The sequence below is a fragment of the Erythranthe guttata genome, chromosome 6 (assembly GCF_056151865.1).
Source record: "Erythranthe guttata isolate IM_541 chromosome 6, IM_541, whole genome shotgun sequence".
Lineage (NCBI taxonomy): Eukaryota > Viridiplantae > Streptophyta > Magnoliopsida > Lamiales > Phrymaceae > Erythranthe > Erythranthe guttata.
The window spans coordinates 14,679,113-14,823,291 of NC_142538.1; the positions used below are offsets into that span (position 1 = coordinate 14,679,113).

The 144,179-nt window shown below is 34.0% G+C and overlaps 8 protein-coding genes, 2 long non-coding RNA genes, 1 other non-coding gene and 1 pseudogene across 22 annotated transcripts in view; 5 read left to right on the forward strand and 7 right to left on the reverse strand.

Annotated features, from left to right (window-relative positions):
* LOC105962710 (serine/threonine protein phosphatase 2A regulatory subunit B''beta) overlaps nt 1–2,267 on the reverse strand; it is an 8,574-nt gene extending 6,307 nt beyond the window's left edge. Inside the window, exons 1-2 of the mRNA XM_088819900.1 lie at nt 2,106–2,267; nt 1,716–2,028 (exon numbers count right to left, since the gene is read on the reverse strand). Coding sequence (XP_088676026.1) covers nt 1,716–1,865 — 150 coding nt within the window. The 5' untranslated portion in view covers nt 1,866–2,028; nt 2,106–2,267. The remainder of the gene's footprint in view (nt 1–1,715; nt 2,029–2,105) is intronic.
* An 8,428-nt stretch (nt 2,268–10,695) lies between these two features.
* On the reverse strand, nt 10,696–13,079 carry LOC105971978 (uncharacterized). The gene is made up of 3 exons (XM_088819901.1): nt 12,981–13,079; nt 12,366–12,921; nt 10,696–12,270 (listed from the first exon to the last, which is right to left on the reverse strand). Exon 3 carries the CDS (start codon nt 12,266–12,268, stop codon nt 11,414–11,416), a length of 855 nt encoding a protein of 284 aa, XP_088676027.1. The 5' UTR covers nt 12,269–12,270; nt 12,366–12,921; nt 12,981–13,079; the 3' UTR covers nt 10,696–11,413.
* Nucleotides 13,080–18,905: 5,826 nt separating this feature from the next.
* On the forward strand, nt 18,906–37,062 carry LOC105962708 (exportin-4 protein). 2 transcript variants are annotated; one of them, XM_012987024.2, is made up of 32 exons: nt 18,906–19,171; nt 20,046–20,133; nt 20,218–20,326; nt 20,658–20,756; nt 21,320–21,362; nt 21,641–21,712; nt 21,825–21,920; nt 22,020–22,259; nt 22,832–23,015; nt 23,954–24,065; nt 24,140–24,226; nt 24,457–24,595; nt 24,982–25,078; nt 25,166–25,228; nt 25,333–25,442; nt 26,582–26,686; nt 27,583–27,656; nt 28,985–29,060; nt 29,759–29,995; nt 30,248–30,319; nt 31,221–31,292; nt 31,647–31,711; nt 31,799–31,901; nt 31,982–32,113; nt 32,802–32,945; nt 33,864–33,968; nt 34,891–34,941; nt 35,010–35,087; nt 35,174–35,287; nt 35,458–35,654; nt 35,863–35,932; nt 36,525–37,062. In XM_012987024.2, exons 1-32 carry the CDS (start codon nt 19,088–19,090, stop codon nt 36,711–36,713), a joined length of 3,507 nt encoding a protein of 1,168 aa, XP_012842478.2. In that variant the 5' UTR covers nt 18,906–19,087; the 3' UTR covers nt 36,714–37,062. The 2 variants fall into 2 exon arrangements, with proteins under 2 accessions (XP_012842478.2, XP_088676028.1); XM_088819902.1 differs by having other exon boundaries at nt 24,985–25,078.
* A 9,352-nt stretch (nt 37,063–46,414) lies between these two features.
* Nucleotides 46,415–58,889, forward strand: LOC105962705 (putative lysine-specific demethylase JMJ16). Of its 9 annotated transcripts, XM_088819907.1 has the most exons (14): nt 46,415–46,549; nt 52,261–52,457; nt 53,268–53,333; nt 53,758–53,881; nt 53,952–54,101; nt 54,184–54,261; nt 54,348–54,812; nt 54,906–55,124; nt 55,285–55,446; nt 55,583–55,951; nt 56,031–57,027; nt 57,119–57,222; nt 57,452–57,649; nt 58,359–58,889. In XM_088819907.1, the coding sequence occupies exons 7-14, from the start codon at nt 54,534–54,536 to the stop codon at nt 58,620–58,622; spliced, it is 2,592 nt and encodes an 863-aa protein (XP_088676033.1). In that variant the 5' UTR covers nt 46,415–46,549; nt 52,261–52,457; nt 53,268–53,333; nt 53,758–53,881; nt 53,952–54,101; nt 54,184–54,261; nt 54,348–54,533; the 3' UTR covers nt 58,623–58,889. The 9 variants fall into 9 exon arrangements, with proteins under 9 accessions (XP_088676033.1, XP_088676032.1, XP_012842477.1 ...); XM_088819906.1 differs by lacking the exon at nt 46,415–46,549 and having other exon boundaries at nt 52,217–52,457; XM_088819909.1 differs by lacking the exons at nt 46,415–46,549; nt 52,261–52,457 and adding an exon at nt 52,832–52,911.
* LOC105962635 (protein FAR1-RELATED SEQUENCE 5-like) lies at nt 49,643–51,889 on the reverse strand. Its single transcript, XM_088819067.1, has 3 exons — nt 51,857–51,889; nt 51,404–51,478; nt 49,643–51,283 (listed from the first exon to the last, which is right to left on the reverse strand). The coding sequence occupies exons 1-3, from the start codon at nt 51,887–51,889 to the stop codon at nt 49,643–49,645; spliced, it is 1,749 nt and encodes a 582-aa protein (XP_088675193.1).
* An 11,901-nt stretch (nt 58,890–70,790) lies between the features above and the next one.
* On the reverse strand, nt 70,791–76,667 carry CDC5 (cell division cycle 5). Its single transcript, XM_012987021.2, has 4 exons — nt 76,208–76,667; nt 74,131–75,831; nt 72,194–72,475; nt 70,791–71,569 (listed from the first exon to the last, which is right to left on the reverse strand). Exons 1-4 carry the CDS (start codon nt 76,382–76,384, stop codon nt 71,009–71,011), a joined length of 2,721 nt encoding a protein of 906 aa, XP_012842475.1. The 5' UTR covers nt 76,385–76,667; the 3' UTR covers nt 70,791–71,008.
* A 3,635-nt stretch (nt 76,668–80,302) lies between these two features.
* LOC105962681 (cell division cycle 5-like protein) lies at nt 80,303–81,815 on the reverse strand. The gene is made up of 2 exons (XM_012986994.2): nt 81,452–81,815; nt 80,303–80,612 (listed from the first exon to the last, which is right to left on the reverse strand). The coding sequence occupies exons 1-2, from the start codon at nt 81,611–81,613 to the stop codon at nt 80,433–80,435; spliced, it is 342 nt and encodes a 113-aa protein (XP_012842448.1). The 5' UTR covers nt 81,614–81,815; the 3' UTR covers nt 80,303–80,432.
* A 12,321-nt stretch (nt 81,816–94,136) lies between these two features.
* Nucleotides 94,137–95,306, forward strand: LOC105962680 (phosphoenolpyruvate carboxylase kinase 1). Its single transcript, XM_012986993.2, has 2 exons — nt 94,137–94,999; nt 95,107–95,306. The coding sequence occupies exons 1-2, from the start codon at nt 94,216–94,218 to the stop codon at nt 95,160–95,162; spliced, it is 840 nt and encodes a 279-aa protein (XP_012842447.2). The 5' UTR covers nt 94,137–94,215; the 3' UTR covers nt 95,163–95,306.
* A 20,573-nt stretch (nt 95,307–115,879) lies between these two features.
* On the reverse strand, nt 115,880–115,984 carry LOC148770232 (small nucleolar RNA R71). Its single transcript, XR_016031953.1, has one exon. It is a non-coding gene; the product is annotated as a small nucleolar RNA R71 (small nucleolar RNA).
* Nucleotides 115,985–122,829: 6,845 nt separating this feature from the next.
* LOC105951567 (zinc finger BED domain-containing protein RICESLEEPER 2-like) lies at nt 122,830–131,105 on the forward strand (annotated as a pseudogene). Its single transcript, XR_016031857.1, has 3 exons — nt 122,830–123,804; nt 130,270–130,671; nt 130,800–131,105. The product of XR_016031857.1 is annotated as a zinc finger BED domain-containing protein RICESLEEPER 2-like (transcript).
* Nucleotides 126,813–129,635, forward strand: LOC148770233 (uncharacterized). Of its 2 annotated transcripts, XR_016031859.1 has the most exons (3): nt 126,837–127,688; nt 128,251–128,336; nt 129,412–129,635. It is a non-coding gene; the product is annotated as an uncharacterized LOC148770233 (long non-coding RNA). The 2 variants fall into 2 exon arrangements; XR_016031858.1 differs by having other exon boundaries at nt 126,813–127,688; nt 128,251–129,635.
* On the reverse strand, nt 130,887–131,515 carry LOC148770234 (uncharacterized). Its single transcript, XR_016031860.1, has 2 exons — nt 131,377–131,515; nt 130,887–131,276 (listed from the first exon to the last, which is right to left on the reverse strand). It is a non-coding gene; the product is annotated as an uncharacterized LOC148770234 (long non-coding RNA).
* Nucleotides 131,516–144,179: the final 12,664 nt, after the last annotated feature.

Genomic DNA, 144,179 nt, shown 5'->3' on the forward strand with positions numbered 1-144,179 from the left:
GGTGCTGGTTATCCAGTTACAGAACAGGAGACAGGCAATTCACATCTCATTCGATGGACAAACCCCAACTTTTTTAGCATATGGAGGGAATAAATAAATTCATTTTTTGACAGTACTTTACTAGAACCAGCAATATGTTTACATACTGAATCCACATTCATTTTCTTAGTCCTTGCTCATAATATAAACAGTGGATGGTAAATGAATAGTTTGAGGTGTTGCATAGATAAATTCGTGAATATGCATTGTACACACTCGCTTGCATGTAGAACCTCTGAATACAGGAACTTCATAAATTACTAAACGGCATCAATCAGAAAGAAGCAAACAATAAAATATGTCGACCTCCTTAGACCTTCCCAACATCTTGCAAGTATTCAGAATATCTAATATTAACTAGAATTCCTTTCAGAAGAATTAAAATTTGAAACCCACAGAGAACGTAAACATAATATTCCATTTAAACATAAAATTAAATGTAAATCCTTGGCAATATCAATAACTGGGTGTTTCAAAAATGAAGATTTTTTTTAGGGACAAAGGAACTATACCTAGGAAAGAGAATACAAGATAAAAATCGCAATATATAATGCATCAGGAAATCATAGAAATTCATTAAAATGAATTGTTAAGAAGGTCTTCTCCAAGACAAGCATTTGCAGTAAGATTAGTACATTGAATGAGGTAAAAACTGAATCAAAATACTGAGAACGAGAGCAATGTACATCCTTCATTCAGGTAACGACCATGTCAATGAGAACGAGAAGATAAAGAGAGTTGCAGCATCTCAAGTTCCATGATGCAAATTCTTATTTTTTTATGACTAATATTCAATCTTTTTTTTAGCATAAACAACTTACCACTCTTTAACTTGTTCAGTACATATATAAAAGTCTGAACTAATTTAGAAGTTCATGTTTCAGATGTCTTGGTCGCTCAAATGGTTTTTTCTAGAACAAATTTAGTTGTGAAGATTTGGATATATAGACTAATTAAATTACATACCAAAACTTCAAACTCGGATTAGTTGATTGAAGCCCTCTAAAGTTCTGACATTTTTTTTATCTTTTCTTGTTGATTTAATTCTCTAAACACCTAAAATCTAACATCTCTAGCTGTTAATTAGTTATTGATTTCATTACTACTAATTATAAAGGAACAAATGTGCCGATGAACAACAGCAATTGTTATCATCCCAAGCTGCAAGTAATACCAGACACGTAAATTTAACTGAGAAGCTCTACTGGAACAAATTCAATACAATAGCAAAAATTAAACAAACTAAGAAGCATCCATAATTCACGAAAATATGCATAAGAGTGTAGACGCCTTGACCAACTTATTAGCAAGCTTTTTTAAATTCAAGAAAGTACCATAAAGTGAAGCAACCGCTGAATTACACACACGATCTCACATTTTGAAACAAAAAAATCCCCCATCATTCTAAGTCTATTACGGTATTACCCCCTTTATGAGTCAAATGGAAATCTCCAATTGCTATCGAACAACCTAAAAGCCCGAAAATTTAAGTCCTAATTTTATCCAATCCCCCCTTGGATGGACAAAGCTGTCCAAATAGCATTGCATGTACAACAAAACTCTTCTTTTACGCGAATTACTTACTCGTATTCCCCAAATTAACTAAAACATCAAACTAACCACCAAGAATCAATAATAACCTCAAAAGCAAGAAATGGGAGGGAGTAAAAGATTACCAAAGAATTGGTTTCAGGGAGCGAAAGCCACTGATCAAAGAGCTTTTCGGCAACGTAAGGGTTGGCTTTGATAGCCAAAGGGGAAACCTCCGGAAGCTGCAAAAGTTCAGCATCGAGGCACGTGACATCGCCATTGAAATCCAAATCCATCTCTCTCTATACCACTCAGAAATTTCTCAAATTTGCGGTGCTACTCACAAGACTCGGATCTTCAACCATCAAACACGCCCGAATTTTCTCCACTCGCGGATCTTTTTTTTGTTGTAGATTCCCAAAATCGGCGACGCATAAGCGGTGATTCCAGATGCGCGCGCTAGTTGCAATTTGCAGCGTTAAAAAAAACCCTAGAATTCAAATTAAACTGAGATCGGAGAGAATGAAGTTACATACAGACTGCAAACCCTTGGCAGAAAAGCGGTATGTATTCTTCCTTCTTTTTTCTTTCTTTTTTGTTTTTTTTTTTTGTTTTTTTATTTTTTTTGCGCCTCTGCGTGTAGGGATGGATGTAGACACAGTATAAATGGATATAAATCCGAAAGGCCAAATTGAAGTGATGAATTAGTTCCCACCATTAAATATATATATATATATATATATATATATATATATATATATATATATATATAACACATATAGGTGCACTCTCATTTATTAAAAAAAATAAAAAAAATACCTATTTACTAAAAATCATTTTTTTTTGTAATTAAATGCAAGCATGGACAGGCAAAATTGTTTACCTATGATTAAAATTTGATATGTAGAAGTCCTTAATGACTAAATTAAATCTTTTGCAACAAACAAATTGAACAATTAGAATACTAAATATCATTTCAAGTTTATGGTACCGTCTCATTTCTTTACATTGTTTCGGGGCTTGCTATTTGCAACCGGGTTTTTACTAGTCATGTCGGGATTTCAATCATTTTTAAATTTGAACTTTCAAAAAAAATTCAAACCGTCACAAACTCTCTCAAACTTTAAAAATTTATTCAAACTCTCTGCATTCAACCCGGCACATATAACTCTCGGTCACTTTGGTTACATCAATTTATTTACGTTTTAGTAGCAAATGTAGGAATATTATTAAATTCAGGAGTTTGTTGTTGGGGGGGGGGGGGGGGGGGGGGGAATGAATCTAGGGTAGTTTCGTGCTCTAGGGCACGAAACATTCGAAGTTTTGTAAAGCAGAGCACGAATATCCATCGTTGCGAAAATCCAAGGTTTCTTGTTCTAAAGCACGAAACATTGTTATTGTTTGTATGTTTGCTGCTCTATAGCACGAAGCTGTCAAACATTTTGAATATTTTGTGTTATAGAGCACAAACCTTGAATTTTTTGACAATTTTGTGCACTCGGCATGAATTTTGAACGTTTTGTGCTCCAGAGCACGAACTTTGAATGTTTTGTGCTCCAGAGCCGAACCCTCCCTTATTCTTTAATTGTTATTATTTCATTGCTATGTTTTTTAATTGTTTTTAACTGTTTCTTGTACAGATGGTGGAGGACTTAAGGCATCTACGGTTAAATGTTGGGCTAAAATACTAACACGCAAATGCACGTATCGCTAACAAGTAGTAAAAGTGGACCCGTGAGAATCTAATGTCGATCCCACTAGTACATTGTCAGATAACACATATTCTATATTCTCAATCGGCAGATTCATCGAGTGATGAGGATGAATAAGTTGATAGAAGCACATGATTAGGCCTCCAAAATGTGGCACCCGAGGTCACCGTCATTGGTGATATTATTGTTGTATTTTATATTGTTTAACTATTAAAACTTTTTAGTATTTTAGTTATTCAATTAAAACAAATTAAATAAACAAAAGAATTTGGAGATTTTTCCCCTAATGGTTAGACATTGTATTATTTTTATTTATTAAATATAAAATTTAGAAAAGTAATATAATAAAGATATTAGTTATTTATCTATAACCTTTCCAAGAAAATATTTTATTTATTATGGTTAATTAATTAAATTTTGTATTATTTTATAGTTATTTATAAAACAAATTACATAAACAAATGAGGGACAAAATATAGATTTCAACACATATTTTGAATTAAAAATAAATTTCAACCCCAAAACCCAAATATATTAGGAAAATACAACAAATAGTTTACCTCCAAATAATAATGATTTGCTACCCCAAAAATCACTTCTTAGAGCCTGTTTGGCTAAGCTTATAAGCTCCTAAAAACATCTTATAAGATGTTTAAGAGCTTATAAGCTGTTAAAAAGTGTTTGGTAAAAAAATTCGAAAAGATCTTATTTTTTCAAAAAATAAGCTGTTAGGGAGCTTATAAGATGTTTTTAAAAAAGTACCTCCACCCCACCTTTTTTCAATAAGATCTTATTTGATTCTTTACTAAAACACTTAAAATACAAAATTACCCTCAAATACTTTATTATATTACATGAATACTAATAACATTTATATTTTATCAAAACAACATATTCTTGTAATCAAGATTAATAATTAGTTAAAATATAATTATCATAATAATTGTAAAAAAAATGTTATCTATTTATATTTTATATGTATATAAAAATACCCGAATATTCTTATTATCTCAATAATAAATTATATTTCTTTTATCTAGCTATAAAAAAATATACATTTCTTTTACAACCTTTATATTATTATATATTAATATATTAATGGGAGAAAAATTAAAACTTTCACAAATCTGTTTCATTAAAATATTTTATTACACTTCATTTTATTTTAAATAATTGTCAAATGTCATATCAACATACATAAAAAAATATTTGGTATGTTTAATATATAATTTTATATTATTATTTTTATTTGAAAAATTAATTTGTAAATATTATTATAATAACATTTTAGGAACAAAATTATTTAAGTCGAATTAGTTTGACAGTTATAATGGCGTCATGTACTTTTTTGTCATTATAGTGATAAACAGACCTTTTATTTCCAAACACCTGATTAACTTATAAAAACTAAAATTAACTTATAAGTTACATATCCAAACACCTTAAAAATTAATTTTTAAAATAAGATCTAACAGCTTATCAGCTCCTAAAACATCTTATCAGATGTAGGAGCTTATAAGATGTTTTAAATAAGCTTAGCCAAACGGGCTCTTAATCCATAACAAGTTAAACCTTTACCTAATTATTACAATTAAACAACAACAAACAAATAAAATTTCGGCACAATTAAACCTCCCCTAATATAAATAAATTGTAACACCCTCCATGACTTTTACTTAACCAAGAAAGGTTTTGGAAAATGGTCTTTATTAAAATTTCGATACGATTTGAACCTTGAGAAATCACTTTAAAATTTGTGGAAGCATTTTTCGTTTACTTAAAATTATAACCCGAATTTATAAGAAACCATTTTCATAAAGAGTGCTACATACATAACTATGAACGGGGTTTACAAAATACTTGTAATACAGCGGAAGAAAATAAACTTTATTTATATACCCCGGTTTAATAGACTAGATTCCAAAATCAGAGTACAAGATGAGCTCGTAAAGATCTCCATTATACATTAGACTTTGGGTAAATAGCATTAAACCACCTACACTTTTTAAGTTTTTGCGGATCACCACCTGAACAATAATTTTTTGCACGAGTTCACCCGTACTTAATAAATTGTGCCACTTTGCCCATTTGTTGCTACAGTGCATCAGACAGTTGCTGGGCAGAAATATAGGACAAATAATAAGCATTGTGCAGAGAAGTTGTTTCTGCTACTGCATATCCTTTTATCTCGTGCAGATATAAATTATTTGTGTCAGATTCAGTTTTTCGTTACTGTTGCGTGAAGTGTTGCAACAGTTCGTGAAGCAGTTCGTAAAAACAGAAATAAACGAGACACAAATTTTAATGTGGTTCGGATACAATTGTACCATACATCCACGGGGACCTGCAAATAAAATTTACTAATTTTTAGTTTTACGAATACAATAACAGGACTTAATCAAAATACAAAGACTCCCTCTTTGTTGACGCCGTTCTTGTATACTACGCTGAATTATAAATCTTCAATTTGCAGCACGTCCCTTGCTCCGCACGGTTGAACTCCCTTCAACGCTGAATCCCTCAGTCGGCGGATCGATCTCCTTCCGAGATCTGTTTAAGCCCCTCTCCCGAAGAACCGATCTTCTTTTTGTATAGAAGAAGCAAACTTGTGATACTCCTTGAATCTTGGTGTCTTCACCACAAAGCCTTGAAGCCGGTATATTTTCTACGAAAATCACGTATCACGATGGAGCAATAAAAACGAGAGGAAAAAAATATTTCTCTAAAATCTTCTCTCGATGAAAAAGACGCTCCAGGTGCAGCAAAAATAAGAGCAGAAAAATATAATTTTTCTTCTCCAACAAAAGGCGTGCAACAGCAACCAAGAAGAGAGAGATCGGCTTCTCTCCAAAAAAACGCACAAGACGTATTATGTTCCTGCTTCTTCTTTTATAGTTTAGGAACACTCCTGTATTAGGTTTTACAAGGTTAGAGACGTAGAAGGAATTATCTTGTTAAAAGATATGGAATAAAAGTCCATGCCTTATTAAAATATTGTCATCCTAATTTAATGGGAATTCCCATGTAAACAAACAACCAATTAATGACAATAAAATATAAAAGATAATCAAGGAAATCTTTTCCTTCTTGAAAAATTATACGCACAAGGACTATTGGATAGTCTTGGTGTACAAAAACTCTTTTTGATTAATAAAATAGTTTTCTATATAAAAGAAACAATTAATGACAAATTAAAGAATTTAAGTAAACAAGGAGACTTCCCTTTTGTGTCACGGTACATAGGACTTGTTGCACAAGTCTTTACTCATCCCTTGTTTATTAGAATCCAATTAGATTCTAACAATCTCCCCCTTTGTCATTGATTGATTCTAACATTTTCTCCCCTTAGTAAATTGCCTGAAAATGAAACAATAGAGGATATAAGGAAACAATAAAACTAAAGATCATCCTCAGCATCAAAGGAACAACTCATCATCATAATCTCTTTCTGCAACAAGAGTGGCATGAACTGCTGCAATAGCAAGTGCCACAGTTTCAGCAACTGTTCCCACAGTAGTGGCTTCGGCAAATGGTTCATAATGGAGTCAGCTCCCCCTGCATGCGTTTCGCCCCCTGTAAATGATCCTTAGGCAGCTTCTCTTGTAAATGACTTCACTCTTCCCCTTTGCTTACTTGGCTTTGTAGACTTGGAGGGCGACGTGGTAAATCACCCACGTGATAAAAGACTCAGCAAATAACGTCGGCATTATAACGTCGGCATTATAACTCCACCTTTTATATTCTTGTGAAGACCTAAAGCAATTAATGACAATAAACATCTCCATAGAATTCCACTTGGTGTTGTGGACTTAGAATCCCACCGAGATTCTAACACTCTCCCCCTTTGGCATTGATTGGTCAGAATATTTACTCCCCCTAAATATATGATACCTGCATGAACAAGGGTTAGCAAATTCAGACTAACATCTGCACATATAAACTGTTGCAACAGTGTATCAAACAGTTCAGCAGATAGTGTAAACCGTAAATAAACCATAGTTCCAAAATAAAGGCAGATAATTCGTTCAGATAAGCACGAGATAAAAGGATATGCAGTAGCAGAAACAACTTCTCTGCACAATGCTTATTATTTGTCCTATATTTCTGCCCAGCAACTGTCTGATGCACTGTAGCAACAGTTGTCGGAACTCCCCCTGTGTTCATGCCATCGTTACTGTTCTTTTCTCCCCCTTTCTGGGCAATCACCATGCATAGATAACGCAACATGGACTAATGATCTTGATGATTCGAGCAAGCTGTCAAACACTTAACAAAAAATTCAAACGAAGAGAGAATCTTGAAAGTAAGTGAAAAGAATCACCATACATAACATGCACACAAAGTCACAAACTCACAACTCAATACCACACGATAATTGCAATGCGAAAATCAAAGGATAGTGATATCAAATCCAACATTAAATAACAAAGACTACAGACTTTGTTAAACATCATAAGAAACGTGGGAACGTGAGTAGTAGGCCCAATAGATCCGGTTGCAACAAAAGATCAGATTTAACCGGCACATGAACAAAAATCCCGTCTCTATCTCTCTCTCTCTCTCTCTCTCTCTCTCTCTTTTTTTTTTTTTTTTTTTTTTTTTTTTTTTTTTTTTAAATAATGCCTAATGCAAGACAGGAAGTAAACATGAGAAATAAACATGAGTGAAGAGACATATGTGAATAGGATACTACATGGACAAACAAAACATATGGGATTTATCTTCACATTTACGACAAGCGCAATCCCCAAAAATCCGACTGCCAATGCAACCAATAAACTTAATAATCCCAAGTCAAACACAAAGATGCTCTTATTAGGTAGCGTACACACACGTCTAATGGTAGCTTTTTCCCATGAAAAAACAGAGCAATTAAAAAGGAACGAGATTATGCTGGTCGTGCAATGTGTAGTCCCCTGGGCTTTCTAATTGAGCTTTGTAGTAAGTGTTCGGTCAAGTGGTTTACTGGCTCGACTCAACTAGGCTTCGAACTATTCACTGACCATATATATAATTTATATTGGCCGTGCAATGTGTAGTCCCTTGGGCTTTCTAATTGAGCCTTGTAGCGAGCTTTCGGCCACGTGATTTACTGACTCGACTCAAAAAGGCTTCGAACTATTCACTGACCAAATGGTTGTAGATATATATATTAGTAACAGTAGTTCAAGAGTAGCTTTCACTCACTAAAAGAGGCAGCTTTTCCCTATAAAAACATCCAACCATGATAAGACTATTCAGAGAAATAAATAAGTTGGAGCCTTTTAAGTAATCATTTTGGGAATTGGTGAAGTTCTACCCCCACAAAGTTTAGAAATACATGAAGCATCAAATTCACATTTGTCTCAATCAGATGCAGTATGCTTAATGCAGGTCCTATATGAGATGCAAAAACATATGAAGTGTCCTACCACTAAAAGTTGCAAGTCTGGACACACAGACTGTTGCAACAGTTCATGCAACTGCATCAGATTAAGCAACATAAATTCCCAGCGATTTTCGCAAGGAATCAAATCTCTGTGCATCAAGGGTTTTTGCAAAAGCATCAGTTAATTCATTCTCCGTTGCAGCATAATCAATTGAGACAACCCCCTTTTCGACCAAGCCCCTTATGAAAAGATGACAAATATCAGTAAGCTTAGTTCTCGAATGCTGAATAGGATTTATAAAATTATTTTTCGCATACAAATTATCACAATTCAGATTACCAAGTTTTTTATTCCCCAAACTAGCTTTGTCACCAGAACTGTTGGAACAGTTAGTACTATCATCACATGAATTTAAAGAAGTAATGGCAGATAAACAATTAAGATCAGACTTCTTTACCCAGATTTTTTGTTGAGTTTTATTCACTAAATCAACCTTTATCTTGGGTTTTTGAGACGACACAAAAGTATGATCAATTTTAGCGGAAAGTGGTGAGCGGGCCATTATTCTTTAGGTTAATAGCATTTTTCCACCTAGACTTTGCCCGTTTTTGCACTTTCCCACCTCAACTAAAAAAAGTTGCACGGCAGCACCCAAACATTCATTTTTGTCGCACATAACCACCTGGAGGGAATATTCTGGCGAATCTTTCCACTCTCCGGCGCACGCACGCTGCACATGCCAAATTACATGGGCTTTTTAGTCTTTTCCTTTAGCATCCTCCTAAATGCCCTAATTCCGCCCTAATTTTCCCTGATTAAACAATAATTAACCATTGACGTTTCAAAACTCCAAAATTCCAAATCATTAACCACGAACAGGCGTAATTCAATATAAGATTATTTCACTGAGAAATGCCAATGATCTTTAAGCAAAGAAACCAACATCCGACTAATGTAGAGGATATCCTCTGTATCTAACGACAAATAGAAGAGGCCAATATAACATAAAACTGAAATTCCATAGCCACAGAACACAAAAGTAAATAGAGATAATCATAAATCACAAAGTACCAATTCAAGCTGTTATATAACCTTCAAAAACCACAAAATCAGCATCGATGAGCTCGAAAAAAACACGGAACATCATTAACAAACACAGTAAGTAGTCTGTAGCCCGAGAAAACTAACCAACAAATTAGGCAAAACTAAAAAAGCTCAACATGCATTCTTCAAAATTACAAAAAGGCTGTGGTAGAATGGTACACACACCTTCGAGGAAGGGGATTTTGATGGGGCCCACGGAGAATCGGGCTCTTCGTTTTCGAGCGGTTCAGCTTCTTGATCGGACGAAAAGCAATCGCCCTCATCATCGCTGCTACCACTCATGTAATAATCCTCATCCATAACTTAAAAAAAAAAAATTCCGATTACTCTCTCAATACAACCAAGTGCACATAGCTACAAAAACAAAATAGGGTGAAAATAATGAAATTAGGTTGCGGCGATTGTAATCGGAGGGGGGTGGTCGTTCGGGAGTGAATTCGCGGCGAAATACCGCCGGCGATTGAGGAGAGAGAAAGAGAGCGTCTGAATTGAAAAAAGTTTTAAAAAGGGTTTCCTTTTTATGCGGTGGGGATGAAATAAAAAGTTGGCTTCTACGGCGTCGTTCGAACAAGTGTGCTGTGGAAAAGACTAAAAAGCCCATGTAATTTGGCATGTGCAGCGTGCGTGCGCCGGAGAGTGGAAAGATTCGCCAGAATATTCCCTCCAGGTGGTTATGTGCGTCAAAAATGAATGTTTGGGTGCTGCCGTGCAACTTTTTTTAGTTGAGGTGGGAAAGTGCAAAAACGGGCAAAGTCTAGGTGGGAAAATGCTATTAACCCTTATTCTTTTAACCATTTTCAAGTACTTAAAACACCTGGGTCGTATATGACCAGGAACATGACAAAAATTACAGGTAGGAACAAAAACTTTTCTTTGAAATGGCTGTGTTGGTGCAACTGTCGCAGCAGTCTGTGAAACAGTGGATTGCTTAACAAAATTGATTTTTCTTTTAGGATTTTCTTTCTGTTTCGATGCACCAGTAGATAGTTGGTTACCCCCTATACCTATACGACAGTAGTTCGGCTGATTTTTGTTCAAAATTTCATTCAAAGTTACTGTACCAGTATTAAACTTAGAAATAACATCTTGGGTTTGAGCAAATTTAGCCTTCAAGCTATCTATTTCTCTACTAGAAGAAATAACATTTTGTTCAAGAGTAGAAATTCTTACCTTCAACACTTTATTTTCCTCTATGAGAACATGCTTATCATTTTCAAGGCGCTTATTTACCTCAGATACTTCAAGCCACTTCCGGTACATTTTTTCATATACATCTTTCACCTCTTCGAGGGTTGGCTCTTCATCATCACTACTGCTCTCAGATTCACCTGCAAAATTAAATGGTGAAGTCAGACTATTGTCCTTATTTAAAGATAATTCATCATACCTGAAATCTGTCGGACAGACTGTTGCAACAGTTCCCTCGGTTCTGCTCATTGAAGTAGTACCACTGAATGCCATAAAGTTAGTGGTTTGATCTTCTTTGTTGTTCTCATCCTCATCACTGTCCTCTTTATCACTCCAAACAGTGGTGAGTGACATCTTGTTTTTCTTCAAAGTGTTCGCACACTCGGCCTGAATATGTCCAAAACCCCCACACTCTCGACATTGCAATCTCCTAGACTTTGCATCACCAGAATAACCATTATTAGAAAACTTTTAAAATTTGTTAGGGTTAACAGACTTACCTGATTGAGAGGAATTTTCTCTATTTTCAATTTTTTGACGCAGGCTTTCGAGGTTATTTGACATAATTGCTAAGGATTCTTCAACATCAATGTCACACTCATGAAATGTTTGGCCTTGTGAGATGCCATGGGAAGCTTCAGCTTGGAATGCCACATTCTTCACCTTTTTCTTTTCTCGAATATTTGCTCTAAAATTCAATTCTTGGGTTTGCAGTTTACCCATGAGTTCATCTAGCTTTAGCGTATTGATATCTCTCACTTCTTCGATTGCTGCAACTCTGTAAGCGAATCTTTCTGGTAATGAACGTAGTGCCTTTCTTACCAACTTTGTTTCCGAGTATTGTTCACCTAATGCATACGATTCATTTGAAATATCACACAGCTTAGCGTGGAAATCAGCAATCGTCTCGTCCTCCTCCATATGAAGACTCTCAAATCTCGTGGCTAACATCTGCAGCTTAGATGTTTTAACAGTTGATGTGCCTTCATACGTCACTTGTAGGATCTCCCATGCCCTTTTTGCAGATTCACACGATGCTATCAGTTTGAACTGATTATCACCAACGCCACTGAAAATTGAGTTTATCGCCCTTGAGTTGTAATTGGCAAGTAATATCTCTTCATTAGTCCATGCTTCTTCTGGTTTTACCGTTTGCATACCATCCGTTCCTTTAGCCATGGGCGGAGTCCAACCTGTCACGATAGCACGCCAAGCTCGTTCATCAACGGACTTGATGAACATCTTCATCTTCGATTTCCAGTAAGAGTAATTTGATCCATCCAAGAGAGGTGGTCGTACTGTAGACGCTCCTTCACGATGAAACATATCTGCACAAAACAAATTAAAAAATTAAATCCCAAAATCTCACTAAGTGTATCTAGTGACAGGCTCTTGATGCCAATTGTTAGAATTTATTTCGTGCAGATATAAATTATTTGTGTCAGATTCAGTTTTTCGTTACTGTTGCGTGAAGTGTTGCAACAGTTCGTGAAGCAGTTCGTAAAAACAGAAATAAACGAGACACAAATTTTAATGTGGTTCGGATACAATTGTACCCTACATCCACGGGGACCTGCAAATAAAATTTACTAATTTTTAGTTTTACGAATACAATAATAGGACTTAATCAAAATACAAAGACTCCCTCTTTGTTGACGCCGTTCTTGTATACTACGCTGAATTATAAATCTTCAATTTGCAGCACGTCCCTTGCTCCGCACGGTTGAACTCCCTTCAACGCTGAATCCCTCAGTCGGCGGATCGATCTCCTCCCGAGATCTGTTTAAGCCCCTCTCCCGAAGAACCGATCTTCTTTTTGTATAGAAGAAGCAAACTTGTGATACTCATTGAATCTTGGTGTCTTCACCACAAAGCCTTGAGGCCGGTATATTTTCTATGAAAATCACGTATCACGATGGAGCAATAAAAACGAGAGGAAAAAAATATTTCTCTAAAATCTTCTCTCGATGAAAAAGACGCTCCAGGTGCAGCAAAAATAAGAGCAGAAAAATATAATTTTTCTTCTCCAACAAAAGGCGTGCAACAGCAACCAAGAAGAGAGAGATCGACTTCTCTCCAAAAAAACGCACAAGACGTATTATGTTCCTGCTTCTTCTTTTATAGTTTAGGAACACTCATGTATTAGGTTTTACAAGGTTAGAGACGTAGAAGGAATTATCTTGTTAAAAGATATGGAATAAAAGTCCATGCCTTATTAAAATATTGTCATCCTAATTTAATGGCAATTCCCATGTAAACAAACAACCAATTAATGACAATAAAATATAAAAGATAATCAAGGAAATTTTTTCCTTCTTGAAAAATTATACGCACAAGGACTATTGGATAGCCTTGGTGTACAAAAACTCTTTTTGATTAATAAAATAGTTTTCTATATAAAAGAAACAATTAATGACAAATTAAAGAATTTAAGTAAACAAGGAGACTTCCCTTTTGTGTCACGGTACATAGGACTTGTTGCACAAGTCTTTACTCATCCCTTGTTTATTAGAATCCAATTAGATTCTAACACCATATGCGTTGCACATGACAAATCCAAGGGTATTGACGTCTTTTCCATTTTAAAAATGGAATAAATGTTAAATAGAATAAATAAACTATTTTCTCTTGATTCAGATTTTTTGTTGGCCCTCTTTCATGTTTTTCAATTTCTTCAAGAAAAATCCCACAACTATTCGAACATTACTTACCAAATCACGATTTTGTTCAATATATACTGGACTATCGCAATTTTGGGGTGATTCAAGCTCGATTTGATGTGAATTGCTCGCAATTTCGACTGGGTAGCGTTGTTTTTTTCGCGATTTAGGCACCATTCTGGCCGAATTTGGTGTGTTCATGTTCGATTTAGGTCGGGGTTTGTGTGATGTAGACTGGGTCTCGCTTTTTAGAACTTGAATGTTGAAGTTTGAATCTAGATTTGTTTTGAAATGCTAATTGTTAACCGATTTGTTATCGCTGGGTGTTATATTTGTTATATTTCAAATGTCTATATGTATGCAAATGTGGTTACTCACGCAGTTCATAATCTCTGTTACTGAGTGTAATTTGATGCTGTCTGTTTCAGGCTACAATGTCCGCCACCCAAGACAAAACAGCCTCGGCCCTGGTGGTGTCCCTTATAATCGGGATGCATAATCTATTTTCCGGACAAAACTCATCTCAGAAATCCGAAATGTCGAAGCAATCACCAGAAAGCAGATTCAAAAATCCGTATTTACGGAAATTGGGTTATATGAACACTATTTTCTCTCGATTTCTTCCTCCGAATCAACTAGATCTTTTTCCAACGAATGGTGGATTAGATGATCTTCTCACAATTGAGGCCACCCCATGCCGCGACGGAGGTGTGCGGTGGGCGGTGGGTGGTGAGATTGGTGCGGCAGCAGCGGTCTTCCTTGGAATTGCAAAGGCGGAAAAGTACTTATGTAGGTGGTTTGTTCGAATTTTTCGGACCATGGGTTCTCAAAATTCAGGGCTCCGCTGCAGGGAACAAGATGAAGATTTTTTTTTTTTTTTAATTATTCTATTTTACTTTTATTCCATTTCCAAAAAAAAAAATTTATTCCATTTTTAAAATGAAAAAGACGTCAATACCCTTGGATTTGTCATGTGCAGCGCACATGGGTTGAGAACCGGTCATTTTGACCTGAAAACGGGCAAAAATGGGCAAAGTGGCACAATTTATTAAGTACGGGTGAACTCGTGCAAAAAAAAATTGTTCAGGTGGTGATCCGCAAAAACTTAAAAAGTTTAGGTGGTTTAATGCTATTTACCCTTATACTTTTAAAAGGGAAAAGTGGAGAGATAATTTTGTAAGAAATCCGGAGACGATATATAAGGCATCAAGGCTTGTGATTTCTCCAACTCCGCTCTGCTGCGCCACTCTGATTACATTGGGAACCTGAAAAGAGGATTCGCATAAAGCGTGAGCCTAACCACTGGTTCAGTAAGAACATTGGCCTGACGATCCTCACACCTCTCTCAACGTATCACTCACGCCCTACGGGGGTCCTAAAGTCCTCGTCTATGTTCTTTTCATCTAAGTCTTTCATGGCATAACTATATTCATTTATTCAATATAATGACGTTCATTCATATCACATATAATTGGCCACGTAAGAAACTTAATACATAAAAATTAGGCATAAACTTGCAATCATTCATTCATACACTTAACATAAATCTTACATTTACCTGTTACTTTAAACATTCACGGATACTTAGCATCCAACTTTCCTTTATAAATCGGGTACTTAACACCCTTCTAACATTTAAGGGTACTTTACACCCTTCTAACATTTAAGGGAACTTTACACCCTTTTTAACTTTACTATGCAATATGCAATATGCAACTTTAGACTTCTAGACTTTTTATGAAATAATGCATGAGAAAACATTGGGCCCGTTTGGAAAAACAATCGTGGAGTTCGGCAATAAGCCGTGTATTTTGGAGCTTGTGATCTATAATTTTACTATAGTCACGACTATAACTTTACTATAGCCAAGTTAGTGGTTTATAATCCCGATTCCTATGTGAATCAGTCCCTATGTGGACCCCAACTATCCACCACTAACCGGAATATAGTCACAACTATAACTTTACTATAGCCGACTTAGTGGTTCATAATCCCGATTCCTATGTGAATCAGTCCCTATGTGGACAGGTCCCTATGTGGACCCCAACTATCAACCACTGAAGGAATACCAGCCCCCCGTATCCCATACTTATTCACCTAGATCCACAATCAACTTCCAAACATTTTTAACTTTGAAAAATCATGATTTATGCATCTTAGACTTACTAATGAATCATATGATGCTTACATGATCTATCTATGTTTATTTTCACATACACAAGCATAAAGTAACAAAATACCACAACAATTATAATACTTCACATCCTTAATCAAATCATTAAACACATAATCATATAGTACATAACATTTTCACTTCATAAGTACACATAAACATTTCATAACCCAAAATAGCATAAAGGAGGGCATTCTTCAACTTTAACCATATCATAGTCACATAATCACATAATCATATAATCACATAATCACACATTCCTATCATTAAAATATCACGTATATCGCATTTAAATGCACCTTAGGCCATAGCTATCTAATATATCACATAAAGCATCGAATACTTTACCTTTACCACAAGATCACATAACAACAATTTAGATATATGAGTATAATTCATAAGCCATGGATCGGAGTATAATCACGACCACGTAGGCATAAATATAGTAGCATACTTATAATACATAAGCCATGGGTTGGAGTATAATCACAACCACGCAGGCCTCAATATATATATATATATATATATATATATATATATATATATATATATATATATATATATATATATATATATATATATATATATATATATATATATATATATATATACTTGTACACGATTAAACCACAATCAAGCATATATTTAATTTATCGCACATGAAGTTCTAATCCACATAATTTCAGTCAAGTAGATAATCGATAACACATAACAATAATCAAGAACTTTTAGATCATCTGAATAGTACATAAGTTCTACAAACAATTTATCATCATTCCTTATATTATAATCACACTCTAACTTATCCCCAGTGACTAATTTCTTCTAGAGTTATTCTATAAGCTAAACACTCTAAGTCATTTGTTCTAAGTTCAGACATGCTTTTAGGGTTATGCATCAATAGTTTAAAACATGCTCATAATTAATTCCATCAATTCAAAGAAATTCATTTTAGAAAATAGGGCAGTTTTTGTACTTTAGTTTTGAAAATTCATTTCTCTTTAATCATGCATCCAAAAATTCTGAAACTTTAACATAATACTCTTCTCGGAGTTAAAAATACCCATTTGAAACAGTTTTCTAAAATACCTATCCAAGTAAGAGAAATACTTAAAACCGTACAGCTCTGTTGTCGAAAATCCAGAAACAGAGCAGTGACTTCAAAAATACCAAATAAAATTATATTCTTTTCAAAACACCGTGAAATTTTGACAGAGATTACATTTAAAAGTCTAATATCTAATCCAAGTAGAATCACAATGATCGGAGTACAAAAAGATCAGATTTAACATGCATTTCTTTCATGACTCACAATCTGTGAAGTTCCAGAAAATAAATCACAACTTAATCATTTTAAATCCAAATAATACCAACTTTATATCATATTTAAGATAACAGAGAGATCTATATTCTCTAGAAATTTTACATTTTTATAAAAATAAATCGTCTACGAAACGTGGCTTAAACTCCGTGACTATAAATCTGGAAATTTTAATCTAATCATCTAGTTCAAGATTTTAAACTCAATCATCCTATAATCATAGAATCCAATCATAAACACATAAGATTAACATAAAACATCAGTAAACTTAACATGCAATTCAATTTTAGTAAAGACCAAGGGGTCCTTACCCATTTAAAGAAAATTGAAGACAAGAGAAGGAGAAATCAAAGGATTCATGGAGGTCTTCGAGTTCTGGCCATGGATGGTCTTGGGATGCTTTGGGCTGAGTTTGAAGGCTGTAGGAGGGCTGTTTTCTTGGAGGTTATTGATGAGAGAAACCTTTTATGAGTATATGCTGAATTGTTGAGGGGAAAGAAGAAGGAGAAGGGCTTGCTTCTTTGTGAAGAACAAGAGAAGCCTTTGGGATTATTTGAAGGAGAGAGTTGTCGTGGGTTAGAGAAGAGAGAGGGGAGAGGAATTTTGGCTGATGTTTTGGTGTGTGGAAATGAAGAGGAGAGGGTGGTATTTATAGAACTGGAGAGGCTTGGATCTTAATGAGTAAGTATTGAAGAGAGGTCTTTTTGCGATTTGGAGAAAGTAGGAATTACCTAGAGGGACTTGTTGACAATTTTATTTAAGTTATCTTAAAATAAAATGCTAAATGAAAAGTCAAGTGGAAATGCACATGGAAGTGTATGCATGCAACACATACAATCATAACCAATTTAAAGAGAGGGGGATCTAGAGAGTTTCTATAAAAATTACTTTTTAATTATCTATGCTTAGAGAATTATTTATTTCATGACCAACTTCACTTAGCATTAAATCGGTTAACACATGTATGCATGTACATAGAATTCGGCCTTTAGATACATAATTAAATAATTAGTTACTTAACTCGAAATTAGCACATAGAGAGAAAGTTACTATCAATCAAGCATATACATTTTCTAGTGTGTGAAATAAATTCTATATGTACTAAAATTAAATCCACGTAAATCAAATAATTTCACATGTTCAATTATATTAAACACGGGAAATACATTTCAGTTATACATATAGATAATAAAATCAAGAATATTCATGCAAACATATAATGCACATTAGTTCACATAATTCCACATAAATAGCAAATAAAGCAAATTGAAAAGCAACTAATCAAATTTGGCACATAATTCACAAATTTCCAAGCAAATGTGATGTGAGGAAAAATAGATAACTAGACTATCGAGAACGCGGGATGTTACACAAATTCCCCCTTATCACAGCCGTTGGATTTAAAAGATATCGATGGTCACTAAAAGGCGTCACCTTGACTGACGCGTTAAATCGTTTGATGTGTCGAAAAAGGGTTATTTTGGGTAATTACAGCCACCCCCTCAACTATGTATTATCTTATGAAAAGACCCCTCTGGAGATAAATTTAGGAATGTTAATTAGGTAAAGCTGAACCGAAATTTCGGTACGCCAACATTTCATACCATTTACCGAACTAGATATACGATTTGATTCGGTAAATAATCAAATTACATAAAATTTATGTAAAAATATTTAAAAGGAGGGGGTGACTGTAATTACTCAAACAAGAGGGCTATTTTCATAATTTGGCCATACCTCAGGGGTGGCCCGTAATTCGCCAAAATTTTCACAAAATTAGTTACAAATAATACATACAATAATAGCCCCAATTTTACAAATTCATATTTGACTGATATAGTCAGATTTTTCTCACAGCAGAGAGAGAAGTATTTCACTATTTTGACTCCCAAAAACGAAAAGCGAAACTGCCCATTTGAGAAGAAACAATTTAGCAGCAGGGGAGGGTTTTCTCTCCGGTACATTCAGCGTCGAGTGTCGAGTTTCCAGCTATGGCGATGAACACGGGGGCGGCCGATTTGGCTCAGCTTCAAGCCACCATGCAAGCAATTGAGCTCGCCTGCCATGCTATGCAGGTTTGTTCAATCGATTTCTATAAAATCACAAAACCCTTGCCGTATTGAATATGTATGGTTTTTTTCCGGAGTTTTCAGATATTCTCTCGATTCTCGAGTGATTGGATATGGTAACTGAAACAAGCGGAAATTCATATTTATACATTTCTGCTTGAATGAAATAATTGTTGGGGATTTTATGGTTCTCTCGTACTTTATAATCTCTGGTTTGGTGGAATATGATGAGAAGACGAATATAAACATTGCAATTTGGTATAATTAGGGTATCTTGTGTGAAATTGGTTGCCGGAGGTTCATTTTGTGAGATGCTTTTGAGAATTCTTGTTGTCCAGACAAATATATGATTTATGATTTGGATGTTGCGATTCATTATTCAGCTAGATTCTTCGCATGTAGTGTTGTTTGTTATCAGAAGACATTTGTCTTAGGGTTGTTAGAAAATAATTATTTGTTAAAGTTCTGCAATGTGCTTAATTATCGTGCCGGCTTCTTTGAAGGTCAGAAACTAATTGTGTGATAATTTAATCATCAAACTAATCACAAATTCTTGATAAAACTGGTAGGGTTAAGCTGGTTAAATATAGGATATCTTGTATCATATACTTATATGATTTATTGTTGTGGAATTCATGTATATCTAAACTACTGTCAGTCCAGAGCTAGTTTTATAATAGGTTTTGCGTACTTTAACAACGTTATAAGTCATGCTTGACCGGTAAGTCGACCGAATTTGAAAAAGGGCCGGACGGTCTTAATTAATTTATTCGAATCTTTGTTGTAAGTTTTGATGTTTTCATCCCTGTTTATTTTATTTGTTTGATTTTATTTATAATGATGTATGGGCCTAGTGATATGAGTGGGCTAAACTGTGCAGATGCATGTCAATCCAGCTGCTGCTGAAGCAACCATAGTATCCTTGAGGGAGTCTCGTCGCCCTTACCAGGCGTGTCAATTCATTATAGGTATGTTTGTCAGTTATGCACATCTCTTTATAGTAATCAAAGCGAACGACATTGCTTCTTACTAGAAGTAGCTTGGTCTTTCAGAAAATTCTCAAATGGCAAATGCAAGATTTCAGGCTGCTGGAATAATAAGACATGCAGCTCTACGAGAATGGGGTCTCCTTGAGGCTGATGTTAGAAGAGGATTGGTCAGGTAACTTCAGAAGTTTAGTTTAGTTTGTGATCCGATACTTTTAAGTTTAGTTTAGTTTGTGATCCGATACTTTTCATTATATTTAGTTCTCCATCTATATTGTCTTTGTCTATTGTCGTTGGGTTTGTAAAAGTAACAGCTATTTCGCTGAATTCATAAAAATAAAACACTCTGCAGCTTTAACGTTTGACCTATTTTGCACTTACGTAAGCCACATGCCTTGCTTTGCTACATAAATGTATAGATTATAAATTCAGCTTCCAGAGAGAATTCTTTGTATGCTGGCATATTGCATTTTAGTCATCACTGATTTTTGTTTTATTTCATGCAGTTTCTGTTTATGCTTTATCATGAAACATGCTACGCTACCTGACGGTTATGTCCTGGTGAAGGTTGCATCACTGGGTGCTCAATTACTGAAAAGGGGCTGGTAAGTGTCTGCTCTCTTTGCTTAAGATAAACAAAAGAAAAACAAAAGAAAAACAAAAGAAAAATTGCAATTATGAACACTCTCTTTACAAAAACTCAATTCAACATATTGTAATGAAAGTCTAATATTCTAAGTTGTGCACTGAGATTGAAGGATGACTTGCTTACTTAGGTTGAGGTGCTTTCTATGTTTAACTTAGATCTTTGTGGTATCTTTCACTGCCTTATTTAGTGTTTTTTTGCCCTTCTCTCATGGAATAGTCTGCGCTGTATTCAGTTCTGAAAGTGATTACAGTGGTTTTGTCATAAAATATGGCTTAGAACAAGTATTGCCTTTCTCTTTTATTCTTTATTTAAAATATCTGCGTTTTCTATTTTCCTTTTTTCTTTTTCTTTTTTTTCCTTTCTCCATCTGAATTTTGTTAAGATATAAGTCAATTGGAAGTTTCCTGTTTTTTGACTTGATATCCATTTCTCAGTAATATCTGCATTCACACCGCCACTTAGCCATGGGTGCAATATGAAGATCTTCTAATTGGTTTTGTTTCTGTGGTCTTCATGTAGGCTAGATTTTACAGCTGCGGAGAAGGAAGCATTCTTCATCCAGGTAATGATGACTAAACTTTTATGTTGTCCGCACATTAGTTGTCTTAAAAAAAGTACAACAGTTATGTTAAACAAAAGTACAACAGTTAGACACCAGAATCCAAAATTTGAATCCCTCATCGGTGGTGGTATTATTCATGAAGAAGTAGTGTAAGGTTTTCAATAAGAAGCAAGAGAGACTAACATTTGTATTTTGAGGCGGCTTAACATACTTGGTGTTTTTGGTTCTTGTGCAACCGCTTTTCCAGACTTGACAAACCTTTGAGTTATATGTTGCAGGTGAAACAAGCTGTTAGTGGGGTCCATGGTTTGGATGTACAGTTTGTTGGAATCAGTTTTCTTGAATCTTTGGTATGCTTCTCATCAATGATACGTGGAAAGCTACCATGTTGTTTCTGCTCTAAAACTTTTACGGTACCAGTTATTTTCTCATTCAGAGCATGTACATGGTATATTCAAATAGGTATCTGAATTTTCACCCACTACATCCTCTGCCATGGGCCGTCCTAGAGAATTCCACGAGCAATGCCGGATATCACTAGAGCAAGACTATATGAAGGTATGACATTAATCATAAGTTTCTGATGCTTAAAGTTTTTCTTTTGTCTCTTTTTTCACTTCTTCTCATCCGTATTCTTTCTTTGTTATGACACTTCAGGGACTCTACAGTTGGGTGCAACATGCTGCTTTTAATGTGTCAAATAGAATTACTGAAGCCGACTCTGAAATTCCTGAAATTAAAGTCTGTTCAGCAGCACTACATCTGATGCTTCAAATCTTGAATTGGGACTTCCAAAGCAAGAAAGCTGGCGAGAATTCGAAAAGAGGGTTAGATGTGTTCTGTGATGGGAAGCAAGAGAGTAACTCACTCAGAAGGTTTGAATGTACCTTGGTGCAGGTGAGTGGTAAGATCGGTGATGTGCAAGCATGAGAAAATGAGCTTAACTTTGAATATACCGCAATTTGAACATGAGTTTGACTAAAACTTTATGGGGCTTGCTTTCTCTATACACTGGAATTTTTAGCCTCAAGAATGTCCGTATACAAACATGTGAAGCTTGAGTTTGACTAAAAAGAAACTAAATTGTTCTCCATTTACAAGAATAAAACAGATAAAAAGGTTTTTCTGAAGGGCATTTGTAGTGAGATGATTAGTTTGTGTTGTGAGGTTAAATTAATTTTTTTTTTCTGGACCAACCTTTATTAACAATTTATTTAGGGCTATTTACATCCGCATCCCTTCGGAATAGTATAATTAAAGAGTGTTCCCCTCACTCTTTCACGAGCTTACAATGTTTAAATCGTACTCCCTACTGATAGAATTTTGGATGGAATTCGATTGATGTAAGGGAAGAACTGACAAGAATTTCCAACTTTATCCTTGACCTCAAAATAATTTTTAATGTTTATATTTACAGACAAAGCGGGACTTGACATCAATGGTCTTGGTTTTGTTTATTTCTCTTATAGCCTGGTCCTGAATGGCGTGATGTCCTGATTTCAAGTGGTCATGTTGGATGGCTTCTGAACTTTTATACTGCTCTAAGGAAAAAGTTTTCCTGTGAAGGTTACTGGCTTGACTGCCCTCTTGCAGTTTCCGCTCGAAAACTTATAGTACAATTTTTCACCTTAACAGGCGCAATCTTCCCATCAGGTATATTTTATTCGTACCTCTTCATAAATAGATGGTTGTTTCGGTACATCCTGTCGTGCAAAACATTTTTGTGTTTTTCCCTCCGAAGATATGCTAAATATCAATCAACAATTTACTGCAAAAGAGCACTTTAGTTGGTGCTTTTAAGAATGTCTTGATTTCTGTTTTTACCTAAGAAAATGGATGTGTAGAGAGGTCCTTTAGTTAGGATCATATTTTTATGTGAACATTGATGAAAGCTCATCTTAGGTGATTGAAACAATTCTTTCTCCATCTATAACCTTAAACATGCAAAAAGGGTCATCCGCAAATCCGTCAAGTGCTAGTTTTGATATTTGTGTAATTTTATTTGATTGGTGAAAAATACCAATCCAGTTCATGAATGAGGAGATTGTTCAAATAGGCCAATTTCACAAAAGAAATCAAGGGAAATATCTTGGGTTTTATCAACTTTGTGATGCTTCCTTGAAGTATACCTACCCTGAATGACCTTTATGTGGTTTCACCTTTTCTTGAATTTAGCTGATTTAGTAAAGCTCTTGCAGACACTCTTACTCTGTGTTTCACGTAGAATTAAGTAGTTTTTTTACTATAGAATGATTGAGGCTGTTTGCCCCTTTCACTGCTATGGTTTTGTTCTTTCTAGTCAGTTATCTCCAGTGTTGGTTAATGTAAATTGCGCTCCAACATTAAGCTGCATGCCATTACATACTTGGTTTCTGCAGAAAATGGAGATATGACTTTACCCTTCTGCTGACTATCCATTAAGATTTGGCTCAGACCTATGTGTTAACCTTAGGCTTGTGCTTTCTGTTATTTCTTTATATATTTCTTTGCCTTTCTGGGAATTTTCCAATTTTCCAACCATATATTGTTCTTTGTTTTATAACTGGTTATTACTTTCTGGTATGTGTTCACTACTGAGTGCTTTGAAATAGACAGCGGGCACATGCAAAGGCAGCACCTTCTGCAACTGCTAGCAGGAATTGTACAGTGGATGGAACCTCCAGATGCTGTTTCTGATGCAATAAAATCGGGAAAGAGTGAAAGGTATGGATTCAATAGTTACGCCTCTCTTGTTGCATAAGATATTGTTTGGCTTTATTCTTATTTGATATTCTCAGTGAACTGTTGGATGGCTGCCGTGCACTTCTGTCTCTGGCAACTGTGACGTCCCCACTAATATTTGATGAGCTATTGAAATCTTTGAGGTCAGTAATTTTAAGCATCTTAACTAACTCTTAACAAATAATTTGAACTTGAAAATCTGCTTGTCACTTCATTGCTTTAACAGAGTGTATTTTGAAATAAATATTTATTTAGGAAATAAAGTAGTATTCGTGGGGACTCAAAGATGAAGTTAAATGATCAGCCCTAATGGAAGGGTATTATTTTTGCATATGATTTTTTTAAAGAATTGAAGGTTTGACTTGATATGCAGGCCTTATGGCACCCTTACTTTATTATCCGCCGTGATGTGTGAAGTCTTTAAAGACCTTATGACAAATCACACAGAAGAGGATACATGGAGCTCGGAGGCACGCGATATTTTACTGGATACTTGGATCGTCCTTCTTATGGTATATCATTGCTGCCTTAGCTTATGTTCTTCTTATACTCTGTAACTGCATATACTTATCATTTATCATCTTTTTTTATTGAGTGTACGGCTTAGTACACTACAATCATCAATAATACTTTATTTTTGAGTTATCGATGTTCGTAAAGCTGCTTGCTGACAACTTATACACTAATTTCGATGTTGTTATTATCTAAACTCTACCATAGGGGAGTGTATGTAAATTTGCTTCATTTTTCATGTAATGCCTATCTTTTAGTTCTTTGTCTTTTTGAGGCATGGAGTGATGCATGAGTGTCAGTATCGTCGTAGTTAGGTTTTGGCAGTATAACTTGTTTGTTTTGAATGCCTTTTTTCTGCTGTGCTTTTTCGTTTAATTAACTACAGCAGTTGGACGCGAGTGGACATAATCATTCACTTCCAGCTGAAGGCATTAGTGCTGCAGCCGATCTCTTTGCAGTGATTGTAGAATCTGAATTAAAGGGTAATATTTTGTTAAATCTTATGCAGCTCATTTTATTTTTCCCTTTTGGCCATATATTGTCGTATTTTAACATTGTTTTCTCAATAGCCGCTTCTGAATCAGCCTTTAATGATGATGATGAACATGATTATCTTCAGGCTTCCGTTACTGGTAAAATTGTTAACTCGGCGTATTTCATTTTCTTTTTCTATATTAACATAATAGTGATTGCAACTTTAATCATCTGTGGAACCCTAATTGCACTTTATTTATAGCTATGGATGAGAGATTGAGCTCTTATGCTCTTATTGCTCGAGCAGCTATAGGGTCCGCAATCCCTCTACTTACCAAACTTTTCTCAGAGCGTATTATGAGGCTTCATCAGGTACCTTCTAACTTTATATGTACTCTACTCTATGCTGATGTGATTAACATTTTATATTGCCACTGCATTTAAATGGAAGTCTCAAAGTCTACTTGATAAGGATATTCTTCATCTGGGGAAGTAATTTTTCCACTCCCACCATAATTGATGTATTCACATTTGGAAAGCAGTAATAAGCAGTGGTGCTGTACATCCAATACTTTCCTATAATAAGGGGCTATAGTAGACAATTGTCCTTGGGAATCTTGTCTCTTCGAATAAGCCTTGTCTAACAAACCAATGCATTGCAGAATCTTTATTGGGTAATCTGTTCCAAATAAAACATAAATAGTTAGCTAGCCATGAATGTTGTTCCTCAATTCCTCATGACGTCCTCCTCCTTGAACATACAAATTCTTTCCATTCTTATTCTTATCATATCCCTTTATCTTGAAGAAGCAGTGCTCGGTGCTCCAAAGAAAGAAGTAATTGCGTATTGTCATGAAATTTTATATTTTTTCTCCTTATTTATCCTTTTAGCATTGATTTAATTCATGTGATTCCTGGCATCGGTTTATTTAGGATTTCATGACTGTGACTCCAACTCAGTGAAATAGGGATGTATTAATTTCTGCCCCCAGTCTCTCTGGCTCTCATTCTTCACATCACACCCAGAGCTTGGATGTGTCATTGGTTTGAGGACTGAACTATGTAAAGATGATCAATTTTCTAAAAAAATGGTCATAGCATACTTGTCTGCAAATATTGCAAACAAAACTGAGGCCACTTTCGAAGGAGAAATGTATAATAAAATTAGCTGTTTTTATGGATCTTGTTTAATAGTTGGTAGTTGGTACTTTGACTAGGATCATAAATCATTAAAGAATGAAAGCTTCATATTTGGAGTCTTATAGCAGCATTTGATAGTTTCACTCGATGATATGCGGTTCAAGGCTTTCCTTGTCAATATCTCTGTATAGTTTTATCACATGATTTATGGATTTCCTTTCTCGTTATCAATTATCACTTTCTATTTTGTAAAAGTGGGTACTTTGATCCATGATTCTATTGCAACTTTTGGTTTATTTCTGTAAATGTGTGCAGCATCAAGGACTTCTTCAATCAGTACTTTCTTCTTTCGTATTTTCATGCTAATGTAGGGCAGAGGCATAAGTAACCCAACTGAAACATTAGAAGAACTTTATTCTCTCTTACTCATAACTGGGCACGTGTTGGCTGATGAAGGACAGGGTGAAACCCCTTTGGTAATGTTATTATTTTTTTCCTACTGTTGTTTGCCTTTATTTTTTATTTTTGTGTTGATTATTTTTATTCAGTAGTGTTCTTGAAGCGGCCTCAGTATACCCTTGGGAGAGTTTGTCCTTTTGGCTTGTATTGTTTGTCTTAGATGCAACAACTTGTGATGCATTTTTATTATGTGAAATGCTATGTTCTTTTTATCTATTCATTTCTTCCCCACTCAAAACACATTATCCACAAGGATAGTTGAAGGACCTTTCTAGAAGTTCGGTCACTCTCCAGAATATTACAGATTAGGAGATTTTAAAAGGCAGTCTGCCCACAATGGCGTGTCATATCTAATAATCATTAGGAGAATTACGGTCGTCTTTTCTATCGATTGTCCACTATTTACTAAGGCACTTTAGGAGAGACTTTAGTTATTCCCACGATATGGTTGAACAGTTCAAGTTTCATCTTCGATGAATGATATCTTGACGTGGATCTTCGGGATTGGTGAAGCATGCAAATTAAAATATTGTGGAATAGCTCTTCAGAAATCAAGCTCCTTGAGTATGACATTGAATATCAACCATTTTTTTGCTTTTCGTCTAAATATCATCATAATTTCATCACATATATTTGGAATATTTTGTTTTCTTTTTCATTTGGTTATATCATGTTATTGTAAGATTTTTTAACATTAAATACTGAAGTTTGGTGATATGGGCCCTACACCACAGCGCTTACGCTGCACATGCGAAAGCGTGTAAGGCCCCAACCTGCAATTTCACCTTTTCGAATAGTGCCTTATGGTTCATGACATATCTCACTTCTGTTTGACATTATTGGAATTATTATAGCACACGTGTTCACATTCACAAATCTAGGTTCTTAGGAACAATGAATATGGAATTTTCAGGTGCCAAAGGAGATTAAAAGCCATTATGCTAACGTATTGGAGATGGATAAACACCCAGTTATCATGCTTTCTGGGTAGGCTTCCTTATTGTATTTCGGGAACGAAGTTAGTCAGTTTGATTGGAATTTGTTAAATCAGTGTTATCATTCTTGCTCATTGAAACGTCATGATTGTGTCAGATGCTTGCAAAGTCAGTCAATTTGCACCTTCGTAAATGTTCTTAACCTTATATGTAAAAATAAGTTGCAGGACATGCTTATTCAAACAAGTAGTCTTGTATAAGTTCTGATAATTCTTTAAATCTGGCTATGATCTCTGATAAGAAGTTTGTTTTTACTGAAGTGTACAACTTGCTTTGACGCCCGTAGAAATGCTAATAGTTTTTTAAACTTGTTTATTGCTTCTGATCCTAACATACGAAAGCTCAGTTATGAAGAGGCACAGAATCCTAATATTGCAGATCAGTTCTGATGGACGTATGAACTTGTTCTAGCACAATTGATTTATTATTGCCATAAAATGTAATCAAACTGTCTTTTTCCCAGTTCTCAGGATTTTCATTAACTATTTCCCTTATTATTTCCAATTTAATATACACATAGTTCGGAAATAATGGGAATATGTGGAAAGAAAATCTTGTAAAACAGAAGGGAAATGATAGACCTCTCTTGTTTATTATACCCGTCTCCTCTGTTTGTGTCACATGATTGCAAATCAGTAGTTACATTACCCTGTTACGTTTTTGATATTGCCATATGATATCTCCAAGACTCAATGAGCTATATTACCTTATCATGTGTATTGGTCATCAACCAAAACTTTTTGATGGCTGCATGAACTGATGTAATAAATATTAGTAATGAGTTGTAGCCTTGTAGGTTGAAATAGTAAAAGAAATAACACAGTGAAAGAGGGATGTTTGTCTCTTAATAAGGTTGCTCATTATGAGTTTGTCATAAATCATCTTGCACAAATATATACCGGTAAAAAGAACAAGAACTCAATTATTAGGACGGTGGTTAGTGTTAAGCTTAAAACGAGTATTGGATGTTGACTGCAATTATGGTGACCTGGAGTAATTTTATGTGAATATGTGCATAGCTGAACACAGCTTAACTTTACTATGCGACTTCATGGGAATATCTGAGTTTGCAATAATCTCTGAGCACATTATTACTTGTCGTCAATTATATATTCACGTACATTGTAAAAATATTGACTGCTTTACGGTTGAGTTCATATTAGTCCATGCTTACTTCCCCAGGAATACATCAGCATAGATGATTCTGTTTAGAATTTTTTATATTAACCGTTAGGATGAATATTTGGTAGTTCTGAGTTCACTTTCTTGCTTTCTCAATTCTCCATGGAGTGTACTCATTTATTTTTTGGACTTTTGCAGTTCAATTATAAAGTTTGCTGAACAAAGTTTAGATCCAGTAGTGAGAACATCGTTTTTCAGTCCTCGACTCATGGAGGTATTAATTTATCTCTCATTGCCAACTTGCTTCATTGCCTGTTTCATTGTTCTAGGAACAAATGTCCCACAAACCTCTTTTTGCCATGGGTTGATCACTTATGTTCCTCAAATGAAATTGATTTGTTGGAGTGATGTTTGGGACAGAGTGATAAGTTTTAAATAGTGGAGGTATTCCAAAAAGACATCTTGTTAATTTTCATACAGGAAACCAAGTTAGGAACTATTAATAGGGAATTGATTGGAACTTTTGGTATTCGAGGTTCAACAGGGGGAGATGCCATTGTATAAGGCACATGGCATTCTTGTTGCGTAGTTTAGAAGCTGGCATGATGTTCTAAGATAGATAATAAAATGGCCAGCATTTAATTAAGTAACTCAAAGAATGTTTAGATCATAACTTTTTGAATCAGCTGCGAAGTGCTTAAATATTGTCAAGATAACAAAATATGTACATACAGAAATCTCCAGAGTGTTGTTTTTGTTTATGGCTTGGTCTTCTGTTATCACTTTACACACCTTAATAGTCAAGGATCAATCTGTCCATCTTTTCATGTGATATATCCAGCCGATGCTTAACATTTTAACTTGCATAAATATTAGTTGCGATTAAACTTTGGTATCTTGAATTTCTTTGAAGTTCTCCTTTGCATTTTCTTATTGTTCCTTGGCATTAACATGTTAGACCTAACACTACAGGCAGTTGTGTGGTTCCTTGCAAGATGGTCTTTAACGTACCTGATGCCATCCGAAGAAAGTGTAGAACATAGAAGCAGCTATGAAAATTGTAATGATGCCCTACTTCGATCTAAGCACCCTACAAATGCGTTGTTTAGTTTCTCTGGAGAGAATGATCGAGGAAAAATTGTCCTTGATATTATTATTCGAATCTCTTTGAGTACACTTGTTTCATACCCTGGGGAGAAGGACTTGCAGGTATGGGTTCTGCAGATTTCTTTTGGATGTAAGTTTATCTATATATACTTATGGAAGTCCCTTCTGTGGGTTCAGCCAATTTATTTTTCAGGGTTATAAAGTCACTCTACCGGTTATTTTTTCCTTCAACTCCATTCCTTATTTATCTGACTGATTGAAATATGACTGTAATTAGTAGAGATAAATTTTTTATCTGAAAATATGGTATGTTGAAGGGACATTACAACTGTTCATGATTTTGTTCCATGACAGGCACTCACATGTTACCAGTTGCTTCATGGACTTGTTAAACGGAAGAGCATTATTACCCACCTTGTTACTTTGGTCAGTAGCATCTTATTGCATACATAAAGTGCCTGTAATTTGTTTTTTCTTTATTCAGTTTGTTATTACTGGGACCGTGCTTTCTTGTGTTGTGTGTTCTTTTTTTCATGTTTTTTTTTTTTTTTTTTCACGCGTTCAAGAAGGTATATTCCCTGTTCGCCTAGGCTGGATGTAACTAACACTGTAGGTAGTTTAATCAGGTGCTTTCAATTGATTACAACAGTTCTATTTTTATACACTACGGCGGTTTACTGTTCTATTTTACCATTCTTCATGTATGATCGAGTCCAAGCATAGCTTTCATTGTCGAAATGGACTCAGGTGCTTTAAATTGGTTACAACAGTTCTATTTTTATATACATCATTGAAAAATTGGTAATCCATCATTTGAGGAAAGAACTTTACATGGTAGGATCCATGTATGTACAGGGACTCCCTCAACCATTAGCATCTATTAATCTTTTCAGTGATCTCTAAAGTAGTTGGAATTGTATTGCGAGCCAAATTCTTAAAAGAATTCCCCTGGTCCATTTACAGTTTGATGATTCAGTTAGTGGAAGGTTAAATTTGCTTGTGTAAAAGTTTATTCATGGAAGAAATTATACCCTGGGCTCAGATATTGCTTTTTTGCAGTACTAAAGGAATTTGTGTAAGTAGAGGATTGACTACTTCTAGTCTTATGGTCTGAAGAAGATTTGATGGTCGGATTTTCACTTCTTTAACAGTTATGATCGATGTTTGTCGAAGAACGGGCAAATCGTTTTGCTATATTGATATAAATGATAACTTCCAATGATATTCACTTAATTTACTGCAGATTTTGGCCCGTTAAACCTAATTGTCTATCGTATTATTAAATTCCTATTGGCGGCTCTTGAAATATTTGATGTTATATATGCAGGACTCATGGCGTGACTTAGCAAATGCTTTCGCTAATGAAAGAGTTATTTTATCATTAAATGCTGCTCACCAGGTAATGAATTGTAATTTGTCATTGTTTTTTTTTTTTCGAGATTACATGATCTTGGAAGAAAAATTTGTTTATCCTAGCTTCTGTTGGCCACTCTCTGTTTCATGGACAGCAAACTAAGAAAATATCAATACTGATTTTCTCCTGTCATGTTGTTGGCAGACAAGGGCATATAATGTAGATGATATATGTTCAACATACGTCTTCTCTGCTCTTCTCTGTTTCATTCTTTTTCATTTACTTGCTAGCTCTAGTTTTCTGTGATTTCTTTCATTCTTTCTACGTCACTTGTACAGAACACCATCCTTCTTCCGTGGTGCTTAGGTAAAGATTATCATATTCATTCTTTCATTTCAGCGTTCGTTAGCTCAGACACTTACTGTGTCAGCTTGTGGCATGAAAACTCCTGAGTCATCGAATGAGTGAGCTTCATTTTTTCTCACGGGCTTCAGTTATTTTCATGTTATTGTTATCCAAGTTACCTGATCTTTTTTTCCAATTATCTGTAGGTACATAAGAAGTCTGACAAGTCATATGACTGCCTACTTGGTGGAATTGTCGAGCAAGAATGATCTCAAAGCCATTGCTCAACAGCCTGATATTATTTTGTTGGTAAAGTTTGTGAACTATGCATTGAATGTATTATTATATACAAATTATAATATATTGGATGTCACCATGATAACCCATAGGTTAGTTGCTTGTTGGAAAGGCTTCGTGGAGTTGCCAGAGCCTCAGAACCTCGTGTACAGAATGCAGTTTATCAAATGGGGTTCTCAGTGATGAACCCCGTCTTGACTTTTCTTCAAACATACAAAGACGAGGTAGAAATAATACATCATCTTTTTTTTTTTTTTTTTTTCTGAAAATCTTAACGCTACCTGTTTTAGGAGCATAGTTTGAAGTTGAACTTATGTAAATCTCTCTTATTTATGGGAATGGTTAAGGGAGATAATCTATGAAGGTTCCAAGAAACTGGTTAGGGCATTAACTGACTCATTCCGGATATGGGCATGACTTTGGTATATGGTGGAATGACAGTTAGGATATCTAAAACTGAAAATGAAAAAAAAGAAGATAAATGTAACCACATAATTTACGAGTTCTCTGAAAACGAATTGATGTTAGAAAAAGCGCATACCATAGCCTTATAGTTATAGTGCAACATTGTGACTGGACCACAGGGCCTACGCCCACCACGCGACTTGGTGTTTTTTATATTTATCAAATAATGTGCCTATATTTTGAAGGGATAATTAGATTTTCCGTCCTTATTGTTATACACTTATTCGCGTTAAGTATAATGAATTCTGTTAACTCTAGGATTTTCCCGTGAATAAAGTATATATTGTTTTTGTAAGAACCGCATGAATTTTACTTCTTTGGTCATTCATGGTGTTATTGTTTTTATATTTGATCAATTTTTTTCACTCATTGTTTCTATTGTTAAAATACTGAAAGTTTTTGCTTTGAGAATGACTAATATGTTGTTTTACATTTTTCCTTATCTAGTCTGTAGTTGTCTATCTTCTACTCAAATTTGTCACCGATTGGGTGGAAGGCCAAATCATCTACTTAGAGGCTCAAGAAACTGCGGCTGTGGTTGAATTCTGTATGCGTTTACTACAGCTTTATTCAGCTCACAACATTGGCAAGGTAAAAGGTTTGGGCCTCAAGCTCAGTTTTAATAGTTATATGTAAAGAGAAGAAATAAAGTATATATAAACCCACAGTTCCATTTTTTGGATTTAAATTTTTTAACAGGCATTTAAACCATCAGTTCCCTTTTGGGTGGTTTTGAATTCTTGTAGATTTCAAACGGTAGCCAAATTCATCTAGCAATTTATAGTTGTTTATGGTGGATCCAAAGTTTAATCAATTGAAGTCATTTAACATTTCCCCTATTCTCTTCTACTTATTGCCTTGAAGGAACCATGATTTAGTGTGTGACTTGACCTTTCTGAAATGTCTTATCTTGTGATGACTCGGGCAATGATCAATATTACTACGATAGTTTTGGGAAGTTTGATCCAATAGATCAGATCTGAATATTATCATATCATTTTATTCCTTTTACATAAAAAAAAGACAAAAAAGAGAATGTCCAAAGGATTATTGCTATATTTGCTTGTTAACAAAATTGGGAGATGTTCATATATGAAACTTTTCTTTCCAAGATCTTGTTTGTTTGTAACTTCTATATTAAGCATAGAAATAGAATGTATATTTGCACTTCCAAAATGATCCACATTGCACTATTTTAGCAACAGCACATAGCTATTTATGGAGGAAAGTATGAGTGTCAGGTGATTGTGTGTATAAGTTCAGATTGTTGAAGAGGTTAGTTTCACAGTTGACCTGATACACTTGGATTTGATCATTTCCAAAGAAATTGCTGTGTAGGATTTTGTGGTACACCAGCGATGTCCCGTCTTTAACTATTGTTATGTTATTGTCTCTTTTAATGAAACATTTTGCTGTTGAATGGATATTAGAATTGATAATGCTATGCTAATAGTTATTCTTACTCCCTAGTAGCTACAATTGACCCCAATCATTTGACTTTTTTCGCAGATTTCGGTTAGCCTTTCAAACAGCTTACGTACAGCAGATGCAGATAAATATAAGGATTTACGGGCGCTTCTGCAACTTCTCTCAAATCTATGTTCGAAAGATCTGGTAATTTCTGTTACCCATTTATTCAAATTAACTATGTTACTTTCTGATCCTCTTTTCCCATCACAGCCCCTTTCAATTCCTTTAGCTGAAACTGTGTGATTTCTTTACAATATCTTCATGCATTTAAAAAAAAAAATCTTATAATCAGCACCTGGATCCAGCTAGTAACAACATTCATTGATTTGGTGTTGACGAAATTATTATCATAAATATACATTTGTTTATTTACTTGATACTTGTGCTTGGTTTAATATATGGAACACCTATATGGCATATACCATGTCAGTCATGCATCAAAAGCACGACTATCTTTTTAGTTAATTAACTGCTTGCAAGTATGAAGTGTTCTTATTTCATGACCAAATTTTGTGATGCGACCCCTTGTTTCTCCCATTCTTAGGAAACTTCTTTCCTTATTATGACTCTATTTTTCCATCTATATAATATTTGGCTTATTCATTAGTAGTACGATTCTGGATTTTCTGTTATAACGAAACATATTATGGTTATTGATTAAAGCACCCACAAAACCTCAATTTATTATCTGACATATCTACCAACTATAGTTTCTGTGATGGTATGATTATTTTGACTTTTGCACTTGCTTGGGCAAGCCTCTGTATTCGTATACATTATTATTTGAACCTAGTGGTGAAAATTCTTACGTCTAAGTTAACAAAATAGAGCCAATCAAGATGTACACGCAACAAAATAACCATGTGAAACTTCCTAATTAGAGGGAGGGAGAGAGTCATTTCACGTTAGATATTCAACGGAAGTAGTGTGTAATTTTCTTTAACCCTTCTGCTTGTGTTTTTTACTTGTCCTTAATGGTTTAAGTCATTGTGGTTTATGCATTTGTGTAAAAAATATTGCCTTTGGATTTAATGCTTGCAAGTTCAAAACAAAAATGATTCCACAGGTTGATTTTGCATCCGAACCCATAGAGGCTTATGGTACAAATATTTCTCAGGTATGCAATGAAAGATACTTAATCGTGGTAAAACAAAGTTGTATGTTCTGATTGAATTTCGCTTGCAGGTAGTATATACGGGTCTTCACATAATAGCTCCTTTGATAACTCCGGAGCTGCTGAAATACCCTAAACTTTGCCACAGTGTAAGACCCTTCTCTTATTGTATTAGAGGAGTCAGTTTTTTTTTTTTTTTTTTTTTTTTTGTGGAAATTAATATTTTCTTGGACAGTATTTCTCATTGCTATCACATCTGCTGGAGGTTTATCCTGAAATTATCGAGCAGCTCAGCGTTGAAGCCTTCAGTCACATACTTGGAACTCTTGATTTTGGTCTTCATCATCAGGTAATGCACGATCCAGAACCTATATTTTTTTATGTCGACATAAACGTCTCAGCTCGGAATTTGTGATTCTAATTGTCCGGAAAGATGTTTCCCTTCTTCAGTATGCTACTAAATCCTTTATTATGATTATTTTTTATTTTATTTTTATGATTTCTCTTGTTTGTGATTAGGACGTTGAAGCTGTAGATTTGTGCCTAAGAGCTGTGAAAGCACTTGCATCACACCATTACAAGGACAGAGGTGCTGGTAAAATTGGTTTAGGATCACATGCTACAAGTTACAATGACCCTAATGGAAATTTTCACGAAAGCGTTCTCAGTCGGTTACTTCGCTCGTTGATGCAACTTCTTCTTTTTGAGGATTACAGGTAAAATGCGAAGAAAGTTTTGAACCCTATTAGCGAGAACTAGAAGAAACTGTTTCATAGATAACAAGACGAAGCTAAACAGAGTGCATAATTTTGTTTTAATTCTCCAGCAGTAATATATCCATGCATCGTTTATTGCAATACACGTCATAGATATTTTTTGGAGTCCTGAAACACTGTATGATGCTTGTCTTAATTTATGTTACAGCACCGAGCTTGTTAGCTCCGCAGCTGATGCGCTTCTTCCGTTGATACTGTGTGAACAGAGTGTTTATCAGGTATCTACAGCTACATCTTATTATTTCATATAGACTTCAATTATACTTGATAAAAAGTAAAGACTTTAGCATGTTGCAACATATTGGTTTCAATAATTTATACATTCAATTTACTTGATAACATAATCAGATTTGAGCATGGGGTAACATCTTGTGTTTAGAGACATTATTTACTGACAAAATTACCAAACTTGAGGGGAAAGTTCTTTAGAGAAAGTTCGAGTAATTTTCTGAACTTAAATGCGTGAAGGTGTAATTCGATCTAACTTTGAGGGAAAATGGTGTAATGTACCAGTAGAAAGAATATTTTTATGACAGTAGAAACGTCATTTATTAAATTTCGGTTGAATATCGACCTGAATTAAACCTCAAGGGAGGTTTGCTAATTTTTCAAACTCGAAGGGTTTATGTATAATTAGACTTCATCTCATTTGATTTACATTTTTTGAAATGCTAAGCCTTGATACTAGAGAATTAGAGATAACTTTGCATCTTTCTTTTGCTTTATATTGTCAAAAAATTGGTAGTGAGTTTATATTTGATCTTTCTCGTGAACATTTTAATAATTTCAGACTTACATTACCTCTTGCAGAAATTAGCAAGTGAGTTGATAGAAAGGCAGACGAACCCAGTATTTAGATTTCGGTTAAGGAATGGCTTCCAATCACTCACAACTTCAAATAATCTTTCTTCAACACTTGACCGCATAAATTACCAGAGGTTCAGAAAAAACTTGCACAGTTTTATTGAAGACGTTTGGGGATTCCTCCATATCGTATAAGACATGACAACCAAATCTCACAGAAGTTCGTGGATTTCTCACAGTTTTGATCTCTTGGCTTATACTTTTGTACGCTAATGGTGACAAATATGCTGGCTGTTTTTAAGTCTTACATTTTTGCAACGGCATCCTTCACTTCTCCCTCGATTTCTTTAGTGGCTTTTTCGGGTTTTTGTTTCCATGATTTGGTGATGTATATTACTCTCGTGTTACGGACGTTTTTGTCATTACCACTGCTCTTCAAAAGCAGTGAATTTGAAGTTTCTTGGAAGTAAATAACACAAGGTGAATATATGCAGTCATATATGGCTAGAATAATTGCTTTGCCATTTTATATTTGGATGTTGAATTGGGTGCATCGTTTATTAGCTGCAGTTAGTCGTACTTGTGTTTGATTTGTCACGATTGATATTTAGTACCATGATATGGGCGCCGAAGAGCTAGTTTTAAATAGTACATGACTAAGATTTGGATTACAAGGTCAATTGATCTTTTGGTTTTCATTTGTTGGATATTCAGTGTACATTGTTACTACATACTCTAATACTGTAATAAAAATCTAACATGTTGTAATATAATATATTGGGTAAAGTACGAGCAACTTCTGAGGTAAGAACTAAATAACGTATAAACCCTTGTGGTGTTGGTAATTAGAAGTAATCCTTGAGCTATTTCTCTGCCTTACAATTACACTTTTACGGAGTTGTAAGCAACGGAACTTGGAGATTATGTGGAATATTAGTTATAAATTTCAAAATCTACCCTTGGGGGTAGAGATGTAATCTACTCCAAGGGGCTGCTAGACACCCCTATGTTTGGAACTTATATATGTGGGAATTCATTTTGTTAAATGAACATTATTATGTCTCTTGACTAATAAGGGCACAAAGTTCACTTGCACCCCTGAATTATGAGTGTGTCGCAAACACACCCTTCAATTATGAAACGTACTAAATAACTTCCTATCATTTGCATTCTTTTTAAATATGGTGATGTCACTTCTTTCTTGTTACCAACATTTATTATAGCATTTGTTCCTTTTTTTTTTTGACTTTTTACCCATGTATTGGCTATATATATATATATATATATATATATATATATATATATATATATATATATATATATATATATATATATATATATATATATATATATATATATATCATTTTTAGCTTTATTTTCCCTATTTTTTCATTTGAAACTAACTGTTTTTTGCTTTTTAATTTCACTATAATATCCAACTCTACTTGTCATCACGAGCTCAATTCCATGTTGCAATCCTAACTAAACCACATTAATAACTGAATACCTATTTTTTGTACTTAAATCAAGTATCTCAAAATAGGACATCAAATCAGAGTAAATATCTTTCAGTGTCAGTCAAACCCTCAACATTATTTTTTTGTTCGAAACCCCAACATATTCAAACTCCTTGAAAATGCATGCATGATGGATTTTAATTACAACAAGTTGATCTGCCATTATAACCTTAAAAAAATAATATGTTCTAGTTAATAAAATATTAAAATAAGCTAGACAATTGCTTAAAAAATCCTCCAAGTACTATTTGGTAAACGAGTTATGTTGGGAAAAAAAAAATAAAGGAGAGGCTGATTTTGTATTTCATATTTTGGCTGAAATATTTTCTTAGTACAAAATTTCACATATGTTTCTGAGAGACTACAAGTGGGTGTAAGATTATAATTGCAGAAGAAAACATTAAATAACTAATGTGTTTATATTTTTGTAAGCTCGACGAAAAAATGTAGCAGGTATTTGGTACGTCTCGTAATTGACGGGTGTGTATGTTACACATGCCATAATTTAGGTGCAAAGTGAAGTTTGCCCTAAAATTAATATAAATTAAATTATTAGTATATAAATATCAATACCTCTATTTATATGAAAGTAGTTATTTATGTAAATGGGCAATTTGCTACATGTCCCTCTATATTATAATTTATGTGTGTAAATCCAAGTCAAAATTTAATGTTTTAATAAATTAATAATATTTATTATGGCAAAAATACCCTTAATTAAATCAAACCAAATCCCCAAAAATCTCTCTATCATAACAAATTCCCAAACATCCCTCTTCAAAATATTAACTAAAACAAATAAATTAATTCATAACAAAAATATACAATTTATTTTACAAACTCATACTCTAAAAACGTCACCGCAGCCCCACCACCGCTTATGATCCGGGAACTGCAACCTCTATGACTCCACGAACTGCAAATAGCAAACTGAAAATTAGATTTTATATTATTGAATTGCAAACAACAAAATACCTATGATTTCGCCAAACGGAAACAGCAAACTGAAAAAACAAATTTCATAATTCGTATTACTAAAATACAAACAAAAATTTACCTATGACTTCGCCAAATGCAAACAGCAAACTGAAGAAAAACATTCACCAAAACTTGCATTATTGAATTGCAAGCAATAAACTACCTATGACTTGGCCAAACGCAAACAGCAAACTGAAAAAAAAAAATAAAAAAAAATCAGCATCATTAAAAACATCAACCAAAAAATTGTTTATAGAACAATTTGCAAACAACAAAAATATTAAACAAAATGTTTGTAAAATGTAACTTAAGACATACCTTGCAAATTGTAAACCAGAGGAATCAAATCTCAACATCAAACGCAATTCTTCAAACAACAAACGAAAATAAACCAACTGCAAACGGAAATTGCTAACAACAAACGATGGGAGGTTCTACATACGAAAAACACAATGCGAATTTGGCTAGGATTTTGGATTTCTGATTTTTTTTGGGAGGGGATGTTTGTCGTCCTCTTTAATTCTTTCACAAAGAAATCCTCTCATAATCTATTAAGATCCTTGTTTTTTTTCATCTATGTAATATTTCTTCATTAAAAAAAAGAAAACGAAAAAGAAAAAAAAAGAGAAGCATGAGAGAGAGAGAGAGAGGCGTGAGAATTGGGATGCAGAAGGAGAGAGAGATGAGAAATTATATAGGGGGAAAGTAACGTGAGATTGGAGAGAGATGATATATAAGATTTGTTTTCTTATTAATTGAGGGTGTTATGGTCTATATACTAATTATTTTAAGTTATTTATATTAATTTATTGGGTCAAATGACCTATGCCTATATTCATCTAACAACTAGGATCTTTAGCCATATAAGTCCAAAATAAGGGGTATCTAGCAAATTTCCCCCTATATAAAATACTGGAACAAATCTCAAATATCACTTTTTCTCTCCTATCTCTTAGGTTTATCTCAATCTAACATATGGGTTGGACTTATTGTAAATAGAAATATGTAGGCTATTTTGGGAATTCATAATTTTATAGGTTAATTTGAAATGAAAATTAATGGGTAAGTTGATGTGCAGTAAATTTTTATTTCACGGGTATAACTCAAATTCACAACTTTTCATAATACACGTTAAGGGGAAAAAAACCCGGGGCCGCGATACCCCTAGGCTACCAATATATTAAAGGGGTTATTTTACATACCCCCATAGCCATCAAATAAACTAGGGATAAATCTAAGCCCAAATCATTTTTTGACATATCCCCCTAGAGAAGCAAAAGTACTATACTACCCTTATATGCAATTTTCGGCCAAACTGCATTCAGTATTTCTGCACCTACATTTATCATTTTCGCTGATTTATTTATTATTATTTTCTCTTTTTCTTTTATTTTCTTTTCTTTTAATAATAAACGTGTTTGTTATATATATATATATATATATATATATATATATATATATATATATATATATATATATATATATATATATATATATATTCTTTTTTTAATTTTTTTAATTTTTAATTTTTTTTAAAAATTAAAATAAAAAACATATATTTTTTTATAATTTTTTTTTATAATTTTTTTTTATAATTTTTTTTTTTAATTTTCAAAACAATATACTTACTGTACTGAAAATAACTACATGTAACTATAGTACCTGTAGTAATCCGTAGTTATGTTCATTTCCAATATTTTTAGTTGATCAATTGTATACACACACGAATATTGGTTTATACAAAGTAAATTCATAAAACCCCAACAAAAATTTACAAATTTCAATATTTTTATTATAAATCTCCTCAGAACCAATAAAATACAAATCGAAAATACACAAATATACGCATATGTAACTACATGTTACTATAGTAATGTATAGTAATGTACAATAATGTATACAGTCTGTTGAACAAAGCAGATGTAACTACAAACAGAAATTTTGACACCTTCAAGGAAAGGATCAATGGTCTTCATTAAGCTGTAATTGCAAAATCAAAACAAAAAAAAATTACTTTAATGCAAATCAACAAAATTTGAAGAAACATCAAAACACTCAAAAAATCAACAAACACTAGGAGATCGAGAGATAGAGAGAGAGGCTATTGCTGAAAAATGCTACAGATTTTAAATCAAACAGATAGTGACTGTTCACCCCCTCGCCTCCTACCAAAACCCTAGACGCCGCTAATAACCACCAACGGTTCCGTGCGCCCACAAATGCAAAAAAAAATATAGAAATAAATCTGAGAACACAAAAGTAAACGAAATTTTCCTCAAATTACAGATCTTGAAAAAAGGAATCCAACGGTGGGTAGCCCGTCAAATTTCGACGGGTGGAACACAAAACAAAGCTCCGGCAAGACCACCGTCGTCGAATGAAAAAAAATTGCAGAAACAGATCAGCGCTCCAAACTGAATGAAATCACCACCAAAAGAAAGAGCTCAACGAGAGGAATCCAACGGTAGTTAAACCATCGAATTCCGATCACCAGAGAGAGAGTTATGACTCCGGGAAGCATTTTCGCCGGTGAGAGGTTTGTGGAGGCGGGATTTTGAATTTGGGAGAGGAAGAGAGAGACCGAAATGTGTTGGGCTAGGGTTTAAAACTGATTTTAAAAGGGTATTATAGGGACTTCAAGTAGCCTCGGGGGGTATGTCAAAATATTTTCGAAATGAGGGAGGTATTCCCTAAAGTGTAATCTACTTGGTAGTTAGTTCTATATAATATGGAAATGAGGGGGTCTACAAAATAATCCCTATATTGACATACACACCATGGTTCCATTAACTAATGCTCATCAGTAGTTTTTTGGAATGTTCGTAACATTATTGAACTGTATTATCTAGGAAAATGACAAATTATGGCCATTTCTGAGGTACGTTAAATTATGAAGAAAAAAAAACCCATCTTGTTTGGATAATTAGAACCACTCCTTAATTATTTGTTATATGAAAAACCCTTTTCAGTAAGTACAGTTGACAATGTGTGGATGGACGTGTAAGAAAATACATAGTCGATGAATTATTATAATTACCCAAACAAGAGAGATTTTTTCGTAATTTAACTTTACTTTTAGAGGTGGCCGCAACTTGCACGAAAAGAAAATAAAAAATCATCCTCAATAAAATGTATTGCGTCCACCATTAAATACTTTTCCTACTTATTAGAAATTGGACTGAAAGTATATAAATCCTAGGATAAGTGACTATGAATGCATAGAACTAACATTTATGCTAGTACATACTACATAGAGTGTGATGTGTATTGTGGATGGTCAATCCTTAGATTGAGACCGATACTTAAATGTTTATGCAATAACCTGCTGGCTGCTGTAAATATACAAATTGTAGTTGACCTGCTAGCTTAGATCGCACGTCAGCACACTACTATGGACGATGAGTAGTGTTCCGACTAGTAAATTGAATCAATGAATGCATAAAGAGAAGTATAGCGATAAACATAAGCGTAAGGTGAGGATAAAATTTTAGATTCGTTTTATATAAGAAATAATTTTATTAATTTATGGTTTAGAATAAGAACCAACCAATTTCAGTTTACTTGGATAAAACAACATTGTTAGTGATCAAATACTTAATGAAGAAATTATTTGCTCCCTATGAGTTCAACAATCTCGACTCGTAAAAGTCCACTATTACTACGACATTTTTGCACTTGTGTGTAGGTTTTCAGTCAAGAACTACAATTTTGCAAAATCTTTAAGTTGCAAAAGTATAGCACAAATATTATTTTCTACATTATAAGGGAATGTAATTGTGTTTATGTATAGTTATGATGACGTCTATACATGATTTGTGATAATCTCGATTTATGATTCTCGTGCATATTAGAAAAATCTCGAATGACGATTCTTAATAATGAGATGACTATTTAATCTTTACAACACTTCATTTCTCCGTGGCAAAATTAATTACTATAGTGTAGACGTAGCCATAGATTTTATGTAACATAAAAGTGACATTACAATTATAGAAATTAACAAAACATATGACGATTATATTTCCTTTGTATTTATTTATAATTTTTGAGCGACAAACCATTATTGTTAATATTAAAATATTGTTATAAGCGAATTTCATACGTATCCAGGACCTAGCAAAATTAAATGATGGACTAATTGATGAATCACAAATAAAATAAACTAGATTTTTGACTTATATCAACATTAATGTAAAAGAAAGAAAATATTAATCGGCATGTATCTCCTCTTATATAAATACCTATTCTTGGCATGGCTAAAATCACAAAAAAATTCATTGGCCTTCTTGTGCATTATGACACTTTTCTGCTTCTCTAGGTTTCTCGTTTTTTTCCCTATTATTTCATTAAACATCTTTTTCTCTAAATAAAATGAGTTTATCAAACGAGAATAACTCATCAGAAAATAACCCTAACCCTCAAAGAAAAGGAAAAGACCGTAAAAAAATAAACATGGTGAAAATCGAGAACGAGATTAATCTCCAAGTCACGTTCTCCAAAAGACAAGCTGATCTTTTCAAAAAGGCGAGCGAACTAAGCACCCTATGTGGTGCTGAGAGTGTCGTGGTTGTTTTTTCCGCAGGAGAGAAGCCCCATTGATACGAACACCCTAATGTCAAAACGGTTGTTGTCAACCCTAATCGTAGCCCGAATTCGAGAAACGAAACCCACCAACTATAAAGGGCGGCTCACCGTGATGCTATCATGCACCATCGTAATCAGGAGGTCGGTATATGGGAGGCGCAGCTGAAACAAGAAAAAGAACGGAGGAAAGCAAATGAAAACTTGAGGACGACTCCCCAATGCCATCGATGGTGCTCGACAAATATCAATGACCTAAATTATCAACAATTATTTTCCTAAAAATGTAATTCAATAACGTTCAAATTTTGTTTTCCGAAAACTATGCGTTTCTTTTTTAACTTTTGATTCCACGTATACTTAATAAGGTAACTTATGAGGATGTACGGTATTATGTGTGAAATAAATATGTATACCATGGTAAACTTATTTAGCATTTCACGTTTCAGAATATAGAATTATCGTTTAGAACTTTTTTACGTTTCACAAGCTATAAATACCCAGCTGAAGATATAACCACGGCAGTAACATTAAAAGTGATTAACCAAAAAATAAAAATAAAAAACCCTTAAATTGTGCTGTCAGTGATAGTTAAGAATTATATTTTATAAAGAAGGAATTTTAAGAGAAGAAAGATTTGTGTCTGAATTAAAAGTAAACAATGGAGTAACTGATGTGTTGAGCGGATTAGACGTAAAAATAAGTAATATTATTGTGATTGATAGTAAAATTAACTATATTATTGTGGTAAACAATAATACAGTAATATAGACAATAATATTTCTATATTACTATCTAGAACACTAATATTAACACCCATAAGATCACTATGTTACATAATAAATTATTGTGTAATACATTAATATTATTATGTTGACCAGTCAACAAACACAAACAAAATAAAAAGCTATAAAAATTAATATTGAGGTGGTTGGCAGTAATACTGTCAACAACCAATAATATCAGTGAAGTTGAGAGTAATATAACTATCAATCACAGTAATATTAATACGTGACCGATCAACAAAGCAAACAAAAGAAAAAATCCAAAAGAAAATAATATTGATGTGGTTGACAGTAATATTAATGTGTTTTATAGTAATTTTAATGTCATTCATAGTGGTATTTCTGTCAACGGTCAGCATCAATCGATTTTTTTTCAATAATAAAAAAAATATATATATAAAGAAAAAAAGTCAAATCCCGAGACCGGCGATGACCGCCAATCGATAGCGGGGAAAAGAAAATAAAATAGAAAAGTTAAAAAACGAGTCAAAATCGGATTTTTGTGGTCAAAATTGATGAAATTGAAGTTAAATTATTATAATTAGGAATTGAGTTTAAACGGTTGGGGGTAAATTTGTCATAAACATTAAGTTTGCCTTTGTTTATAAAGTTTATTTGAGATAGCCCCTCGCTAACCAACATAATTTGAGATAAACCTAAGCGTTATTAAGTTTTTGAGTGAAACTCATTTGTTGTAAGTTTCATTTGATATAAACCAAAATATTTAGTTAGTACCCACCTTTTCAAACTCGAATTAGTGTTTGTTTGATCTTATTTATTTTGATTGTTCTTTTATTTTATTTTATTTATTATTAATATTTTTTTTAATTCCTTTCCATCTGTGGCCTGGGTGGTAAAGCTCCAATTAGGTGACTTAACATTTATTAACTACATGAGAGAAGCAAGGAGGTGTTCTCTTCCAAATATACAACACGGATTATAGAAATGCAATGCAGTTGGACTCTCATGTCAATCCAAATGAATCATCCTTTCCCCCGAAGGACCGTACACGATAATTTTTATCTCCGACTCTAGCAGGACTCAAAAGAACCAAATGAATACAAAAAAGTCTATGTGTTGGCTATATCTACTCATATATGAATGATTTACTGTAAAACAAATTTGACTCTTTTTTCGGAGTTGCAAGTATTCATTGCTTCAACATTAGCTAACATTTCATTTTATTTCTTTTATCTGTTTTTATTATTTTAATTTTTTTTTTTGCTGGAGACGGGTCGTCGGAGCTCTAATTAGTTGATTTGCGTTAGCTGACTACGCATTAACTGACTTCAATGTTAGTTGACGTCCAATTTTTTTTTTTAACTCTTTTTTTTTTCCTTGTTACGGGACGTCGGAGCTCTGATTAGCTGACTATGCATTAGTTGAGTTCGCATTAATTAACTTTGCATAAGCTGACATCTGACTTTTTTTTTTTGTTTTTTCTTTAATCACATTTTCACGACGGCGGGTAAGTAGGGCCCTTATTAGCTGACTAATCATTATCTGACACCCGAACTCAACTAATGAAAGTCAACTATTAAAGCGCCGACGACCTGCTGTCGGAGAAAAAAAAGAATTAAAAGGATAGATGAATAAAAACTAGATGTCAACTAATGTTATAGTACTAATGCTGAATCAGCTAATCGGGGCTTCGACGGGCCACTGCCGAAAAAAAGAAGGAAAAAAAAAGAATGTCAGCTAATGTTGGTTAACTAATGCCAACTAATTGGAACTCCGACGACTCAGGCCACACACGGAAAAAAAATTAAAATAAAAAAATAAAATAAAAAACGAGTTGGGTCTGTACCGGACTTGGTGGGGGGATGTGATGGGATGGGGGTGGGTAGAACTTATCTCATATAGAAATATAAAGGGCTATTTTGGGAATTCATATTTTTATAGGTTTATTTGAGATGAAAGTTAAAAGGATGATTTATTTAATGGGTGAAAGTTTAAGAAGATACATAGTTGATGGGTAATGTAATTACCGAAACAAGAATGATTTTTTTGAAATTTAATCTTACTTTAAGGTGATCGTAATTTGCTCGAAAAAGAAAATAAAAATTCACCCCCCCAATAAAATGTGTTGCGTCCACTATTTAATACTTTTCCTACTTATTAAAGAAGAATCTTAATTCAACAAGAGTTTGTTGCGAAGTAAAATTTAAAGGTATCGAAACTAACAGTAAAATAAGTTCTAGGATTTTTTATGGATCGGGCGGATGACGGCGCATATAGAGAAATTCGTGTAGGCTGAAACCTTAATCGACTATGTACATGTTCATTTGTCAATTAAGTTAATCGACTATGTTATGGTAGTCGATTAAGGTTGATCGACTCTAATTTTTTTTTTTGGATTTTTTATTGATTCCAATTATATGAATCAATTATAATGTTTGTATATTATTTGTTTTTGTAAAATATAATTGATTTTGCATTTTTTTACAGCTGTGATTTGTTATTTTGAATACTAGATTCTTAATCGACTATGTTGATTCATCATATTCGATTAATATACCTGATATAGAAAAAAAATTAAAATAAAAAAATTAAAGAATTTCCTTAATTGACTATGTTTCATAGTCGATTTACCTTGATCGACTATGCTTCATAGTCGATTAATAAAACTGGAAAAAAAATCCCCTAATGATCAGTGCGTGACGCAATGATAAGGTTGTGGGCGGGGGCCGAATTGAAAAAAGAATAATGGCGGAAATTGGGTGTGAACTTTTCTCAAATGGAGCAAAATATTTTGAGCATCTCCCCATTAAAAGATGTATTGAAGGATTTTCTCAAAGATCCCCTAAAAAAAATCATTTTTAGTAGGTAATTTGACAATGTATGAATGGATGAGTTGATGCAGCGCTATTATTGAGGCTGTCGTAGCTCGCTCTTGTCTCTTCTCTTCTATTTCCTTTCCTTTTAAAAGGCGTGATGCCAATAAACTATTTCACGATATTGCTTTGCGTGAGAATTTGAATTCTTTGGAGGGTGTGACCCTCCCCCGTTGCTGGTCATGGGTGCCTAATATAATTATATTTTCCCGTAAAAAAAAAAAAAAAGAGGAATGAATGAGTTGATTAGTTATTGTAATAATAAAAGAGATTTTTTCGTAATTTTGCTCGAAAAGAAAATAAAAAACCACCTCCAATAAAATGTGCACCATTAAATGGGGGCAACTATTTTGAATACTAATTTTGGCTTAGTTGAATACTACCAAGTTGAAAACCACATTTGAGTACATATTTATAAGTTTTTTCTTACTTTAATACCAAAATAAAAATAAAAGTACAAAAATACCCTTTCATACAAAATACTAATTACATCAATTTTTCTTTGAAATTACCTATTTGAAAACCAAATAAAAAAAAAAGAAAAAAAAAAATTCAAACACAAAAAAAACCTCCCTCCGTCCACCCCTCCCTCCGTCCACCCCTCCCACGCCGCCCGACGCCGCCGCCGCCGCTCCAACCATCGCCGCCGCCGGACGCCGACGCCAAACACCGAAGAACGCCGCCCAACGTCGCCCAAAGCCGCCGCCGTCGTCGTCTTCGAATAGTAAGTTATAGTTGTTTCGATTTTTTTTCTTTAATATTTATTTAAGATTTGATTGTTTGATATGGGTAATTAGGATTTGGTTGTTTTAGGTTAGAATGGTCGTTAATTAGTAATGGGTGCATCTGATTTCAGTCGATTTGAGCATTGATTTGAGATTCGTGAGTCTGTTCTTCGTTCACCATTTTCGACCTGTATATGTCGATTTTTCGATGAATTTTCGACAGGTTGATGTCGAAAATTCATCACAAATCGACATGTAGATGTCGAAAATGGTGAAATTGTTGAATTTGGAATTTTGGTATTTCGACAGCTTCCTGTCGAAACATGGTGAAATTTTTGACAGCTTCCTGTCGAAAATTGGTTGAATTTTCGACAGCTACTTGTCGAAAAATCAACCAATTTTCGACAGGAAGCTGTCGAAAATTCAACCAATTTTCGACAGCTTGCTGTCGAATTTGAACTGTGAGATTTTTTTTTTTTTTTTTTTCCCTATTTTTATTTGCTGGTGTTTATATTATGTATATTAATTTTTATTTGTGTGTTATTTTGCAGTGGAAGAACCACGTGAACCTCGTATACCTCCGACTGTCTCGAACCGTAAGAAGAGGAAGAAATTATCCGATAGAGGCAAGGGCATAGCAGTCACGACCAAGAAAAAGACCACGACCAAGAAGAAGTCTGGAGAGGGTTCTTCGTCAACGAATCCGGTGCCGGCTCTACCTTCGACTGTAGAAGTTGGTGATTCGAGCAACGAACCGGTCCGAGGTCCCGAGATACCGGAATTGTACACAAAATTTGATAAGCACATTGCTTATCATATTGTGAACGGAGGGCCAGATCGTTCGGAGCGCGGCTCAGAATTTCGAATACGAAATCACACAGGAACTTTAAAAGGTTGGGAGCCGGCGCCGTTTATTACAGAGGTAGTACAAAGATGTGGTTTAATGTCAGTTGTACAGGCATCGTACAACACAGTGGACGGCCATCTACTTAGAGCCTTCATAGAGAGATGGCAGCCAGCTACCAACACATCTCACTTACCTGTTGGAGAGATGACCATCACACTTGACGATGTGAGTACGTTGGTCGGTTTGCCAGTTGTTGGGCGTACCGTATCTTGCGAGCGTTTGGTCCGTGATTCCAAAACGATCCCCAGTAGTTTGATGTTCGAGTTGCTAGGTGAGTACCCGGACGATGTTAACAAGAAGAAAGCGGTCAAGTTGGAATGGTTGAAGGCTAAATTTAGCAAAGTGACCATGAGAGATAGTGCGGAGAAGAGGACATACGCCATTCGGGCGTATTTGTTATTTTTGCTCGGGTGTACTATACTGTGCGACAAGACAGGCAACATGGTAAGCGTGGAGTATCTAAATCTTGTATCTGATTTGGATCGGATCGGCGAGTATGCTTGGGGCACTGCATGTCTTTGCCGGCTGTACGATGAGCTTTCCTCAGCCTCACAAAAATCAACGAACTCGATGGCTGGCTGGCTGACGCTCTTTCAGTCATGGATTTACGAGCACTTTCCTTATTTGGCGGGTGGCACATTGAAGACGGAATTCGAGGGGCCATTAGCGAGCCGATGGGAGCCTCAGTCAAAGACTACTTCAACGCCTGAACGAGCGTCGTACCTGCGATCTCGATTAGATGATTTGATCCCCGATCAGGTAAAATACCAGTTTAATAATTTGTTATTACTACTTAACTAGGTTTCTAAATCTAATTTTTTATTTATTTTACTAGGTTTTATGGTTTGCTCCGTAAGGTTAGTCTTCTCTGGGTGGGTAAAATGTCTCAAATGGTTGCGCAATCGAGTTTTTGCATCGAGATCGGCACATTCAAAGAGCTTCTGGTATTCCGATAATTCTTCGTCGATGGTTGGTAGGATGACTTGGTCTGTGGTCGCGACGGGCTCCATACTCATGTGTTTCCAATACGAGCCTATTAACTCAAGTGGGATAGGACATTTGTTCACAACAACATACTCATGAAGTTCATGGCGACATGGTAGACTGTGGGTTGTTCGGATGGCGCAACTACAACCCATATCGCTCGGTTGCAATAGTTTCGCATTGTCCACCTCAACTTTGAGTAGTTGCAGAGCGTATTTTGAGATACTTCCACGAAGATCATTGTATATCAACGTTTTGAAAGTGTGCTCGTAAGTATTTTTACTTACTTCAAAGGAAGCCTTGATGTCATTGTGTTGTTCGACAATTTGATTGTGGACTTTCGTATACAAATCCACAAATGTGCCAGTTGAATTACGCACATCCCTTTTCATTCGTCCGTGTGCCCCCTCCACCCTATTAGAAGTGTACGTTCCAAAATGAGTATACTTATTTGTCCACACCGATACAAGTCTCTCCTTGTACGGATCCAACCATGAATTAGCTACATATTCTATAGCCGGGAGATAACCGATAAATGTTCTTTTCAAATCCTCCCAATCCTCATTGAACTCCTCTATGGTATTTCTTTCAATAAGAGCCGAAAAACTCGACTGAAATTGCTTCCATTTGGTGATGTCCTTTGGGAACAATTTCTTACAATTGGCCACTATATTCTTGTTCACATGCCACCGACACAACAAGTGATGACTCGATGGATACACATTGGCCACTGCTTTCATTAAACCCAAATCTCGATCTGTTACAATGCAATTAGGCCGATGACAACTGGTCATGGCCTCCTTCAAACAACGCAACGCCCATTCAAAATTTTCCGTCTTTTCGTGGTCCAAGTATGCAAAGGCAATTGAGAACGTCTTGTTGGTACAAGTAAAACCCACAATCTCAAGAAATGGGAGTCCGTAACGATTGGTCTTGTACGTGCAATCGATGACGAATACGTACGGATACGACTGTGCCAACTTAATGCATTTCGGGTGGATCCAAAACAAGTCGGTAATCGCATTCAACTCGTTCGATCTATGGTACGAGAGGTATTCATCTTCTTTCAACTTGACGAACAATGATTGCAATTGAGATCTCCCATCCAATTCACTGAAATTTAACTTAGAGATAGTATTGTAAACTGTCTTCATACCAGTTACATTAGACGGGTCCTTTTGCTTCAATGCTCTTAGAATTGCCCTTGGTTTCACCATTGCTTTCTTCATAGTGTGAACAAAGGAAACATCCTCCTTTGATAATCTTCCGGCATAAGAGTGTCCGTGCAAGTTTTCGAATAAGTTGTGGTTGTGAATACCACAACTAACATCCAATTTCCACTCAGCCTTTTCATCATCCTTGTGTTCTCTTGTCCCCTTCAATTTAAACGGACAATTGCATTTCTTTGAACCGGTGCTCCTTTTTCCCGGTCTTTGATCATCTTCACCTGGTACCTTCTTGCCAACATAATGGCCCCCACGCTCACAACGAACAATCACATACGGTGTCCTACGTCATCTATCCCCGTCACTCGAACCCCCAATCATTAACACCATTCCAATTCTTTTACATACTTCACGAACCCATGCCATTAAAGCTTCTTTTGTTGGGAATTTTTCTGACGTGGTAAATGAATGGGTGCAATCGATCTACACAAAAGTGTCGAAAATATAAGACAAGTAAATTTGCAACAGGAACCAAATCGACACTTAAGTGTCGAAAATTACCCATATTTTCGACACTTAAGTGTCGAAAATACCCTTCACTTTCGACGCCTAAGTGTCGAATTATGATGCAATTTTCGACACTTAAGTGTCGAAAATATGGGTAATTTTCGACACTTACGTGTCGAAAATTGCATCATAATTCGACACTTAAGTGTCCAAAGTTAAGGGTATTTTCGACACATACATGTCGAAAAATAAGGGTATTTTCGACCTGTATGTGTCGAAAATACATGGCGAGTTTAAAAAAAAAAAAAAAATTCAAAATCGATGTTTTAGCTCAAAAAATACATGAATACATACCTGAATGGGTTCTCCTTGCTCGTAAACTACCATTCTATTGTCATTTGAGGCCATTTAACAAGTTGTGTAAGGTTTTGATTTCTTTTGTTTTGGGGTTTTTTAGGAGGGTTTTTGGGGAGGGAGAAGAAGGAGGTGGAGGAGGTGAGGGGTTTGTGAGTGAGGAGGGAAATGTTTTTTTTAGGTTTTTGATTATTTGGTTTTTAAGAAAGAAAAATAGTATTTGTAATATTTTTTGGTTTTAATTTTCATTAAGGGTATTAACGTAATTTACAATTAATTATTTATTTTTTATTTTTTTGGTAAGCAAAAATTAGTATTTGAAATAGTGATCCCCATTAAATACCTACTTGTTAAAGAAGAATCTTAATTCCTAACAAGAGTTTGTTGCGAAGTAAGATTTAAAGGTATCGAAATTCGAAACTAACAACAATTTAGGTTCTACACTAAAATAGAGTATTTCTCAGATTGGATTCAAAAAGTTGAAACCCTTTTAAAAACTGCAGAAAACTCCCAAGTAATCACACCATAAGTTAGAAACAAACTTCTGGCGCGTCAAACCCACGCGACTCCCGATAGCAGTATACTAACTACGCGCCACCTGGTGAGTTTTGGACGATTCAATCAAAGTTTTGTTCTCAATAGCAAAATTTTTGATCAGATATTCTTTATATTTTATTTTTTTATCATGTAGTAAAATCACAACCATCTACAATACATAATCCCCAATGTATATTTATGTTAATAAATGTGGAATATACCATCATCATATTTCAATGTTACATAATTTAATTTATTTTTAAATTAAACTTTTGGACCAATACACCAAAAAACTGCACTATGGAGCCAGGATTTGAATTAAGAATAATGGTAATTAGGAAAAAAAGGTATTTTTTTTTCTTTTTTTTTTTAATATATATATATATATATATATATATATATATATATATATATATATATATATATATATATATATATATATATATATGGTGGTATGCAATTGCTGGGATTTGTACTGAGAAAAAACTGATGGGCTGCCCATGGTTTCTACTTTCTAGGTTTGCTTGTTTTCTAGGGATTCTTTTTTTATTTATTTGTTAATCTTTAATTTTAATTGGTTTTTTAAATAAATAAATAAAATTCGAAGCTCCTAGAATTTTCTGTTGTAGCAATTGGTGCTGTGGAATGTAGGCTAGGTTTAACAGTGGTTGATTTTGATTTTATCAGGGGGTCCATTCATAATATATTTTAAGGTTTTTTTTTTTCTTTTCCTAAATTGGGATTTTTTAATTTAGGGGTTTTGTGTTATCCAAATTAGGGTTTGGGGATAAGATCTGCAGAATCAGACTGTTTATGAGTTTCTTCTTTCGACTGTTTACTTTTTAATTAATTAATTTCTGGAAAATTGGTGTAGGTATTTTTCTTTTTGCAGTCTGAGCATCTACAGCGCAAACGGGGTTTGAATCGTTGAATCGAATATGTAAGTTTACTCTTCGTTTTTTTGTTTGTTTCTTCGTTGTGATTTTTCTTTCATCTTTTTCTTGTTTGCTCCGTGCTTTGATCAGTGGACGAAAAATTCATCCTAATCGAATCGACTATTTTTTTTCGTTCTTAAAAGTTTATTCCTTGTTATTGCGCCTTTCGTTTCTGGTCTAGAATTTCTGGAAAAATCGAGTATGAAAAATAAATAGTCTGTGTGGTATCGAATCGGAGCATCCGAGTTGTGGTAAATAAATCGCTTAACGTATCTCAATTCTAACTGCTTTTAATCTTAGATGTAAGTTCTCAACGTTCCGTGTTTCTGTTTAATCGTAAATGAATGAACATAAACTCACATGTATGTAAATAAACATATATATTCAAACTGATCCGTCAAACTATACGGGTTTGCTTTCTCTTTGCAGTGGTGGTAATGGGCACAGAATTTGTCGGTCCTTTCGTCAAAGAAGATAACATAAAAATCCCGTCAATTCCTCTCGGTTTCGATTCGCGTGTGCCTTTCACTCGAAAAAGGCCGGATGGTAATCAATTAAATAAATACTCAAGTTCCGGTAGTGCTTCTCAAACACAAAAATCCTGTCTGGAAACAGAGTACGACTGTAATAACGACTCGAAAACCGCCAAGTCTCTTAGGCATAGACCGCGGGAAAGCAGTTTCGACGATGACGTGAAGTCTGAGCAGTTTGGATCGAACTGGCTCCCGAAAGGTGTGATTCGTGGGTGTGAATCATGTGACAACTGCCAAAAGGTCAGTCTCTTAAAACTATTATATTCGTCTCGTTTATCGAGAGTTACAGAAACAAAGTGTTTATGTGAATTTTCTGGAACAGGTTACTGCAAAATGGCGTCCCGACGAAGCTCGGAGACCCGATCTTGAAGATGCTCCTGTGTTTTATCCTTCTGAAGAGGTCCTTATTTTCGATTTTTCAAATTTTCAATTTTTTTTTTAAATTACTACGTTAACATTATTCTAATTAATACTTTTTACTATTAGGAGTTTCAAGATACACTAAAATACATTTCAAGTATACGCTCTAAAGCAGAGAAATACGGAATCTGCCGTATAGTGCCACCTCTTTCATGGAATCCTCCTTGTCTTCTCAAGGAAAGAAATAAATGGCAGAGTTGTAAATTCAGCACCCGTGTGCAACGGATCGACAAACTTCAGAATCGAGAGTCAATGAGAAGAAAGGTATTACAAGACAACGGCCGCAAGAGGAGGAAAAAGAGGATATGCCTGAACAAAGAAACCGATCAAGAACCGAGCGAGGCTGAGGAATTCGGCTTCGAATCTGGTCCAGATTTTAGCCTCGATGCATTTCAGAAGTACGACGATGATTTCAAGGTCCAATACTTCAGGAAAAATTACAGCAGTAACAAAAGTATGGTAGAGCCTTCAGTAGAGGAAATCGAGGGAGAATATTGGCGAATGGTGGAACAACCGACGGAAGAAATTGAGGTAATAAGTGTTTCTGTTTTTTTAAATGATTTTGCGATTGGATGCTTTAATCTCTTTGTCTATAGTTTTTAAAGATTGTTTGTTTCATTAAAGGTGCTTTACGGGGCTGATTTGGAAACGGGAGCTTTTGGCAGTGGATTTCCCAAAAAACGAGACGAAGATGCTTCCGAGATGAAGTACATTGCCTCGGGATGGAACTTGAATAACTTACCAAGACTTCCTGGTTCGGTTCTTTCATTTGAAAGCTGTGATATATCGGGTGTTCTCGTTCCTTGGCTGTATATCGGAATGTGCTTTTCATCATTTTGTTGGGTAAGGAAATAATTCTCTTCGTTTGCATAATATATATATATATATATATATTTCGACAAAAATAAAGTTTCTTTTTAGGCAAACGTTTCCCGATTTTCCTCTTGCTGTTGGTGCTTGAAATTTGTCCGTATTCATTTATGTTTATTTTATTTCGTAACAGCATGTAGAGGATCATCACTTGTACTCGTTGAATTACATGCATTGGGGATCTCCAAAACTGTGGTACGGTGTTCCCGGATCAGATGCACTTAACCTAGAGGCAGCTATGAGGAAACATCTCCCCGATCTCTTCGAAGAACAGCCCGACTTACTTCATAAGCTGGTAAGAAAATTCTCAGTAAATAAATAACACGCTGAAATACTTACTCGATCTTCTTCTTTTTTTGCTGTTTGTACAAGCCTTTACTTTTTTTTTTTTTTTTATTCTTTTGATGAATAAACTTGTTGTGCATGTGCAGGTCACTCAACTTTCGCCGTCAATCCTAAAATCGGAAGGAGTGCCCGTTTACCGATGTGTTCAGAATCCAGGAGAATTTGTCCTAACATTCCCCAGAGCATATCATGCTGGATTCAACTGCGGTTTTAACTGTGCCGAGGCGGTCAATGTTGCCCCGGTTGACTGGTTGCCGCATGGGCAGAATGCTGTCGAGCTTTACCGCGAACAAGGCAGACAAACTTCCATTTCACATGATAAACTATTGCTCGGTGCTGCAAGAGAAGCCGTCAAAGCAAACTGGGAGTACAATTTTATGAAAAAGTGCACTCCAAGTAACTCGACATGGAACGAAGTTTGTGGAAAAGACGGGGTCTTATCAAAAACACTAAAGGTAAACATATCTATTATTTTTTTTCGTGTTTTGAATTAATTTTATATAATTAACTCAACTATGTTTATATTGTGGACAGAATCGTGTTGAAGTTGAGCGGGTGAGGAGGGAATTCATTTGCAAATCGTCAAAGGCGATAAAAATGGAGAGCTCTTTCGATGCTGATAGTGAGAGGGAATGCAGTGTGTGCCTTTTCGATCTTCATCTATCTGCTGCAGGTTGCCGCAACTGTTCGCCGAATAAATACGCGTGTCTGAATCATGCGAAACAGCTGTGTACGTGTTTGTGGGGCTCCAAGTATTTCCTTTTCCGTTATGACATCAGCGAGTTAAGCATGTTGGTCGATGCTTTGGAGGGGAAACTAAGTGCAGTGTATCGATGGGCGAGGCTCGATATGGGGTTTTCTCTAACTACTCCGGTTTCGAAAGACGACTTGCAAACTGAGAAAGAAGTCGATTCTTCATCGAACGCAGTTCGTTCCGAAGCGAAGAAAACGCAATCTTACGGAAGCACTTTAAAAGAATCAAAACACATCGACAGTTCTCGCGCTTCTCAGAGTGCGGAGCCACTTATGGTGGTATTGGCTCTTGAAGCTGTGAGAACGCCGTCGAAGACTCGTTCTCCGTTCAAAAAGGAGAAACCTTTACCGCCAGCTGGCAGATGTAAAATACCATCGAGCCAAGAAACATCGGCTTTGGAAAGTTCAGTTTCGGAAAACAAAGATGTCATAGTCCTGAGCGATGACGACGAAGAAGATGAATCCGTTAAAGAACCCTTTGCTGCAAAACGGAATAATTCTATGAATGATTCTAATGAAGATGTTCCGATCAATAACGAGACTCAAAATGCAGAGTGTAGCTCGAAAAGGCATCAAATCGACGATGAAAAATCGAAAAGTGAAGATGGTCGTAAAAAATCGGAATCCAAGAACGATATTTTAGATAGATATTATCGAGCGAAAGGACCACGTATTGCTAAAGTAGTGAGGAGAATGAAGTGCAATGTCGAGCCTTTGGAGTTTGGAGCTGTGTGTGAGGGAAAGTTGTGGTGCGATAATCGAGCTATATATCCAAAGGGTATGTATTGATGCGTAGTGAATGTAGCTTTGGTGCGGTTTTTTTTATTGGAATGCGTGCAAATTAGAGCGTTTTATTTGGTTGAATGCAGGATTTCGGAGCAGAGTCAATTACATAGATGTAGATGATCCAACTAATACGTGCTATTACGTTAACGAAATTCTGGATGTCGGGCGAGATGGACCTTTATTTATGGTAACTTATATTTAGCTATATTTAAATGTCGAATTTTCCGAGTCCTTCGCAGCATCAACAAAAAAAATGTGTTTCTCGTATTATGTATAATTTTTTTTATCTTATTTTTTTTTCTCGTTTTTTTGCGAACAGTTAGCTTTAGAATGTAATATGAAATAAAGAATGGCTACTTTAAGTTTCATTACTGTGGCTAGTATTGAATTTGTGATGATATATTTGCGTATTTTAGGTATATGTGGAGCACAATCCAAGTGAAGTGTTTGGTCATGTATCGGCTAGTAGATGCTGGGAGATGGTTAGGGAGAGGGTAAATCAGTCAATTGCAAAGCAACGTAAGTTGGGAAATACGAAGCTTCCTCCTTTACAGCATCCCGGGAGTTTGGACGCTATCGAAATGTTTGGATTATCTTCACCACCAATTTTGCAGGTAAGTATTGTTCCGAGTTTTGCAAATTATCTCATACAAGTATAAATTACTTATATATTATTTATTAAATAATTCAAATGGTTATTAAAATTAGCATTAGTAGTTTGTATTATAAACAAGTATTTAATAAAAAAAAAATAAACATTACCATTATTCCAAACTTTTCGATGTTTACACGATGATATGAAGATGGGTAGAATAATAACTTATTAAATGTTTTAGTAGTGGTGGAGCCAGCATAGGGCCAAGGGGGCCATCTCCCCCTCAGAATTTTATTGTGCATTCGGCCCCCCGGAACGTATTCTGGCTCCGTTAGTTGTGACATCAGTCTAATTTTTACCTAATTAGTTATGATTAATAGGTAGCAAGAAAAAGTTCAAGAAAGATAAAAATTGATGCCTTTTTAAACTAGAATCGGATCGATTTTCTCGTGTTCGTATAGCACATTTCAAATACTTGCGAGACTAATCAAATATAACTTTTTTCCGTGGCTAGCCGCAATCCTCTCTCTCTTGTGTGTATAATAATACAGTAGAACGTCGATAAATTAATAACCTCACTTAAATAATAATTTCTTACAGTCCCGACTCGGTAAAAACGTACTAAATTATTAGCTCGATAATTTAATATTTCGCTAAATTAATAGAATTTTGTTAGTCCCGACTGTATTAATTTATAGAGGTTTAACTGTATGTATTTCTTTGCACAGGTAATTGAGGCTATGGACAAGAATCGTGTCTGTACAGAATACTGGAAATCACGGCAAAATCCTCGAAAACCGGAATCTGTAGAAAGCAGTAGCAGCTCTAATTCGCATCTGACGTGTTCGTTTATACTCGATGACCTATTCAAGAAAGCAAATGCAGAGGAACTTCATACAGTGTCGGCTCTCTTATCTAACGTTAATTCGACGCAAGATCAAAGATTATTGAATCAGCGTCTTAGTGAGGAGATTAACAAACAGCCAAGATAGATTTACTACAGATATAGAACATGTGATTATTTACTTTACGTTTCGAGAGTCATTTTTGGGCGGAGTTTTACTATAGCGTCGTTTGATCTCTCAACTAATCTCTGACCTAGTTAGCTTTATATTTGTTCATTCATATATTTTGTGTAACGAAAACCACATTCGTTATTTCAGATGTAATATTATGGTTTTCGGAATATACCGGTGAAACAGATGTACAATATTATGAGCACAGTTTTGTTGGTAAATAAAAAAAAACCATTGACAGAACTTGTTTTAGGGTTATGTTGTGAATTATGTATGTGATTTTAGAGAATTTATATTAGGCGGCGGATATATGCAAGCCTATTTTTCTATTAGTTCAAAACCTCAAACATAAAAATACTAATTTACCCTTAATGAAATTCAAAATCAAATAAAAAATACAAAACATTAAAAAAAAAAAAAGTACTTTTGTGTAAGACCAAATAAAATACATAAACCCAGAACCCCTTTTCATTATTTCATGACTTAGAAATCTCCTCATTCTTCTCCTTCTTCACAGACCCACCAAGAAACACTACACACCAAAATTATCAAATGCACACCAAACATTCACGATGGAGCCAAAAAACAATGATATGGTGGTTTACGAGGGTGAAGAACACAATGAGGTATGTTTTAACAGTTTATTTTTGCTTTTGGGTCATTTTTTTTTGTTGGAAAAAAAAGTCGACGATAAAAAAATTCGGTCTGCAAGTACTGATTTTTGTTACTAAAGTCGGCAACCACATTCCGATTAATTTAATATAAATCGGTACTTAAAAATCGATTTTTGTAGTACAAATCGGCATGACCACATCGATTTGTTTTTGTATTATCGGTATTGTCATGCCGACTTGTACTACAAAAATCGGTTTTTAAGTACCGATTTTATTATCAACAACCTAGGAGATTGATGGAGGATTATTCAGATGAATTACTATCGAACAAAAATTTGAGACACGGGAAGCTCTACTCGATTGGGTTAAAGGAGTTGGTTGACGCCACATAATGGTGATAAACATTTTCGTTTCAAATGGGATTGAAAGGGCGTAGAAGACCGTATGTTGTACTCGCATGTGAGCGTGCAGGTGAGTATCGTGAGAAGAAGAAAGCCGGTGAGGATGACCAAGGACAGGGAAAAAGGATGACGAGTTCTAAAAAATGTACTTGCACATTTAGACTAAAGGGACAAAATGAGGAAAGGATACCGATAATATTGGGTGGGAGTTAAAATGGATTGTCCTATACCTCCTATGGCGGATTATTGACGACGGTACCATGATGAAAAAGCGGATGGTTGGAAGACTTCGGATATGGAATCAAGAATTGCAATGTTTAAAAGTTAGTTGGTCAAGAAATAGCCTTGCAAGAAACCTTCATAGATTTAACATATGTAAGTGAAGACGAGACGGTAGATGATTTTTCATGAAACAATGTAATTGATGTACAATCATTTAAGATTGTTGGTAACCTTTATTATTATTATGCATTAATTACAATTGCTCGTAACACACACACACATATATATATATATATATATATATATATATATATATATATATATATATATATATATATGCTTAATATCTCTAAAGTTGTATTATAAGATCCAGACACGTAAGGATAGTGTGTATTATGAGTTGGAAAAAAAAATCCAAAAAGCAAAAAATACCGAGATATTGGTATTGAAGAAGGACCTTCATCAATCCGAGTGCGTCGACCGGGAGGATCAAAAGGGGCACGCCTTTTTTTTGGCTTTCCCACCTTGCTCTTTTGAGCATTTTCCTTTCAGTTACAGTTTGAGACGGTCGGCGGTACTCGAGGAGGTTGAGGTTCCACTGCAAAACATTTTAAAAAAATCAATTAACCAAATATATAATATATTATTTAAAGAAAAAAGAAAAAAAACCGAAAAATATCGGTATCCGAAAACCAATTTTGTACTCAATAATCGACATTACAACGCCAATTTTGACTTGTAAAGTCGACGTACTGTCGCCGATTTGGTTAACAAAAATCGGCATCATGAAGCCGATTTTCATGTACAAAATCGGTTTGGGTAACCCGATTTGGGAAACCAACGAAGACACAAAAAAAAAAAAATCAATTTCAATCTCAATTTATTTTCCAAAATCGGCCAAAGAATTGCAATCCAACAAGAAATAAGCATAAATTAATATTCATCCACACATATTTATCAAGAATCGATGCTCGATTCATGTTTTCGAATTTACAAACAAAAGTTTAGTAAAAAAAGACTTACTTGTTGGTGGTGGTGCGATGGTGGTGCTAATGGTGCGGTGGGTGGGTCGCTGGTCATCGCCGCGCGATAGAAGTCTCGCTGGTCGGCGTCGCGGTGGTCTGACGGCGGCAGTCGTGATTTTTTTTTTTTTTTTTTGTTTTTTTTTTGATATTTTGGTCTTGAGCAAATTAAAAATAAGGTTTATTTGTATTTGGATATTATTTGTAGATAAGGGTATATTTGTCCTCTTTGGTCTTGATGTAATAAAATTATATTAACTTGCGTGCTTGAACTAATAAACCCCTTTATGTGGATTTGAACTAATAAAAAAATGGGCTTACATATATCTGCCGCCTTTATATTATCCTTAATGATGCATTAATTATTATATATATATATATTGTAAAATAATCTATTTAATCTAGCTCTTTGGTTTGGTGATTGTGGAAATACATAAGACCATAAATAACGAGAATAATAATATAGAGAAAACAAAAATACAAGAGAGACGATTCGTAGAGAAATCGTTGTGGGGTTATTAGGGGAATGAGAGATTCTCATTTATATAGCTGGTAACAAACAAATAGAAGTTACAAGAAGTTAAACGTAGGAGTTACAAGTTATCTCCTACACACATAATGAAAGAAAAAGTGAGAAGTTAACACTAGTGGGAGGTTGACAAATCTCAAAGTGGTTAAGAATATGAAGACCCATTTTGCACATTATTTACAACACTACCCCTTAGGGATTCCTATTAAGATCTTCCGTGTTAGCCAATTCAGAAGAATCTCGAACATGCCCAACCTTGGTTTCAAGACACTTTTCAAGAAGCCGGCCTTCGATTGCTCAATGCATTCACGCTTGACTAAGTGACAACTAAGTTAAATTTCACAGATCTCCAAGACAACTATATTATCAATACAAAATAATAGATTTTGGGAATGAGCTTTGTGTGTGTATGACTTCTCGTCAGTATCAGTATAATTCACAAGCTTTGCATCTTTCACTGACACATATAACGTACCGATGATGTGAGCTAAGTCTACCTCACAAATTTATCAAAAACACTAAATCATATCGAATACGTGGATTTATGTACAATAACACACATATTGCACTTAATTAGATAAAGCACTTCAGTTGCTAAAACTTCATCGTCCTCCTCCACAGGATGAAGTGAACCATTCGACCTATCTAACTGTCGAACTTCCATATGTATTACTTGATAATTTCGCTTTATTCACATGAAAACGTTTGAACATCTTCTGGATGTAATATTCTGATGGACCAAGATCGCATCGACATAACTTTTCTAGTGGCTAGAAATAACAAATTTGTCTCCTCTAGATCTTTGATCTCTAGGCCAAATTTCAAGAATTCTATTGTTTGTTTGATTTTTGGACGAGTCCCAATTAAGTTCATATCCTCACATAAACTATAATAATACCAACAATCAAAATCCATTGTAGTTCACATATTCTCTTTCAATTAAAGTTACATGTAGGAGTTATAAGGAAGTTACTCCTACTCACATAATGAAAGAAGATGTAATTTAACACTAGTGAAAGGTTGAAAAACTTTAAAGTGGTTAAAAATAAGAAGACCCATTTTTTACATTAATTGCATTTTACCATGTTATCCCTTATCCATCTTAATTAATTATGATTTGTTTTTCTTTTTTATTTTTGTATAATTAAAGCATATGTGTTAGTTTTCGACTTTTCTTAATAGGGTGCAACAATCCAAAATGATATATATTTTGCCGCATATGAAATAATTAATGAAGATTGAATTAACAAGAAAGACATTTTAGTCATATTAATTTCTTTTTTTCTTCTAAAATTCATACATAGATATTACCTTTTAAAAAACTTGATAAAGGTTTTTGCTTTTACTTCTGTTAAAATAAATTATTTTTTTGAAAGTATAATTTCAAAGAGGCTATTTGACAAAACTCCCTCAATGAAATTCTCTATTCTGCTCACCCTAAAAAATATATCCATATAAGTCATGAACACATTAGATGCAGATTAACTGAAGTGCATATAATTTCGGATTCTTTGTTTTTTATTTTATATTATTTAATTATGTCTAATTTATATTTTTCATTTTGATTTTAAAAAAGTGTTTTATTTTTCTTTTCGGATTTTTACTTGTTTTTTTTTCCTTAGTTTGGATTTTTTTAAATGGTATTTTTTCAAGAATAAAAATGTTTTGTATAATTATCATCGGAACCGGATCTTTCACCGCTAGAGGAATGCCCAGAACACGAAGAAGGCTAAAGCCTTGATCTTTATACGCGCGCCACCGGCGCCAGAAGCGTGAGAGACTCCTATTCTTCTTCTCCTTCTCCTTCTCCTTCTTCTTCTCCTTCTCCTTATTTCTTCTTCTCCTTCTCCTTCTTCTTCTCCTCCTTCTTCTCCTTCTCCCTCCTTCTTCTCCTTCTTCTCCTCCTTCTTCTCGTTCTCCTTCTCGTTCTCCTTCTCCTTCTTCTTCTGCTTCTTCTCCTTCTCCTTCTGCTTCTTCTCCTTCTCCTTCTCCTTCTTCTTCTTCTCCTTCTCCTTCTCCTTCTTCTCATTCTCCTTCTCCTTCTCCTTCTCCTTCTTCTCATTCTCCTTCTGCTTCTTCTCCTTCTCCTTCTTCTCCTTCTCCTTCTTCTCCTTCTCCTTCTCCTTCTCCTTCTCCTTCTCCTCCTCCTCCTTCTTCTTCTTCTCCTTCTTCTTCTTCTTCTTCTTCTTCTTCTTCTTCTTCTTCTTCTTCTTCTTCTTCTTCTTCTTCCGGATCACATAGGGATGAATGAAGGGGGTTGGGATAGAGGACGAGGCGATAGACATGGAAGGGGAGGCGGTGTTGATAGAGGCGAGGGTGGAGCAGGTGGTTACACTTACATATCTAGTTGGAGAGATGCAGATCAAAAGAGAGAGGTATATTGTAGAGAAAGGCGGGTAGGGTTAAAGTGTAAGTATAATTGAATTTTAACAGTTTAATATCAAGGGTAATATGCAAGAGGTCCCTAGTTGGAAACATAATTAGATGCGGAATACAACCTTAATATTTTTTTATGAACTAAATCCTTTTTAGAAAAACAAATATGAGTCATATCCTCAATTTTTCTTTTATCCCTAATTTACCCTTAACCTAAATCCATAAATTCTAAAGTCGCGTTTCTCTCAGATTTATTTTTCCTTTTTCTTCTCTCTCTCGCAATCTCGCTCTCTTCTCTGTCTTTCGCAATCTCGCTCTCTCTTCCTCTGTCTCTTGCAATCTTTCTTTGTCTATCTCTCTCTCTCTCTCTCTCTCTCTCTCTCTCTCTCTCTCTCTCTCTCTCTCTCTCTCTCTCTCTCTCTCTCAATCTTTATCTCTCTATTTCTTTCGATATCTCTATCTCTTCGTTCTCCACCACTCCAATCCACTATTGAGGGGGCGGTGGTAATGGCGGTGGAGACGGCGGCAATAAGCGGATGGTTGTAGAGGCAAAGAGACGGCGACTATGGTGGTGTAAGGTCAGATCTATGGTGGAAGGCGCGGTGACGGTGTTGGGCATGGATGATGGCGTGACGGCGGCGCTCGGTGATGGTGGTGATGGGGGAGGAGCGTGTTAGAATCCATTGGATTCTAATTATACGAGAATTAAATAAAACTTGTGCCACAAGTTTGCATATACCATGAGTTAAAGAAAGGAAGAATCCTTGTAGCTTTTAATTCTTTTAATTTGTTATTAATTGATTTATAATAGGAATTATTCTTCTAAAGAGCTTCCTTGTATTGAAAATATTATTCCTACGTGATTAAGAGTTTCCTAACTCTAATGGAATCTGGTTTTCCTTGTTTTATAGTAAATCAAAAAACGTAGGAGAGCATATATATATATATATGAGAGCAGCACGTGATCGTGATTGTTAGAATCCTTTGGATTCTGATTTCGCAAGAAAACGTGTAAAATACTTGTACCACAAATCTAGATATGCCGTAATATAGGAAGGGCAGTTTCCTTATATTTTAATTCCTTATTTTATCATTAAGTGATTAATAGTGGGAATTATCTTTATACAATCATAATTATATTTTTTTATATTATATTGTTATTAATTGGAATATTATTATTTATATGGAATCTCCTTTTAGGGATAAAAGTCATAGACTTTTCCTTTTCTCATATTTTCACGTGTTGTGGAAAGATAGTAATTCTTTTGTAATTTGGCTTCCTAGTCTTTCATTACTTGAGTAATTATTTATTATATGAATTAACTTTTTATTTCAATAATATATTATTAGATGGGCATATTACAAATAAGCCCATCAGTGGGAACTTATTCATAAAGAGATCCAGACAATATTCTCCTTTACCAATAAGTCCACACATGGTCCAGATTTATGTAAAGGACTAAAATAACCCCTCTTACTTTTATATGCTCCAATTTCATCCTTAACTTAATTTAACTTCAATTTGACCCCAAATTTCACAAATTATTCAATTTTGACCCAAAACTTTTTTTTTTTCACAAATTTTTTTTTTTCAAAAACTTTTTTTTTCCGCCGGATTCCGGCGTTGACCGGCGGTCAACGCCGGTCTCCGGCGTTGACTTTTTTTTTTTTTTTTTTTTTTTCTTCCGGATTTTTTTTTTCCGGATTCCGGCGTTGACCGGCGGTCAACGGCGGTCTCCGGCGTTGACTTTTAATTTTTTTTTTTTTCTTTTTTTTTTTTCTTCCGGATTTTTTTTTCCGGATTCCGGCGTTGACTTTTAATTTATTTATTTATTTATTTATTTTTTTTTTTTTTTTTTTTCTTCCGGATTTTTTTTCCGGATTCCGGCGTTGACCGGCGGTAAACACCGGTCTCCGGCGTTGACTTTTTTTTATTTTTTTTATTTTATTTTTTTTTTAATTTTTTTTTTCTGTAACTTTTTTTTCCGTTTAAACAACAATATTGCTTTGAATGACAGTAATATTAACTATATTACTGTTAAACACAGTAAAAATAACGAAACTATAGTTTAACACAGTGATATTGCTATATTAATCTCTAGCACATTAATATTAACACAACAAAATTCATTATTATTGTATAATAAAGTAATATTACTATGTTGTCCGTTCAACAAATGTAAACAAAATAAAAAAAACCAAAAGAATTAATATTACTGTGAGTGACAGTAATATTACTATAGCAACAGTAATATTACAATAGTAGACAGTAATATTATTACGTTACTCCGTGAATAACTCAAACAAACAAAATATCCAAACAAAAGAATAATATTGATGTGGTTGACATGAATATTACTATAACAAACAGTAATATTACCGTCAACCACAGTAATATTATTGTGTTTACAGTAATATTACAATAATAGACAGTAATATTAATACAAACACCACAAAAAAATAATAATATTGATGTTGTTGACAGTAATATTATTGTGTTTACAGTTATTTTACTGTCAACGACAGTAATATAATTACGTTGACTTGTCAACAAATCAAAAAAAAATAAAAAAAAAATAATAATAAATAAAAAAATATAATATTGCATTAATTTACTGTCAACGGCAACACAATTACATAAATGTAATGTCAACGGCAGTACAATTACGTTAATTAACTATCATTGACAGTATAATTACGTTAATTTACTGTCAGTGACAGCACAATTACGGTCAACGTTTAGCGGCGGACGTGGAAAAACAAAACAAACCAAACAAAACAAAACAAAAAACTTAAAAAAACACTAAAAAAAGAGACCGCCGGAAACCGGCGAAAAAATCCTGAAGAAAAGAAAAGAAAAAAAAAAAGAAAAAAGCAAAAAAAAAAAAAAAAAAAAAAAAGTCAACGCCGGAGACCGGCGTTGACCGCCGGTCAACGCTGGAAACCGGCGAAAAAATCCGGAAGAAAGAAAAAAAAAAAAAAAAAAAAAATTAAAAAAGTCAACGCCGGAATCCGGCGGCAAAAAAAAAGTTTTTGAAAAAAAAAAATATTTTTTGAAAAAAAAAAATTTTTGGGTCAAAATTTAATAATTTGTGAAATTTGGGGTCAATTTGAGATTAAATTAAGTTAAGGATGAAATTGGAGCATATTAAATTATACTCCAAAAAAAAGTCAAAATTGAATTTTTGTGGTCAAAATTGAACTTTTATGGACAAAATTGATTAATTTGGATTACAATTAAGAATTGGGTATAAATGGTTGAGGGTAATATTGGGATATACATGAATGTTTCCTTTAGTTATAATAAATACTAAAGGGATGGGCTTATTGGTAAAAGAGATATGTCCCCTAAACCTAGAATAATAAACATGCTTGGTTGGGGACTTTTGCATAAAAATCCCTTATTAGATTGGTATCTTATAACTTTCTTATATCTCCTGTACGTATTTAACCTTAATTAGTTTGCTTATACAGGAGTCTCTCAGGCTATATAAAAAGGAGAAGCAAGAACAAAATACGGTGTGTCTTTTTTTTTTGGAGAGAAACAAATCTCTCTTTTCTTTGTTGCTGTTGTACGCTTTTCATTGGAGAGAAAAATCATATTTTTCTGCTCTTTTTATTGCTGCGCAGGGAATGTCTTTGACCGAGAGAAAATATATAGATAAAATATTCTTGGCTCTCGTTTTTATAGTTCCATCGTGATACGTGATTTTCATAGAAAATATACCGGCTTCAAGGCTTTGTGGTGAAGACACCAAGATTCAAGGAGTATCACAAGTTTGCTTCTTCTATATAAAAAGAAAATTGGTTTTTCGGGAGATGGGCTTAAACATATCTCGGGAGGAGATCGATCCGCCGACTGAGGGATTCATCGTTGAAGGGAGTTCAACCGTGCGGAGCAAGGGACGTGCTGCAAATAGAAGATATATAATTCAGCGTAGTATACAAGAACAGCGTCAACAAAGAGGGAGTCTTTGTATTTTGATTAAGTCCTACTATTGTATTCGAAAAACTAAAAATTACTAAATTTTGTTTGCAGGTCCCCGTGGATGTATGGTACAATTGTATCCGAACCACATTAAATTTGTGTCTCGTTTATTTATGTCTTTTCAAACTGTTTCACGAACTGTTGCAATACTTCACGCAACAATAACGAAAAACTGAATCTGACACAAATAATTTAATCTGCACGAAATAAAATTCTAACAGAGCGGATCTAGGATTTGGTGGGGAAAATTAAAAAAAAAAAATCGATTTGGATGTCTACAGATGTTTGTGAGTGTCTATGGGTGTCCATGGTGTCTGGCGGCTAGGTTTTGTAGGAGAAGTTAGGGTTAGGGTTTCAAGATGTCTATGGGTAACTACAGATTACTACAGTTTGCTATAGGTTTCTGTAGATGTCTACGATCGAAAAAATTAAAAAAATCATAATTTTCAATTTATGTAGAAAAGAAAGGGGAAAAAATAGATTTTTATATAATGACAAAATACGGAAAAAACAAAATACGTGTTCCACGTAAAATTTAAAAAAAATGCTAGATGCAAAATTAAAAATGTTAAATAATACCATAATTTATGTATATTTACAATTTGGTGTAATTTTGAGTTTTTTAGGGAATGGACATTTTTGGAATGAATTTAATAAAGGATGTGAAAGAAATTTTAGTTAGACTTGTCATTTAGTTCTAGTAAGGTTTGTCACGAGGGACTTATATCTTAAGACCACTAATATTAAATTATGCCAAAAAAAAAGAAAAATAAATTGAATTTATTCAAGGGGATTAATATGAGTATGATAGTGAAACTTAATATTTTTTTATTAATTAAAAATGGTTTGGACTTAATTACCTTAAAAAAAACTAATTTTTTAGGGGCTAATTGTAACTGCACTTGTCTAATAAGGGGTTGTTAAATTTTCCCAATTTTTACTCAAAAATAAAAAAAATCCCAATTTCAAAAGCATGTTTACACCAATTGTTTTGAGCTTCAAACTACATTGGACATTTATATTCTTAATATTTATACCTTAGTATAGTTTTGAAGGACGATACCTTAGTAAAGTTTTGAAGGACATTGAAGAGAAATTTACCATAATAAGCTAAGACTTCAAGTTTATATTGCAAACACATCAACATGTAAATTAACTACTTAAATTTGATTTTTAATCGCATTTGCAAACATTCCGAAATTCTTGAATTGAAACGAGGAGTTATTTGATAGAACCCCTCATTTAATTTCAGTAGAGTGAGAAATTCAAATTCCAATGCCATATTTAAGATAACCCCTTTCATAACAAAATACCAAATTTGCCCTATTGAATTGACATGGAAAATAAATTAAAAGATTTATAGATATGCAAATCACCCAAATTTAGGAACCTATCATAGTCTCCCCCTAAAATAACGTCTCATTTCAATTAATATTGTTTCCATTTTTTTATTTTCGATATTTTTTTTTATTTCGTTGCAAAAAATAATAATTATTTTTTTTAGCACCAAATTTACCAAAAAACTGAAATTCATTAAAATTGAAATCCACTATTTACTGGAAAGCAAAATTTTGATATCCAGTAATCCCTGGAAGCAAAAATTTGGAACTATTAACTAAAAGCAATAATTACTTGAAATTTATTGAAAACCATTACGAAATTAACGTAAAGTTCATTATGAAATTAGCGTAATCTACTTTAAATGTTAACGTTAATAGTGGATTTAAACTACACTCTGCACATATGGTGAACTTAATAAATGAAAATGACGAAAATCACTCTACGCAAAAGTGGATTTAATACTGAAATGTCAAAATTCACTATACGCAATAGTGAATTGAATTCGTCAAAATAACTCTCTATTATAATTTGTATGTACTTATGTGTTCCCTTTGTCTTTTGGAAATTTCAAAGTTGTTGATGATGAAACCAAAAAATTATCGTCCCATAAAATCAAACCACCACAAATTGCAATATTTAAGAGACCACAGTTGTGAAGGAGCAGCGGCGATGGCGGTTTGAGGAAGGAGATATTGGGCGGCGGCTGTTGGTGGGTCGGAGGAGAGGGAAGGCTTGTGGGAGATGGATTCGACATCTGAGGGCAATGCTGGAGAGAAAAGAGAGGGCGGCTGCGGTAGAGAGAAAGAAAGAGGGGAGGCCGCGATCATTGAAAGAAAGAAAAAGAAAAAACATGAGCGTGAGGGGAGATGGGGAGGAAAGAGTTGGGGGATGTCGAGTATTAGAAAATGAAAGAAAATAGGTGTTTGATGGTTTGGACTAAGGGTATTATAGTGATGTTGTATTATTTATGGTATTTAAAAAATATTTTGGATTTATTTTAATATTAAAAAAATATTTGGGGTTCATCTTAATTGCACATGTCTAATGAGGGGGTTTGTCAAACAATCTCCTGAAACAATTATCTCCGATTTATGTGGTGTTTGCAAAAACTTTTTGAAAGTAATTATGAGCTTTTTTTGCTCCTGATCTGTTTTCAGGTGTTTGCAAAATCAACTTTTGCTTTTGCTTCTCTTAAAATAATCTGCTTTAAACTATTTTTTGAAAAGCACCCCTAAACCTATTTTTTCTATTTAAGTTCATTTTCCGGAATATTTGCAAACACCCCTAACTTTTAGAAATAAACACTTAAAACCGACTTAACTCACAATCGTAACTTCTGTTTTTAAATAATCATTTGCAAACACCACCTTACTTGACTTTCAAGTGTACAATATAAGCTTTTGCAAACACCCCCAAATTAGAAATCAGTACAAGAATTTTTGTTTTTTGAAACTTTCCATTAATTTATTAAGGATATTTTGTGTAAGGACTTATCCTCTGTGTTTTTCTGTTGCATAATATAAATATCCTATTTCATTATCCAGACTTTTAAACCTGAAAGTTGCCCCAAATAGACACTTCCAAAGTATAGATATCATATTCTCCCATTTGAGCACTCTGAGTACTTAATCATTGAAAGACAAAGTACAGCTTTAAATAAACCACCTCCCTCTCAAAAACGTAAAACCGAAACCAAATACATATCGAGTTTCTTACGCTCCTTCACTCCCAAAATAGTTTTCAACATACAATTCTCAAATTAAGGCATACAAATCCTCGATTTTTTCATTCGAAAAAGACTTTCTTGAGCATTTTACTTCAGCAGAATTCAACAACTCTCATGGCTTCTCATTTCGTCAGAACCAACATTCATAACAGGATCCAACCCTCTTCCGTCTCAATCTCGCCTACAGGAGCAGGATTCCCAAGATCAGGTTGTGCAGATTTTTCAACAGATGCTTCCACCTCCATTTCAGCCTCAGGGGCATTATCGTCCTTCGTCGAAAACTCTTCCTTGGGTTCAAAAGTTTCGAGATTTTGCACGACAGGTTGATCTTCGACAGAAGTGACGGATTCATCCAGTACAACAGATTGATCTTCAACAGGAGTGACAGATTCATCCAGTACGAGGTCATCGTTCTTTGCAGCAGCAGCAGCAGCAATCTCCACTTGTCTTTGTGCGTGCAATCTGTGTGCATTTATCGAATTTTGAAGCCGTTCGAGTTCGGGTAAAAGGTCACCGTATCGTTTCTGTAAAATACGCTCGAGGTCCTTTTGCTTCTGGACCTCTTCCCAGAGGTTGCTTATCCTGTGTGCTGCCGATAGTTGCTCTTGCTTCTGTAAAGCTTGGAAGCATTCCAGTTCTGTTCCTGCAGTGTCCATCTGCTTGAAAGCTGCCTCTATTTGAGCCCCCAGTTTTCCGGCTCGTATCTGATAATTATTCAGAAACCAGCGATTTAGATTACCATGAAAAAATGCTTTAGCCAATCAATTAATCGTCCAAATCCAAAATATTCATATTCTTTAAGAAATCATTAAGGAACCACAATTCATTGCGTAATTATTGAAGAATTTTATGTTCAGGAACAAGACCATAAGGCAGAGTATAAAGATAGATTATTTGAATATCTCTGTCCATGTACTAACTAAAACATCTATTACATTGATCAAACATTGGCCCATGCTTATGTAAGAAAACTTGGCAAACACATTTCCAAGAAACTTCATATCTACAGACTACACAAGCCTTTCGACATTTCCCAACGCAAAAAGCATAGATAGACATAGGCCTAATGCCGTTTGACTCAATTAGAAACATCAGAGCAATATTCAGAGAACTATCCTTGAATGCACGCTATCTATCATTTGTAGTAGAGGCCTATGAGACAATTTCAATTTATGAAATCCAAATATTTTGAAAATATATCTCTAAATTCAACATTTTGGTATTTCGTTAGACACTCAGAAGCTTCTAATCTAACATAAATTATCCAGGTAAGAGCAAAAAATGGAAGAAAGCAATATAATACAAATGGCTAGTAAAGAAAAGCATACTTGGTAGCCATTAGTAAGAATTTTAATCTTCTGCTCCTGCCGTTGTGCTTTCTTGGTCTCGTCATCCATCTTAGTCTTCACATTTTCAAATTCATTCTGCAGGGCGGCAAGCTTCTCCGTATTGTTGGCAACACTTGATAGACCGTAGCCATCACGACTCGGGAAGTACATAATGTCATTTAAGCATGTTTTATGCGCTTCCAAATAACCATCGAGAGATTCATTGTCATGGCCCATTGTCATACATAGAAATTTGGCCTCCGCCTTTATTGATTCATCAGCCTGCACAATAAAGAGAGTTATTAGTAGAAGCTGGGAAAATGGTGACAACGATAAACATATGGAAGTGGGATCTCCAGAAAATCACCTCCGAGCAAATCTAATTTTGTACTGCTTACTAAAAACATGATAGACTGTCACTAAGAACCTATAGAATGAACTTTATGCCCAAATAACCCATCAAAATATTACTCAATCCAGAAAACCCATTCCCCCAACATTAAGTGGACATTTTCTTTTGCTAAATTACGTTTGAAATTTGAAATTTTTTAAAACTTAACGAGTATCTTTTGACATTTTCTTGAAATTTTAAATGGAACAAGTGTATAATGAATATTTGATATTTTACATGTCAACATTTATATCATATTAGGTAACAAGAAAGAAATTTGAATTAGAACTTACTAAAAACATGTTCATCAAATTCAAGACGAACTTCTACATATTTAGGATTGCAGAAATTGAAATTAAAATGAAAACTGATACGATTCATATTACAAAGAAGTAAAAGAAAATATTCTGTAGGAAACACGAATTATTTCTCTGACATATAAAAACAAGAATAATTTAGTCCAAAAACTGGCAACTGCAACAGTGCAAGTGTAAAATTGAAAATTGATGTTTTTTGAATAAAACGTTGGTGGACTAAGGTTTTTATATTGAATTTTGTTTGCATGTGATCTTTTGTAGTGTATACATGTTTATATAACGACGCGCATAACTATGATGGACCATTGTTAAAGCTTTACAATAAGCGACCACACCCAAAGACCACTGATAGCTACATCAAATGAAATTATACATCTAATATTTGCAGCATAAACTCTCTCTATAATCAACTTGCAACACAAGTGATGACTATCAGTTCAAACTTCAGTGTTAGACCAATAACTGTGTGCTACTGAACACAAGCCAAATCGTAAGCGAACAAGACCGTATGAGAACTATACAACTTAAGAAAATAATTTTCTTGCAGGTTCTCATGTAACTGCTTACAAGTGTAAGTATTCATATAAGTCATTAAATTTCAATTGAAGCTTCAGAAGAACGATAGAACAATTCAAGCAATAGAATACGATTTGTGCTGTGACAGTAAGCAATGCATGACCAAGTTCCATTTTCAATGCTTTAAACAACCTTTTATGAATACATCTAAGCACTGCTGGAAAAATAATAACATGCAATGCTACAATTATTTGCATAAATGTCAACACACAGTGTTAGCTACATACAACAAAGTACAAACAAAACAGTATGCTACTGGACAACGTATGAGAACTATACAACTTTGGAAAAGCATTTTCTTGTCAAGTTTTCACACAACTGCGAACAAGTGTAAATATTCACATAAATGATTAAATTTTCTACTGACGCTTTAGAAGAAGGATACAACAATCGAATAATAGTTTGCGATGTAAGTGTGATCTGTGCATGACCATGTGCAACTTGCAATGTTTTGAGTAACCTTTCAAATAATCAATATATCTAAGAACTGCTGGGAAAATTAATAGCATGCCATTCTACAATAACATGCATAAATGAAACAAAAAGCTCCACACACAATAAATCAGAAAGAAAAACAGCAAAACCTTTTACTGCAAAACATTTTCATGAACTTTAATAAAATTTTATGTTAAAATGAAACTGAATTCACGTACCTCTTTCAGTTCATCTTCTCCAAAATCATCAATTGAAGGCACGGGTACAGAATTCGCAGCACGCTTGCCTTTCTTCTTCTCTTTGACGGCTTCATCCAGGGGATATTTTGCATTATCATGCTCCAGCAAAGACAAAAGCTCCTTCCTTATTAATTCATCGGCCAGCTCAACTGGTGTTGGAGGAACAAAGGAGCTCTTGTCTTCATCAGATCTCATCAAAGAGTTTCTAATAAGGTCCAACGAGGCAGGTGGAGGTCTTGGTAGCTCCCTCTGCAACACTTTCGATCTTTTCTTGAGTAACACTTGCAGTCTTGCTTCTTCCTCAGCCCTCTCTCTAGCAAGTCTGTCCGACATATCCTCCTCCATTTTCTCATCCGGTTCCTCGTCATCTTCAGGAAATGGCTGGATAACAATCTGGTACTCATTTTTGGGTTGCGGAAGATTTTTCAATCCAGAACGCAGTTCTTTTCTCAACTCGGACTGCCTTAATTTGCCATTGTCATGCATATCAATGTCTTCATTAATGTGAAGCTCATCCCTCATTGGAGTTGACTTCGGTGTCATACCAAGAGAATTCAGGTCGCGTGAAGGTGTCATGCCGATTCTAGGAGTGAGGCCCGACACTCCAGGAGTTGCTGAAGGAGTTAACAGAGGATTTGGCGTCGCAATATCGATTTTCTTTGGAGTAACTCCAGAAAAGTCTGACGGATGCAACATTGGATTCTCTCCACCGAGCAATGGAGTCTGAGACTGAGTCAACCTCCGCTGGTTCTCCGCTTCCATCATTATGGCATCCTGCTTGCCTGCAGGAGTTCTCTGAGGAGTCCTCATTGGAGTCATTCCCTGTCTTGGTGTCTGTGCATAGCTCGCAAGAAGAGCACGTGTTGCAGCATTTCCTTCTGTCAGCTCATCGTTTCCAACAAGATCACTAGCAATACCTATCTTAGCAATGGCTTCCAACTCATGGTCTGGAATTTGTGGGGCGGGTAGATTTAGCCTGGACCTTTTCCGAACTGCTTCAGGATCATTAAGCTTGTTCGCTTGCAGAATAGCCGAAGGAGCATCCTGCCTCTGAGCTATTTTATTTCTTGCAACGTCCTGCTTCCTTAGGCGCGCTTCTTTGTCAACCCTTCTTTCGCCTTCGAGTTCTTCGATAGTTGTAGGGAAGCTCACTAACTCCGCCGGCCGGTCTTCTTCACCGATATCATAAAAACCTGGAGGAGGCTTCTTCTCGAAGGGTATTTCGGCGTTATAATCGATCCCCCTCCTCTTTCTCTTCCTCTGCCGTGCGTCAATTCCAGCTGCTTTTAGTTCTCTCCTTTTCTGCAATGAAGCAAGTCTTCGAGCCTCTTCAAGCTGCTTCTCTCTGGCTTTCCTTTTCGCCTTCTTTCCTCGTGTGTTGGCTAACCTTGCTCGTGCTTCAGAAAGCATCTCCTTCTCATCCTCATCCATATCCACAGGATCGGGGCGGGCCGGTTTGGATTCCGGATTTGGGTCGATCTCTCCAGGACGCAATTTTCGAGGGTCATCTCCCGGTTCGTAATTCTCATCCTTCGCACAAGCTGCATCAAGGAGCTTCTCGTACCTTTCCAGGCACTGAGATGGAGTACGACCGACAATCGGGGCAATAGTTCTCCATTGTGTGGGCATAAGCTTTGCAAGATGCAACAATTTCTCATCCTCTTCTCGAGTCCACTCAGTCTGTAATCAAGAAAGTTTGTCTGTTGAAGGTAACCAAAAAAATCCCACCAAATTCTACAACCTTCTTGAACTCATTTTTTTTCAAATGAACTGAAAATTCCAAGCCCAAATCCCCAACTGAACATTTCCAAGATACACAAACTCCCAGAACTGTATATTTAGTGTGATTTGCACCAACTCGTTTTTCAAATAAATAACCAAAACACTACTTGAAATTTATACAAAATCTACAAAATCAAACTTTCATTTCTACACATAAGCTTCCAAGTGCTCCCAATACTTATTTTCGTGGATTTAATTATCCAATTTTCAAATAGAGTAGTTCAATTAAAAATTCTGAAAAAAAAACCTAGAGAAACGAAGAACAGAAAAATACCTTTTTAATGGAGGGGTCGAGCCACTCGTACCAACGAGCCTTGCATTGCTTAGCAGATTTTCGAACTAAAAGGGAAGAAATTCTGGCCCATTGATTCTTCCCATACTTCATAACCGCCGCCTTCAAGATTTCGTCCTCCGTATTCTTCCATACCCCGCCCTTGATCATGATCCTCATTTTGAAATTATTGATTAGGGTTCTTCCTAGGGTTTCGCAGTCTTTTTCCCCCTTTTGTTTTCTCTCTCTCTTGCTCTGGATAAATGAAGTAGGGAACGCAGGGAAAACCGAAAGAGGGGGTAATGTTACTCTGGATCTGGTTTTCGTTTTATGAAAAACCTAAGCCTTTTTTTTTTTTTTTTGTTTTCGTACAATGAATTTTTAAGTGTTCTGTAAAACTTAAAATATCGGACGGTGGTTATCAAGAGTGGGACATTTTTCCAAATTTTAATTTTTTTAGGGTAAATTAGAAAAAGAACCCTGAACTTGGGCTAAATAATGAAAAAGAGTAAATTACTTTGGCTCGATATCACTTTACCCTTTTTTACTCTAAATTGCATCGATTTGCCCAGTTGTACTTTGGCTCGATATCACGTTACCCCCTCTACTCTCAATTGCATCGATTTGCCCCCATGTACTTGAAACATTGTCTCAATGTTGGCCCTCGCCGTTAGTTTTCACACATTTGACATTAACACCGTTTGATCTAAGTTTGAAAATTACAAAAAGACCACCGCTCCCAGTTTAAATAATTATTATAAAAAAAAAAAAAGAATTGTGGCTGGCGTCGTGGACTATGTTTTCTTATTGTGTTGATTTTTTTATTATTCTATTTTTTGTTTTTTTATTTTTTATTTTTATTATTTAAATTGGGAGGGGTGACTTTTTAGTAATTTTCAAACTTAGATCAAACGGTGTTAAGGTCAAAGGTCTGAAAACTAACGGAGAGGGCCACATTGAGACAATGTTTCAAGTACATGGGGCAAATCGATGCAATTGAGAGTACAAGGGGGTAAAGTGATATCGAGCCAAAGTGCAAGGGGGCAAATCGATGCAATTGAGAGTACAAGGGGGTAAAGTGACATCGAGCCAAAGTACAAGGGGACAAATCGATGCAATTGAGAGTACAAGGAGGTAAAGTGACATCGAGCCAAAGTACAAGGGGACAAATCGATGCAATTGAGAGTACAGGGTGGTAAAGTGATATCGAGCCAAAGTACAAGGGGGAAAAGTGGAATTTACCCTAATGAAAAACACTGTATTAACCAAACTCCCCATCTGATTAACTGTTGATCGAAGTTTTTAACAGAAAATGTGTAATGTCTAGGGGTGCAAGTTGGAACGGATTTTCCAATTTCCGCCGGTTCCGATCCGAAAAGTTCCGATTTTGGAACAACTTTTTTCATTCCGACTTCCGAAATTCCGATTTCCGAAATTTTCCGATTTTTTTGGATTGGAATTGGAATTATATAAAATAAATTTGGAATTTCCGATTTCCGATCCGATTTAATTCCGAAAAATTCAGATTTTTTTCCGAAAAATACACCTATAAATAGTATATATTATACAATACTTATTTTCTGAAAAATACACCTACAAGTTTTGTTTTAGGATTTTGACATAATGAATTGTTGTTAGAAGTTTTATTGGATATTATGATGTGTTTATTTTTATTTAATTTTTTGAACTGAAATTTAGTAGTTATTAGTTTTACTTTTATCGACGTGGATGCTCTTATTTTCGAAAAATTGTGAACATTTTAGAAAATTTCGGCTAAGTTTTGAAATTTTAAAGCTTATGTGATTTCCGATTTTTTTCCGAAATTCCGAAATTTCCGGGCCTTTTGGAATTGGAATGAATTTTTAGATTCCGAAAATTTTGGAATTGGAATTGGAATTGATTTTGTACTTCCGAAATTTTTTGGAAATTTTCCGAAAAGGCTAATTCCGATCCGATCCATCCGACTTTCACCCCTAGTAATGTCTATTATGCCTTCTGTTAAATAAGTGAGATATAAAAGAAAATATCTGAAACTATGTAAAGTTTATTCCCTGGAGTAAAAAAAAACCGTGAAAAGTCACATTGTAAGGGGCCGGTGTAAGACGGAAACAAACATCAGAGGCTTTTTGGTAATTATGAATAGATGAGGATGTTTTTAGTTATTTGGCCTAAATTCGGGGGTTCGTAATTTACCTTTTAAGGGTAAATTACAAACATCCCCCTGAGGTATGGTCAAATTACAAAAACACCCCTCTTGTTTGGATAATTACGAACACCCCCTCAACTCCTCAAATTTAGTGGAATCTTCGAGATTATATGGAATATTATCACTTTTGTACCCGTTTTATCCCATTCAAACTCTACATATTGAAGCAAGATGATCATAATATGTGATTTTTAGCTTGTATATATCAGTTTGTGGTGCATCGGAAACTGTATTTTTACACAAAACGAGTACAAACTAGAGCACATTTCACGGAATCGAGATGGTTGTGTTGAATTTAGCACCATAAGGGTGGAGGTGTAAGAAAAAATCATAGTTGAAGGGGTAGATGTAATTCTCCAAACAAGAGGGGGGTTTTTGTAATTTGACCATACCACAGGGGGGTGTTTGTAATTTACCCTTTATTTTATGATTGATTTTTATCTTAAGTCTTAACCCATTTATCGCTTCTCAAACAATCTCATTTAAAAAGAAACCCTTACATTCAAAATTAATTGCACGTAGTATTGTTGAAATTAACATTTTAAATTAGGGTTCTTGATTTTTAGATTTGAATTAGGGAAATCATCTTAATTTGAAATTGGTCCATATACATGTGTTTTCAAATTCTCTCAAAAAAGAAATATGTTTGTTCCGGTTTCGGATACCTATTTATATTTCATTTTGGGAAAATGTGTTTTAGATTTTTTCATTTTTTTTTTTGGAGAAAAATGTAGTATTTGTTCGTAATTAGGAGGAGACAATTTATACTGTGACAGTAAAATCATATTAAAAGTTGTTATTCAAAAGATGAAGTGTTTTTTGTTTGCATTTTAATAAAAATATTTGTTACTGCAACACAATAAAATTATGCATGAATGGAAGATAATTTTTTGAGATTTTTTTGGTTAAATATTTTGAGATAAATTTCAAAAGCTTAACAAACACATATTTATTTTAGGAAATGAGTGCGAAGAATTTCAAAATGGGGCCAGTATTGATAAACTGTACTTAGAATAGATAAACATGTGGTGGATTTTATTTCATTGAATTAAAACACAAAAATTGGTAAAACAAATCGACTAAAGAAGCATCCAAATCCAAAAAACCGTGCGTCTAAGTGAGTCACAACTTTGTTATTGTTGCATTTTATGGAGGCGCAAAATACTTTATTCAGCGAATAACATTTAGTAGATTTGATTTTCCAAATATCTCGAAATAGTCGTGATCCATAATTACATGTGTTTCCACGAGCGAAAAAATGGCTCTTCGCGTCTGGTTCAAACACTCAATAAACAATATAAAGATGCAGCTTGTTTGGGCATGACCCCTAATGGTTTTTCCGTGAACTAGATACAACGATATATAACATGTTTGTGAATCGGCGGGTGCAATTACGGGCATTATACGCCTGGTCCGGGAACAAAAATCGACGAAAAAAAACTATATGTTTTCTCTAAAATTCAAAATTTTATCTAACTTTCGGTGTGGGTAAATTGTATTTTGCACCCTAGAAATAACGTAGATTTATGACTTGCACTTCTATAAATATAAAATTGGCAAAGTTTGCCCTTAAATTATGTATCTCATAACAACTTTCACCCCAATTCGATTTTCCATGTGATTTTGATGGGAACGTTTTATCTTTAGTACTCAAACTTTATCCACTCTTTAGATATCGTCCCTAAATATTTTACACGTAAATTCCATCCAACTAAACTGAAAAATTAAACAGCGTTCAATTGTCAAAATCGAATCATTGACGACTATAGTAACTCGAATTTAGGAACAATATAAAAAAAACTAACCAAAACATCAATCTATTGTCAAAATTACAATATGTATTTTTAAAGGACAAATTACTCTTGACAATGAAATAAAAGGGTCCCTAGGAACTATTTTTAAAATTCAAAAAAAAAAAATATCAACAATGAATGTAAGATTGAAATATAATACATTTTTTGGGTGAATACTGAATAAACAATGCAAGTAAAAAAATTAAATCTCATGAGAGCATTAAAATCCTTAATCCTGTAATAATACAGGATTCTCGTCTGTAGCACCGGTTGGATCAACGAGCTTCTTGTATCTTTCCAGGCACTGAGACGGAGGACGCTCGACAATCGGGGCAATAGTTCTCCATTGTTTGGGCATCAGCTTTGCAAGGCACAACAATTTCTCATCTTCTTCCTGAGTCCACTCAGTCTGCAATCAAGAAAGTTTGTCAATTATCAAGAATCCATATATATATAATTGAAGGTAATCAAACGCAACTCTACAGCCTTCTCGAGTTGAGATTCTTTTCATAGATTCGAAAATTTGTGAGGGCAAATTATTAACAGAAAATTTACAATGTATTCAACAAATTAAATTATGTTTTATATCACAATTTTCTTATCTATATTTTCTTTCATTATATATCAATTATTCAAAGTCTTCGTTTGATTATTTTATCTAAAACGCACATATATATGAAATACTAGTTTAAAACTAATTCAACATCACAAGAAGGCATAAAGTAGACTACGGTGGTATTTGCAAAAGTTTTTAGAAATAGATTATGAGTTTTTTTCTGCACATAATCTGTTTTTATGTGTTTGCAAAACAAACTTTTGTTTTTGCTTCTCTTAAAATAAGAAGTTTTTAGTTGATTTTTCAGCTAATTTGCAAACACCCCAAGCTTTTCGAAATAAGCACTTAATTTCAATCCAACTCACAATCACTAACTTCAACTTTTAAATAAAGTTCTGCAAACACCACCTACACAAATTCAAATAAACAGCTTCTTAATTACTAATTCCATAGGAATTTTTTGTAAGATCATCGATCACAAACTAACAAAACTCATCGAGATAAAAACACTATATACAAAATCAAACGATACATAAACTTCCAGGTTTTCGAAAATACTTTGTCATGGTTGAGTAATTCTATTCACACGAGCAGCTTGGAATAAAAGTTTTATCAAATATATATATCAGCAACGATGGTAGAAAAAAAAAAACAAAAAATCTGAAAAGCGAGAAACAACGAATAGAAAATACCGTATTAATGGAGGGATCGAGGCAGTCGTACCAACGCGCCTTGCATTGCTTGGGTGATCTTGGAACTAAAAGAGAAGAAATTTTGGACCATTGATTCTCCCCATACTTGTTCACCGCTGCCGTCAATATTTCGTCCTCCGTATTCTTCCATGCACCACCCATTATATTGCTCCTTTCTTTCTTTCTAGGGTTTCGTAGTTTTCCTTTTCTGTACGTAGGGAAAACCGAGTAGTGTTATTCTGGATCTCGTACGTGTTCCCTTTATATAAACACTTCCCAACCCTAGGGGCATTTTTGTCACAATTTTCGTATCCCTAGGGGTACTTTTGTAAATAATGTTTTGTTTTTCCTCCAAGTATTTTTGGAAAACCCAAAAAAAGGCTGACTGTTTTGTTTCTTCAAACACACAGCACAAGTTTGTGAAGAAACATCTGAAACTCTCATCCCACCACGTTATTGCTGTTTTTTTACTGGGAGTTAGATGCTACAGCTGGTTATTTACACTGGGTGCATCCCAACCGTTGATTTGATTAAATAATTACCCACTAAGCACACATACACATGGGTGTGTGTGAGATTATGTGTAAATTTCCAGGTGTAGCATCCAAAGATATGGTGAATTGGAAACCGATTTCCGTATCAAATCAACCTGTTGAAACCGATGTCCTTGTTTCTTTCCCTTTATGTATTGTTGTTACAATTTTATTTCCGATGAGCGTTAACTTTCTTCCTTTCGCTACCGGTTTTTTAATGTGTTGTTTCGGTATGTTTCTGTCTATTTTTTTTATACAGCCTACTGCCATGTCTTGTCTAGCAAGAATCCAATTTAATATATAACAAAAATCAAAATAATGTACCAAGGTTCACCGGAAAGCCTCTATTGCTGAGCGGCTTTCTGGCGGTGTTCGTGGTGTAAATGTGTTCTCCATGCCTGTTTTGTAAGCAAAGCCATATTGAAGCATCTCAAATATTATGTACTAATGATTCTTGGCTAATGTGGCTTCTCTGATTGGCTGCAGAAAAAGCTCCACCAAAATGAACGCCGAAAGGCCGATCAAAAACTCCGTCTGTCGGGCAATGGCAAATTCATTTGGAGCCCCGCGTTTTTTTTTTCTGGCAGCTACCAACAGTGATCCAATTGCTATATTGATACTCCCCCTCTTTAGCCATACAATATGTTGCACCTCATAAACCAGGTGAAAACGATCCATGGAAGTGCGGTTACGAGCCTCACTTCTTCGGAATGAAAGAGGAAGCGACAACGTATGATAAATTATACCGAATCCATGGAATTAAGCCTTGAATGTTTTCTAAAGTTCAAAAAAAAATATTGCATCAATACTCAATAGTTGATGCGTTTTAAAGTAACATTGTTTATTTAATCGATTTAATATGGTGTTTGCAAAAGAAAAAGAAATCGCAATAATTAATAAATTTAAATAATAAAGAAAGACGAGATGTCAGAGCATTTCCAATGGTAAACTCAAGAAAAACTCTAAACATCCTGCAACACTCGACACTTCAAATATTTTCTTAAGCATCACTTATTATTGGGTTTTAAAATTAAAATTATAATTATTAATTTATTAAAAAAAAAACTTATTCCGCCAAAAAGAGAAAAACTTTTCATTCTCTTTTTCATTCATGATTTAATACTAGTGAATTTATTCAGATTTATATATTTCAAGAGAGAGAAAAAGAAGTAGATAGAGTTTTTTTTTTTTAACATTCATTAGTTCAATGTTTTAATGAACTCTTTAAAATGTTCAAACCACAATGGTTTAAAATTTGTTCATTAAACCATATCAGTTTAATTGATTATGTTTTAACGACAAGGAAATGTTCACAAAGAAAACAAATGAATGTCTAAACCCCTTGTGGTTTGGATATTTTGCACATGACCCATTTTTGTTAAACCACGAACATATATTGTATACGAACTAGCAACTTCTATAGATCACGTGTACGTCGTATGGTTCATTTATTTTAGGTCAGAGGATTCACATGAATTTAATTGATTAAAGTTTGAGAAAATTATTGCTAAAACAAATTAAGTAATTAATTAGTGTTTTTCCCTGAAAGTCGAATCTTCAGAGAAATATGTAACTCCAATAAAATAGTGTAGAAGAATGTGGAATAAGAGTAGAGCTATAGTGAAATTCATTTACGGTTTGGAGATAATATAATTATCTTAATTTTTTAATAGAAAGTAAATAAAAATTGTATTAATGGATGAGTTACACTTTAGAGATCCTCAAGATGACACTCCAATTTCAAAGTGTCATATTAAGAATCTCTAAAATCATAAGTGCCACCTCATTGCCACATCATTTGGAGATTTTTCTTAATATTTGAATTAGAGATGATTTTTTAACAAAAATCTTTGAATTAGAGATGATTTTTTAACAAAAATCTCAAAATATCTCATGTGGCACTCTACGTATTAGAGATTGAGTTTAGCATTGGAGATTTTCTCACGATCCTCCTATTTTGGACTATATTTTACAGTATTTAGCTAAAGATATTTTCACTAGAATAAAATTTTTGGCTATAAAGATTTTTACTAGAGTAAAAAAAAACCTGCCTAAAAACAAAAATCTTAAATGTTAAAGCCCTAAGTAGAACACTTGTAGATAGAAATTTGTACAAAGTCGTAAAAAATTCTAAGACCTTACTTAAACTTCTCAATTATACTTATCTTCTAGAATGTAATTATAATATAAAATGTTCTATAGAACCACTCTCAATAACAGTATTAAATCAATCCTACCATCAATCAGGGAGGTGGAGATGTATATATAAGAGTGAAATATTTATTTGTAAACCAACCAAACAAACTTGCAAACACGGTAAAGCACATGTGATATATATATAGTCACATGTATAGTCATATATAGTCACATCTATAGTTATCTGTAGTTATATATAGTCATGTATGGTCATATATAAGATGTAGGTTTTTTCCCAATGTACACTGATGTTGATGGATTTTTTTCATAAACAATAGTCTTTTTTTTTATAATTTGTTAAATATGATTGAGCTACACTGTATAATCGAAAATATACAATTTTAAGTTGCAAATGTAAAAAAACGGCAATATGAAGCAAGAATATGACTATAGTCATATATATTCATATATAGTCATATTCGAGACAGTAAACTTTACGGGAAAAAAAATATCAAAAAGAAAATTAATTTTTTTTATTTTTTTTTAAATAAAAAAAAATTATTAAAAAATAAAAATAATAAAAAAAAATGCTAAATGCTAAATGCAATTTGGTGGAAATACTGAATGCAGTTAGAGCAAAAATCGCATGTAAGGGCAGCATTGTCTTTTTGCCTCGTCTTTTTGCCTCTTCAGGGATGTATCTCAAAGAATTTTTTTTAGAGGTGAACATATCCCTATAGATTTCCCATATTAGGCGTGTATATCAAATGGCCCCTCTATTAATATACAATAATAGCATAAATGAAAACTATGTTAATATATTACGAGGTAGGTAATTTATTTGAATAAGTAGAATCCAATTAAATTTAAATTTGAAATAAGTAAGTTAGTTTAATACCTTTTGTCTATCCGTATTCATGAATCATGACTCAACTAGTACTTCACCCGTGCGTTGCACGGATATCAGTTTTAAAATGATAAAAATAATAATATTTAAACGATTATCTCTTTATAATAACACCAATTCAAGTAAAACAAAATGGAATGAAATAAAAAAAAAATTATCTCTTAATTCAGAGTTGTAACATATGAAATTCAATTAAATATTAGTAAGAAAAATATGCGAATGGCGCAAAGCACGATATGAAGATTAAGTGAAATAATTTAAAACATATGGTATAATTCTATTTCATGAAATGCAATCTACTATACCATGTGAATCCTCTCCAAAATAACTAACTTAACAACAAACACAGTAGCATAGAGGTAACACAATAGATATTCAAATAACCTGCAAGTTTATCACTAACAACATTCAATTAGTGATGCACATTACTCAAACAACAACACAACTTATAAATATTACAAAAAAGCTAGAAAAGATGTATACGCCAATACCAATAATAATACCAATGTTGATTTCAATATTTTGAAACTAATATTGATACTAATACTAATACTAATACTAATACTAATACTAATACTAATACTAATACTAATGCTAATACTAATATCAATATTAGTACTAATACTAATACTAATAATAATACTAATATTGATAGTAATAATAATAGTAATGCAGATATTAATATTGATACCAATACTAATACTGATACTCGTACTAATACGGGTACTCATACTAATATTAATTATAATCCTAATACTAACCTTAATACTAATACTAATACTAATACTAATACTAATACTAATACTAATACTAATACTAATACTAAAAACTAATATTAATACTAATACTAATACTAATACTAATACTTATACTAATATTAATACTAATACTAATACTAATACTAATACTAATACTAATACTAATACTAATACTAATTCTAATACTAATACTAATACTAATACTAATACTAATACTAATACTAATACTAATACTAATACTAATACAAATACTAATACTAATACTAACACTAATACTTACTGATATTGATACAAATACTGATATTGATATTGATACTGATACTGATACTGATACGGATACGGATAGTGATACTGATACTGACATTGATACTGATATTGATGTTAATACTCATACTGATGTTGATAGTAATACTGATGTTGATACTCATATTGACATTCATAGTAATATTAATATTAATAATAATACTATTACTAATAGTGATACTAATATTGTTATTCACACTGATATTGATGCTGATAAAAATACTAATAAAAATATTATACACATAATACTGATACAAATATTAATATTGATATTGATACTGATACTGAAATTCATACTAATATTGATACTCATACTGATTTTGATACTAAAATTGATACCGATACTGATACATATACTGATATTGATACTGATACCGATCATGGTACTGATATCGATATTAATACTGATACGGATACCTATACTGATATTAATACTAATATTAGTAAAAATACTAATACTATTACTAATAGTAATATTAATACTAATATTGATACTAATACTATTACTAATACTAATATAAATGCTAAAACTAATTTTAATGCTAATGATCTAATGCTAATGTTACATATATATATACTGATACCGATACCGATACCGATACCGATACTGATACTTATTCTGATATCGATACCGATATTGATACCGATACTAATAATGATACAGATACTGGTAGCTATATTGGTACGGATACATATTGTGGTACTGATACTGATACTTATACTGATACCGATAATAATATTGATACGGATAATTATACTTATGTTAATACTAATATATATTTGTACTAATACTAATACTGATACTAATACTAATATTGATACTAATACTAATATTAATACGAATACTAATACTAACACTAATACTAATACTAATACCAATAGTAATACTATTACTAATACTAATATTATACTAATACTATTATTAATACTATTACTAATACTAATATGTTAATATTGTTAATGTTAATGCTAATACTAATTTTGATGCTAATGCTAATATAATCTAGATATGCTAATTATTATGCTAATGTTAATTATGATTGTAATTCTAATATTATCCAAATCCTTATCGTATTCCTAATTATATTCATAACACTAATAATAGTTCTAATAGTAATCCTAATCATAATCCTATTCCTAACACTAATCATAAGCTTAATAATTTTAATACTAATAATGCAAATGCTAATGCTAATGTTAATTCTAATTCTAATCCCAATCCTAATGCTAATCATAATCCTAATTAATACTAATGCATGTCACTAATTATCGTACTAAGCATAATCATAATCTTAATTATAATTCTAATACTAATATTAATCATAATCCTAATAGTATATATATTAATCCTAATTACAATCTGAATCCTATTTCTAGTATTAATACTAATACTAATTCAAAGAATCTTAATTATATTTCTAATTCTAATACTAATATTAATCACAAATTCTGATTTTGCAATAAATTTTTTTTTGCAATGATCTATTATTTAATATAAAAAAAACAATTATATTCAATCTCAAACATTTATATCAATTTTTTTATGTGTGGTAGCTGAAGCATAAAAAAACACATATTAAATATATCAGAAATTAATATTTAATTATATTATCAAACTGGCATTAAGATTAATTAAAATATTATAAGGGTATAAGCAAACGTTAAGACGTAAAAGAACAATAATCTTTGTTAATAAGATAAATTATGAAAATCCTCCTGAACTTAGGCTAAATTACAGAAAACACCCCCACTTATCGGTGATTATACCAAAATTCGCCCTGATGTTTGTTTCTGTCTTACACGACCCCCTTATGGTATGTTTTTTTTACGGAATCTTTTTTATTCCATGTAATGTCCCAAAAAGTATGGAGTCTACCCTTGCAAATGTGACATTTCTATTATCGTACTTTTTAAACTAAAAAATTACCCTCGGGGTGGTCATGGTAATAATAAAAATTTGTGAAAGTGTTATTTAAGAAGAATAAAGATTTCGTGTAAAGTTCACCTGAGAGTAATTTTTGTCTTTAAAAAATACCATAAAGAAATGTCGTGTGTGCAGGGTACAATAAGCATTATTGGAATATTCCACGTAATAAAAAAATTCCTTGAAAAATCATACCATAAGGGGGTCGATGTAAGACGTAAACAAACATTAGGGGAATTATTAATATAAACTATTTACGGCAAGAGCACTTCGAGTGGGATTATTAAATGAGCTATAAGAACATTTAACCACCATTTTTATACTCCAAAACAGTAATTTTTAATTCTAATAGAGTTATGAAATGAGGTATTTTGATCTTTCATCTTTTAGAATGTAAAAATACATTATGCAATCATGCAGAATAAAATATCAAACATGAGTTATGAATTTAACCACCTCAGTGTCCATTTAGAAAATAACATGTGGCAATTAGATATATTTAATTAACAACTATTTAATACATATGGTTGGAGCAAATACATTTAGATAAATACCAAAATAAAATATTAAATAGCACATAAATATTTATAAACTCATTTTGATACTTTTGGGTTGGAGTTGCTGTAGATATTTACTTATTTATATTTATTAGAGTTATAATGAAATACTTATTAATAGAATACAATATATAGTGTATACGATCAGTATACATTTTGAACAAAACAATTGATATTCTTAATATTAGTCATTAAATAAGGTGGATAAACGAATTTAATTCCAAAGGTTTAGAATTATTATATTTTGAAATATATAAAATCAATTCTTTTTTTTATGATTTGATTAAACTAAACTTAGGTTATTCAATTTATTAGTATAATCATGATAAAATTTGTATTTTAATTAGTATATAATTTAAAAAGTTAAATCAATCGTAAAATTTATTGTCACTGGATTCAGTGAAGAAAAAATAATTATTTAAATAATAACATGAAACTCATGTAGTATAATTTTCAATATGGTAAATAATTGTGAGTACATTACTCTACACATGGCATAACAAATAGTGTCAATTTTCGCAAGATAGTAAATTCAAACATGTATCTTTCTTTTTTTACAGATAATATTAATATATAATATTAAATTAGTAAAAAAATACATATTCTCTAGTCATGCTCATGTAAAATGTATAATATCAAATAATTTATTCTGCAATTTTTTTTTTAGGGGCGTGCTAAATCCTACACTAAAATTTACTTAATCCCACACATAAATTAAAAAAAAAATATTTTCTCTCTACTAAAATTCTCTCTAAAATGATTTTATCCAAGTCACTCAAAATTCATTAGGTGAATAATCATAGAAAATGAGTTTTGTTTTATTTAGTATTTATTCAATTTCATTAAGCCTTTTTAATTATTCAAATTCATATTAATTCTAATTTTTTCTTCAAATTTCAACTTTATTTTAGTTTGAACATGTGAAGATTTTTGTGAAATTCGAACTTGGAATGTTAGGGATATTTTTAGTGTGATATTGTGAAAAAATTAGGGAAAAAAAGAAGGGTGGGAAAGGAGAGAGAACATTTTAGAGAGATAAATATTTTTAATTATGTGCATGATTTGGTAAAAATAGTGTGGGATTTAGCATTTCACTTTTTTTTAATATAAATCCAATTTTAGGAATTAAAATTAAAAAAATTCGTAACGCCACCAATCATGCAATTATAATAAGGGAAGATTTTAACTCAAATTTGACTAAATTCAAATTAAATTAATTTTAAAATGAAATTCAAAAATAAATTTATTTAGGGTTTCCAAGAAAGTTGATATATTTAGAGCATTTTATAAATGGTAGGATATAAATATATTAATAAAATAATTAAATATATCTAATAACCTCTAATTTTGGAAAATGATGACATGTTTTTTGATGATTTATTTCCACCAATCAATTCGCCACTTGGGATAAAATTGTTGACATGTCATCAATTGAAATTGCCAAATGTCAATCAATTAGCTATGGAATTCAACTTTTATATATTATATAGATTGCCCTTGTTTTTTATTTCCTTGATTATTTGTTCTAGCGCAAACAAATTCTCATAAAATAAAAATAAAATAAAAAATCATGATGTTTATTTATATTTCTCATGTAATTCTCCCTTTTTAATCATATAAGACTTTCAGTTGTATCGGTCCTTCGATGAGTAAATAGAGTTCATTGGATACTTGTAGGTCTAGTGGTTTTTTTATATTATTTGCGTTCACTAAATCTCTACAGACATATCGATTTCCCAAACTCTATGGTAAGAAAGCGGATTAGGAGAACGGTGAGAGAAAATGAAGGAAGGAAATAACTCATAAATGGCAACATAAAACTTCATTAAAAATCGAGAAGATAATGGAAAAGACGATGAAAGAGAAATTATAAAGATGGAAACTATGATCTATTTTCTTCTAACTCAACAATTAATTATATATTAAATAATTAGGACTTTTGAGCTTCTTATTCCTTTCGAGAAACCAATACGACAGATGATAAAAGGTTAATTATTATTATCATTAGTGTAAATTATTTTGTTGTCCTTGAAATCTTATATTTAGAATCTCTTATATGGGGGCATTTTTTTGTCCGTACAAAAAAGGAAAGAAGCACCTATTGCATTCACACTTTTATAAAAAGTATATATAATATATATATATATATATATATAGATTATTCAATGTACAAAAGCATGCAATCTTGATTACCAATAGCTTAGGGTCATTACATGCCTTCATATTTTTCATCCACCCTATCAAACTTATAATTTCGTTTTATAAAGTGATTTCTTTTGCGACAACTGAAAGTTTTTATATTAAGAGAGAAAACCTTAATCAGCAGCAGCACAAAGTAGCTCTGATGATTTCTAGCCCCCTCATGCAACAAAAACTCTCTGAAACACAGACGGTGGACGTAAATTGCGTTTTTCTACTGATATATAATATAGATTATTAGTGAGAACCCCCAACACATTTGGTTACAACCATTTTTCAATATTAGTCAAACACCCCTTAATCATTAAATTAAATGTTTTTTTAAGTGCTATGCATAATACATAATTTGCCCTTAATGCTTTATTATTTCACATCTGCTATAATTTTCTTACGCCATTCACCGCTTCTCATCACCTTCTCTTCTCTCATTTATGTCATTCTCCCCATAATCCGTTTCGTCCCTTTTCACTATGTCTTGACTAAATCTATGGTGCAACAAGAACCACTCCATCGTAGCCTCCATCACCCACCCCTGAAAATCATAACATGAGCCGACGATTTTGGGAACAGTCTCAAGGACGCGCTCATAGCGCATCTTTGCTCCTTCAACAATAAAGTCGAAGCCGCCAGATATGAAGATCTCGCCCCGTCGCCGCCGCCGCCATCACTGCAATTCTCGATCTAGTTGTAGAAGACGGCATCAAAAACTCAAAAATCGCTTCCTACCTCCCCCTAATGTCCACCGCCGGATCTAGTGACCTTGCCGCCGCAGCCTCTGCCCCGTCGTCGCCATCGTTTTGATTTTTTTTTTTAATTTGTTTTGTGATGCTTTTGATGTCGAGTATCTTTTATAACATTATAGTTGTTTTTGTTATTCTGCTATTTTTTATAGTTGTTTTCGTTATCCTATTATTTTTTTAAGTTGATTTCGATAGTTTATAGTTGTTTTCGATACTTTTAATTGATTTTTGATTTTTTAGTAGTTTTTTCGATTTGACTACTTAATAGTATGGCCAATTCGTTAGCATTGCCATGTTTGGAACATAGTAAAAAAATGATTTCACTAAAAAACAAATAAATATCACTTCATCTTTCAATTTTTTCTTCTAAAATATTTTTTTCTAACACTTTTAAACGTGATTTGACTGCTACAGTTTATTTTGTCTCCTTCTAAAATATAAACAAACATTTCTTTCATTCTCAAAATTTTCCCCGAAAACATATTTCCTCAAAATAAAATCAAAATAAGTTTCAAAACGCTTCCAAACACTGCATCGGATTTTTTTATATATGTCTTTCTACATTTTCCCAAACTAAGTAACAATCACCACCACCACCGGCCACCAGCACAACCACCACCACCTCTCTTTTTTTTCCCCCTTTGCAGTAAAGAACCACCCTTAAATTTCTCTCTCGTTTTCTTCAACGCAATTACTATAAGTGAGGCTAATGTGTATTTTAATCTATTTTATATGGTTTACACTTTTTGTTTTTGTTTGCCTTTTTATATATGTTTTTATTGTTATGTCTGTTATTAAATTTGAGTGAATTATGTCGATTGAGTATGTATATATCTTTATTTCAAAATTAGAGTTATATGTATTAGTGGAGAAGTCATATAATAATTTAATATTTCTCCCCACTTAGGTTTTTTTTTTTTTTATTTTTTTTCAATTTAGGAACAATTTTAATATTTTATTTCCCTATTATTCGCAATTTCATTGATAATGGAACGAACACAAGCATATAAATTATGGGAGGAAGTTCTAGGATTGGGAAGAGGAGCTTCGGTGAAGAAACACGAAGTTTGAGTAAGAGAGTCTTTAATAGTTTATTAGGTCTTAAAATATACACCGTAAATCTGAACTAGTAAAATCGTGTTTGCAGATTCTCGTGAATGTATGTCACTTTTGTGTCCGAACCAGATTAATTTCTTGTATTCTTTACTCTGCTTTTAGTAGTAAATAACTATGTCAACACAAGAATTATGGTTGCAACATATTTCTGCATTAACAAGTAAACTGTTACGGCATAAAATAATTGATTTCTATAAGTATATAATCAATACTTGACATCAAGAGCTTTACACTAGAAATACATTGTGTTTGATTTTAGGAATTTAATTTATCTATTTTTTCTAGAGAATTATCTCTCTACCCCTCTCTCTATCAATCTCACGTTAAATAAGGATTATAGACAATCCTTCTATATAACTCATGATTTCAAGGAAATAAGGAAACTTGAAACTCAATGAATCATATTCATATGCAACTTCTTTCTTCAACCATGCATCTTGATCCAACGGCTCACATCATCTGTGGGGATAGAACTTCACCGGAGAAATTTCCATAGTACACACACAAAACGCATTGTGCAAAGCCTTGTATACATGGATAGCATCAATTACTCTGATACCGAATCCTCGAACTTAATCTCCAATCATTGCCTAAAGAGATATCAACTTTTCGTAGAATTAAGAAACAGAGCAAAATCAAAAATGGAAAATGGGGAATGGAAGAAGCGTATTGTTGCCGGAAATTAAACAAGTCTTCTGGTACAACAGTAACATGATCTGGAAAAATCATCGAAGGGAAGATTCTTTAATTTGGACTTTTCGGTCGACATATTGCCGATATGAATCAGAACATGGCGTCCCTCTCTATCGTTCGCGACGACTGGTGACGAGATTTACTAATGAGAAGTACAAAATAGCTGGAGGTGGACTTTGTAGGGGAGATGTATGTGTGCGGCGAATTTCGTGAAAAATAGTTGATGGGTTTTTGTGGAAATTGCAATTTATGGCCTGATATAAGGGAAAGAACGGGCTTTCTGAAAATTGAAGGGATTGAACTGTTTGTTTTTTTATTTTAAAGTATTTAGGTCTTTTCAAGTTTAAAACACACCTCGGGTCGTAAATATGGCGAGTCTATCGCAATATTGGATTACAGGGATCTTATTGGTTTTGACTAACTTTGTAGTTTAATAAAAAAAAAATTGATACTGAGACTTCTCTAATAATTACAAATTACCAAGAGGTGCTAAGGTTGGTCCTACAAAAATTATAGGGCAAAATTAAAGTTTCAAGATAATATCAAATTACAAAAAAAATTTCTCATTCTTTGGTAATTACAACAATCCCATCAACTATATATTGTCTCATGAAAAAACATTTCTTTCAATCGATAAATTTGACACTATAAACGTAGGCATGTAAGACGATACACAGTCGATGAAGATGATTGTGATTATCAAAATATTTCGTAATTTTGTCTTACCTCAGAATGTTGGTCTTAATTTGCCATAAATTATAGTTGCAATTTCTCTCTCAAAGAATATTCCCCCTTGAGAGCTAAATACCCCCTGCTTACCCGTCTCTCTCTCTCTCTATAAATAAACCCCAACCTTCGGAAATCTCTCGCACATCAACAAAGTCAAAAAAACCATATCATGTGCGATAGCCTAAAGCGAGACTATCAGTTGTGCGAAGAGCTCGGCCGCGGCCGATTCGGCGTCGTCTACCGCTGCTACTCCGCCGCCGCCGGCGAATCATTCGCCTGTAAATCCATCTACAAGGACTCTCTCTCCTCCGACCCAATCGACCGCCGCTGCCTCGACACCGAGCCCAAAATCCTCCACCTCCTCTCCGGCTGCCCTAACATCCTCCGCCTCCACAACGTCTACGAAGACGCCACCTACATCCACCTCGTCACAGATCTCTGCGACGGCGGCGATTTATTCGACCGCATCTCCTCCGTCGGCCGCTTCTCCGAGCCCGACGCCGCCGCCGTTCTGAAGCAATTGACGGCGGCAATCGCCTATTGCCACCGATTGGGGGTGGCGCACAGAGACATCAAGCCGGACAACATTCTTTTCGACTCTCGTGGAAAGCTGAAGCTCGCCGACTTCGGATCCGCCGAACTGTTCGGCGGCATTTCCGAGATGAGCGGCGTGGTGGGGACGCCGTACTACGTGGCGCCGGAGGTGCTGACCGGGAGGAGCTACGGCGAGAAGGTGGATGTGTGGAGCGCTGGGGTAATTCTGTACATAATGCTCGCCGGTGTGCCGCCGTTCTTCGGAGACGGTCCGGCGGAGACTTTCGAGGCGGTGCTGCGGGGTAATTTGAGGTTTCCGACGAAGATTTTCCGATCGGTGTCGCCGGAGGCCAAGGATCTGTTGAGGAAGATGATTTGTAGAGATGTTTCCAGGAGACTATCCGCTGAACAAGTTCTGAGTAAGTTCTACTCTGAAATTGAAATTGTGCCATCAAAAATTATTTGAAAATTATTGCAATTTGTTTTTTTGTTTTTGCTGATTAACAATTATTAATTGTAATTACAGGGCACCCATGGATAATAAATGGAGGAGTGACGTCATCAATGGCGGATTTCGCTTGAGAATTAGTTAGAATAAAAACAGAGTGCTATTATATCTATGTAAATTAGGTGTTTGATAGATAATCCTCTCTTTCCCCATTACTTTTGTGTTAGTTTTTTTGTAATCTGAGGTTTGAGGAAATGAAGAAGGGATGATTATTCTAATTTTTCATATTTTATTTTTAATTTGTTAATTGTTATATTCATTGCGGGTTTTTGAAATTTGGAATCTGGATTCTTCTCCCAAATAATAAAACCATTATTGGAATATTGATGGAGAGGGCATATTCTTGGTATATGCCTTTTTGATGAAAAAAAAGGTGTGAAAGAAAATAGGTGCTTCGCCAACTCACACCTATTTTCTGACTTCTGAACTTGGGACATGTTGTTATCTGGCTGAATTCAACTCACTTGATAAGCAGACTTCAAGTCTTCAATTATCAATTATAAATTAAAGGGTAAATTACAAACACCACTGAGGTATGATCAAATTACAAAAACACCCCTCTTGTTTGGGTAATTACAACCATCCCCTCAACTTCTCAAATTTAGTGGAATCTTCGAGATTATATGGAATTTATCACTTTTGTACCCGTTTTATCCCATTCAAACTCTACATTATGAAGCAAGATGATCATAATATGTGATTTTTAGCTTGTATATATCAGTTTGTGGTGCATCGGAAACTGTATTTTTACACAAAACGAGTACAAACTAGAGCACATTTCACGTAATCTAGATGATTATGTTCAATTTGGCACCGTAAGGGTGGAGGTGTAAGAAAAAATCATAGTTGAGGGGTAGATGTAATTATCCAAACAGGAGGGGGGTTTTTGTAATTTGACCATACCTCAGGGGGGTGTTTGTAATTTACCCTAAATTAAAAAAAAAAAAAAAAAAAAAAAAAAAAAGGTTAACTTATGGTTGGTTGCATTTTCATCTCAATTCTATTATTTTCTAGAAAATAATTCGTGTTTGTTTAGCTTTTTATTAAAAAATCTCATAACAATTTAAAATTTTCTCTCTCCTTCAGACGTGATGGAAGAATTATTCCTATTTGCACCAATAGGAAGAATTATTCCTATTTGTTTATCTTTTAAAAAAAAAATCTCACAACAATTTCAAGAATTTATCTATCCTCCAGATATGGTGGAAGAATTTTTCTTGTTTGTTTAGCTTTTCTAAAAAAAAATCTCACAACAATTCCAAAAATTTCTCCATCCTTCAGGTATGATATAAGAATTTTTCACTTTAGTTTAGCTTTTCAAAAAAAATTCTCACAGCAATTTCAAAAATTTCTATCTCCTCTAAATATGATGGAAGAATTATTCGTGTTTGTTTAGCTTTTCAAAAAAGTTCTCACATCAATTTCGAAATTTTCTCTCTCCTCCATATATGATGGAAACGAATTCGTGTATGTTTATATTTTCAAAAACAATTCTCACAACAATTTCAAAAATTTCTATCTACTTCACACATGATAGCAGTCAAATGCTACTGTATATTTTCTCTCTTCCCAAATTATAAACACACATTATTTTTATTCTCAAATTATTTCCTCAAAACATATTTCCTCAAAATAAAACGAAAACAACTCCCAAAATAATTCCAAACAATGCCAAAGATCTTGAATAATCAATCAAACACTATATTACTATTACTTTCACTTTCTGAGAGTTGAAAAATTAACATAAATAGCTCCTTTGTCACGTGTCTCCTAATTCCAGAGAATAGTTTATACTATTCTACACCGAAAAATAAGCACAAAAACATGTACACACCCACATAACCACATTGTTGTGTAAATTAACGACAAAAATACATTCGGTGTAACTTTTAACGGGTGTAGCATAGAAATAATCCATAAAACTGAAGTCTCAAGTTCTATTTAATTAGAAGTAACTCTATGCCTTCACAAGAACACCCTCTCTCTGAATTAGGAGACAATTAGCTTAAAGTTATGTAATTATCAAACTAATAGTTAGATTACTTATTGAAATTTAATTAGCTTCTTCGAAAGTTGCTTGTAGAATGTAACTATCAAGGATGTTGAGTTCATATTTAGAAGTCAATAAAATGAGCCTAATTTTTCTTCTTAGTTAAGCAATTGTTGCAACTTGCAACACGTAAATGTGCCCACGTGCTTTTTTTTGTAAACGGAATATTATTTGAAATATGCGTTTGGCATTTATGCTATTTGCCAAAATGTCAAAACATTGCCCTTTCTTTACCTTTTACATTTATCCAATTCAAATCAAGAAAATAAATTGTATGTGGATTGTACGTTAGAGGTTTATCATTTTAATTTTAATTTTCCTTTCTACACAAAGACTTTTCCTTCACTTGTTATTTCTTCATTTAGAGCAATTCCAATGGAGTTATTAAATGTTATCAAATCTGTTATCTACATTTGACTTCTAAAATTTTAAAAATTTTGTTATCTAAAGAGGTTATTAAAATGGGTTTGTATTTTGATATTTCTCCTCTTTTAATCTAAAAATATTTCCTGCAGATTGAATTATCAAAAAAAATAACCACTTTACCAATCATTCACAAATTGATATGTGGCAATTACATGTAAAATTATCAAAAAAACTTCCAATTGATAATAAAATTTGATAACCATGATTGGAGTAGATGAGTTTTAAATGTATTTTAAAATATTATCTTAAATATCAAATGAGCATTTGATAATCCAATTTTGATATTTAGTATTGGAGTTGCTCCAATGGGAATAACAAATGGATTATCAAATCCACAAACCACCTTTTTGATATTCGAAAATAAAAAAATTCCACTCCAATGGGAGTATCAAAATGGATAGGTATTTTGATATTCTACCTCTTTGAATGTAAAAATACATTTCGAAAATTGAGTTATAAAAAAAATAACTACCTAAACATCCAATCAAAAAATGCCACGTGACAATTACAAATAAAACCACTAAAAAACTTCCAATTGATTATTGATTTAGATAACCATGGTTGGAATAAATAAATTGTAAATGGATATTAAAATATTATCTTAATTATCAAATGAGTATTTGATAATCCAATTTTGATGTTTAACATTGGAGTTGCTCTAAGAATACTAAATAGCTATTTTAAAAGGAAAAGGAAAAAAAGAATAAAGGTTTTTGAACCCTACTCATAAGCAAACTTCAAAGTTTTTATTTTAAATTACAACCACCTCCCTCAGAATAAAATGCAGTTACAGAAAAAAAAAAAAAAAAAAAAATAGAAATTACATCCAGCCCCTGCATTTTGTAAATTTCTTACATCCATCCCTTACAACCCCTTACAAAAGGATGTTACAAACTAAAAAATATTCCACATGATTTAGAAGATTTCATTAAATTTACACCACATAATGAACGTGTAAGAAAATTCACGATTGAGGTGTGAGTGTAATTATCCAAACATGAGGGATTTTCTGTAATTTTGAATTATTTATTTGTGCCTCCACATGGCATATGGATAAGGACTAACAAAAAAAAGAAAAAAGAACTAAAGGGCCATGTGCCCTTGAAAGGGAATCTGTGGATATTCGATCAGTAGAATGACATATCATTTCAACAACATGGTTGGGACCATCTCCAACTAACTGTCCAATTTCTTTATAACTTGTCTTTCTTTAATTTATTTTACACGCAATTATTCAATTCACACTTAGGACAAATTACAAAATAAAAATAAGGGTAAATTACAAACACCCCCCTGAGGTATGGTCAAATTACAAAAATACCCCTCTTGTTTGGATAATTACAACCACCCCCTCAACTCATCAAATTTAGTGGAATCTTCGAGATTATATGGAATATTATCACTTTTGTACCCGTTTTATCCCATTCAAACTCTACATTATGAAGCAAGATGATCATAATATGTGATTTTTAGCTTGTATATATCAGTTTGTGGTGCATCGGAAACTGTATTTTTTACACAAAAAGAGTACAAACTAGAGCACATTCACGGAATCTAGATGACTATGTTGAATTTGGCACCATAAAGGTGGATGTCTAAGAAAAAATCATAGTTAAGGGGGTAGATGTAATTATCCAAACAAGAGGGGGTTTTTGTAATTTGACCATACCTCAGGGGTGTTTGTAATTTACCCTAAAAATAATGGATTCATGTTGTACTTTACAACTGCACTATGTCACGGGAAAGCATCAAATATGCAATTTTAAAATACAAATAATTGTTGAAGAATATTATAATATCAGACAGGTCCAAATGTTAGCAAAATATTCACGTGAGCCACCTTAATTTTGGGGACTGGATTTGTGGAGGAAAGTAAAAGGTCAATCAATTTAATATTTAATATTTTATTAATATATTTTGGGGAAAGGGATTGTGGACAAATTGCAGAGAGTATTTCTAATGTATAAATTGAAATTATTATAAGGAAATAAAAATTTAAAAATAGTTATATGTAATTTACCCTCTATTTGAAAGTTGGTCGGTTACATGTTAGTCAAACTTTTTCCCTTTTAACAATATTTAATGTGCCTTTTTAATTTATTTTATTTTATAGTATGGTAGCATTCTAGAGAGTTCGATACAATCCAGCAATGTGTGACAATCAAATTTAGTAGCAATGTGTGACAATCAAATTTAGTGTCACTTTCTAGATGCAGGAGACAAGGTTAATGTATTATAGAATGTAGTTACATGAAATAAATATTAAATATTATAGATAAGTGGAGAATTCAATAATATCGCAGAGTGTTCGAAATTAAATATGATAAAAATATATATAGTACTCCTTATGTTTATTTTAAGTGTCATTTTTTAGTCGTAATTTTTTTTTTTATTATTAAGTGTCACTTTAGAATTTCAGAATATGTTGGTTCAATTTTACCCTACAACTAATGATAGATTAATGACCTAATAAAGAGAGATTTAAAATCACAAAAATAGTTAATTTTGTCAAATAAGAATTATTTTCTCTAAAAATCAAGAGTATTTATTAATTTTCTTAATTGATATGCACTGACTTTAAATAACACTTATTTTGAAACGGAACTAATAAAAACAAATGGATTAGTTAAAAGCTTACAGACTATGGGGCCGGGCCCCCAAATATTTTTGAGGGGTATGCACATAAAATAACATGTATATATAAATAATCTTATATATAAAAGAAAGAAACGCTAGGGCAACCCTAAAAAACCCTAATGTCATATTTGTAATTTTTTTTTCAATTTTTATCTCCTTAATATTATTTTAAATATTATTTTCGAATTTTATCATATTTGTATCCCCTTAATATTATTTTAAATATTATTTATCAGATTTTTGTCTCCTAAATATTATTTTTTATTTTTATCAAATTTTTATCTTCTAAATATTATTATAAATAATATTTTTTTTAATTTTATCAAATTTATATATCCTAACTATAATTTTAAATATAATTTTCAACTTTTAGCAGATTTTTATCTCCTAATAATTATTTTCGAATTTTATCAAATTTATATCTCCTAAATAATATCTTAATTATTTTTTTCGAGTTTATCATGTTTTTATTAGTTTTTTTATCTCCTAAATATTAATTTTGTTTTTTATCAGATTATTGTCTCCTAAATATTATTTTCGATTTTTATCTCCTAAATATTATTTTAAATAATAATTTTGATTTTAATCATATTTTATCTCCTAAATATTATTCTAATTATTATTTTTGTATTTTATCAACTTTTATCTCATTAACATTATTTGAAATATTATTTTCGATTTTTATCAAAAAAGAAATGCTAGGGCAACCCTAAGAAACCCTAATGTCATATTTGTAATTTTGTTTTCAATTTTTATCTCCTTAATATTATTTTAAATATTATTTTCAAATTTCATCATATTTGTATCCCCTAAATATTATTTTAAATATTATTTTTTATTTTTATCAGATTTTTGTCTCCTAAATATTATTTTTTTTTATCAAATTTTTATCTCCTAAATATTATTATAAATAATATTTTTTTAATTTTATCAAATTTATATCTCCTAACTATAATTTTAAATATAATTTTCAACTTTTAGCAGATTTTTATCTCCTAAACATTATTTTCGAATTTTATCAAATTAATATCTCCTAAATAATATTTTAAATATTTTTTTCGAGTTTATCATGTTTTTATTAGTTTTTTGATCTCCTAAATATTAATTTTGTTTTTTATCAGATTATTGTCTCCTAAATATTATTTTCGATTTTTATCTCCTAAATATTATTTTAAATAATAATTTTGATTTTAATCATATTTTATCTCCTAAATATTATTCTAATTATTATTTTTGAATTTTATCAACTTTTATCTCATTAACATTATTCGAAATATTATTTTCGATTTTTATCAAATTTTTATTTCCTAACTATTATTTTAAATTTTATATTCGATTTTTATCAGATTTTTATCTCCTAAATATTATTTTTTTGATTTTTTATCAAATTTTTATCTCCTAAATATTATTTTAAATATTATTATCGATTTTCATCAATTTTTTTATCTCATAGATATCTTATCTTATATATAAAAGAAAGAAACGCTACGGCAACCCTAAGAAACCCTAATGTTATATTTGTAATTTTTTTCAATTTTTATCAAATTTTTATTTCCTTAATATTATTTTTAATATTATTTTCGAATTTTATCATATTTGTATCCCCTAAATATTATTTTAAATATTATTTTTTATTTTTATCAGATTTTTGTCTCCTAAATATTATTTTTTATTTTTATCTCCTAAATATTATTATCAATCATATTTTTTTTTTAATTTTATCAAATTTATATCTCCTAACTATAATTTTAAATATAATTTTCAACTTTTAGCAGATTTTTGACTCCTAAATATTATTTTCGAATTTTATCAAATATATATCTCCTAAATAATATTTTAAATATTTTTTTCGAGTTTTATCATGTTTTTATTAGTTTTTTATCTCCTAAATATTATTTTCGTTTTTTATCAGATTATTGTCTCCTAAATATTATTTTCGATTTGTATCAAATTTTTACCTCCTAAATATTATTTTAAATAATAATTTTCAGTTACAGATGAATATTGAAGATCGAAGTACAAAATTCGATGAGTCTAATATATTTTATGAGACACCTAACTTAATCAAACTATTAATTGGAAAGGATCTTATATGCGCGAAAGATTATTTATGTAGAAACATACCTAAACATCTTCATCAGTTTGGTCAATATAGGCTTGAAGCAATCAATGAAACCTATATGGTTCAATATAATACCGAGGAGTGGTATGAATGTGGAATTGAAGTTATTACGGAATGATTTTAATCATATTTTATCTCCTAAATATTATTCTAATTATTATTTTCATATTTTATCAACTTTTATCTCATTAACATTATTTGAAATATTATTTTCGATTTCTTATCAATTTTTATCTCCTAACTATTATTTTAAATTTTATTTTCGATTTTTATCAGATTTTTATCTCCTAAATATTATTTTTTGATTTTTTTATCAAATTTTTATCTCCTAAATATTATTTTAAATATTATTATCGATTTTCATCAAATTCTCCTAGATCTTATTTATAACAATCTGATTTTCGATTTTTACAGAAAAGGGTAAATAAATCTGATTTTCATCCCTAGCGGATTTTGTGACATCGTTTTACAGAATGTCTGCAACATTTGAATTTTATATCTTCCCTATCTAAGGCTTCTTCTTTTGGTAACCCGAGTTTAGATTTTGTTTCTTATCTTCTTCTTCATCCTATTGACCGTGTGGCAATTAGTTTACATCTTTTTCCATCATGGCTTATTGGTAATTTCATTTTGTTAAATTATGTGTTTCATTAATTTATACCAAAGTTTTCAAATTTTATGTATAACAATTATTTCATTTATATGTTATTGGACATGTTATTAAAAGGGATGATTTGAGAAAATTAACCAAAAATGGGCGGAGCCACAAGCTATTGGAATTCGACCTTCAAGACTTATTGTTTGTATGCGATATTTAATTATTGTTTGTATTTATTTTTGTTTCTTAATTTTCCAATTATTAATTCCAGTGGCAAAACAGCCTTAAAATGAGGCAGTGGAGAAGGGCTTAGTTCCGATGCAAGATGTATAGATGGCCTTTTACGATGGTATGTTGTCGATAGTTTAGTTTTGATTATGTTAACTTAGTTATTAAATCTAATTACTTTTAAGCTCAACATGAAAGACATAATTGATGATTTTTTTCCTGGTTCAAATTTTCAATCTACTGGTATTAGCTGATTCAATTCATTTGGAAAATTATTCAACAGTAAAGTTATGTCCTTTTTTTTTGTGTGTAGTATACTTAATAATGTTCCAGTATAATAGAATTTTGATCATACGATACATCAAACGTTTGTTTATATTCTTACAACATCAAAACAATGCAATTTGTTGTCCCGTGCATCGCACGGGTACAATTTCTAGTTAGGATAACTTGAGATATATAAACCAATGCATTCACTACTCTCGTACAATAGTTTATAAATATAAACTATTCAAAATATATAAACCACATCAGACATAAACTGTATGGTACAAGCTTGATCCAATACATGTTAGTATCGAAATTTGAATTCAGGTCATTTTGATTTCAAATTTTCTTTCTTACACTACCGACTAGGTCATCCCTTTTGAATGAATGTACTATTTTGTGGACTTGCACAATTTAATTTTCATCTTAAAATTTTTATGTACTATTTGCTCTTTTAAAATTTTCAATTTATTTTTTCTTTATGTTTATTGGTTGTTTATAAGTTTGTAAAATTGATGACACTTTTCTGCAACTCCCCCAAGTAAAGGGGAATACAGATATATGGGACGAATAGGGCCTAGAGCCTCCGGATTTTCACGAAAATTTAGGCCCCATATATTTTTATATACTCGTTATGCATAAGTGTCTTTTTTTAAATTTAAAATATATAATAATTTGGATTCTCAATTCTAAAATAAATTTAAAATCAATGACCATTGCTATTTTAAAAAAATCTTAACTTTGGGGTCCTCAAATATTAAATTCATAATGTCTTAAGTTACTTATTTTTATTTCTAAAATAAGAATCACTATTCATTAGTTTATTCGAATTTTTTTTATTTACACATATTTATAAAATTTGTTTGCTATAAAACTTAAACGTCATGGAGGAAGCGACCCATAAAATCATTATATTAATTATGAAACTTTTTACATATTTTGTGTTATTTTATGTTCATACATCTCAGAAAAAAAATACTTCGGAGCCACTGCCCTGAATACCGTAATCTTTTAGTTCATCATTTTTATCAAATTCTATTGGTAATTTTTTTTTTAGTATAATTAGTTTCACCCTTGAATTTTTTTTAATTCGCCACTAGATGGGGGCCGCATTTTGAAATGTTCTTCAAATCTAATAGGGTCCCCGAATTTTTAGGAACGACCATGCGACGAATAAACACCATTTTTGAAGTATTGATGTTGGCCGAAAGCCTACACGCAAGTGCACGTATCGTACAAGTAATATAGTGGACAATTAAGTCCGGATATCGAACCCACAGGGAATATTTAATTATCTAATCCTAGACGCTAAATTCTACCAATTATTATCAAGCCCACCCTACACAGTCGAATTTTAGAGAGGATTTAACTAAATTAAACTAAATTAAAAGCAAGCAAAAACAAGAAAATAATTTAAAACGAAGATTTAATCAAGATAAGCAAGCCTAGGATTTTATTCTTCCCCTTATGTGATTATTACTCCCCCAATTCCTTCAATTATGCAAGCAATTAATCCGGATTATTAACCTGAGATGCTAAAATAATCATAACACGCATCCGCGTGTATTACGATTCTAATACTCTAGATTCAATTACTATATTCCTATGCAATTAATTATAGAACACAGCATTAAGCACAAATCTCAATAATGGCTACCTAAGAGATTAACTATATTCCTATGTTAATACCACAAAGACTCTTCTACCACAGTTCTAATTATTAACCCGATCTTCCGATTCATGCGATTAACAATAACATAAAAGCGCATAAAGTGGCCAGTTTCATGAACTTAATAAAACAAGTAGAAGAAATAATCCGGAATTAAAACTTGCATAAAATCATAGAATTGGGTTCATAAATCCCAGTATCCCACATAGGGTTCCAAATAAAATCCTAGAAATAAGAAATTTAGCTACTCATGATTAAAGCAAAAACGCAAATAAAATAAGTCATAAACGATAAATCTATGCTTAGAGTCTTCGAATTCTTCGTCTTCGTTATAGCTTTGTTGCTCTCCAAATTGCGTAAAAAGAAAGATCCCCAATTGTGTGCTTGAGTTGGTCTTATATATGGTGAAGAACTTGGGGAAGAAGGCAGTTTCTTTGTGCAATTAAAATTCCTTTACTGCGCAGCTTCGGAGTCTCGGACGGGGGTCCCACAATTTGAACTAAAACTCGGACGGGGTCCGAGCTTTAAATCTTCAGAATTTTGATTTTTTCACTTTTGACCCATATTTTCTCCAAAATTGCAGTTTTGACCCCATACTTTTCCAATTCTTCAATTTGTACATAAAATACAATAAATCAACTTTTTAAGCACCAATTATCATTAAAATACACCAAAAGCTCAAATAAAAAGGTACGAAAAAGTGTAAAAATATACACTTAACAATTGATACATGGCATATTTTTGGTATATGCCTCTAGGTTGGAAAGAAAGATATTTGTGATGCTATAGGTCAAGAGACATTTTTTATTATTCTTCTTGCCTGCTTAGGGCTTATGACCAGGAATTTAACAGATCGTATAAGGAGACTTCAATATTTATTTATTTTATTTTATTTCTTTGACTTTGTTGTGTTGGATAATGAATGCAAATGGCACCTTCTCACGCCATAGTCGATTAATATTTTTTTAGTGTAAATTTCACTTTTCACCATTGTAGTTTGATCCGATATCGCTTTACTCCTTATACTCTTGATTGTATCGATTTCCCCCCTACACTTGAAAAATTGTCTCAATATGGCTATTGCCGTTAGTTTTCAGACCTTTGACCTTAACACCGTTTGATCTAAGTCTGAAAATTACAAAAAACCACCCCTTCCATTTTAAATAATTATAAAAAAATAATTAAAAATAAATAAAAAATAAATTGTGGATGCCATCGTGGACTATGCTTTCTCGGTGCCTTGATTTTTGTATTTTTTTAAAATAATTATTTAAACAGGGAGGGGTGGCGTTTTTGTAATTTCCGAGCTTAGACCAAACGGTGTTAATGTCAAATGTCTGACAACTAACAATGATGGTCACATTGAGACAATTTTTCAAGTGTAGGGAGGCAAATCGGTGCAATCGAGAGTAGAAGAGGGTAAATTGATACCGAACCAACGTACAAAGAAACAGTAAAATTTGCCTTATTTTTTAATTTTAGGGCGGATCCTTCTTTTTTTTTTTTGAGTAAAATTTTAGGGCGTATCCAATGCCTATATTTGTAACTAAGAGGCGGCGACTTAGTTTTCCATGTTGGGCAGGGCCCCAATTTTTATTAGGTATTTGATCAGATTTGGTAGTTCGAAAATGATGGCGATGGGTATGATGTTGTCTAGATTCCGTGGTGTCGGCTTCTGTATTCATCGGGATTACGGCCGGTTGTTGTACCTACCAGCGTAGAGCTTCCGACGGTCAAGTTAGAGAATTTTTATATGTGCTTGTAATATTTGAAGTAAAAAAGCTTGAACCATTAAGAATTTGAGTGAAATGTGCAAGTAGAGTAGCACATTTTTAAATTACTCTCAAAACATATTTTCTCAAAATAAAATGAAAATAAATCCCAAAACTATTCTAAACATCGCGAATGTTTAGCAAACAAGTCTAATAATGCAGAAATTTAGTTTAATAATGCTGAAACTTAGTTACATAAGCAAAATCATTACTTGAAATTGTAATCTAACTATAAGTTGATAGTATTTGATATTTTAATTATAATTTTTACATCCAAATTCAACTGCAGTAATTCAAGTAGAGTTAAAAATCAAACAAGAAAGAATATAACATTTATATTTTGTGCGCTCGAACGCTAACTATTAGAGATATATAACTTCCGTGTTTTTCATTTTTTTGAATTGTATCACAGTGGAAATGTCACTTTCAAATTGAAATCGAGCGTGTGTTTATGTCACACTATTCCCAAAGAGACTTTCATTTTAACAATAACGTTTTCATTTTTTTTTATAACGAAGGAACCCTTAATTAATCACATACGTGCACTGATTAAACATTCACTCTCGTGCAATAACTTAATATAAACAACTTAAAATATATAAACCACCCTATATATAAATCAATGTGTGAAAAGCTCGATCTAAAAAACGTTAGTATAGAGATTCGAATTCATGTTAATTTTAATTCAACATTTTCTTATAGCATATTCTTGGTATATGCTTTTAGGTTGAAACGAAGATATTTGTAAAGATTCCATTCTAAAAGACATTAATTTTTTTTTTTTTTATCTTGGATGCTTCAATGCTTCTCCAGCTAACATGTGACCTCTGAATTCAACCGATTATATAAGCAGATTTCAATATATTTTATTTATTTATTTCTTTGACTTTGTTGAGGTTGGAAACATAAATGAATAAAAATTACACCTTTATCACACCATAATCGATTAATATATATATATATATATATATATATATATATATATATATATATATATATATATATATATATATATATATATATATATATATTTTTTTTTAATTTCAGGATAGATTGCAACCCCATATTTGTAACTAGAGGTTGGGCAGCGCTCCGATTTTTTATTTTTAGATATTAAAAAAATAGCATAAATAGGTAAATGTTTGTTAATTTTAATTTAATTAGTATATATATATATATATATATATATATATATATATATATATATATATATATATATATATATATATATATATATATATATATATATATGTATGGATTATTTTGTAGACCCCTCATTTCCAAATTATATTGAACTAACTACCAAGTGGATTACACTTTAAGGGAAACACCCCTCATTTCGAAAATATTTTGACATACCGTCCTGGGACACCCTGAAGTCCCTATAATACCCTTTTAAAATCAGTTTTAAACCCTAGCCACTACAATCGTCTCTCACTTCTTCTCTCAAATTCAAAATCCCGCCTCTACAAACCTCCCACCGGCGAAATTGCTTCCCGGAGCCATAACTCTCTCTCCGGTGGTCGGAATTCGATGGTTTAACTACCGTTGGATTCCTCTCGTCGAGCTCTTTCTTTTGGTGGTGATTTCATTCAGTTTCGAGGGCTGATCTGTTTCTGCAATTTTTTTTCATCCGATGACGATGGTCTTGCCGGAGCTTTATTTTGTGTTCCACCCGTCGAAATTTGACGGGCCGTCCACCGTTGGATTCCTCTCGTCGGATCTATATTTTGATGGTAATTTCGTTTATTTTTATGTTTTCAGATTTATTTCTATATTTTTTTGCATTTGTGGGCGCGGGGAACCGTGGGTGGTTATTAGCGGCGTCTAGGGTTTTGGTAGGAGGCAAGGGGGGTGAGGAGTCACTGTCTATTTGATTTAAAATCTGTAGCATTTTTCAGCAGTAACCTCTCTCTATCTCTCGATCTCTTAGTGTTTGTTGATTTTTGAGTGTTTTGATATTTTTCTTCAAATTTTGTTGATTTGGACTAAAGTAATTTCTTTTTGTTTTGATTTTGCAATTGCAGCTTAATGAAGGCCATTGATCCTTTCCTTGAAGGTGTCAGTTTTTTTTTTGTGAAGTTACATCTGATTTGTTCAACATACTGTATACATTACTATACATTACTATAGTAACATGTAGTTACATATGCGTATATTTTGTGTATTTTTGATTTGTATTTTATTGATTCTGATATGATTTATAATAAAAATATTGTAATTTGTAAATTTTTGTTGGGGTTTTATGAACTTATTTTGTGTAGTTAAGCCAGTATTCGTGTGTGTATACAATTGATCGACTAAAAATATGGGAAAAAAAAAACGAACATAACTATGAATTACTATAGGTACTATAGTTACATGTAGTTATTTTCAGTACTGTAAACATACTGTTTTGGAAATTAAAAAAGAAAAATAATAAAAAAAAATTAATTTAAAAAAAAATTAAAAAATTAAAAAAAAAAAAAAAAAAATATATATATATATATATATATATATATATATATATATATATATATATATATATATATATATATATATATATATATATATATATATATATATATTCTCAAGATTTCAACGGTGTGAGTTGATGCATGGATACCAAAACAATATTAGAACCTATAATTTCGGTCTCTAAATAGGCTGGACTCGATTCGAGCAATATCTCTATTATATTTAAAGATTAGGATTCACTCGATGCGCGTCAATCAAATATATAAAATTTATAAATAATTAAGTTTATAAATTGTTTATGGCAGTCTAATTATCAAATTATTGTTCAAAATAAAAACTAGTTGACATTCAAATATCAACTTTTTAATGTTCCTTGTAAGTCAACATATAATGAACCAAATTTTTCTTCATAGTTTGCAACTTGGGAAGTCTGCCCATGTGCTTTTGTAAAAGGAATATTATTAGAAATATCAAATATATGCGTTTGGCATTTGTTTTTACTCTAAAAAATAAATAGAAAGAAGAATTATGCGTTTGGCATTTATGGGGATTGTATATAGTTTATTGGTTTATGATTTTATTCATTTTCCTTTCACGCACAATTTTTTTTTCACCCCTTAATTTTTTTTCTTTAAAGGACACAAAGTAATCTATTTAAATGAAAATAAAAGAGAATCAAGTTGTTTGACCCAAGTAGGCAAACTAAGTTTTAATTTAATTTTAGTTTTATGAAAAAGACTAAAAGAGTGCCTATTATTATAATCAAGATTCTAAATATCGGTTATCGGGTTCAAGGCGGTTAGGGACCTTCACACGATAAATCGGTGCGGCGGTGATTAATCGGAGATATATCGGAAATAAATCTGTTTTTAGATTTAGTGTAATATATTTATAAATATTATTTATAAGGGCGAATGGCAAAAAGGCCAATCACATGGGACTTAAATGCATTTTGGTCCACAAAAAAAACAGTCTCTCAATTAAACCCATCCCCATGTCTTTAGTCTAAAATACCCTCCATAATATAATTCTTATCAATTTCATCCATTATGCTCTAACTTCCTTAAAATTACACATTGAACCCGAATTTAAACAAATATATCACATTAACCCCCAAAATATTTTTTTTTTCTGAATTTTTTTTTGCCGGCCAGATTCCGGCGTTGACTTTTTTTTTTTTGAATTTTTTTTTCTTGAAATTTCTTTCCAACCAGTCAACCACCGTTGACCGGTGGTTGACCGCCGGTCTCCGGCGTTGACTTTTTTTTTTTTTTTTGAATTTTATTTTTCTTAGAAAAAAATATTTTAATTAATATTACTATCTTGGCTTCTAAATTACTGTCTCAAACAGTATATTACTGTTTGGGACAGTAATATTATGAATATTATTTTCCCGAATAGGAATATTATTAATATTATTGTCTAAGACGGTTAAATTACTGTTGGAGACTGTAATTTAGCAGCCAAGGCAGTAATATTAATTAAAATAATTTTTTTTAAGAAAAAAAAATTCAAAAAAAAAAAGTCAATTAACAGTTAAATCACTGTCTCCGACAGTTAAATAACTGATGGAGACAGTAATTTAGCAACGAATACAGTAATATTAATTAAAAATATTTTTTTTAAGAATAAAAAAGTCAATTAATAGTTAAATGACTGTCTCCGATAGTAAAATAACTGCTGGAGACAGTAATTTAGCAACAAATACAATAATATTAATTAAAATATTAAAAAAAAAAGTCAAATAACAGTTAAATTACTCTCTCTGACAGTTAAATAACTGTTGGAGACAGTAATTTAGTAGCAAAGACAGTAATATTAATTAAAATATTTTTGAAGAAAAAAAAAAGTCAATTAATGGTTAAATTACTGTCTCCGACAGTTAAATAACTGCCGGAGACAGTAATTTAGCAGCCAAGACAGTAATATGAATTAAAATATTATTTTTAAGAAAAAACAAAATTATAAAAAAAAAAAGTCAACGCCGGTCAACGGCGGCGACCGGCGGTCTCCGGTGGTGGCGGGTCAAAATTGTGGTCAAAATTGAAATTAGGGTTAAAATTGGTTAATTGATGAAATTGGGCTAAATTGGGGTGTAAATCATGAAATTGGAATTGAAATGAGTTTCAATGAATTGGGGGTAATTTTGGTATATATAAAGGGATTTTTCTTATTTGCAAATAAGGTTGAATTAGCTGGATTTATTTGAAAGACAAAAAAGTTGGATGTCCCTCTTTTAATTAAGTGCCTTTGTCATGGGCCTATTTGCCATTTGCACTATTTATAAATACTTAAAACGTATAAAAAAAATTGAACTTGATTCGCTCCTCATCGTTTATATATTCTAATCACATAACAAAAGTTTAACATTTAGAACTTGATTCTCTCCTCATCGTTTTAAACGTTTTTTTAGGCCAGGTTCTTTTTACGGGGTCGGTGAGTTTTGGTTTGATTAAAATAGATAATGAGATGGAATTGAAAAAATAAATAAATAAACATCCCATTTTCATTGTAATAAAATATAAATAAAAAGATAACTTTTTTTTTTTAACGATATATCGCTCGAAGTTTGACCCGATATATCGGTTTGACCCGCCAAAGACCGCCACAAACCGCCTCGGACCACCTCACCATCAAAAAACCGAATTTCAAAACCGCCACACAAATATCGTAAAGGTTTATGTCCGCCACCGATATGGCGGCCGATATATCGGCCGCTACAACCGATATTTAGAACACTGATTATAATTGATATATTATCTATTTCTCCCCCCCCCCCCCCCCACCCACACCGTATATATTACATGTAAGGTGTTGAGTATATATTTTACGCTCAATGTATACTTTATTACGAGGATTTTTGTATATTTGTATTGATTTAATGATGCTTAATGAGTGGTTTATTGTATTTTAGGTACAACTTGATGATTTGGGAGTTTCAAGGACGAAACGAGCCAGAAAAGGTCAAAAACGCAAAAACGGAAGAACACAGAAATATGTTGAAAATTGGACGGCGCGGCCGTACCAAATTTAGCCCATTTTTGGCGCAGCCGCGCCAACTGCAGAACTTGGGCAGAAGGTTTCGGCGATTCTCGTGCGGCCGTGTGAGAATTACACTGATTTTCGCGCGACCGCACCAAAACACGCTGGAGACAATTTTGGAGTTTTAATCACACAAGGAAACCTAAAATCATCTACCAAGTTGGGGCATCTATTTAAGGGCAAACCAAGCACGAATTAAAGGACTTTTCGAACACAATCTAAGGGGAAGAGGAGCGAGAAAACGAAGCATCGAAGACGGAGAATTGACAAATCTTCATCATAATTCTTCTTTCGTCTATCTTTTCTTAATCTATTTTCTTTTTATACTTTTATTATTTTTTTCGTAGAGAATCTAGGATTTTGTTGGAACCCTATGTGGGATGGTGAACCCGTTTTCTTGAGATTATGCAATTATGATTTTATGACTATTTCTTCTATTTGTTATGATTGTTAGTGCATGAACCTGATCAATTTATGTGATTTATCTGTGATTATTAGAATTGACTCGACAGAGCTATTTTGATAATTAGACGGTAAGTAGAAGAACCTTCGAGTAGTTTTCACCGGATGAGTGTGTCAATTGCATGTGGTGTCATAGACATACAGATATCACATTAGGTAGCCATTTACGAGACTTGTTAGTTAATGCTTTATGCATAATTGGTTGGCATAGACATATAGTGAACTATTTATGAATAATAGACTCATAATACACGCGACAGCGGGTTATGAGTAAATTAGTGTCTCGGGTTAATAATCATGAATCATATATTTCATAATTGAAGGGTTTTGGGTGAGCAATTCTTGCATAGGGGGAAGATGAAATCCTAGCTCCGTTTATATTGATATTTTCTCTTGATTATTTGCTTTCTTAATTAGTTTAATTATTTAGTTGATTATATTTCACAACCTTGCGTAGGCTGGATAAAAATCATAGTTGTTAGAATTTGGTACTTAGGATTAGATAATTTGAGTATTCCTTGTGGGATCGACATCCGAACCTCACGAGTCCACTTTTACTACTTGTTTGCGATACGTGCACTTGCGTGTTAGGTATTTAGACCAAGTTTTTGGCGCCGTTGCCGGGGAATACGGCTAAATTACCTATTTATTCTAATTTTAAATTTGACCATTTTTTCTTACTTCAGCCGTTTTATTTATTTATTTTATTCAATTTTTTGTTTTAATTATTTTTTGTTTTAGGTACTTTTTGTGCGAAGAGGACGCGACACAAACTTGCTACCTTTTGATCCCGAAATTGAGCGAATGTTTAGGCACGCGAGGAGAAATCAACGGTTAACTCAAAACGTTCCCGCAACGTTGAAAGAAGAGAACAATCGCAGGGGAGATGACCAAGGACGCCTACTAAATGTGGCAGGAAATATCGTCAATGAGCAAGAGCAACAACAGCTCATTAATCCACCAGCTCGTCAACGAACACTGCATGAGTACACCGTTCCGACACTCAATGGGTTTCAATCAAGCATCGAGCAGCCTCCCATTGAAGCCAATAATTTCGAAATTGTTGGGAATCGGACACGTGTACGCAACGGAAAACAAAAATTTTATGCGAATTAAACGAATTTAAAACACATAAACACATGCCCGATAATTGAAAACAATTAATTGCGTACCTTTGCGCTTCCAGCGAAATTAAAAGCAACATACATGCTTTATTATTTAATCGAAATTAAATCAATTAGCGTGCTCGCGTTTAAATCAAATAACATGCTCGCGGTAATAAAAACAATTTCATGTAGTCACATAAAATCATACAAGTTTCATACTAAAATGAACATGCATATATTAATTTAAACGTAATCGAATCTAACGACGATGGATTCGAAAGTTTACGTCTTGAAGCGTGAGGTAGACGCACTAAGCAAGACGGGATTGCTACGGAAACCAATCCATACAATCCGGGGCAGCAGCGGTGGAGCGGCAGCAGCGGCAAGACGAGGCCACGGCGGCGCGTGTGACTCACGCGCGGTCTTCGGGTGGCGCGTGGGGATGCGTGCGGCTTCGGCTCGTGTACTGCTCCTCGATTCTTCGATCTTCGATCTTCCTCCTCTCGGATTTCACCTCGTATACTTCGATCTACTAAACACGTGGCACTAGACACGTAATAGTTAGAAAAACGGAAGAAAAGAAGGAAAGAAAGAACTACCGAAAGTAATCGGCCAACGAATGGCCGATTCCGGCGAGACGGCGACGACGATGGTGGCCGTGGGAGAGATGGCCGAGTGAGAGAGGGAGCAGCTAGGGTTTTTGGTTCGTGTATTGTGTGTTGTGCAAGACCTATAAATCAAGTATTTATAGTGTCTTGCATAAAAGCCTAACGGACTTAAGTTGGACCGGACCCAACAGCTTAAGTTCGTTAGTTCCTTTACTTGCTCGTCTCTCTCAATTCAATGGTCGGAAAATTGTAATGATTACATTTTCGGAATCATTATAATGTCCTCGTCACTACGAGTGCCAATTCTCAATTTCCGAATTTCCAAAAGTGGAAACCCTAATTCGCACTTTCTAAATTTGGAAACTTCCCGATTTAGAAAGTTCACTAATACGTTTGCCTATTCTTTTCCTCTTGTTATTCTCATTCGTAATTCCAAATTACGAATGTTGGACCCAATCATATTGACTTCTAATCATGCAAAGATAAACCATTTTATTTCTGACCGTTTATTCAAAGATCTCATGTGCACGAGGAGTGTGACCCTCGATGGTTCAGGTGTAAGCTATCCGTGGGCCCACAACCCTTTGTGGTCAAAACTCGTCCCTTAGAGTTACGATTGAGATGAAGCTCGTTTCACCTTAATCACCCAACGAATCAAGATTGGCGTCTAGCAACTACGCGTCATGATTCCCTAGATACAAATGAAGTGCCTGCAAGAACCTTCAGATATAGTTAACGTACAGTACGGTCCCTTCGATACATATGTCCCGATTGAACTAGAGGCATTGGTTCATCGAGACCTCTTTATATGTTCAATGACCGTGCGATCGTTCTAAGTGTTGTAATCGTTACGTGCATGACTTAGAGAATCGAATTCTCTAATCATCACTTAGTCAGCTCTGGCCAGAGACTTAGAATGATTACAAACTATCAGAACACACATGACATCCAAGACTATTCTAGTGATCGAATCCCCGACTACAATGCACAGACCTCCCACTAGATTTCGGACTGCACGAAAGACCACAGCCACATGTTGGCTTGTTGGTCACCTACTCTAACAGAAATTAGAGCGGGACTCATTACTATGCTCCAAAACAATGGGTTGTTCAGCGGATTAGCTCATGAAGATCCGCATCTCCACTTGGTCAACTTTTTCGAAACGTGTGATTCGCATAAGATGAACGGAGTAACACCTGAAGCACTGCAACTCCGCCTTTTCAAGCATTCTTTACAAGGGGCAGCCCGAGAATGGTTACAAACTCGTGCACCACACTCCATCTCGTCTTGGCCCCATCTAGTACAACTCTTCATGAACACATATAACTGCACAACAAAAACTGAAAGAATCCGGAGAGAAATACAAATTTTTATACAAGAAGCTGGTGAAGCGTTATTAGAGATGTGGGAGCGGTTCAAACAATTAATTCGAAGATGCCCGAATCACGGACTTCAAGAGTGGCGCTAGCTGCAAATATTCTATGATGGATTGCAAGATAACTCGAGGACTGTGCTCGATTCTGCAGCTGGAGGAATGTTAATGAGTTTGACATATGACGAAGCACACGAACTTTTGGAGAGAATCACTAGAAATAAATACATGCGGGCATCAGACCGGTCAAATAGCGGAGCCATTAAGACAGGAGGAATTTTGGAGTTAGACGGGGTCACCGCAATCACTGCCCAGTTAGAAAATCTATCAAAGCAAGTAACAGCTTTGCAGACTCAGCAAGTCCATGCAAACCAAGTTCCCGACCAGTGCGTAGAAGAAACGGAACCTCTAAATTATGTGACCGACAACAGAGGAACCCGTACTCTAACACTCATAATCCGGGTTGGAAAGATCACCCCAACTTTGGATGGGGAGGAAATCAGCAAGGACAAAGGCAAGCACCACCTCAAGGTCAACCTCATAGTTATTCACGACCAGGTCCCGGATTCCAAAATCCTCCTCAAGCCCCACCTCAAGGTGGAGATCTCACAAATATCTTAGCACAATTCATGACATCAACTCAAGCTTCCATCCGCAATTTGGAAACACAGATGGGTCAACTTGCAACCCAGCTAAACGCGAGGCCATCGGGAGCACTGTCGAATATGGAAGATCCTCGAAATAGCAACATCGAGCAGTGCAATGCAGTAAGTTTGCGAAATGGGTGGCAATTAGAGGAAGGTCCTAAAAATTCCATAGCACCACCGCCTATTGCAGAGGAGCCCAAGGAAAAAACCAAGGTAGGGCCAAGCAACACAAAAATCACAGTAAATGAACCTACTCCCAAGGTACCCTTCCCTCAACGTTTTCAAAATTCTAAGCTTGATATACAATTTCAGTTATTTTTGGATTATCTTAAAAAGTTGCATGTTAATATTCCTTTTGTTGAGGCACTTAAGAATATGCCGAATTGGGTTAAGTTTATAAAAGAACTTGTGTCGAAGAAGATGAGGCTTCCGGAGTGTGCAGCAATAGTAGACCTCAATGAGCAAAGTAGTGCTATCCTTGCAAATAAAATTCCACCGAAGCTTAGAGATCCGGGGAGTTGTACCATTCCATGCACAATAGGTACTAGGTATTTTGGGCGGGCATTGTGTGATCAAGGGGCGAGCGTAAATTTAATGCCTTTATCAATTTATGAGAAATTGAATTTAGGAGAAATTAAGCCCACTTCCGTGACCTTGCAACTTGCCGATAGATCTTTTACTCACCCTTTAGTTATAGTTGAGGATGTATTGGTCAAGGTAGATAAGTTCATACTCCCGGCCGATTTTCTAGTACTAGGCATAGATGAAGATGAAAATATTCTCCTTATCTTAGGACGCCCCTTCTTAGCAACCGGTAGATAAATTATTGATGTAGGAAAAAGAGAGCTAAAAATGAGTGTGGGGGAAGAAACAATGATCTTCAAGGTGTACCGGGTGGATGAAAAGCCTATTACGGCTAATGGATGTTATCTACTTGATGAGGTAAGTGATTCTAAACCTGTTTCCGTTAAATTACATGATTTAAAAAATTTTGTGGATACTAATGTGCATGTAGGAGAACAAAAGGAAAATGTTGAGTTGGTTACAACACCTACTCAAAACACCGTGATAAAAGACGATGTTGCCAAGCCTCATGACATCAAGAATAGTAAATTCAAGGGCATTCCTAAGCGAAACAGTCGGAAAAAGAATCGGATCAACCCATTTATTCAAGACTTTCTTCAAAAGGAAGTAAGGAGATGGTTCAAAAGCTAAGGAATTAAAGAAGCAGACAAAGTCTGGCTGAAGACTGTAAACATAGCGCTTCTCGAGAGGCAACCCGATATTTTCGTTTTTTTTTTTTATTATTTCTTTCTCGTGTCTTGTTTTATTTTATTTATTTATTTTATTAGCATGCAAGCTAACAAATTAAACGTGTTTTTAATTTTTAGGACAAAAAATTGCAGCTCTAGAGGTCATACGGCTGTCCCAAAACAAGGCAAAGTATCATACGACCGTCCGGAAAATCTGGGAAGCCACTGCCCAATTTTGGCTAAGGGCGCGGCCGCGCGAAAAACACACTATAATTCGCGCGGTCGTGCGAGAAACAGACAGCTACTGTCCACTTTTGGTTTCGATCCTTTTGGTGATGCCAGAAGTAAGTATCATACGGTCGTGCGAAAAACAGTTCAAAAACTGACATGGCCGTGCCAGATGGATAGAAGCACAATAAAAGGCGAAAATTTCAACAGCCCGGAGATGGCCATGTCGACTAGTCAGGTGTTTTCTATCCTTGAACTTCGTGCTAATTACATTGATGGCAATGTAAAATTTAAGTTTGGGGTGGATAATTACTTGCTTTTATGTGTTTTAATTTTTTTAGTTTGCATGCCTTAGGATTTGTTTTCTATGTTTAGTTGTTTTGATTTATTTATTTCTTTCGATAAAAAAAAATGTGTTGAGATAAATGTTTCGATGAATCATGATGATGAAAGATGGTTGATGTTTAATGATGAAATTGCTTGCTTTATCTTGATAGTGATTGAATTTTGGTGAGGTTTTGATTCAAAGTGTCGTAGGAAGGAGTCATTGTTAGGAATCACGAATTATGCCTTGCTTTGGTTGAGAGTTTTGTGTTTTAAAAAGTGGAATTAATTTATGCTATATCATATGCTATGCGGTTTTAGAACTTACCTTAGGAATTTACGAAGTGAAATATTAAATTTTTGAGCAATTTGGGAAGTGATTTGGGCCATCTTTGAACTGTTTGAGCCTTTCAAGGCTACCTTTAAATTTTTATCATTCGAACCTTGATTGAGCCTTGGAGAAACGGTGTTCTTTCCTTTAGCCGAAATAAAGTGGGTAGATTAGATGGTGGTTTCTTGATATTTTTCCCTTGGAGCTTGGTTAGAAAAAAAAAATGATGAAAACAAAAAGAAAGAAGAAGAAGAAGAAAGAGAGAAGGGGAAGAAAGGACTTGAGAAAGATTTTAAAGTAAAGACTCGAACCATGATGTTAAGACCAAAAGTGGAGACTTTTGAACTCTTAACAAATCGAGTTAAGAAATAAGTCCTTCGAGGTGAAGCACTAATTCCAAAAGCTAAATCTTAGCGAAAACACTTCTAGTCAAGAACGAGAGTTAAAAATTCCGTCAAGTGCATCTCTTAGTGACTAATTGTGAGATGAAAGGAGAAGAGTAGCCACTTTTACCCATATTTTCTACCTTGTACCAAAAGCCCAACATTTGAAAGCCAAAAAGTCCCAATGATCTCAATATCTCAATTATTTGATACTAGCCGAGTAAAGAAATTTGGTGAGTCTTTGGAGTTGAATATTATTATGTAAGTATAAATTTTCTTCATTTTTAATTTACAAATATGGGATACTTGAAGCGATAGCATGGTTTGTGGTTTTTGGCAAGGGTGAGTGAATACATATCTTTGAATTACGAGCTCGTAAATTTTTAAGAATTGTCATGATAATTGCAAGTTCTGAAAACGTGAAGTTGACCATTAATCTATGTGATGAGAGGCATTTGTTGAAAGTGTTGCTTTGAAGGTTGCTAGTTTTTGCTTGAGGACAAGCAAAAGTTCAAGTTGAGTGTATATTTTACGCTCAATGTATACTTTCTTACGAGGATTTTTGTATACTATTATTGAATTAATGATGCTTAATGAGTGGTTTATTGTAAATTTAGGTACAACTTGACGATTTGGGAGTTCCAAGGGCGAAATGAGTCAAAAAATGTCAAAAAAGGTCAAAAACGGAATAACACAAAAATATGCTGAAAATTGGACGGCGCGGCCGTGCCAAATTTAGCCTATTTTTGGCGCAGCCGCGCCAACTGCAGAACTTGGGCAGAAGGTTTCGGCGATTCTCGTGCGGCCGTGTGAGAATTACACTGATTTCGCGCGGCCGCGCCAAAACACGCTGGAGACAATTTTGGAGTTTTAATCACACAAGGAAACCTAAAATCATCTACCAAGTTGGGCATCTATTTAAGGGCAAACCAAGCACGAATTAAAGGACTTTTCGAACACAATCTAAGGGGAAGAGAAGCGAGAAAACGAAGAATCGAAGACGAAGAATTGACAAATCTTCATCATAATTCTTCTTTCGTCTATCTTTTCTTAATCTATTTTCTTTTTATACTTTTATTATGTTTTTCGTAGAGAACATGAGTAGCTATGTTTTTAATCTAGGATTTTGTTGGAACCCTATGTGGGGATGGTGAACCCGTTTTCTTGAGATTATGCAATTATGATTTTATGATTATTTCTTCTATTTATTATGATTGTTAGTGCATGAACCTGATCAATTTATGTGCTTTATCTGTGATTATTAGAATTGACTCGACAGAGCTATTTGATAATTAGACGGTAAGTAGAAGAACCTTCGAGTAGTTTTCACCGGATGAGTGTGTCAATTGCATGTGGTGTCGCAGACATACATATGTCACATTAGATAGCCATTTACGAGACTTGTTAGTTAATGTTTTATGCATAATTGGTTTGCATAGACATATAGTGAACCGTTTATGAATAATAGACTCATAATACACGCGACAGCGGGTTATAAGTAAATTAGTGTCTCGGGTTAATAATCATGAATCATATATTTCATAATTGAGGGGTTTTGGGTAAGCAATTCTTTCATAGGGGGAAGATGAAATCCTAGATCCCTTTATATTGATATTTTCTGGTGATTATTTGCTTTCGTAATTAGTTTAATTATTTAGTTGATTATATTTCACAACCTTGCGTAGGCTGGATAAAAATCATAGTTGTTAGAATTTGGTACTCAGGATGAGATAATTTGAGTATTGTATGTGGGATCGACATCCGACTCTCACGAGTCCACTTTTATTACTTGTTTGCGATACGTGCACTTGCGTGTTAGGTATTTAGACCAACAAGTTTTTGGCGCTGTTGCTAGGGGTGTAAATGAGACAAGCCGGCTCGCGAGCTTCCGAAGCTTGCTCGAAAAAAGCTGGTTCTCGAGCTTGAAAAATCGAGCTCGAGCTCGAGCTCACGTGCCCGAGTTTTTCGAAGAGTCGAGCTCGAGCTTCATTTTAGTTGTTCGACAGCTCGCGAGCCGGCTCGCGAGCTTTACCTTTTTTATATATTTTAATAGATATTAATAATATATAATAATGGATATTATTAATAATAAATAAGAAAAAATAATATCACTTTTCTAATAGAAAAAAAAAAGATTAATAAGAATACAAATATAGTATCAGAGACCATTGCTAAGTTATTAACATTCGAATAAAAAAATAAATTTACTTTATTAATTAGTTTTATAATCTCATAATTTTTTATTTGATTAAGAAAAGAAAAATGAAATTAAACACAAAAAACAAATGAAAAAGTGGAATATGGTCTGTCTTTACTCTTTAGTAGACAGCAACCAAACGTCGTTTCCCTTAGGGTTTGGTCTTCTCTCTTCAAAGTTCAACTTCAAAAGTTTTTCTTTAGATTTCACTTCAATTCTTCAAATGTTATTCTAGCAAAATGGTAGAGTGCGTTAATAATTTTTGAAAACATAAGTTCATAGGCAGCCCAAGAAATTGGTGGTTTGTGCAACGACGGCTGAGATTTGTCCAAAGGCGAAGGTGGTTACTCTTCAACACTCCAAAATTAAAAGGAAACATAAGGATAGGCAATCTTCAAAAAACTCTTCCTATTTCGTTTTTAAAGAATAGGTGAATGTTTGAATCAAAATTTAATAGTTTTTTTCTCTACATGCATAGAATATGTGAAAGTTTGACCTAAAATTTGATAGTTTTTTCCTCTACATGCATATAAGTTCACAGTGGAAGTCTGAAATTCTTGTTATAAGAATCTGATTTACGACTTTGGTTAAAGATAATAAAAAATAAATCATTGAACAACACTTAAATTCACTAACAATTATTGACATGTTGGTTGTTGCCTTTGTTTTTTGCAGTTATGTTGCTTGATGATACTATTGCACATCCTGGAGAAGCAACGGGAGCAACGTGACAGGATAATGATATGAATGCACATTTAAATAGTGAAGAGCATGCCGATGTAGGTATTACAGCAGATGGTGCCGTGGAGAATAAAACGGAATCAAATCACATTAATAAGCGACAAAAAAAAAATCACCTATCTGGGCAGATTTAACAGAGATTAAAGGTGATAATGGTGTCACCAAGGTGTGTTGCATCCACTGTAAAAAGCTATTTACAAGAAACAAGACTACTTCAACAACTCAATTCCACAGGCACTTGCAATCATGTCGTGTTTTTTTCAAAAAGAACAGGCTGCACGAGATAAGGGTAAATTTTCACAAACACAAATTGGTTTCCTTCCAACAACTGTAGAGCTATCTTCTTTTCGAGCATTACGTGATGGGAAATTTGATATGGAAAAGATGAAAGAAGCGGTAGCTCATTGGATTATGATGCATGAGCATCCTTTCTCCATTGTAGAAGATGGTTCCTTCGACCCTACACCGGGTGATAAACATCGGGTGGGTCTTCTGCTGCCACGTGTCTTTTTTTTTATTTTTCTAAAACTCCTAAAGGTAAACCCTAGCCGGGAATATATTATAAAATACAAAAAAGAGACACGTGGCAACATAAAACCCACCCGGTGTTTATCACCGGGTGTAGGGTCGAATAAATCGTAGAAGATGAAGGATTTAATTTGATGTAGAGACTGGGAATGCCTGAGTGGAGATCATTTACTAGAATCACGGCAAAAAATATTTGCGTGAAAGTGTACGACGTGGAGAAGTAGCAGCTGGAAATTGTATTGAAGAATGTGAACAAAATCAGCCTTACTACAGACTGTTGAAAGTCGAAGAATCAAAAAATTGAGTACATGGTCATAACTGGTCATTAGATTGATCAAAGCTGGATTTTACAAAAACGTATGCTCAACTTTGTCCATATTCCACCTCCTCGACGAGGCCTTGAGATTGCAAATGCAGTTTGGCGGTGCTTGGAAGTATGGGGAATCGATTCTAAGGTTCACACTATATTTGTTGATAATGCTTCAGCGAATGATACTGCAATTGACAACTTAAAGATTTTTATCGAAAGTAAAAAAAAAACTGCTTTGTGAAGGAAGTTTGTTCCATGTCAGGTGTTGTGCACATATTCTAAATTTGATAGCACAAGATGGTCTTTCTCAGATTAAAGACATCATAGAAGTTGTCCGTGATAGTCTCGAGTACATTCGACGATTAGATGCAAGATTGAAGATATTCTCAGAGATTGTGAAGCAATTAAACTTGCGAGATAGAAAGTTGGTAGATGATTGTCGGACAAGATGGAACTCTACATATGAGATGTTAGCAACTGCTATCAAATTTAAAGACGTGTTTCCACGGTTTGTAGATCGAGAGCCTCATTTTGAAAAATGCCCAACTAATGAAGATTGGAAAAAAGTTGAGAAAGTGTGCTCGGTATTGGAGGTGTTCTGGACAGCTACACATATCATTTCTGGAAGTGATTATCCAACCTCAAACTTATTTCTTAATGAAGTAAGTAGAGTGAAGGTAATGTTGGATCAAAAGTCATCAGATACTGATTCTTTCATCGAGAAAATGGTCAAGAAAATGAAAATCAAGTTTGATAAGTATTGGGGGGAGTCTGATTTACTTATGTCTGTAGCAGCTGTGTTGGATCCTGGATGTAAGTGAGGGCACTTCAATTTCGTTTTCCCAAGATTTATGGGCCAATACAAGGCGAGAGAGAAATTATACGTGTTCGAGAAACTTTATATCAACTTTATGCCGAGTATGCGGCGCAGCAAAATAGTTAAGAGTCGAGCGGGGAAGTAGGAAACGGAAGTTCTCAAAATCAGCGGGGTAAAAGCTTTGAATCTTTATGTGGTTTGTGACACCCATTTTCTAATTACACTTACTTAATAATTTAGAATATGCTAGCGGAAGATTTATAGAAAATAATGAGTGTGGAATGCTCGTTTTAGAAATCACCTTCTACCAATAGAAAGTTACGCATAAATTTTTCTTTTAAAATCAGAGGAAGAGTGTCCACATAATACTATATCATATACACTTCACCAAATATCACAAAAGGAACATGCATGACTAGATTATTGAAATTATCAAGAGTAAAGATTAGGAATTTCGGACAGATTTGGTATATCAACTTAGAAAATTAATATCTCTTGAACCCTTCATGAAAATACTTTGAAAATTTAACCACATACTCTAATATGGGTCGAAATTACTCAGTTAAAACAGTTTTAAAATATCATTAGCCGTTTGAGAGACATAATTAAACATATGCAACTGTACAGTTTAAAAATTCAGAACATGAGAGGGAGCTTTGAAAATTATTTATAAATTCTCTACTGTTCTTAAAACTATCAAATTTTATACGAAAGTAGATAAGTGAGTTAGGAACATATTCCAAGTTAAATGGATTCATTTGAGAAAGAAAAACTTCATATATTGATGCATGTCCTAAAATGACTCAGCATGTGCACAGTTACGGAAATTAATTTATAATAAATTCCTGACTTGTCCAAATGATGCAAAAGACCTACCAAAATAACCCTAATAGAAAGACCTATGACTTTGTAAAATTACATGCAATTCTAAACAGAAAGTATATTTAATACGGATTATCGAATCAACAGGGCAGAACACAACATATAATTAACCGACAAGCATTATATAGAAGTTTGGCAAAAAGAGGAAATCAAAATCCTAATTATTATTAGATGCAATGTTCTTACTAATAAGACTCCCCGAGGGGTGGAAGAGTACGATAATAGATATCTAAGATGGTATCGAAAGTCTTTAAAATTAAACTATATGAGTAAAACAATATGGCTAAATTAAGAGCACACAAGATCCACACGCCTTCCATATGAACACATCCCTCGATCCTCGAACTCGACTCCAACTTTACGGCTCGTGCTCGGGATTGAAAGTACCTACAAGCATTCCAACACCTATATGAGTCTTTTGGACTCAATGAGAATTCCGAAAAAAAATATCGAATACACATAGGTAAACAAGCATATATTTATGATATGTATATATGTATATATCCCACCTCGAATCACACATATACACAATAAAAACATTTCGATTTTACCTCAATCGTCATTTCATTGAGGAACTTTACCAATTTACCTTTACCTTCTCGGATAACCTCTTAGACCTTTTCGATTTACCTCTTAAACCTTCCTTTCATCATTTCATAAGGAATAAGAGGAGATCCCTCACAAGGGAGTCGTCATTCTTTTGCACATACATTCATTCAAGTGCTCATACAACGTGTAAGAAAAATCATTTTCTTTAGTCGGATATCCTTTGGAAAAATCAAGTAAAACCATAGACAATAAGCCTTCATTTATTTGGAACCCGTTTCATAAGTGGAATCAAACCACACACTCTTCATCTCATTTTTGGGGTACCGGTCCCTCATACCCCGTGCTTATTCGATCTATGTTTTACAAGACTTTCCAATTTTAAAAACGTGCAAGTGAGGTTAGTACATACTTTCATTCAATTCAAGCAAATTGATTAGTTGTGTGAGAAAAACATTTTCGTTCGGATATCCTTTGAAAAATCAAGTAAAACCATAGACAATAAGCCTTCATTTATTTGGAACCCGTTTCATAAGTGGAATCAAACCACACACTCTTCATCTCATTTTTGGGGTACCGGCCCCTCATACCCCGTGCTTATTCGATCTATGTTTTACAAGATTTTCCAACTTTAAAAACGTGCAAGTGAAGTTAGTATATACTCTTCATTTCACATATTCAAAGTTAGCTTTCACATAAGCACACATATTTCCACATATTTCACAAATGCACATAGTTTAGTCACACAATCACAAAAGCAAGTAAGACACATAACGACTCAAGCAAAGAGCATAGATCACATATAGCAAAACAACTCAAAGCATTCGGTTATTTATAATTACTATCTCCAAATTTTATTAATTAAAGTTCAAGCCCTCTTTCTCAAGAGACTTGAAGTTTTCTTTCAAGTAGCACCAAATTTCCGTTTATTTCATTTTCTTTCCAAAATATTCGAACCATCAACAATTCAATTACACAAAATTCCATTTTTATTAATCTTGTTCTCGATTTTTATCTTCGTATATTATCTTATTACTCATAGATCATAAACCATGGATCGTAAGCTTCCTCGACCCGAAGGGAGTACACTTACAACCACGTAGGTCGATATATATATATATACTAATAGCAACATATAGTTATATATAGCACATATAGATTATAAATAAACCATGGATCAAGTACTTTCTTCGACCACGCAGGTTTACGAAAACCATGGATCGAAGTGTCCTTAAGATCACGCAGGTCTAGTATATATATATACATACATAAAAATAAAATTACAATATTATTCTTAGTTCTCCAAGATTATATCATTTAAAGCTTAGATTCTTACATGCATGGATGATCAAAGCATAAATTAAACACAAAGTTTTATTTTCTTTTAGTTTTCGGTCACCACAAGAACATTAACAAGAAATTAAAGAGAAGAAACATACTATTGGTGTTGAAGCACTTGTAGCAAGAATTCGAAAATTCTCACCTTAATCTTCTTAGAAAATTGGGAGGGTTCTTTCCTTTCTATAAGGAGAAGAAGAAGAAATTTTAGAAAGAGGGGAAGAGAATCTTAGTTTCTTGAAATTTTCGAAAATGAAGAAAAGAAAGAAGATGAAGAAGACTTACTCCTTTGGCCAAGAATTTTACACTTGAAAGAGAGAATTTGGGGCTTTCCTATACTATAATTTCGAAAATTGGGAGAAGAGGTGTAACACCCCGTAAATATGTAAGTTGTTTAAGTGTGGGGATAATTGAATTTATTTAGTTGATATGTGTCGATATGGAATTATAATATATCTCGAATTTGATGGGAAGTGTAGAATTGTAGTTATCTAAAGTTATGGCATCTATTTGGTAATTAAGAAAACAATTTGGCCTTATAGCCAATTTTCATAACTTATAGTTGAGATAGGAATTGACGTGTATATCGTCAATTCACAATCCTCCTTTGGCAGCCACGTTTCTTCTCTTCACCCCAACTCTTCTCTCACCGTCTCTATCTTCCTCCCTCTCTCTCTATATTCCTTTCTTCCTCTATCGGCTCTTGGGCTGGAATTGCAGAAATTTTACAGCAAAACTCGAGTAATATGAGAGGATTCTTAATTCACCAAGTTTAGGTCTGAAGAATTGAAATATTTAAAGAAGAAAGCCCCAAATTAATTATTCAATGGAAGTGGCGTCTGATTGGGAGGTGCCGTTGGAAATCTCAAGATGCAGCTTCCTTGTGGTGATGGATTTCACCGGCGATGACGCGCGGTGGTGGTCGGAAAGGGTCGAAGAAGACGAGCAGTCCAGAACCCGAATTTCAGCGGTTGGTCGTTCAAAGAATTAATTGAACGGAGGCTTTAAGGGTAGAATCTCGAAGATCAGGTCCCATCATTAGAAACCTTACGATGTTACCTTTCTGTTGGTGGTGAAGCTCGATGGCTTGCACCGACGTTGGTCGCCGGAGTTTGGTGAGAAGTCGGCCTGCTCGCTGCGATTTTGGGGAAGCAAAATCTGCTGCCGCACCTGTTTTCGGAGCCGAAATCGAAGGGTTTCGAATGCGAATTTGGAATCGGTTCCTTCAGGAAACTCGTAGAGGACATCGTAAACTATAAGTAAGTGTTCAATTGTATCGAATTAGAATATTTAATATACGTGTTTTAGAGGTCGGAATCCGATGACAGTAATCTGCCGGAAACAGGGCAGTTTTGAGTACCTTCTTGCGGGACTGTTTTCGATATGTTCGGGTCAGAATTTAGGCTGTGTGTCTTCATGAAACTTGTAGATTAAACTTCCAGGTTTCATTTGATGTATTATTTGGACAATTTGGATAACCGTGCAATTTGTTATGATTTTTCAAACGGGCTGTGACAGTAAACGAAATTATCCGAAAATCTGGCAGGTTTATGTATTCATCTTCCGGGGTTGTTATTGACGGGTTATGTTGTTAATTTAGGATTAAAGTATTTAGTAAAGTTGTAGATACAGATGTTATCTTTAACTTTATATATCGTTTAGGTCATTCGGATAAGTACGACGATCGCAATGATTATTTGAATAAATTGCCCCGAGAAGCAATTCTTAGTATATGTTTAAGAAATTGACTATGTCATATAGTGGATGGTAATATGGCTATATTACTGTTTGGAATCTTATTTAGTTCTAATATTTTCATAGGTGTTGAGCGTAGTAAAGCTCTCACTCAAGGTTTAAGCTTAAAGATGCTTCTATAGCACTTCTATAACATTAGCGTTGGACTCCAGGTGAGAAACTATGACTCCTTATCCAATTTCTTTCTTGCGCTTAATATCTCCTTTGTTTGAACCAAATATATTATCCATCTCGAATCCTTTAATGCATTGATTATATTTTCTTGGAATATGATCCTTAATGTTTTGCGAGCATACTCGTTTCCTTGGCTCGAACTTGGAACCTTGATCTTGAATAGAAATCTTGAACTTGTCAATTCTCTTGGTTGCTATGTTCACGGTTAATTCCTATACTTGATTCCTTGGCCTGAACATTTTCCTTGAATCGATATTGAACTATATTTATTCTCAAAATCCTGTCTTGAATGCTTTCCGAGAATAAATATTTCGTTGGCTCGAACTTGAATCTCATGTTTATTGAATTCATTGAGATATTGATATACTCGTTCTTGGAATCCGATATTGAACTTATGGTTCTTCTTGACTGACTCTCATATTCACGAATATTCTCTCCTTGGCTTGAACTAATTCTCGAACATGTTCATTACCCTGAGACTTGATGTTCGATTATCGTGATCATGACTTATCTGGTGAATGATTGACTTGATTCTTGAAATGAATGACTTGATATTCCCAAAAGGAATAATATTGATTCTTGAACCTACTGTCCCCACCCTTGAGGACGCTCTTGGGGGAGCTGGGCCCTAGGACCATTTCGGCAAGACGATCGGGCAGTATTGGGCTGACGATGACTGGTCTCCCGAATGGTACCTCCTGATGGTTCGGACTCACGTTCGTTTGGAGTTAAACGTTCCTGAGCCGGATCGGCACGTTCCGGTCGTGCCTCTTGCTTGTTTCCGACCGAGTGGCCACTCGGGACGGAGTGGAGGGATAAGGATGTGATATGATTTTATTTGTTGGGAGTTACAAGGTTGGAGACCCCACCAAATATTGAACTCAAGCCGTACATGTTACACTCTTGTACATGTTACACTTCTGTTAATGAAATTCTTGTAAAGTCTCTCGTTATATGTTCTGTTCTATTGATTCTCATCATACTCATGGATCATATGTTTTTCACCAAGTCATTCGGACTTATTCGTTTCTCCTTTCTGATATTAATGCGCAGGTCAAAGAAAGACTTAGACCTAAATTTTCATACTAAGAGTTAAAGCTCGTGTATGCCTCTGACTAGTCTCGTCGAGAGGTACCTTTAATGATGTACCGTATAGGCATCTCTTGATCTAGAATTTTGTAATAGAGTAAGTGGTGTCGAAGTCGACTTGTAATAGAACCTCCTTTTGTAAACACGATGGGATAGATATTGGGGGTTTAACATTTTGATAATCGAAATTTTGAGGAGCATATTTGGGGTCATTGAATGTACTGCATGTTGAGTGGTGTTCCGCCACGAGGTGCCTGCTACTCGGGGCGGGGCGCTACAAGAGGAGAAAGAGATTTTGATTTTTAGAATGTGTAGAGAAAAATGAGAAATAGATGAAGGCTTGGGTTCTATTTATAGAGTTGTGAGGGACTTGTATGCTTAATGATTAAGGAGTGGTCTTTTTGCAATTTAGGAAAACTTAGGAATTATCTAGAGGGACTTCTTTGCAATTTCATTTAACTCTCCAAAAGAAATTCAAAAAGGAAAAATCTTAATGCACATGGGCTCACCTAGACAAGGGTTGTACTCAAGGAAAATATTTGGTCATGTGTTGTACCATGGTCAAAATTGAGGGATGAATAGGAGGAATTTTCTATTTTTATTTAAGAAAATATGTGATTTTAAAATTCTCCTAACAAATAAGTTCTAGTAAAAGAGTGTAATTAACCTCTAGATTAATAATTAACTAAGATGATCAATTTAAATTCGTCCAAAAATTATTTCGGACTAATGCATTCTATATGAATTTTCACCGTTTTGCACATAAATAAAATCTTAAACAAATAAACGCACATAAGAGATAAAATCACGTTAACTAAATAGATGCTAATTAATGAAAAATTAAATTATCGGAGACGCGGGGTGTTACATGGTTGGTCCGAGTATGTTGATTATTTGAAGTCCGTGGAATCAGCTCAACCAAAAAAATCCGAGCTTGATATGTATCTTCAAGAAAATTGTTATATGTCCAATAAAGAAGATGGACGAGAATTTGATGTTTTGGAGTGGTGGAGAGTTCATGCCTTGAAATACAAAATATTATCAGTAATGGCGAGAGACATTTTAGCCATTCCGATCACCACAGTTGCTTCAAAGGCTTCTTTTAGCGCTGGAGGTAGAGTAATCGACAAATATCGTGCCTCATTGGCTCCGGATACAATGCAAGTTTTGATGTGTGGAGGAGATTGGTTGAGAAAAAAATTTGGGGTAAAAAAGAAGTCCAAGGTAAAAAAGAATACGGCTAAATTATCTATTTATTATAATATTACATTTGAGCAATTTTTCTTACTTCAGTCGTTTTATTTATTTTATTTAATTTTTTTTTCTTTTTTTATTATTATTTTACGTTTTAGGTACTTTTTATGCGAAGAGGACGCGACACGAACTTGCTACCTTTTGAACCCGAAATTGAGCGAACGTTTTGAGCACAACAGGAGAAATCAACGGTTAACTCAAAACATTCCCACAACAATGAAAGAAGAGAACAATCGCAGGGGAGATGACCAAGGACGCCCAACTAAATGCGGTTTCATCTATTAATTACTTTTTAACCACATGGTCTGCACTTTTCCTTGTTCATCATGCCTTGCCCCTTATTGGAAACAAACGCTGAATTAATTAATTAATAATGTTGTGGAAATGGAGCTAAGCACAAACAATCTCAAAAGAGCATTTGCTTCGATTCTTGGCAACATCAACACATCGAATATTTCTTGGCCTCAGGCTTGCTGGATAGTGTGCCAACACTGCAAAGAAACAAGCTTCATATCCATGTGCACCACATGAACGTGCCCTCTTAATATCTGGACCTGGGCAATATTTCAATTCTCCTAAATAAAATTAAAAAAAAAATATATTAAATCATTAATTAAATCGAATATTAAATACAATTAAGAAAAAAAACAAAATTAAAAAACCGAAAGTATTTACCTAGAGATGGAGTAATTAGACCAAGTAAAACAGCTACTAAACACATGATGGAGATCATATAAATGTTCTTCATCTTCTTGATTTTTTTTTTTATTTTTTTTTTGGTTATTTAGTTATATTTTATAATGGGTTTTCAAGATAATAGGAATTGTGTGTATCCAAGACTTGGGAACAAGCGTTTATATAGGGGTTTTAAATATTTTTAAAATAAAAAAAATGTATTTTTTTTAAGGTAAGGTATAAATGAAACCGATTTACCTTCCAAGATCAGGATATTTTGGTAACAATTCTAATGATACGTATCGCATGAAATATTATACTATTTTTTTAGTTAATGATATTGGGTATCATTTCTATTTATTACATTTAATTACTAGCATTGTAACATTGGGATTATTACATTCACACTAAAAAACGTTTTAATTGTTTATAAAGTCGAATTTCCATGGATTAAATATATTATACTATAATAAGTTGGTGATGCATGTTGATTGTAGTTGAATTTGGATAGACTTGCAATAAAATATAAATAAAAATTGATTGTAGTACCTTAAAAAAATACGAATAATTAATGGAGTAGTAAATATAAAATCATCTCTATACTGAAGTATATATATAGCAACATAAGATTTAAAGGGATCTCTATAAAATCATCTCTATACTGAAGTATTTTTTTATATTTTTATGATGTTTTTCATAGAGAACATGAGTAGCTAAGTTTTTAATTTAGGATTTTGTTGGAACCCTATGTGGGGATGGTGAACCCGTTTTCTTGAGATTATGCAATTATGATTTTATGATTATTTCTTATACTTGTTATGATTGTTAGTGCATGAACTTGATCAATTTATGTGTTTTATCTGTGATTATTGGGATTGACTCGACATAGCTATTTTGATAATTAGACGGTAAGTATAAGAGCCTTCGAGTAGTTTTCACCGGATGAGTGTGTCAATTGCATGTGGCGTTCGTTTCTATAGCCATATATATTGGGTAGTTAAGATGGAGAATTTAATTATATAAATCTCTTGGAGTTGAGTGATAGATTAATAATCATATGCAAAGAACGAAGTAAGTGAAGATTCAAAAAGATGACATAAAAGCAAAAATCAGAAACCCTAGAAAATCAGTTTAACTTAAAAAATGATCATGAGATCGAGTGATGGAGACATTTTAATTCTCATTTGTTGAGAAGTGTAGAAAAGTCCTCGCGGGTGAAGCAATTTACTCAAAGAGTCAAAGAATAAAAATCCATAAGCCACCTTTGAGCAATAATATGGCAATCCAAATGTGACCCCAAGTCAAGATAAAAAATGGAAGAATATTCAAGTTTATACAACCCTTCGATGAAATTCATGGAACATATCCAGTGATGAAGAGTTAGGAAAATATTATTCTTATCTCATACGTTTTACCAAAGAGCCTAACATCACAAGTTATAAAGACCCTCTGATTCAAAAAGCTTGTGATTTTACACTAGTCAAGGGTTTGTATCGAGCTATAAAGTTGAGTGATGTGTAAGTATAATCATTTGCTGAATTTAATAATGATACTTATTGATGAGGACGATGACAACTTTCTAGGATCCTGCTTGACGATGAGCACATGAATTGTGGAGAATGTGGAGAATCTCGAATGCTTACATTGATTTGAAGGCAATGGTAACGAGAACTGTTTAGAGAATCCTAGATGGTCAACATATTTGCCTTTTGTGTATTTAGTTTGTTTTTTCTTGTTTCCATGTATTGTCCATTGCTCGAGGACGAGCAACGATTCAAGTTAGGGAGTGTGTTGAGTGTTCGAATGCACAATTTTAGTCAACCATTTAAGTTAAGAGTCGAGTAATTGTCAATCGTTTATGTTTATTTTTGCTAGTCTGACGTCATAATTGCATTTAGGAGGCTTATGCAATTTGCAGATCTTACGTGTTTTTGTTGTAATATTGTAATTAGAAGGCATACATAGATAAATGGGTACAGAGCGAAGAACGAGGCAATATGTGCGAGTCTTGGCAAAGAAGTTACAAGAAAAACAAAGAATAGCGCGCTAAAATAGACTCATCAATCGACCAGTGAGTATGTATTGATCGATCATTATGACTTCAGACGAAACCCAAAATTTCATACCACCGATCGATCGACAACTATTAACGATCGAGGATGAAGATGTTGAGTTGTACAAATACTGGTTTTATGTCAATTTTTTGGAAGAGAGTCATAAGAAATAGATAGACATAGATAGAGGTGACCAAGAACCCTAGTTTAGAGAAGAAAACTCGTGGATTCTTCCACGATGACTTGGAGATACGTGCCGAAGCAAAAATACGAAGGATTGAAGTGTAGTCGGAATCATAATGATTTCACGCAGAGATGCTTCAGTTTTTATAGGTTTTTTTTTGTTTTTTTTTGTATTTTTTTGTGTCTTTTTGTTCTTAATTATAGGAGAAATAGATTTGGAGAAAAGAGAGAGTAATTATCTCTCACGTATATTAATCATATATATAGTTACATGTAGGAAACCCTAACCTACTACACAAGGTAACTTATTATACAAGGTAACTAGAATAAATAAGAATAATAATAATAATATACGTAATATATATAATATATACGCTAATACGCCCCCGCAGTCGAAACGGGAAAAGAGAGGACGTGGAGACTGGAGACAAACTGTTGGAACAGTTGAGTAGGGAGTCCTTTCGTGAAGATATCGGCAAACTGGTAGGCGAATGGGACGCGAAGAACTCGAACGTGTCCCAAAGCAACTTTGTCACGGACAAAGTGGATATCGATCTCCACATGTCTCGTACGAGAATGTTGAATCGGATTGCTGGATAGGTAGACGGCACTGACTTTGTCATCGTAGACAATAGTGGCTTTCTAAAGTGGGCAGAGCAACTCAGAAAGTAGGTTGCGTAACCAAGTCGTTTCGGCGACGGTATTTGCGACAGCTCGATATTTGGCCTCCGCACTCGATCGAGAAGTAGTGACCTGTCGTTTGGAGGACCAAAAGATGAGGTTGTTGCCGAGGAAAACACAATGGCCCGATGTCGAACGACGAGTGTCAGGGCAGCCACCCCAATCGGCGTCGGAGTAAGCGATAAGGGAGAGGTCCGGATTGGGGGAGAGCTGAAGGCCGTGATCGAGAGTGCCACGAATGTAGCGAAGGATACGCTTGAGAGCAGCCATATGAGGTTCCCTCGGATCATGCATGAATAGACATATTTGTTGCACATCATAGCAGATGTCGGGACGAGTAAACGTGAGGTATTGCAGTGCACCGGCAAGGATGCGATAAAGAGTAGGGTCAGCAACGGGGGGTCCAGTGGTCGAAGACAACTTGCCCTCTGTGTCAGCCGGCGTAAGACAAGGGTTGCAGGAAGCCATGTGTGCACGCTCTAGTATCTCGTCGGCGTACTTGCGTTGAGAGAGAAATAGCCATTCGACGAGCGAGTAATTGAGATGCCGAGAAAGTAGTGAAGATTGCCAAGATCCTTCATTGCGAACTCTTGATTGAGGGCAACAATAATAGAGCGGAGCAATTCAGGTGTGGAGGCCGTAAGTACAATGTCATCGACATACAATAGAAGGTAGGCGCATGAACTGTTGCGACAGTCGCGTGAGCTGTTGCGACAGTCGCATGAACTGTTGCGACAGTACACAAAGAGTGAAGTGTCGGACTTGCATTCTCTGAACCCCATGGTAGTAATGTGAGATGCAAAACGTTTGTACCAAGCACGTGGTGCCTGCTTGAGACCGTAGAGTGCTTTGTTAAGACGACACACGTGAGTGGGGCGAGATGGATCGACGAATCCGGGAGGCTGCTCGCAGTAGACAGTTTCAGAGAGATTGCCATGTAAGAAGGCATTTTTCACACCAAGCTGGTGGAATGGCCATGATCACGAGAGAGCAATACTGAGAACTGTTCGAACAGTGGCTGGTTTGACAACTGGGCTAAAAGTCTCGTCAAAATCGATGCCAACTTGCTGGTGAAACCCACAAACAACCCACCGTGCTTTGTATCGCTCAAGGGAGCCATCAAACTTGAGTTTCTGTTTGTATATCCACTTACCAGATATAATATTAGTGAACGGGGGGGGGGGCCACAACATTCCAAGTATTGTTTTTAATTAAAGCAGTATATTCCTCAATCATGGCGTTTCGCCAGTTTTGGTCAAGAAGAGCTTGGCGATAGTTGGTGGGAATGGGAGAGGTAGAGGACGCAACGAGAGAGAAAGGGACTTTGGGTTTGTGGGTGCCCACTTTACTGCGAGTCACCATAGTGTGAGCAGGGGGAGGTGGCGGAGGTGTGGGAGTAGGATAAGGAGTTGTGAGCTGGTCGTGGTCGAGAGGTGGTGCTGCAGGAGAAACATGTGTTGGCTGTATTATAGGACTGTTGGACGAACTGTTGGAACAGTTGGATGAACTGTTGCAACAGTTAGACGAAGTCTGAGGGAGGAGGAACATGGAGGGTGTGTTTTCGTCCAAGGCAGAGGTAGGAAGTGTTTTTTTGGGGGGAGTGGACTCAGCAAAAGGAAAGTGAGTTTCGTCGAAGGTAACATGACGGGAAATTATAATTCGGCCAGTGGATCTATCAAGGCAACAATAGCCTTTGTGAGAGGAAGGGTGACCGAGATAGACACAAGGAGTAGAACGGGGGGCGAGTTTATGTGGTGTGGTGGCGGTGAGGTTGGGATAACAGAGACAACCGAATACTCGAAGATGAGAGTATGTAGGTTTGATGAGGTAAAGGGCTTCGTGAGGAGTCCGGTTTTGTATGGTTTTGGTAGGTAAGATATTGAGTAGGTGTGTGGCCATATGAAGGGCTTCGACCCAATAAGTAGGAGGGAGATGAGCTTGAAAGATGAGGGATCGAATCATGTTAGTAATAGTGCAGATCATTCGTTCTGCGTGTCCGTTTTGAGGGGAGGTGTGGGGACACGAAAAACGATTTAGGATGCCGTGTTTAGTGAAGTAGTTTTGAAAATCCGCATTTTTTAATTCACGACCATTATCACTTTGTAAGGCTTTCAGGGGATGTTGGAATTGAGTTTTGAGAAGTGTATGAAAATTGACAAAGGTTGTAAAAACGTCAGATTTATTTCGAAGAGAAAAAGTCCATAAATAATGGGTAAAATCATCAACTAACACAAGATAATATTTGAAACCCGTAAGACTAGAAACAGGAGAAGTCCATAAATCAGCATGAATAATTTGAAATGGAGCAACAGTAGTAGATTTTTGAGAAAAAAATGGTAGACGTAAATGTTTGCCTAATTGACAGACACTACAAAGAGACTCCCTAGGGTCTTTATTATGGGAAAGAAAAGTGCTAGAAAATAAACGAGACATGACGTGTTTGCCGGGATGGCCTAGACGCCGATGCCAAAGAGTGCGAGACGAAGGTGTTGCGACAGTGAGGAAAGCAGCGGGAGGTGAGGTGAGGGGAGGGACGCCAAATGGATATAGGTCACCGGAGCTATTGCACCTGAAAATCTCGACTCGACTCCGAAGGTCCTTTACAGCAAAACCAACCGGGTCAAATTCAACCGAACATGAGTTATCGCGGGTGAACTTTCGAACAAAGATAAGATGTTTGACGATATTGGGTGTGACATAGACATTTGTGAGGCGGAAATGAGTGGTGGGGAGAATTGTGTGGCCTATGTGGGTTATGGGGAGGGTGGAACCATTACCGACGACGACATGTTTGGGGAAATTACTGAGAGGATTAAAAACAAAATTGAAATTACCTGAGTGTGGTGCCATATGAGAGGTCGCCCCGCTGTCCATGAACCATTGTGACTCGGTAGGCTGCTGAAGTGTCACCGTATTCAAATGGTTTGCGAGATCCACCACGTTCGCACTGTTGCAGGAACTGTTGCAACTGTTGATGGAACTGTTAGAGCTGTGGCATGGTTGCTGCTGCGGATGAATCTGAGTAGGAGCCGAGTGGCCGGTGTAGGGTTCATGTGGTCCAGTAAAGTAGGCTTGAGCCGCTGGAGTGGATGGGTGGCCCGATGTATTTGGAGCGGATCCCAGAATAGACTGTTGTCGGTAAGGTGCGCGCCAGAGTTGAGATGCGCCTTGGGCACTATGGTAGCCGTAGTGCTGCATGGGGTGACGGTTAGTGTTGTGACCTCCGCGACGGTTGGATCGGCCACCCCCGCGCTGATAGCGCGAAGAACTACCTCCGCAGGAACTGTTGCAGGAACCGTTGCAACTGTTGGATGGACAGTTCGCGCTGGAGGCGTAGAAAACAACAGCGGTCTTCTCCGGTTCAGCAATTCTTGTTTCTTCCATCTGAAGAAGTGATCGAGTCTGTAGAAAAGTGGGAAGGGGATTCTGAAAGGAGATGAGGTTGGCGACGGTCCCGTAATTTTTCTGAAGGCCGTGTAGGGTTTGGAGGACAAGTTGTTTGTCAGAGATTGGATTTCCGACATCGGCCAAGTTGTCCGCCGTGGTTTTGATTATTTGGCAATAATCGTGAATGTAGAGAGCGCCTTTCTTGAGGGACTTGAATTTTTCTTCAAGTTGAATGGCTCGATAATCTTTGTTATCGGTGAAGAGAGAAGAGATGGCGGTCCATAGATCACTGGCGGTGGAGGTTTTTGAGAGAACCATGCTGGACAGATCGTCGGAGATTAATGTATAGTTATGATGCCGTCTATACATGATTTGTGATAATCTCGATCCATGATTCTCATGCATATTAGAAAAATCTAGAATGACGATTCAATAATGAGAGATGACTACCTAATCTTTATAACGCTTTATTTCTCCGTAGCAAAATTAATTATTATATTATATCCAAATATTTTTTGTAACATAAAAGTGACACTGTAATTATAGAATCTACAAAATATATGGATATTACTTTTCCTTTATATTTATTTATAATGTTTTTGGCGACAAACCATTATTGTTAGTATCAAAATACTGATATATGCAAAGTTCATATGCATCTAATACCTAACAAAATTAAATGATGGACTATTTGACGAATCACAAATAGACTAAACTAAATTTTTGACTTATATCAACATTTAATATAAAAGAAAGAAAATATTCATGTGGCATGTATCTCCTTCTTTATAAGTACTTATTCCTTGCATAGCTAATATCATTGGCCTTCTTCTGCATTATGAATTTTTTTTGTTTCTCTAGGTTTCTCGTTTTTCTTTTAATTATTTCACCAACTATTTTTTTTTCTCTAAAGAAAATGAGTTTATCGAACTAGAATAACTCATCGGAGAATAACCCTAACCCTCAAAGAAAAGGAAAAGGCCGAAAAAAATAAACATGGTGAGAACGAAATTAATCTCCAAGTCACGTTCTCTAAACGATGAGCCGGACTTTTCAAAAATGCCAGCGAACTCAGCACCTATGTGGTGCCAAGAGTGCGGTGGTTGTTTTCTCCCCAGGAGAGAAGCCCTATTCATACGAAAATCCTAATGTCAACAAGGTTGATCACAGGTTTTTCAACCCTGACAATAACCCTACTTATATAAACGAAGCCCACCAACTACAAAGGGTGGCTCATGGTGATGCTATCATGCACCATCGTAATCAAGAGATAGGTAGATGAGAGGCGCAACTGAAACAAGAAAAAGAACGGAGAAAAGAAAACAAAAACTTGAAGACGGCCCAAAGCCATAATAGATGGTGCCCGACAAATATTGATGACTTGAATTATCAACAGTGAAGACGAATTGAAGAGGTCCATCATGAATTTCAAACAAAATTTTGGAACTAAAATTCAAGATGCTACAAGTATGGTAAATTCATATGCCCATGGTTTGAATAATACTAATATCCAAGGCCCAAAGATCAATTATTTGATGAATATTATGGCAATAATGAACCATTAATGGTTCCAGGTGGATCTTCTGATATTCCACCTACTCAATTTTATGGAGAATTGGTACCTCAAATCCAAGGGTAAATGCCTCCTATACTGTATCTTTTCTCTCTGGATACGCTTTAGTTTATACGATAAATGATAATAACTTGAGATTAACATTACTGTACAACTATGGGAGTCTTAGTCAGATTGCGGGGCCCGATAAGGGGTGGAAGCTCTAGTGTGAAGGTTGAGGGAAATGCAGTCCAATAATGTTTAGAACATACCCCAAGGGTTCAACAAAACTATGGTCATGGCCAATATATGTGTTTCTTTTTTTACTTTTGATTTCATGTATATAACCACATTTAATATTGACGTTGTAAGTGTTAATATACAAACATCATAAATAAGGTAAATTATGAAGATGTTTATAATATTTTATTTGTGAAATAAAAAATTTACCACGATGAACTTATTTAGCATTTCACATTTCACAATAGAGAATTATTGTTTAGAATTTTTTGCATTTCACAAAGTATAATTAATTAAAGTGATTAAAGGCAAAAAAATAAAATAAAAAAGGGATAATATACTACGAACCCCTCAAATAAAATCTAAGTTAGAACTAAATGACAAGTCTAAATCCAATCTTTTAATTAAATTCTTAATTTAAAACAACGTATGATTTACATTCCTAATTCTTTTAATCCATATCTTACCCTCATACCCTAAATCCTATAAACTACTTATTCACCTTTCTTCCTCAAATCTATTCTTCTTCTTCTTCTCTCTCTCTCTCTCTCTCTCTCTCTCTCTCTCTCTCTCTCTCTCTCTCTCTCTCTCTCTCTCTCTCTCTCTCTCTCTCTCTCTCTCTCTCTCTCTCTCTCTCTCCATGGTTGAGGAAGGTATGGTGGCTATGATTATAAAGGTTACTGTAATTTCCGCCGAGGGTTTGGTCGTGAGCAAGAAGTAACCCGTGAAGAGAAACACTTTCGTGGTGGTAAGATCTGACCTGTATAAACCCTTTACCAACGAGTACGGATACGGAAAGCGGGAGCTACCCAACATGGAACAAGAAGCTGATATTGGGTTTGCACGCTCATGCCCGTTGCATAACAGTGGAAAAACATTGACAGCAGGCTCATTGGAATCTCCAATATTCCGGTGTCAGATTTCGCTGGCGGGTTTCTGCCGGAGAACTACCTCAGTTTCTTGAGTTAGAGGCTGAGGGATGCTAATGGCGAGAAGTGACGTCGCGCATCTTGGGTTTGGTGGGGCAGATCTAAGATTTTTTGATTAGATGTCGACAAATGTCTATGAGTGACTATGAGTGTCTGGCGACTATGGTTCAAAAGAGGAGCTAGAGTTTTAAGAATATATGATTATAACTTATTACAATTTCCCACAGGTGTCTATAGATAACTACGAGTGTACGACAAATTTTTTTATAGAGAAAATCATAATTTTCAATATCATGTAGACAAAAAGGAAAAAAAAGAATACATTTTCATAATAGTGAAAAAATACAAGACACGAGACGCGGTTAATACCTCTTGATCTAGAAATCGAGCGAATATTGAGGCAAGCCAAAATGATTCAGCGGTTGGCTCAACAAGCTCAAGTAGCAATAGAAAGTGTAAATAACAGTAGGAGGGATGACCAAGATTAGCCCATGAAGATCCGCATCTTCACTTGGTCAATTTTCTAAAGACGTGTGATTCACAAGGAAACCCCAATATTTTACCAAGTTGGAGCTCTTATATAAGAGAAAATTCAAGCACGAATTGGGGGACCTTTTACATAATCTTAGAACAAGAAGAGCGAGAGAACGGAGAATCGATGTTCTTTTATTTCTCTTTTCTGAATCTATGTAATTTATCATTTTTATGATGTTATTCTTAGAGAACATGAGTGGATAAATTTTATCTAATTCCCTTTTTAATTGGTATTTTCTTGTCTTTATTTGATTTCTTAGTTAGTCTTATAATTAAGATCATAAGAACATGGCAAATTTGCATAGGCCGGTTAAAAATCATAATTATTACAATTCAGTACTTATGGTTAGATAATTTATGTATTCCTTGTAGGATCGACATCCGAATCTCTTGAATCCATTTTTATTATTTGATTGCGATACGTGCACTTGCATATTAGTATTTATACCCACAATTCCTCTCTCCAAGTTCAGTTACTCCCTTTTTGTACAAAACAAATTGCCGATCACGATGAAGAAGAAGCTCATCAAGATTCCAAAGTGTGGGATGAATGTAATGCTCTTCATTCCACTGTTAAGTTCTTCGAGGTTAATTTTTTAACCATGAAAAACAATGGATTTTTCTGTTCTTTTTCTGAAATTAAATTCATTTCATAAAAGTAAATTTAAGGAATCTAGAATCTCACATGGATCCTTTAAGGCCAATTGTAGAATGACTAGTATTAGGAAAACGATAAGGCCTTCTCTGATTGGATTGAAAATGAATATAATTTCCTTAGTATCTGGATTAAGCTTTGGAGAAGTGGCGTTCATTTCTATAGCCCATATATGTTGGGTAGTTAAGATGGATAACTTTCTTCAACGGGGTCTTGGCGATATGAGACGAAGCGAAAATACAAAGGTTTGAAACGTAGTTGGAGTGACAATGATTCCACGCAGGGATGCTTAAGTTTTTATAGTGTTTTTACTTTTTTTTTTTTTAATACTTTGCTATGAATAAACTATCTTTAATCATTTTTCTTAGTTAATACGAGTAACTAGATATTTATCTCGAATTTTATCGAATCATGTTGTGGATGTTTTGAACTTTATGCAATGAGTTGAATTAAGTTTATTTCATATGTTAGGATTGAGTGTATTTTGGGGTTTTATGCACGCACCTAACGCAGTGGAAGTTCAATATTAATGAATCTATAGACAATCTATCAAGCATAAGAAGGGAACATGCAAAATTTTATTCTATATTAGACAATTTAAATCTAAACAATTAGCATGGTCGCACAAAATAAATCTTACAAATTATATTATTGTTTATGTCCATCTTTTTTTGTAGTTTCATCGAAGTCCTTGGGGGGAGCAAATCAACATATTGCCCTTGGTCAAATATGGTGAAAAATAAATTGACACAAAATCAAGCTTTGTGTCAAAAGTTTGGAAGAAGAGAAGACGAATTATTTACGGGATTCAATTGTGGGTAATACATTCTCTACAAGAAGTCTAATATATAAAGTAAGCAAGGTTGTAAAAATCGGTAATCGGGTCCGAGCCGGTCAGGCACCGACTCACGATTAATCGGTGCGGCGGTGATTAATCGGTGATAAATCGGAAATAAATCGGTTTTTAAAATTTAATATAATATATTTGTAGATATTATTTATAAATACTCAAAACATAGATAAAAAATATTTAAACATAGTTATATCTCGATCATGTATATATTCTAATAACATAATAAAAGTTTAATAATAATAAGATCATAATACATAAATATCCTTATAAAATATAAATAAAAAGGCAATTTTTTTTTGAATTTACATACATTCTTGGCATACATCATTAGTTCTTTAACAATAATAATTAACATAAACAAAATAAAACATAAACTCATTTTTTTTTATTAAAATCCCAACTTTTATTTTGATTTATAAAAAAAAAAAAAACCAATTTTTGACCGATTTTTTGCCGATTTTTGCCACCGAAGTTTGACCCGCCTTAAAGGTTTGACCACCTCGGACCGCCTCAGACCGCCTCAAACCGCCTCACAGGCAAAAAACTGATTTTTCAAACCTTTTACACTAAAATCGTAAAGGTTTTGGACCGCCTCCACCTCGGCGACCGATTAATCGGCCGCCTCGGCCGATTTTTAGAACATTGAAAGTAAGTAGTCTCCTAATCCTAGGAGATAATTCTCGTACACCCCATCTCTCTCAAATGGTAACTTCGAAAAATTTAACAATCACATATTTGCGACAAGTCAGAAATCCTCGTCGTTTTGAGTACCATGTTGTATTTTTTATTTTTTGAAATTAAAAACTTTCATTTTCGGGCACCTTCTAAATTGGGAAATTTCTAATTTACAAATTTCTCTTCAACTAAATGGAAACACACTCCTCTCTTTGTTCCAAATCATAATCCGTTATTACAAACATTAGAGTTAACGAACATTAAGCTCCAAAACTGCCAAAAACAACAACTTTATTCTTAACTCACCATACTAAGAGTTCAATTTTGGCTAAAGAAGATTTTGATCCTATATTTTGATAAAAGAAAATGAAAACATATAAGAAATTGCTTCATGTAAATTAAGATGAGATAAACAAGAATTCTATTAACATGTTCCAATACTACTTAGCTATTTCAAAGTAGAAGCAAACAGTTTCCTATGTTTGCATTCCGGTTGTAAATAGACTGGACTATTTCACACTACTTTGACAAATAACTATTTTAGGATGTTGATAAATACAAGATATCTTTTAGTAAACGTGGCACATTTTATTTAATAAATAAGAACATAGCACTAATTCCATCTTTTTATTTCAAACCTTTATTTAATTTGCAACAATATTGCATTATTAATCATGAAAACATGAGTTTTTCAGATTTTGAACATAACTCAGATTACTCTCTGCCTCATACCCTTGTTATTCTGGATTCGCAAAGCTTTCCTAGCTCGAATCTTATCACCATTTTTAGTGTTTTAGTCCACAAAAATCACCCAAAAACTCTTTACATCCAAGTAGAAACCTCTATTTTTTTTTTTAATATCAAGGCAAATATATGGACAAATTTTGAGTTTAGATAATTCCCCCAATTTAATTCTAAGAGTTAAAAAAAAAATTAATTTAAAATTTGAAATCGAGCAACACCGAAGGTAATTAATTTAAATATAATAAAAGTGAAATATATGAATTTTATTTTTAAAAAATAAAGTTAAAAAGATGATAAATGTGCAAAGTGAGATTAA

Excerpts from the sequence above, each read along its gene's own strand:
- LOC105971978 (XM_088819901.1), bottom strand. The coding sequence starts at position 12,268 with ATGTTTCATCGTGAAGGAGCGTCTACAGTACGACCACCTCTCTTGGAT.
- LOC105962708 (XM_012987024.2), top strand. The coding sequence starts at position 19,088 with ATGGCGATGAACACGGGGGCGGCCGATTTGGCTCAGCTTCAAGCCACC. Across the intron at positions 34,942-35,009 it reads ATGGTACAAATATTTCTCAG|GTAGTATATACGGGTCTTCA; the intron begins GTATGCAATGAA and ends TTTCGCTTGCAG. Across the intron at positions 35,288-35,457 it reads ATTTTGGTCTTCATCATCAG|GACGTTGAAGCTGTAGATTT; the intron begins GTAATGCACGAT and ends GTTTGTGATTAG.
- LOC105962635 (XM_088819067.1), bottom strand. The coding sequence starts at position 51,889 with ATGGTAGTTTACGAGCAAGGAGAACCCATTCAG. Across the intron at positions 51,479-51,856 it reads AGCAAGGAGAACCCATTCAG|ATCGATTGCACCCATTCATT; the intron begins GTATGTATTCAT and ends ACTTTTGTGTAG. Across the intron at positions 51,284-51,403 it reads TAATGGCATGGGTTCGTGAA|GTACCAGGTGAAGATGATCA; the intron begins GTATGTAAAAGA and ends GTTGGCAAGAAG.
- LOC105962705 (XM_012987023.2), top strand. The coding sequence starts at position 53,766 with ATGGGCACAGAATTTGTCGGTCCTTTCGTCAAAGAAGATAACATAAAA. Across the intron at positions 54,813-54,905 it reads AACCGACGGAAGAAATTGAG|GTGCTTTACGGGGCTGATTT; the intron begins GTAATAAGTGTT and ends GTTTCATTAAAG. Across the intron at positions 55,952-56,030 it reads TCTTATCAAAAACACTAAAG|AATCGTGTTGAAGTTGAGCG; the intron begins GTAAACATATCT and ends TATTGTGGACAG.
- CDC5 (XM_012987021.2), bottom strand. The coding sequence starts at position 76,384 with ATGAGGATCATGATCAAGGGCGGGGTATGGAAGAATACGGAGGACGAA. Across the intron at positions 75,832-76,207 it reads TCGACCCCTCCATTAAAAAG|ACTGAGTGGACTCGAGAAGA; the intron begins GTATTTTTCTGT and ends TCTTGATTACAG. Across the intron at positions 72,476-74,130 it reads GAGAAGATGAACTGAAAGAG|GCTGATGAATCAATAAAGGC; the intron begins GTACGTGAATTC and ends TTTATTGTGCAG.
- LOC105962681 (XM_012986994.2), bottom strand. The coding sequence starts at position 81,613 with ATGGGTGGTGCATGGAAGAATACGGAGGACGAAATATTGACGGCAGCG. Across the intron at positions 80,613-81,451 it reads TCGATCCCTCCATTAATACG|ACTGAGTGGACTCAGGAAGA; the intron begins GTATTTTCTATT and ends TCTTGATTGCAG.
- LOC105962680 (XM_012986993.2), top strand. The coding sequence starts at position 94,216 with ATGTGCGATAGCCTAAAGCGAGACTATCAGTTGTGCGAAGAGCTCGGC. Across the intron at positions 95,000-95,106 it reads ATCCGCTGAACAAGTTCTGA|GGCACCCATGGATAATAAAT; the intron begins GTAAGTTCTACT and ends TTGTAATTACAG.